The sequence below is a fragment of the Protopterus annectens genome, chromosome 6.part0 (assembly GCF_019279795.1).
Source record: "Protopterus annectens isolate FY-2018-M chromosome 6.part0, PAN1.0, whole genome shotgun sequence".
Classification (NCBI taxonomy): domain Eukaryota; kingdom Metazoa; phylum Chordata; order Ceratodontiformes; family Protopteridae; genus Protopterus; species Protopterus annectens.
Window position 1 is genome coordinate 1418149912 of NC_056737.1, and position 144179 is coordinate 1418294090.

Sequence of the window (144179 nt, forward strand, 5' to 3'; positions counted from 1 at the left end):
GGAAACAAGTGGGGACCAAGTAGATGATAACAATGCAGTTCCATATGCAATGGCAAATTAAAAACTATGTAAATCCATGACACAAGTGTATAACAGAAGTATGTGCACCACGGTAAAGAGGATTAAATGCCACCTAACATCCCCGGAATGTAGGACTTTGGCACAGTCTGTGAATTTCAACTAGATGGGCAGTGAAGCTGGGCTAAACAACTCCCCTGAATAATTAGCCCTCATCATAAAAAGTTTTAGCAAGAAGTGGCAGACACAGCCTTCCAAACATTGCCCTGCATGGCACTGGACAGACCATGCATACTGTGCAAAAGAATTCCAAAGTGATTATTCAGGGGATATTGAAACATGTTGATAATCCTGTGCCCTGACATTTGATGGCCACCATGAAGCATCATTAGACAGACACTAACTGGCACTGACAAGGGCAATGGAATGGTCAATGTAAGAGTAAGACATGGCAGTCTGACAAGAGCATTATGTAGTGACAGCAGGCCAGATAGCTATGGACATGGTACTGAATACTACTGCAACTAATCAGGCCCATAGCAGATGATAAAACTTGGGACAGTGCTGGCACATACACAGCCAGCCACATCTGCATTACTGTGACACTGCAGAGATCCCTGCTAATAGATGGACAGTAGAAATGTTCAACCTGCAGTGACAGCTATGAGACTCTTAAAGCAAACCAAAGTTGTAAGCAATGGTGTAAATAATTATCTGCACTCCAAACATGGGTCGAGAAGCAGGTGACTAACAGTTATGCAGCTACAATACCAATTGCATATGACTTGCATAATACATACCCCAATGCCTGGATAATCTTGCTTGCCTCATCTGAGATATCAGACAGTTCTCCTCTATATCATCAGGTACTAAAACAACAATAAAAAGAAGAAACATGCACAGAAACACTAATAGCTGCATATAGCTGAACAAGAATACCTACCTACCTAAGCAACCATAATTCCCTGCTAGTTACCATAAACCTTTGGTTCCTTTTTCCTTACTCCTTCATTCCAGTGGTCATGATGGTACCTCCTCAATTCAATGTAATGATGATGATGGTACTGCTCACCAGAGGAGTAGAAGCCTAAGACATCATTCAATAATCGGACAAAGTAGTGTCAGGATTTCATCTTGTACTAGGGGCCCTCATAGCCGTTCCCCAGCAGGCCCTCAGAATGGTGCTATTGCAGGAGAAAGAAAAGTATTTTAGTCTGTTCTGCACAATGTGGAATCCCTTGCAATCTAAGCGTCCTTAAAAGCCTTAGTGCTTCGTAAACTGGTATCAAAAGGAAAATGGTAGCAGATTCATGACAATGCACATTGTCAGAACCAGGGGATGTGTACTGATGGACACCAGAGCATTGTGAAATATCTCAGTGCCACTACATAGTTGTGCATCAACAACAGTCCTCCCCAGATGAGGACCAGCCATGCCAGATGCAAGGCATCTGGCCTGCACTGTGCATATCCTGCATGGTGGTGGCATAGAACCCAGGACTGCAAGATTACTTTAAGAACCTCTAGTGAAGTCATGACCAGCCCATCCTTGGGCACTTTGCTTTGCAGTCTATGATGCATGTACATAGGCATGAATGAGTTTAACTGTGCATTCTCGTGCTGGAATGCATTATGCTAAAAGTATGATTCAGAGATACTCCCTTAAATTCCCTCTTTAGCATAGTTATCATGCTACTGGCCCCAAACAGCACAATATAAACTGCCATCTCCACTTCAGTGCTCATTGCATTACGTAATGTTCTCTGGAATACTGAGTAGCTCCAGAAGGAAATATATATATAGTGATGTACAGAGTAAGAAGCTGTTCTACATCTGCTGTGGTAACATAGGCAAGTGGCAACTGAGGAGAGAGAGACTGCATAACTATATAAGTCTTATATTAATGGAGGGTTGCTTTACAGCAACCTGCTGATAGGAACAGGAGATTACAGGAAGTGTTCCTATCAGCATTAAATAAGTACATTGGTCTACAGAGCACAGAAGTGTTAAACATCTGCTGAGGTAAGGGTACACAGACCAGTAGCAGGTGGGGACAGTGACTTGAAAACTATATGACTCTTTTGTTGTTGGGCAGGTTGTTTCACAGCAGCCTGCTTTCAGAGACATGTAGAACATGGTCAAGGCTGGCATGATGACTGAGACACAAGGCAAGACACAGTTGGAGGCAGCAGTAGCCCACCAGATGTATGGATGAAGGGTAATGTAAGGTGGACTATGTCCTCAGGTAGGTGGCATAGATTTAGAGGAAAGTGCTATAACATGCACATCCTGCATATGTTTATCAGATATTGTACATAGTGTGTAGTGTAGGATTGGTAAATTACAAGGGATAATTAATACAGGTCCTGGTTGAATACAAGAGGCATGCAATGGTTATGTGTTGCTGATGACAGGGTGCATGTCAAAACACAGACTGCCCTCCCGCTCTGCTACTAGTCCACTATGGTTAAGTGTCTTGTGATACTGGAGTGGGATAGGAGTAACCCTTTATGATGGTGAAGCTGCAACATTGCTGCATGCCTTGTACAGATGGTGCTGCATATATTTTATAACTGCTCACTGGCCATAGGTGGGTGCCCACATCTACATCTAAATATTAGATGTCTAAAAAGCAAAAGTACCTCATAACATTTTCATCAGCAGAGACTGCTACTGCAGACTTTCCATAAGAATTAATGGTGGCTTCTGAACATAGGCTAGACCAACTGTGTCCTCTGGGAATGTGTGTGATGTGACCTGGTTGCAGATGTTAATGCAGTCAGTGGCCATAATTGGGCAGTCCATTAGGTCTGTCACAGGGTCAGTAATGTGACCCTGCAAGCCTGTTCAAAGAAGAAGTGCCTTTTCATGACAGATGATGGCCATGGGTGGGTGGCTGCTATAGCAGACCACTTTTACCATCCCAGAGGAGTTCCTGGGGTTCCTGTCTGCAGAAATTGAAAGGACTCTAATACCTGGCAGAGACATAGATGTGGGAGCTGAACTGGATGCACCATCTCATGTCTCTGTTGAGGATACACCAAGGTGGTATTTCCTGATGTCAGTAACAATATTTTGTGATGCAGTAGTGCCATAAGCTCAGGGATGTTCAACAGCAGTATATTTAATATACAGGCACATTATGGATGCAGCATGATAACATATTACACAAGGTAAGTGTATTTATATTCTGTGTATAACTGCTACCTGTACTATGGTTGAAGCACTGGAAAATGTGGATGCTGTATTAGCAGCAGTACACTCATGTTTTTCTCCCTATTTGCTCTCAGAGCTGCTATGATTATGAGGTCCTTCACTTTGGAACAGGGCATACCTGAGAGTGCTGCGCTAGACACTGATGATGATGAAGGCTCAACAGCAGCACAATGTTATGGCACATTGTCAATCAGCAATAGTAACTGTGGAAGTCATAATACCACTCACTTCCAATGACACAGCATTTTGGCTGTGGAACCTGCCTCCATCTCTACAATGCCCATGGATGGAATGAATATGTCTGAAAGCCCTACACAGGGAGAAACCTTCTCCCTTACCCATATAGTAACATTGGGCCAAGACACCAAAGAGCATCAGTACAGGGGTCATGAGTGGTGTGCCAGTGGCTGTCAATGCCATAGCTCCTGCTCATTGTTTAAAGTGGGAGCCACACTGGGCATTACATAATGGATGTATAAAGCAGTTGTCTAGGTGCAGGTTTATACCACCTTCACCATGGCAGATGTGAAAGGTGTACTGCGAGGCTATATACAAATATATGTGATGACTTTGCTCAATTGACTTGTGTCTTAGACAGGCACATGTATGCTAATTCTGGTTCTGTGGGACCATTTGCCTCTAAATGCCACAGACTGACAGTGTTCCCATGGCTGCTGCTTATCTTCAGTCACTGTCAGGTAGGTCAAGGTGATGTACAGCTACATCCTCCTCTATACCACCTACTGGTGGTGAGTCAGTTGTAGCCACTGTGACTGCCTACTCAGATGAAGCATACATCCTGGCCAGGCACATTTGTAGCACACTGTGACTGCCTACTCAGATGAAGCATACATCCCGGCCAGGCACATCTTATAGCCAGGTAGCTGCAGTATCATGTTTCACTTTTGTCCTGGAAGGAAGCATATATGGCCAGGGACATTCACAGTCTGTATAATTCCCAGATAGAATCCCACAACACCTGTTAGCAATACATGCAATTAGTACAACCACATATGTAGGAGTTGTGCTCTAGAGAGCCCATTCTGACCAAATATCCACTACGTCTGGACACCTACTTCCCCCAGAAGCATTATCACCCTCCTTGCACAGTAAATCTATCTCCCCAGTCTCCCATACATGATATACACTCCTTTCCACATCCTTAACCCCCTCTTCCATGTATAGGTCCATTGCTTATCCCTGCCATTGAGTCTCACCTTACATATGATGCCTGTGCCCTGCGCTCTGAGCTGTGTTAGAACAACAACTAATGTCTGGCATAGCATTATTTATTTATTTATTTTACATTTGTTAACTGGGTTAGTCCAGCTGAGCATTAGCTCGTTTTAAGTGGAGACCCGAGGAGAAAAGCTCCACATGGCCAGTCAATGCACTGTTCAGTATAGCCTAGGTGTAGTATTGCATAGATCAACTATAAGATTTGTTACGTTAAATCTGGTCTGTAGTTGTGGACTAAGCATTACCGCTTTGCCAGTACTGGAGCACATTGTGCCTTTCTCTACCTTGCATAGACTTTCTCTGTATCAGTTTACTTAGATGGCCTCTCAGCCAACACTTCTTCAGTGTTTCATTCTGGTCTGTCTCGTCCTGCAATTGCAATCCTCTGTTAATGTTTTCTGCATTAACTGCCATGTTGTGCAGACTTGCACAGACAGCAAATATCTTTCTGCAAGCCTCTGGACCATATTGCAGCACGCCAACAGAGGAATCCAAGGAAGTGGGCATTCATCAGTACAACACATGCTTGACAATGATGTGGGTCTGTGATAGTGTGGTATTGTTTTGCATTTCAGCTCTACTCTGTGGGTTACGTATTGCTATTATAAGCCATGGCCCCAGGGCATATCAAGCATCAACAATAAGATGCCCTTCTGGGGAGTCATCTGATATGAAAATATAGGTCAAACATGCTACATGCTAGAATCACAGAAACTGCCTTAATGGTGTACAGACACATTGTATGTCATACACACTGTACTGCACACCACCTTGAAGTTGATGGGATGGAAAGGTTGATGTAACAGAGTCCATGTTGACCAAGCAAGCCCTTGATGGTGATGTGCAGTCAATGGTCTCTAGAACCTTATAGATTTTGTAGACCACCTGCATACTGGTGTTTCTGTTCTTTGCAGTTTGTGGAAATCATATATACTCCTTTCCATTCTATGATATAACATCAGGGAATTGGTGTAGTATTCATGAGGCAGATGCTCATGACACAACTACTGGGTCCCTTGATGGTCCCTGGAAGGTGCCTGTAACAAGGATAATCAATGATACACACACCTAAATGACTTCAGGGATCAATATTCATACATTCCCTGGGATTCCATGGGAGGATAGAACATGTCTACAAGCTCCTGTATGGCATCTTTGTTGACAAGATAGTTTTTGACTATATTCCTGTCATAGATCTGATGGCATATTAGGCAGAGGAAGATTCTTGTATGGTGCAGTATGGCCTCTGGTTGGGGAATGGTATAATGGTTAAGGTGGTTACCTCACAGACAAGAGATACTGCGTCTGTGTCTCACTAAGGGAAATTGGCTAGGCTTAAAATGGTCTACAATGGCAGTTAGCCTAGTACCTACCTACCTATGAGCTTAACACGTACTGCTCAGTTAATGCAGCTACTTTTTCTAGCATCTTAACATGGTCTCTGTCTATGCTCACCAATAAATCACAATGTCATACCCATTGGTGGCCAGGTTCATCACACAAGTTTTATGCATTTCTGAATCACTCCATCATGTTGTTTGCCCTCACTAGTATTTGCATTTGGGTTCATTAGATTCATAGGATCACAGAAGATTACTAGACTATCAAACTAGTTATTTCATCCCAATGTAATACCATAGAAATGCTAGTCAGTACCCAAGACTGCATTTAGTAATGAATGCCCATGTCCAGGAGGGTTGTGGGTGCTATCCCCTGTATGAATTTATGGTGTCCCATCCACTCATCCAGGTTCCTCTTGAACAGTGTCATAGAGGTGCTCTTTTTCACATGAATTAGCACCCTATTCCAAAGATGCATTAGTCAGTGGGAGATAAATCTGTCCCTCCAGCATGTCTTATTTAAGTCACAGTCCATATTTAGTTCCATGGAACTGGTAGAACCTAGTCCTGTTTGATTTACAGATATGCAGCAAGTTCACTAGGTTTGGGTCTCAGATTGCTCTGTAGGATGGGCATAAGTCTCCCCTAAGAAGTTTATGCAATACAGAGTATAGTAACAGGGACTTCAGTTGGTTTGTGCAAGGCATGTGCTGGAGTCTCTTGATCTACTTTGTTAAAAACCTCAGAGGTCTCTCCAATTGCTGCAGGTGCTTTTTATGGTATTTGTCCCCAGGGGTATGAGGGTGCTATGCATGCCCTCGTACGGGGACAGTCATCCCGATTTGCTCAAGAGATGGCAAGAACTCAATTTGGACTTGAGCTTTAAATATATCAAATTGATTATAGACTATTTATCCCCTTTGGAGGAGGAATTATTAGTTAAAATTGAGCAATTGAACCATGAGCTACGTGAACGCTTTGACAATGAACTATCCTTGAACAAATTAGATCATATGTATGCCCAGGTACAATCGTATAGTGACAGACTACAGCTAACCAAGCATCGCAAATTGCTTAGAGACCACAAAGACTTTTCATTGGGCCATGTATTCGTTTGGCCGAGACGTTCGACTTTTAATGAGGGTGATGTCAGATTACCTCATCACTCTACGTCCACCGAATGCACGCTTACTGGCACACCTTTGGAGTTAAGAACAGAGACACACGCTTTCAGCGATAGCTCCGATGGGGCTTTTGTAACTCCACCCAAAGAGGTACCAGCTACGGGAACGGGTTTGCTAACCCATACTCCTTTACCCAACCAGGAGGCCAACCATCTTAAAATGGAGTATCAACAGAAGGGAGCGAAACCGAAAGTCCCTACTTTAGACAAAGATCTCTGTCGTCCTTTTTTTCCACTTCTAGTAAGAGTACCAACACATCAAGGAAGTCGATTCAACAGTTGGGACAGAAAGAAAAGAAAGTTCTCGGAAGACAGCCCACAACAAAGACGTCGACGGAAACAGTAAAGACTTTATGTTTCAATTTATCTAATATTGTTTTATCTGATTCTGATGTTAGTCTATTAAACAGAGGGCTTGCATTTATACCCTCTCAAGGCAGCAGCTTAAAAGAACTTTGCACTGATCTCAGGATGTTTGGGAGAAGTTTGGCGTTAAAACTCTTTTTTAATGATAGAACTAGTCACAATTCAAGTACTACTGATATATTGAATCAATGTAAAAATAAGAGTGTTTTTTCTCCCCCATTGCCCATGCATGTGGAGTGTTTTATTAAACTATGTGAGGATGACTTATATGATTATTTCTATAGTGATAAGAGAAAGTGTAAATATTTTAACATGAATAAGAATGAGAATGCATCTTTGAAATTTCTGTCTGGAACTAATATAATCACTATTAGACCAGCAGATAAAGGGGGTGGGGTTGTTGTACTTGGAACTGAGGAATATAACACAAGTATGTGTGCTATGCTTAGTGACACTAAGACTTATCTACCAATTACTAAGATTAAGGTAAATGATATCCACCATGCTGTTGAAGAATCTTTGTTTGACATGTTAATGTGTCAACAGATCACCAAAGAGACATATCATTTCTTCCATAAGGATTTTGCATGGGTTCCCTTAATTAAAGGGCTCCCTAAAATACATAAAGGCCTCTTTCCACCACCTATGAGGCCGATTGTATCAGGTGATGGCTGGATAACAGAAAACGTCTCTGTTTATTTAGAGAAAGTCCTGCGACCCACTGTAGATAAGGTAGAACACATTTTGAAAGATACGTATAACCTGCTAGATTTTCTTGGGCAATTAGATGTCTACTTAGAGAAAGGTACTCATCTCCTGATAACACTTGATGTAAAGAATCTGTTCACCTCTATCCCCAATGAAGCAGGGATACAGGCTGTCAGGGAACTTATGTTAACAGACACTAATTTCAACAATGACAAGCAGATCCTTGTTTGCCAGTTATTAGAACTGGTTTTGTCTTACAATGTTTTTTCATTTGGGGAACAACTATACCATCAACAGTGGGGAGTAGCTAAGGGTACCCCGTGTGCAAACACGTATGCCAACCTGGTGGTTTATCACTGGAAAAAAGAACATTTATTTACTCATGAGCTGTACAGGAGAATGATCGTCTACAAGAGATTTGTAGACGATATCCTGATTGTGTGGGAAGGCTCTAAGACTGAATTTGAGAGCTTTTTAGATCATCTAGAAAATACCAGTGACTTTTTGAGTTTCACAATGGAAATTTCCCATACTGAAATTAGTTTTTTAGATGTGAGCTTGAAGTTTCAGGCTGGTAAACTTGTCCCCACACTGTACAGGAAAGATTGTTGGAGAAACACACTCCTGAGTTTTGATAGCATGCATCCCAGGCATGTCTTCCCTGGGGTCATTAAGAGTCATTTCATAAGGATAGATAGAATGTGTAAAAATGAAGCCACCAGGTTGGAACAGATTGACCTTATGGAAGAATTATTTGTAGAGAGAGGGTATGATAGGAAGATGGTTAAGGACATCAGATCGGATGTCTTTCATTCATCCTACTGCCATCATACCCTGAACAAAGGAGAACTGAAAACTGTTCATTCAAATAATATAGTCAAAGACAGAGTCAGATTAACTATTACATATACCAATGACTTTGTTGCTATCAGGAATATTATTTTAAACAACTGGAGGGTATTAACAGTTGATCCAGGCACGTTAGAACTGGTAGGTAGTAGACCAAGTTTTGCCTATCGCAATCATAAAAGCCTAAAAAGGTTGTTATGTGATAGTACTAGGTCTGTAGATGAGACAAATGTCAATAGAGTGCAGGCTTTTGTACTTATCCTTGTACTCATTGCAGTGTGTGCAAATACATTAGTAAAGATCAAGTGTTTATTCATCCCACACTTAATTATACGTTTATACCCAGGTTTTATGCTACCTGCGAGTCTCAAAGCCTGATATACCTCGTCACTTGTGACATGTGCCCTGATTTTTATGTAGGGTTAACCAAGAGACAGTTGAAAAAAAGGCTTTACAACCATGTGTATGATATTCGGCAACAGAAGGATCAGAATGCCCTAGCCAAACACATTATCATGTTCCATACTCATACCTTCAGTTTCAGGGCTCTTCAAATTGTACTTCAGAATGACAGAGGAGGGGATCATGTGAACTTTTTAGAAAAAGTAGAGCTGGAGTGGATTTTTAAATTAAGAGCACACACACCCCCTGGTCTCAATTTATATGTTTCGCTTAAACCCATACTGAAGTCTAGGAAATAGGCATTTGGGTTAGGCTTTGTACACTAGATAGCAGTGTTATTTTACATATGCCTTTCTTTTTTATATTTCATATGTAAATATATAAATTTTGCAAAATGTATATAAATATTTGTCCACTTTGTCTACTTTGGTATTTTATCATGCACATCCCAGTGTATCTATACGTACATCCCCTTTATACACTCTATTTACGTACATTCTTGTCTGGGTATACAAGGGACAACCTTAGTGATGCTTAGGTTCTATAGTTATCAGTTTTATGCTTTTAAAACATTAGGTGTTTAGATATGTTCTATTTGTCTGTTTTAGCAGGTATTTTACCTAAAAGCATCAAATACAATTTTAATTATGATAACTTATGATTAAGGTTCTTAAGAGCCTCTTGTATATATATACATATATTTATATTTATGTTGTTTCTATATGTATTATACATATATATTATCACTTATGCTGTGTCCACATGCATTCCTGGTTATTTTATTTTATTTCGTTCTTTTTTATATGTTTAATTAAATTCATTATTATTATTATATACTATATATATTTAATAGTTAGCAAGTTATCAGATAAATAGATTGTAACTTATCACTGTTCAGAAGTTACGCTTCTGTGTTAATATGCTTTTGTGCTTTTGTGTATAGAGAAGTTCTTTGGTTTATATCTTTAAATTTTGGAAGTTTAGTAATTGATTTATTGTTTAATTGATTAATTAGATCTATAGTTACAGTTGTATTTAAGCAGAGGTTTTTTAATGTTACTTTGATCTGATGAAGCGTACGTAGCAGTACGCGAAAGCGCTTATCCAATATTCTGTCTCTAATAAATCGTTTGGTTTTGTTCTGAAAGAGTGGTCCTGGTTTTGATTTAGCACATATTGTTTCGTGGTGAGTCTCCGAGTGTCTGTTTGGCAATACAGAGTATAGTAACAGGGACTTTAGTTGGTCTGTGCAAGGCATGTGCTGGAGTCCCTTGATCTACTTTGTTAAAAACCTCAGAGGTCTCTCCAATTGCTGCAGGTGCTTTTTATGGTACATGCCGAACAGGGCATTATATTCAATTATGGGCTGGATTAGTGCAGAGAATAGAGGGTTTATAACCTCTTTTGCTCTTGAGGTGATGCCTGTGCTAATCAAGTGTGCTATGTAGAAAGCCTTCCTTACTACAGTGGACACATAGTGGTCGAAGTTAAGGTCGCAGTCAACTTGTGATCCCAGGACCTTTACCACTTCATGGGTACTTAGAGTATTGTTGTTGATTTGATAGTGTGAAGGGACATTGTTTGTGCTAAAGGGAATGATGATGAATTTCCTTGCACTCAGTTTGAGACCGTGACTAAAACACCAGTCATTGGTCTGCATAATACCCTTCTGGAGCATACTGACGTCATTTGGGAAATCAGTAATTGCACCCAGTTTGCAGTTATCTGCAAACTTGGTCAGCCACAACCCCTTAGTTTTGGCCTGAATTTCTGAGAAGTATATACCAAACAGTAGGGAGCCCAGCACTGACCCCTGTGGCATCCTGATGGTAACAGGGTGCTGGGTGATGTAGAGTCACCCACTTTGATAGTGTGTGTCCAGTTTGTTACCAGTTAGCAACTCATCTTACAATAAAGGGGTTTACATTCAGTTTGCTAAGTTTATTACTAATGACTGAGTGTAGGATTGTGTCAAAAGCCTTTGCCAAGTCAAGGTATGCTGTGTGCACATATTTGCCCTTGTCAATGGCCCTGGTCACATTTTTGAAGAAATCTACCAGATTTTACAGGTAGGATTTGCCCTTGATGAAGCCAAATTGGGTAGGGTCCAGGGTTTGGAGGTCACCTATGTCTTATTCATGAGGTCCATAATAATACATTCTATGGCCTTACAGATGAGGCTGGTCAGGCTTACAGGTCTATATATCCTTTGGTCTGTTGCTAGGCCACTTTTTTGTAGAGGGCATAATTACTGCTGTTCTCCATTCCACAGGAACAAAGCTTGTGCACTGGCTATAATTGAAAAGGTTACTTAATGGTAATGCTAGTTCATATTTTAGCCTGTTTAGAAGACAGTCTGTGATGCTGTCTGGTCCCATAGAGGCTGTGATTTTTGCCTTGGACAAAGCTTTGATGACATGCTCTTCAGATATGCAGGGTGTAGTGGAAGTTTGGGGGAAGGATTGTGATACATTTGGAGGGGACAAGGGAGTCATATTTTGCCAAAACTATCCACTAGCTGGTTTGCTATGTCTGGGGGTCAGTGTGTATGTACTGTTGGTTGCACATGCTTGGGTCCTACCTTTTAGGCTATGTACATAGCTGTAAAAGGCCTTATGGTTATTGGGGCCTCACCCTTGTTTTCTTGGACAGCAACCTTTTGCATTTATTTTAAAATTTGTTGATGCTGGATGTCCACCACGGCAGCTTGTTTTTACTTAAGGCTCCGGCTTTGATTTCTTCTGGTAGAGCTAAGTCTATATACTCATGCAAGTGATTGCACAGGCTTTAGTGTAAGCTTTGGCATAGTTACCACTTCCAGCTGGGGGGTGGGGCTTGGAATGCATCGATACCTTCACCTAGGAAGGTATATTTTGCCTTGGTGAAGATTTTTAGTCTAATTTCACCCGTTGTGAGTTCTGATGTTAGTGCCAGCTCAAAGGTGACTGATTTGTGGTCAGATTTAACTAATGAAGGTCTGACAGTTGTGGTAGTGCATCTGTTTGACATGTTAGTGAGGACAAGATCTGGTATGTTTGTTTCTCTTGTCGGGGTATGAACAATTGTTCCAGGATATTTGAGTTAACAAAGTCAAGGAACTTTTGTGCTATCGAGTTAGGGCTAAAGTAGGTTTCCCAGTTGATGGTGGGATTATTGAAATCCCCCATAACTTGAGTGTTTGGTAATATTTGGATTGTCTCCAGTTTGGTCAAATCAGCTTCTTGCACAGCCTGACCTATGGAGGAGAACTATAACTGGCTATGACTTGAATGGGGGTCTTACCCACCATAACCTGAACTTGGAGTAACTCCATGGAGTTAGTCAGTATAACTAGATGGGAGGTGAATTTATCTCTAATATAGATAGAAACACATCTATCTCAATTTTTATTTGAAAGAATAATGTTCATTTTGCGGTTTGAAGGTGTAGAAGGCATTGTAGCCTTGCAAGGCCGGGGTACTCTCTGAAGCCTTAAACCTGGTGTCATGAGTGTTATGTGAACTGTACTAGTTGTAGCAGTCTTGTGTTTTGGAGGTTTCTGGTGTTTTGATAAGTTTTTTGAGAAAACCTCCATGTATGTTGATTTTTGTTTTTGATGCATACTGTGTGTCTGAGTAGCGGTAAGATGTGCATGTGTCGGGGTGGGTTGACATACTCTTCCCTGTTACTGTTCTGAATCTGAGAGAGCATGGATTCAAGATTCTTGGTGTAGCTACATCTTTCACACGCAGTACTAGAGTGAGCTATTAGTAGATGGTTGTCAGTGTACATGAGGCAATTGCTACACTGCCTCAAGAGACCCAAGTCAACACGGCTGACAGGAGAAACAAGGGTAGTTCAACTGTCCATAATGCTAGGTTGAAGACTTATCACTAAAAGGTTGCTTTCAGGATCGAACAAGGAGGAGCTCAGTGGATGGATATTTCTGCCTGTTTTTTTTTTATTGCTGGTGGTTTAATAGGTTACAGCTCACTAGCCGTATTTCCACACTGTTCCTCTGTGTTAGTACAAGCAATTCAACCTTCCAGAAAGTCGAGTATGTCAGTTCGACCATATGATGCTCGACTTTACACGAAAGTCGATATTCTAAGTGGGAGCTGTTTGTATGCTATGTATTTATGTATGTAAGTTACTTAAACTTCTAAGCTGTTACTCACATAAACATGGATATGTTGATTTATTATGTCAAAAATTCATAGTAATAATGTTTCCTTAAGCAATAATCCACGACCGAGTGTGGGTATCACAGGCTTTACTAAAGTCTGGTGTAGTTTGTCATAAGGGTAAAGTTTGAGTGATTAAACCAAGCCAACCATGGGTAAATCCTCTGATACCCACACCAAGGAGTAGATTATTGTTATTATACAATGCTATAATTTAAGAGATAAATCGCTTAGCTTTCTTAAATAATCTCACTGTATAATGTCACTTTAGTGTTCTTCTGTTTCTTGGCTTGCATATTGATGTACTGCACATGCATACCTGCATCAGTATGTTTACACAGAAGCTGGTGTGAAGGGAGCAAATTGTTGCCTATCTCTTTTTCTTTCTCTCTCTCTCTATGGATCTTTTCTTTTTTCTTAAAAAAATGTTCCTATGCTTGAAATTATTGACTGACAAAAATCAGTAGTGATTTACCAGAAAGCCAAAAATTTTACAGGAGACTACAGGAGACAGAGCAATAATATGATTAAAAATAAGGATGTTCTGTAAAAGTTTGAGTGGTTTAGCGGTATGGTCACCGGCAGTACGATTAATCATATCACCTCTAATTGTAATTCTCAACTGTCTTTAATTTAGCAGAATTTCTCTTACATTCCTCATATTTTTGTTCCATCCCACATAAATGTTTGAATTTGCTAACTAGAAAGTCATATACTCAGGAAGACTTGAGTAGCCTGAATTCTTCCTATTGGGACATGCTTGGTTTACAATGGGCATGCAGACTGAGCACACAATCAGTGTACATGCTTTGAATACTAATTGACATTTATTGTATAATTCCTATTACTTAATGCACAACATTAGTTGTATTAATATCTCTTTTGTTGTAAAATATATATCTTTTTGAAACACATTACAGACACCATTAAAACTTGGTTTATGTAACATTATCTATATGTTGAGTATTTTTTATCTTCAGTTATATTCAAGGTACTGTTTCCTTATCTAAAAATACAATGGTTTAAAATTCTATTGCAATTAGTGAACTAAAAATTTTGCCCTACTACTTAATACTATTTGCTATACATAACAACTGAGCTTATAATCAATAAGACCCTTTATAACTTCGCTATCTGATTTCAAAGGGGTAATCATGCTTTTATGAATTATTGAGATGAGAATAATTGGACTTTTTAATCTATTCATACAAGGTTCAATTAGTGAATTTGTCATTATGTATTTTTTTAATTTAATGGACCTGTTTTAATTTTAATTTTATTTTTAAAGAAACGTTTTATTGTAATATGGATAACACAACAATAAATGACACATAGAAATGCCTTTAAACATTGCAATTTAATGACATTGTCCAATCAACTGTGCAATAAATAAATGAAAATAAATAAATAATACATGCCTTGCAACATTGCAATTTAATGACACTGTGCAATCAGTTGATTACTATGTTCAATCAATTACATGTCCAGAGAGCAAACATCAAACAGAATAACAAATATTTCACAAAATTAGCACTTCATATAGAGAACATATCTCTTAGATTGTGAAAGATTGGGAGGTATCAAAACTAAAGCTGCATTACTGATTTTTTAACACACATGCCCCTTGCTACTCCTGCCATTTCGCTGTGGACTGTTGTGTCTTGTGAGGCCCTTCCCTTCCTCATTCTCAGCTTCATCCATGATTTTGCTCACACCTTGCAGCATGGGATGCATTATCACTCTTACTCTCTCATTGGGTTTACTAATATTTCTAACCAGGCTGCTTGGAGTGCATTTCTTTATGTCCAGCATCTGTCTGGATCCAGGAAGAATGTTAATTGTATACATGCTAGTGTATGAAATACTTCTGTAGGATCTTGTAAACAAATATCCTAAATCTTCTCATCTTCATTGCAAGACTTGTAAGAAAGCATTTTTGTATCCAAAAATGATTTTGAAATTTGTATGCTAAGCAAAGTGTTAATCGCCCCACAGACTTCATGTGTCCTATGTATTAGACCTCTTAAGAAAGGTGAATACGATAATCTGGTGGCTTCAAACATAAATTTTATCAGTTTTAACTGAGCACTATCCAGACATTCACATATTTTCAGTTTCCAACCTGCTGTCAAAATTCCGTAGTAACTTAATTTCCAGTTCTCATGCAATTAATATTGTAATTTTGGCATGTTTGTGTACATCCAAGAGTTTACTTGCCTAATTTATTTCTAGACTGCCAGTTACTTAGGGTTCATTCATCAGTCTCATTCTCTGCTTTCTGTTACTCATAAATCCGGTTACAACACAGGAACAACAAACCAGGGCTCAGCACAACTGGAAAAATCCACACTTTTTTCATAATGTTGACCGCTTTCCTCCTTCTTACAAGGACTTCCTCAGAACAAAGGAATAGTTACCCGACCCAGCCTATTTATAAGAACATGATTAGCATATTTAATAGTCAATTAAGTATTCACACAAGATTTAAGAACACACAGATATATATATATATATATATATATATATATATATATATATATATATTAGAAATGCATTGTCTGATAAAAAATAGCATGTATCTCAATAAATTATATAATATCTAGTTAATGAATAAAACCAACATTTAACCTAAAATGGTTTTCAATTTTAAAACACATGAAGTAGCTGTCATTTCATTAACTCCTGGATATTCGGTTGCACTGCCACTTAAGCTCACAAATATCCAAGTGAATATCTAAGGTTCTTTCTTGTAAATCTTTCACTATCTGTTGAATGACTAACAACTTAAACTTGTGATCTTTATGATCATGTATATGTCTACTAAGAGCATTAGTGGGTTTATCATGCTTAATATCCAACAAATGTTTAGCCATTCTGTTTTTAAACTGTCTACTAGTTTTCCCAATATAAAAAGTTGGACACTGGATAAACTTGACCAAATAAACCACATTAGAACTGCAACAATTAAAATGCCCATGAATCAATATGCTCCTATTGTTCAATCTAAATACCTCAGGAGTTTCCAATATAAAAGAGCAATACTTACACATATTACACCTAAAAATCCCTTTCTTTCTATTGGTGTATCTATCTGTCATGTATTCAGCAGTTTCCAAAATGTTTTTGAAGGATGTGTCCTTCCTGTATACCAACATGGGTGCTTTACCCATTTTATATCCAATGTAAGGGTCAGATTGCAAAATACCCCAATTATTTGAAATAATGTCTGTTACATTTGATGTATTCAAATTGAAGGTGGTAATAAAACTGATCGAAGTATCACCATCAGCTGAAAGATCTCTCTTCTGCTGACAAAGTCTTACCCTATGTCCACCTGCTAATAGTGGATTGTAAAAAATAACCTTACGTTTGTTTACAACTTCATCAAATACATTGTTCAATAGCTCAATAGGATAGCCTCTCTTTAAAAACAACTGATTTATAAGTTGCATTTCCATAATAAAATCAACCTCCTTTGTAGTCATTCTAGCAGCTCTCACCATCTGGCCTTTTACAATAGACCTTTTTTTGAAAAAAGGGTGCCAGCTGTTATAATCGAGGTAAGAATTTAAAAAAGTAGGCTTCCTATATGTTGATGAATATAATGTATTGTTACCTTTGTCAAAGGTCAAATCTACATCACGATATGAAATGTGTGAATCACTAAATGCATGTGTGAACTGTACAAAGTCCACAGTATTGTTTATATACCTGAGAAATGAGTGTAACTCTTTTACAGTACCTGTCCAAATTACAAATAAATCATCAAGGTAACAGGTATAATACTTTATCTTGGAGACAAATGGACCATTGAAAATATATTGTTGTTCCCAGAAAGACATAATGTAATTTGCAAAAACTGGGGCACAGGCAGCCACCATTGCAACTCTGGTTAGCTGCCTAAATACTGCCCATCAAAAAAGATGTAATTATGCTTCAATACTATTTCCATAAGTGCTACAAATTTATTAATGTCATCCTGGTCAAACCTACTGGTCTTAAGTAACTGTATTTCCAACCAGTCACAGCCAATTGTGTGTGGAATCACTGTAAATAAATTGCACACATATATAGTCACCATAATAACTTCTTGATTGATCACTATTTTGTCTAATTTCTCAAGAGACTGCCAGGAATCTTTTGTGATATATGAAAAGGCCTTGAGCCCCTTCTGAAGGTGAAAATCCAAATATTTACTTATGAAATGTGTTTTAGATCTTTTACCATCCTCAATGGGCCTAAATTTGATATTATTTAGGCCCTTGTGGATCTTAGGTATACCAAAAATATTCAATATCATAGGATAAGCATTATGCATTTAATTGTAATCATCTTCCCTAATCTGTCCTTGGAAGAACATATCTTCCAGAAACATATCTATTTTTTGTATGCGGTAAGTATCTCATTAAATGAAACTTCATCCATAAGTAATTCATACATTCCATTATGATAATCATTTTTGTCTATAGTAACTACGCCACTTCCTTTATCTGGTTTCATTATACGGACAGATTTATCCATTGCCAACTCTTTTAATATTGTGTCTTCGACATAGGTGAGATTACTTGTGTATTTTTTTACCTAAATTTATATTGTAAGCTTGCCTGATCTCATGTTCACACACTTTCTCGAAGATTTTCACCAAATTATTCATAGGAGGATTGAATATATTGGGCTTCTTAAGCCCTTTTCCATTAGCATGTGTTTCATAAGCACTGTTATGTTCATTACGCCATACTCTTAGGTTCAATTTACGTGTAAAACACTTTAAGTCTATCAATGTGTTGGCTAAATTGCCTCTTCTACTAGGTACAAAGATAAAACCCTTCGCTAGTAAATTGGCATGCTCAACTGCTATGATTTTGCTTGAATAATTATACACTTTGAAATCATGGGCATCATTAAAAACTACTTGAGGTTCAGTTATTGGTGGAATTTCTTCCACCATATTAGAGGCTGCTTCCATGTGTACCATAAAATAAGTAGGTATTTCATAAATACTAAAATCATCACTAACCAAGCTATTTAAACCCACAAAGGTATCAAGATTTTCAATTCTGTCCATTTGTCTCCAAGATAAAGTATTATACCTGCTACCTTGATGATTTATTTGTAATTTGGACAGGTACTGTAGAAGAGTTACACTCATTTCTCAGGTATATGAACAATACTGTGGACTTTTTTACAGTTCACTCATGTATTTAGTGATTCACACATTTCATATCTTGATGTGGATTTGACCTTTGACAAAGGTAACAATACATTATATTCAGCAATATATAGGAAGCCTACTTTTTCAAATTCTTACCTCGATTATAACAGCTGGCACCCTTTTTTTTGAAAAAGGTCTATTGTAATAAGCCAAATGGTGCGAGCTGCTAGAATGACTACAAAGGAGGCTGATTTTATTATGGAAGTACAACTTATAAAGCAGTTGCTTTGAAAGAGAGGCTATCCTATTGAGCTATTGAACAATATGTTTGATGAAGTTGTAAACAAACGTAAGGTTGGTTTTTACAATCCACTATTAGCAGGTGGACATGGGGTAAGACTTTGTCAGCAGAAGAGAGATCTTTCAGCTGATGGTAATACTTTGGTCAGTTTTATTACCACCTTCAATTTGGATACATCAAATTTAACAGACATTATTTCAAATAATTGGGGTATTTTGCAATCTGACCCTAACATTGGATATAAGGTGGGTAAAGCACCCATGTTGGTATACAGGAAGGACACATCCATCAAAAGCATTTTGGAAACTGCTGAATACATGACAGATAGATACACCAATAGAAAGAAAGGGAATTTTAGGTGTAATATATGTAATTATTGCTCTTTTATATTGGAAACTCCTGAGGTATTTAGATTGAACAATAGGAGCATATCGATTCATGGGCATTTCAATTGTTGCAGTTCTAATGTGGATTATTTGGCCAAGTGTATCCAGTGTCTAATTTTTTATTGGATATTAAGCATGATAAACTCACTAATGCTCTTAGTAGACATATACATGATCATAAAGATCGCAAGTTTAAGTTTTAAGTCATTCAACAGATAGTGAAAGATTTACAAGGAAGAACCTTAGATATTCACTTGGATATTTGTGAGCTTAAGTGGCAGTGCAACCGAATATCCAGGAATTAATTAAATGACAGCTATTTCATGTGTTTTAAAATTGAAAAACATTTCAGGTTAAATGGTTTTATTCATTAACTAGATATTATATAATTTATTGAGATATATGCTATTTGTTATCAGACAATGCATTACCATTTTATATATATATATATATATATATATATATATATATATATATATATATATTTGTGTGTTTTTAAATCTTGTGTGAATACTTAATTGACTATTAAATATGCTAATTGTGTTCTTATAAATAGGCTCAACATTGTGAATAAAGTATGGATTTTTCCAGTTGCACTCATAAATCCTATTGGTTCTATAATTTTAACCTGGAGCTCTGACCTTAGATTGTTATAAACATATTTTCAATAAATATAATTCCTGTTCAAGTATCTGTAGATTCTAGCCTTTTGATTCCAAATTAACTAAAAGCTCAATTTACCCTGGACTACATTCTGACAATAATTTTGAAGAATAAGGATTTTCCAATTTGTATTCATCTCTAGTGTCTGGAGATTAATTTTGCAGATTAAGGGGTTTTCCAAACTTTATACATCTCAGGTACCTGGAGATGAAACATAACTTTTAACTGGGTTACATTTGCATTTGTGTATGGGTCAGGAACATCCAGCACCTCTATCTTCTTCATCTTTATTATTTTCTCCCATCTGAAGTTTACCATAATATTCCCCACCGTCAATAAGACCTTCTTGGGAATTTCAAAAGGAAATGAGTGAAAAGCATACAGGAGATATGGAGGAAGTATACTGAAAAATAAACACCCAGTCCCAAAGTAATGCCATTTTTCCCCACAAATGTCCCTTTTAGGTCCTCCAATATTTCATTTATCTGCAACAGAAAAACACTTGTAAACAGTCAGGGCCACGTCCCTACAACTAGATGGATGAAATTATATAAAAGCCACACAGTCTCATGGTCCCATTAACAGCTTAAATGTTCTTGCAGATCCAGGTGTGAATCCTGCAGGTCAGCTACTTCATTCCTGAGCCTTTTTATAAATGTTATGACTCTCTTACTTTTTCTTGGTCAAATTATTACCATTAACATTCCATTGTAACCACCTTATTCATCTTTAGATATGATTTTTCCATATTTGTTCAACTGAATTCATGCTATATATTTTCTTATAATATGTCTTGTCCACACAAACAAATAAGCACTTTTTCCTCTCAATTAATGGATGGATTTAGCATTTTTATAACATACTATCCCATCAGCAGTCTTTAAGACAAATCCTAATCAAAAGAAAAAAAAAAATTACTGAGAGTTTATGTTTTATACAATTCCATTCCCACTGTAATGCTGACCATTCAATAATTTAATGTCAATTTATTTTTTTGCAAAATAATAAAATAAACGTTAGCGCCAGTGGCACAACAGAAAGATCACTCACTGTTGGTGTCAGAAGACTAGAAAGCTGTGGGTTCTATTCCCACTCTATGTGATTGGATTATTGATGCTGTAGTGCAGCATTGGGATTTTGAACTCCTGAATGTGTTGCCCTTTGGCCGAGACATTAAACCAAAGTCTTCTCTGTTTGTGTTGATGGTACTTCAGGTGTATGTAAAAGATTCTATGTTACCTAGTGAAAAAAGGAAAATTATTCCCAGATGCCTTAGCCAAATTTCCCTTAGTAGTAGAAATCCCACTTTATGTCTACCACAAAAAGAGGCCACTAGGCTATCCTGATCAACAAAAGGATAAATAAAAAAATACATAATATTTTTTTCATTCCAAGAATATTCCAGAACCTGTAAAATACCTAACTGGAAAGGAAAACATTCTATAATAATTAAGCAATAAACACAGTATAAATTTACACTATTTAAAACTTCCAAGTAAATTAGCATTGAATCTAAATGTCTGTATGAAAAAGCATACACATTTTGGTGCTAGCTTGTTTCTCTTACTTCTGCAAAACAGTGATGGCTCACATTGAGAATGTAAACTGCTTTCCTTATTAGATGCTTCACAATTATTTGTGAACCAGGATCACATGATGACTGGCTGGTAAAGCCTTGTTGCATGACTGCATATTGCCAGAGTTAAAAGTATGCTTAGACTGACACTCTATTTCCAGTCCTGTGTCAACAAAATATGCATCCAGATAAGTTATGCCATGCCACTATATCACCAATTGCTATATCACTAAACTGAAGCTAAAAAGCTTCAGCTGAATTTTATGCAAATAATGTATTTTCTAAGACATAGTAACTCTATCTGCAGTGGTATTGTCAAGTGCAGTTACAAAATAACTAAGTCCTTATAAACATCAGAATCAGTTAAATCTCCAGAACACTAATTTTCCATCTAAATCTGCGGATGTTAATAACAGTCTACCTATTATGAAATCACTCCAGTCCCTTGGTCCCTTGTAGCTCCCTGATTGGTCATTTTCTTATTGTTTCAAATGGAAATTGAGACAGTGTTGTGCTGTGCTCTCTGTGGCTTTCTTTGCACTTATTAGACTGCAACTCATAATGCTACTTCCTGTCTGCCAGCTCATCACACTCTGGATGATCCAAAGATGTAAGCAAACCATTGTATCTTGGGTGTCCAAAAATGTCTTGCTTCCTGTTTGTGGAGGTATTTTCAGGTATGCAGGCTAAATCAAATGGAAGCTTGTTGTTTAGCTCTGCATTCTGAGCACATTGATAAACTGGACCTGCCTTCTAGTTTCCTAGGAATAGTCTATTTCTCTCTACAAAAACTATCATCTCTAGCAGAACATATTTTTCAGGATGCTAAATAGCAGTGAGAATTTGCTCTTTTATTGTAAATCTGATGTCTAACAATAAACTGGATCAGCTGATTCCCCATGCTCCTACTATTTTGGGCTGGAAAACTCGAAGCCCAACTATCTAACTCATTTTTCCCTTCACACAGTTAGTTTTCTTTTATAATAAACATTACAACATTAAAAATGCTTTTTGTCCACATGGTACTACTGTCATTACTAACACTGCTTTTATGAATCTCATCCTTCCATTGCACTACTGCATTCCATAATGCATCAACAAACCCAATCAAAATCGCTGCAATTTCAGCTACATTCTAACCATATCTCCTGAATTATACCATATTACATTAACCGGTGCATACAAATACAGATATACCACACCTAATAACATACCACAAAAACTTACAATAAAGATTAAATATAAATACAAATGTCTGCATTTATATCAACATATTATATCTACTTTAATACTTACCAGGGAATATTCACCCCACCCTAAGCCCATCTATACTGCCACAGTTATCCCCACTTTAACAATACCTATTGCCTCCTCACATTCACAGAAATGCCCTGCTGCTACCAAATATGAATTTAAGAAGGTACACATGCTTGTATAGGCTTTTATAACCCTGGCATACTTCTCACTACTGCCACTTGGCTAAAGCTAGAAATAAATGTTGAGGAATTGCCCCACCAGGCTACAATATTCTCATAAAGGACAGGATGAATAAAAGAGCAGGCTAAAATTTACAAAAACAATCTACGCATAACTCCATACCCTCAAAACAGCCCAGTGATTAACCAAATAAACCAAACAATTCATGATCCTAAGTAAGAAAGCATGGCCAAACTAGCTTAAAACAAAACCCAAATTATTATTTCTACCCACTCAATATCATCTCCTTTAGAGGCTTAACCTATCAAAATGTCAGATACATTACACAACAAAAGATTAAATCAGACAACCAACCCTACTACCAACTGCTCAGATATAAATAGCAAAGCAATCCAAAGCACTTCCAGTCCTCCATTAATAATCTCTTTTATCCCAGCTAATGCAACACGCCCTCACCCACAACAAGAAAGACAGCTGTGCTTCTCACTTCAATTCCCATTTCACACAAAATGTTGTCTCCTTACTCAAGAATAATCCCCCTTCACCCACAATCCGAGAAAAAAACTGAAACTCATCTAGGTTAGTTTAATTTCTTGCCTCACCCAACAGCAACTATAAAAAAACTATGTGAAATAAACTCAACCACCTCAGTAGCAGACGTGCTCAAGTATCCTATATCTATCCTTATAAACTATTCTGTCTCAGAAAATTATGTTCCAGCCCTCTGGAAAAAGTATCTTATTATACCCCTACACAAAGGAGCACATCAGCAGAATTCACCAACTATAGACCTACAATTATCTTAACATCTGTATCAAAAATCCTAGTAAAATCATTCACAACCCTTAAAATACCTCATCAGTAATCACCTGTTTTCCAATGCCCAACATGGTTTAATCTCAGACAGAGTACTATAGCTGTACTTAACATTTTTACAAACACCATAAACCACAAGAGAAATTCTGGCCACTTAGTATCATCTATTTTCCTAGACCCATGAAAAGCCTTTGAGACCATCTCCCACTGAAATCTACACACAGAACTTTCATCCATTAACCTCATGCATTCATCTCTGTCATGGTTACATAGGTTCATGGGTTCATAGGTAGGTACTAGGCTATCAGCCCAAGGGCCTATGTAAGCCTAGCCAGCAAGGTTCCATAGCTTACACCACCCAAGGAAGTTATTTTCTTGTGCCACTGTCAAGCAGAGACACAGAAGTGATCCCCGGGGTGTATTTCCTATTTCCCATCCACTCATCAAGATTTTTCTTGAAGAGTGTTAATTTAGAACTTTTCTTGGCATAGACGGGTAGCTTGTTCCAGGGTATAGGAAGTCTCTGGGACAGGAATCTATCCCTTCAGCATGTCCTGTTTATTGTGATGACAAGGTTTAGGCCCCTAGAACATGTAGCTCAGAGGGATTGAGATTTCTTTAGGTGTGGCATGTCCAACAGCTCTGGGTTTGACATAGCTTTATATGTTAGGCAGAGATCACCTCGGAGTAGGTGATATGCTACAGAGTAAAGCTGGAGTTTTTTGAGGTGGTCAGTGTAGGGCATTTGTTTGAGGCCAGTAATCCTCTTTGTGAGGTACTTCTGTGGCCTTTCCAGCTGCTGCAGATGTCTTGTTAGGTACATTCTAAAAGGGGCATTGTACTCTATAATGGGTCTAATGAGTGACGAGTAGAGGGGAACAATGACCTCTTTTTTCCTGGATGAGAACCCTTTTATGATGAGGTGTGGACGTAGAAGGACTTCCTGACTACTGTGGCGATGTGACTATCAAAGGAGAGGCTACTGTCCACATGGGTCCCAAAGTCTCTTATCAGGCATTCGGTGTTAAGTAGATTGCTGACTTTGTGGTAGTTCCTGGGTACAGAGTTTTTACCAAAGGGGATGACACTGCACGTTTTGGGCAGATAGCAGGTGGCAAAATGGCTTCAAGACTTTTTACCTTTCCTATCTGTTTCTATTAGAGTCTCACCACTTCTCAAAATAAAACCAGAATAGAAATATTACAATAATCAATGTTAATGGTTGTCACAATAGATGAACACTTGCAGTTTGATCTACACATTCTCCAAGCTGTTAAAAAATCCCACCAGAAACTTGATTTATTATACTGAAGTAAATTCTCACTAACAGAGCTTAAAAAAATGCATCAACCTACTTACTTCCATCTCTCCTTTATGTCACTCATACTGACTGACCCTTTGTGATACCAAAAATGAAAATAGACAGCTGTTATAACAAAATTGATAGATTTGTTACTGATTGGCCTACAAAAAAATCACAATTGTATAGCCCTAAAACAACAATAGTGTCTAGAGCTCTCACGGTATCTTACCTGCTCACAGCTAGTTATTGCTCATAACCTTATATATAAACCAGGACGTTTGATTTTTTTTTTTTTTTTTGGCCTAGGCAGACATTCCCAGTCAACAAATATAAATAAATAGATAGATAGACAGACAGATAGATAGCTAGATAAACAGACAGATAGATGAATAAATAAATAAATGAATAAGTAAAGTGGATAGATAGGTCCTGAACAACAAATGTTCCACAGTCATTGAGTTTCAGTGTTTAGTTACCCCCTCCACACACACACACACACACACACACACACACACACACACACACACACACACACAAAATGCATATGCATTTCCTTAGGGCTTGTTCTCTGTTTCAATCTATCTGTATCAAAGAACATTCATTTTGTCTTCCATGCCTGTGATTCTTTCACTTGGAAATGTATTTTCTTGTTTCAGGGACTAAACAGAGTCTCAGTAAAGTGTAAGGGTGTCTTTGATCTCTTTATTCTTTTGTGCAACCATTAAGGTACATTTATCCATTTTTTTTCTTTAACCTGTTTAACCTCTGCACTACTGCTTAGATCTCTGCTGAAATATTTCCCTTAGGCTTTCATCCTTCTAGAGATATTTTTGGAGCAGTTGGCAAACTTAAGAAAGAAGCCTGCACATCCAAAATACCACAGCAGCGGGAGACTAGCTAATAACAGAAGTAGTTTTTTGGGTAATAACATTCTTCTTTTTTGTTCTTGGGATATCTAGTTGGCAAAATAATGTAATGTAGCCACTTAAAAAGAAACACAGGGAATCACTTTGCCAGTGGTTTGTCATGTGGGCAATAGCAAGAAAGTCTATATTTCTGGAGTGCCATACCAGAAGTACATCCAAAACTGGTTGATGTTTTCTCAACTCAGGTGTGTACATTAAAAATTAGAGCACTGTGGAGCTTATGGACTGTGAAATACATTGATATTAATGGTTTACTATCAAAATGTTGAAGTGGATTCAGTTGAATCCACTTTGGCATAGTCCGGAGGTTGAACGGTGACAAATGTCGTACTCCAACATTGCTGCATACAAATCTTGCCCTATCTCGACCCATGTTAATGCTTGTTCTGAGGTTGAATTTGGGATGTTATTTGACAATTTTGGAATTCAGCATTGTGACATTTCGCGGACGTGGGTCGATGATGCAATCATTTGACCGAGTCCACTTCAACATTTTGATTGTAAACCAATATTAATAAATACTTGTGTGTTAATTATGTATATTACATATATCTAACTGTACAGAAGAGGCAGACCAGCACTGTAAACTTTCATTTTCACTGATATAATCTTTCCAACATATTTCCTTTATTTTAAAATAACACTTATTTTACTGATGTGGAACTTAAATAATATATGTATTTTACATAAAAGAGCATTGTATTTTATGTATATTACAAGAAATACACCAACCGTGCATTCTTGTATGAGATAGATATGCTGGATATATAATGGACTAATATTAATAATTGGATTAAGCCTGTTTTGGTGCTGGAATGCACAGAAACAAAGTTGCTGTGGTTGTCTTTGTTAAACATCCTCAAACATTAACAAGTAGGAATCCTAGTTTGACTCTTTACTCATCTTTTTCCAGCTTTCAGGAATGTAGTTGATAAATCCATAATCACTGTAAATAAATATTATTCTTGTTTTGGCCAGTTAAACTTTAGGGCTTTATTAGAAACCTAATAGATAAGTTAATTATTATTATTTATTTGTGTGGAATAGATTGCAGTTATAGGTCTTAAACCATTTAAACTTTCCAGAGGTAAAGTATGCAATGCAGTTGCCTGCACAAAATATACTGGTTCAGCAGAATTTATATAAATTAATAGAACCTTATTGATACTTATACCCATAACGCTGCTGATTTACATTATCTTTGGTTACACAACTCTGGATCCAGGATAGATAATGTTCTCAAATGTGAATGCTTGGCCCACACTATTAAAAAGTCATAATAGAATGCCAACATTTCTCAAACCAAACCATTCTCATATCCAGGTGACTTTAATTTTACTTTGTTTAGCAAAATTATTAGACAGGGATGGAACTGGTCATTGAAGTATATGATCTTAGAAATAAATGCCTTCCACGATTGAAAAATTAATTCTACCTGATTCTTTTCATAACACTAAGGGTGCTGAAGTTAAACTTGATTTGTTTCAGGCCTCCTTAAAATTAAAATAAAGGTTCTTTATTAAAGTCTGTCATCTACTTATAAGCAAAGACGAGGGTGAAGCCCAAGTGATTAAATAAAGCCAAACGTGGGTAAATCTTAATATACCACACCATGTAGTCAGTTATTGCTATTACACAATGACATTATTTAAGAAAAAAAACTTACTTTTCTTAAATAATGTCTTTGTATACTAGCACCCTACTGTCCTTCTATGACTGGTGTGATGCCTGTGCCCTGGCCCAAATGTGACACCTGTGCCCTGGCCCAGCAATCCAGGAGCCTCAGTCCTCACCACTAACACTAGAAAGGGCATCTCATATATGAGGAAAGGATAACAAATACACACAGTAAAGTTGTACAAAAACATCAAGGCCAACAAACTAAACTGGTAAACCAATACACCAGAGAGGCTCCATGATAGTTGAATGCTTTTATTGAAAGCAGAACAGCAACTTGTCAATTAAAATACAAATAAAATCGCTAAGCACTTTTACCCATTCCTAATGTTGGGCATCATCAGAGTGAAAAATAAGGTGCAAGTTAAACATCTTATAAGTCCTTTCTTGAACACACCTATTTTACTAGAACCAATAAAAAAAAATTAATCAATTAAATATTTAAATACAAAATTCATCTAACAAATGTGCTAAAAATTCACTAAAACCTCCTAACAATATATCTAACACAATAATAATATACCTAATACAATACCCCCCTCATAGGTTAATGAGAACAATTTTGCTAAAAGTTTTTTTGTCATATCATAGTGGACATAATAATGTATTAGTTCATTGAAAAATATGTATTCACATACACACAGTGAAGTGCAATTTCCCTCAAGAGCACACAGAGATCACAGTCAGTCTGGGGCTGGTCACTACCTTGCTCTCCAGGTCCCTAATAAGACTCCCCACTGGCACAGCCATAGGGTCCAGATGTCAGCATAGCTGGGTAAGCTAAAATCTCCAGTACCCTCTCTGTCCAACCAGTGCTTTGTGTCCCTGCCCAAGTAGCTGACACACACATACTTTGAGATAAGAGTTTATACAACCACACAGACACTTCTGGGGAAGGTTGGCACAGGTTCTCCTGCTGTGCCCCTTTTATCCAGACTATAAGGTAGTAATTACTGCCACCACCCAGCTAATATTTATCAGCTACTCAAAGGCCCTTAAAAGAGCGTCCAATTATTACTGTACAGTATTATTATCCAATTGGTACTATAGCCCAGGGCTAAAGCTATAGGAGTGGCTTTGTACAATTTTACCAAAGGCATACGAGTACTCTTTGTTGTTGTTGTGTCTTTCTGCTTTTCCAGGTTAGGGGTCGCCACAGTGGAGCTCCGGTCTGCTAATGATTGGTAGTTGATTTTTACGTGCCGAGTTACCAGCCCTGATGCACAACCTTCAATGAAGATACACCCATTCACGCATGTTTCCATGCAGAAGATGCTCTAGCTGAGACTCGAACCGGACAGCGTCTTACTGTGAGGCGACAACACTACCGCAGCACCACCATTGCGGAAAGGCATACAAGTACTCTAAAGAGCTTAAATTATCTCTACACAAACCAGCCACAGTTAAAAGGTTTTAAAATATTTAATAATAAATAAATAAAACCACAAGACAATACTTTCTACTACACAGTGCTAGTCAAAAGAATTCAGGGATCGCATAGAAATACTTAAAATAAATCAGTAGTACAGTTCTGACATTACAGAAAAACACTTAGTCTAAGCTTTATAATTCCTAGCTAATCTAAAAGAAAACACAAATCTAAGATAACTTACTTAAGACAACAGGCAGAGTGCTGATGAGTTGGATAGTCAGACAAAAATGCTTAATAATCTCTGGTTCTCACTGTTTAAATTGAAACTGCAGTTCTGCTAAAACATTACATCATGTCACACTTTCCTGGTGTTCCCAGGCTGACAGAAACTGCATTTACATTCTTTTACACTTAGAGCAATAAAGGACATTCCACATGTAAATTCTGGCCATTAACTTTACCCTTAAAACAATAGGCAGGAAGCCTTCATCTAGCCGGACTGGAGCTGACTTATAAACATCAAAGGCACTCAGGAAATAATTTTAATTTCAAAGGACCAACAAGAAATGCTTGACTTAGCTTTCTTTACAGCAGAGGGCAATGTTGCCACATTGTTTTACGTTCAACATTTCACAGTATTTACAAATGATAGAACTATGTACCAAGTTCTATTTGACTAGGCTGGCAGCCTTCATCCATTCTACCAGTCTTCACATCCCCCCCCTCCCTGGAAAACTCAAGCTAGTTTTTAAAGTGATCCTTGAGAAATGCTGCTTGAGAGGGTTAGGTCTATCTGAGTGTACCTCACCCCATTCCATGTCTTGAGAGCCCATCTGCATTGGCATTGCTAATCCCACTGCAGTGCTGCACTGACATATGCTTGCAACACTAGGCTCCATCTTAGCAACTTGGCATTTTGCTGGCTGGCTCTGTTTAACTATGTTAGGGGGTTGTGATCTGTCATAACAGCGAATTTCCTTCCATACAGATAAGCCTGAAGTTTCTGCAGTGCCCACACTATGGCAAGACATTCCTTTTCTACAGCTGCATAGCATTCCTCCCTGGGTTGGAGCCTATGAGTGAGATAAACTATTGGGTGCTCTTCCCCCACTTAAGAAATCTAGCTAAGTACAGCCCCCACCCCATGGTTTGAAGCATCCACCTGCACAACAAATTCTTTGCTGTAATCTGGACTGGCAAACACAGGAGATCCTCCCAAAGCTTCTTTAAGCTTCTGGAATGCCTGCTCACATGCTGGGGTCCGCACGACCTTATCTAGCCTGTTCTTCCTTATCAGGTCTGTGAGGGGAGCAGCTATGGTACTATAACTGGGGATGAACTTTCTGTAGTACACCGCTGACCCTAAAAATGCCCTCACCTGCTTTTTAGTAACAGGTGCAGGCCATGCCTGAATAGCTTCCACTTTGGCAGGTTCTGGCCTTATCTTACACCTCCCCGCTCTATGTCCTAGGTAGGAGATCTCTGCCTGACTCACCTGATATTTACATGGCTTAATTGTCAACCCTGACTCTGGTGGTGTCAGACCTACAAACCTACAATTAATAGGCCAACTAATTCTCTGCTAGCCTGTCATCTCAATATTAGAAACATTAATAACAAGGTACATGAATTGCAAGCACTTCTGGATATTCACTCCCCTGAGATTCTCTGTTTATCTGAAACCTGGTTAAAACCTAACACTACAGACAATGAAGTGTTACTACCTGGGTACAACATACACAGGCTGGATTGTGCTTCCAGGAAGGGGGGTGGGGTAGCTGTACTCTATAAAGCTGAGTTGAATGTCACCATAGATGTAATACAACCACCTCAGATTAATAACTCAGAGATTCTTGCCACCAAATTGCAGCTTAATAAAAATAAATGCATTAATATCATCTTTATGTGCATTCTCTCAGGTAACAATATATCTACACTTGATGATATCCTGCACTGGCTATCATGTCGCTACCCCTAAGAAACCCTACTACTTGGAGACTTTAACATAGACTGGGGCACCTGTTCCTCAGAATCCCCAACCACCCATATTAACCTGCATGCATTTACACAAATCATATCCACCCCTACCAGGATAGGTAAACCCAACCAAAAAGAAAGCATACTTGACTGGGTACTCATAAATAGTCACCCCCAACTGTACACCTCTGGTACCCTCCCTGATGGCCTAAGCAATCTCACATATGTAATTAAGCACAAAGCCATTAATTCCCAACAAACCTTACTCAGAAAGATTAGAAACAATAAAAACTTTGACCCTGCCAAATTCCAACAAGAACTAAACTCATGTAATTGGTCTATTCTAAAACACCTCCTCTTAGAGGAATCGGTAGCATACTTTAACAACAAATTCCTTGAGATCCTTGATTGGCATGCACCTGTTCGTTCAAAGAGAACAAAGGCAAAAACTGTGCCATGGCTTTCTAAAGAGTCTAAACTCAAAATTACCCTTAGAAACAAAGCATGGACTTTATGGCATTCTTCTAAAGACCCCCAAGATCACATTAAATACAGGCAATCCAGGAACGAAACTAAAAAATCCATTTTACAAGACAAAAAACAATACTACTGTAATTTACTAAAAAATCCATTTTACAAGACAAAAAACAATAGTACTGTAATTTACAGACAGTAAATCAAAATAACCCTCAGAAGTTTTCGGCAGGTTTAAATAATCTACTACATCCTGGACAAACTTCAACCCCAATCCCTGCTGCTACTATTGATTAAACCTCTGAAGATGTTTCTGACAGTTTTAACTGATTCTTTACTGAGACAATTCAAGCCCTAGCTAGCCAACTACCTCCTAACTCCCCTGGTCCTGAAAGTACCACCCCTAGAAACCTACTCGCGTTCAGCTTCCAGCCAGTCACCACTTCACTTATCTGCACCTTGATCAAAAAATTAAAACCCACTACACTTTCTGCTGATCAACTCCCTGCCGAGTACCTACAAAAATCAGCTGAAACTATTGCTTACCCCGTCTCAATACTAATCAATCGAACCATAGTAGAAGCTAAAATTCCCACCATCTGGCAAATATCCTATATAATCCCACTTCACAAAGGAGGCAGTTCTACTGAATTCTCCAGTTATAGGCCAATAGCTATACTCTCTTTACTTGCAAAGATTATGGAAAAATGTATTCATAGACAACTCATGCACCACCTAATCCAGAATCACCTTATGGTAGACACTCAGCATGGCTTCCGTCCTCATCGCAGAACTACTTCAGCCCTCCTAGCCTTTACTATCACCATAAACCATAATCGCAACAAAAATTATATATCCTCAGCCCTCTTCTTGGATCTTTCCAAGACATTCGATACGGTTGATCACCAACTTTAATCCACACTCTGCAAACATTCTGTCTAGATACTAGAGCCCTTCAGTGGTTTCAATCCTACCTGAATGGTCGACAGCAGGCTGTCCTCTGGCAGAACAAACTCTCTAATCTTCTACCTAACACCCTTGGAGTACCACAAGGCTCTATACTAGGGCCCTTGCTGTTGTCCATCTTCATTAATGACCTTTATACTCTCATCCCAAAAGTCGGCTGTATTCAGTATGCTGATGATTCTACTCTGATTTGCATGGCCACATCTCCAGTAGAGCTATGGTCAGCTACCCAGGCCACCTTTAATACAATAGAAAACTGGCTTTCTGAACGTCGTCTGATCCTAAATCCCCCAAAAAATTAAAATGCTGTTATTTTCATCAACATGTAGGTCTACCACTTTCACCTTTATCATAAATTCAAATGATGGCACAATAATCTCCCCTGACCCCTCTACAAAACTATTAGGTGTACTCCTAGATAATAATCTAAAATTCAACCTACATGTTAAACAAACTATTAAAATCATCAATAAAATACTAGGCTCACTTTACAGAATAAAAGCCTTCCTAACCCCTCCAGCTAAAATTGCCATAGCTCACTCTCACCTTCTTTCAACCCTTCTGTATGCATCCCCTCTACTCTCGAATTTAAACAAGACTGTCCTTAACAAACTCTCAATTTGCTACAACCACATTGCCAGGTTTTCCACTGGGCTGCCTTTTAGGACACATCATAGCATCAATCTAAATCAGCTTGGGAGGCTTGAACTACCCAGCCTAATCCAGTATAACCAACTGATTATGGCCTATAAAATCTTCTATAATCCGGACAATACTCCTGCACTTAAAAATATTATCACCCCCTATAACATCCTAGACCACTTCAATCCTCTAACAAACTACTAATTCAGACTAACAAAATTAATAACACAGCCAGTGACTCTCTCTTTGCAAACTCTGTAAGTAGACCCTGGAACTTTCTTCCAGCTGATATTACCTTATTTTCTACCTTAGGTCAATTTAAAACTAGACTCAAACAACATTTGGCACTTAACTGGCTATGTCAGTGTATCAAGCCTTGCTAACTCTCTCTAGAATGTGTAAAAATCTGTTATCCATCTTACTGTGTAATTTAATTTAATCCTGACTTGTGCTCAGGATTAACTCTAACGTGCGGAACTTGTTTAACTTGCTTACTTATGTAATCACTGTAAATAGTCTGTTTGTAATATGTAATGCTGGCATTATGTAATGCTGTATCTGCTTACCCTTGAAGCTTTTCTCCTCGGGCCGCCACTGAAAATGGACATGCATCCAGTCAGACTATCCTGGTCAACAAATGTAAAATAGAAATAAATAAAAAATAAATGGTAGAGAGACAGATATGTTTCTCAGAAAATTCCCATTCTCAGCAACATGCTTCCTATCCATGAGAAGCAGAGTTCCTCCATATCCCTGTTTAAGTGCAACTTGGACTAATGGATGGATAACTGGAAATTCACCCTCATCTGGAGCCTATGTCTCTGATGGACAGAGGCAGTCAGTAAATCACCTCCTATATAAATCAAATTTGTGGATCACATTTGGATTGAACGGCTAGGCTTATGAGAGCCCTAGTGATCATTAGCCAAGTATACATCTGTGAATCCATGACTCATTTACCTTTTGATCACTACAATATAACTACTAAACAAATCTTTCTGAAAACAAACAAAACCAGGTAGCTCAGATCAATTTAGTCAAACTGTCTTACTGTGTAGGAAACAGTATTGCTCTACAACAGACAACTGAACAACTACGAATGTAGTTTAGTTTTTAGTTGCAATTTTTCATTATTTACTTTTGGCTCCCTATTGTGCTAACAAGAAAAAAAAAAAAGGCAGAAAACTCAGGAGAGGAGTGAATCAGGAAAATCACTCCTCCTTTAAATGTCTTACCCCCCCATAGGGGGTAAGCCCCCCCCACCCCAAACTTATAAATATAAAATATATATATATATATATATATATAGATATATATATATATATATATATGTGTATATATATATATATATATATATATATATATGTATATATATATATATATATATATATATATATATATATATATATATTATATATATCTTGGAAAAAGGGAAATATTCTGAGAAATGGCATTTTGGGCTTAGTATATATAAGTCTGTTCTTTCAGTCATTCATTCTCCATCCCCAGGATTCATGAAGCTTGCGCCAGGCGCAGGCGGAATAACGCCAAATATGGCCATCGAGTGATTCAGGTATGATCCATTTCCACGTGCACTACTGGTGTATGCCAGAACTGTGCAGCCCACGGCATAGGTATGCTAATCACCTCATGCGCAGTGTCGTACCATGCAAATGAAGGCAGATAGTGATTCATGAAGTGGTGCAGGCGTAGCGTAAGCCCACGGAAATGTAAACCAAAAAACACAGTTTACATTTTCCCAAACAGAACATCGGAGCTATGGAAGCGGACAAGACTTATGTATTACAAAGTTAACATGTGCCAACGGCTAAATACACAGCCAATGGCATAAGAAAAGATGCACAATACCTAAAAAAAAATTTAACGTCATGTCCACAGTAATGCACAGCACAACTGCAGGGCATGTGTGCGCAAACAGGAACATAAAGAAATTATATAAAAATGTCATAAAATCGCAATGTAATACAAATCAGGTTTACACCATAATACACAATGGTAGGCATGGAACACCACAACCAAGGTGCAAGGGTTGCTAAGGGCCTGCGACAGTGTTCAGCACAGTAACTATGAATTAGTAGCCAATGCCATGCAAATGAGGCAGGTAATACTGAATCGCAAACGTCCCGTCAGATGAAGGTTGTACCATACGGTGCAGCGCTATAACACGAAGGAGTGGCTCAGAGGAGATACATGACATCAGCAGAGGGGTGTGCCACTGTAGCAGTAAGCACATTGGAGCAATGCAAATCTGGCCTGGCCATTGCTAAGCAAAGCTGCAGGACAGGGGTGGGGAGGAAGGTATAGAATCGTTTAGCTGAGAGCACACATGGTGCCCGAAAGCGCATGTGTACGGGGATGAAAACATGCCCGAAACCCAGTAAGCGGATGCACGTGTCACGAACAATAGCACAAACAGGAAATCAGGGGAAGAAGAGAAGGAAATACTGAAGTAGGGTAATTGGAGTACTAATGAGCAATTAACACCAATCACCTCACGGCAGCCAATCGTTGGCAGCTGACAAGTCTGCTCACAGAAACCTGCAAAACAGGATAGGGGAGGCATTGGAATGCAAAGAAAGGAGGGGAGGCATTGGATTGCAAAGATAGGAGATCTGTCATAGCAGAGCAAAGCAAACCGACAGTAGACCGGTAATAGCACACATTACACAAGATAAGCCTGGTCTAGGAAAGTACAAATGAAAGCAGGCTGCTGGATGCATGCCAGAAAATGTTAGGTGGAACGTGCAGAAATGTAAAGGGAAGGTCAAGAGGTAATCCATGGCAGCCAAATGTAATTCAACACCAAAGGCACCACAATAGTAGTTCCGGTAGTAAAACACATAAGATACCCTGTAGCTTCGATCGTGCATACACACCCTATGACATCATCGGTGTTCACGGCACAATAGTATAAAGTGTGAAAGCACCCTACACACACAACTCTGTATTGCCAAACACTGCACCATAGGTGTAAACACACAGGGAACTTTTAAAATGTACATGTTGGGAGCTGCCATAGCTGTGATTCATCAGCATGTGTTAGAGACTGACGATGTTGTGTAGGAGGATGCCGACAACCACCACAGGCCCTGGAGGAGGAGAAGAGTGTTCAGGCCAAGGGTAACCTACCAGGGGCTACATGATCTGGAGATAGTAGAGTGTTACAGGGTGGACAGGGACATCTTACAGCAAATAGTGGAGCTGTGCCAGCCACGCCTTAGAACCAGAAACAACAGAGGGGAACCCATCCCAGTGGACACGAAGGTATGTGTAAGCTTGCAAATACTAGCCACAGGTACCTTTCAAAGGCCAATTGGAGATATAATGGGGGTCTCACAGGCATCGGCATCCAGGGTACTACACCAGTTCCTGGATGCCATGTTACCACATGCCAATGAGCATATATACTTCCCCCGAACTCAGGAGGAGTGGGCCAGCAATATGCGTCACTTCCACCATGTGGCACACTACCTGGCGGTATTGAGTACGATAGACTGCACGCACATACATACCAAGTCACCACCTGGTGAGCATGGTAGGCACTACATAAACTGCAAGGGATTCCACTCCATCAACTGCCAGGTCAACTGCAATGCCCAGGGCATCATCATGGATGTGTGTGCTGGCAGCCCTGGAAGCTACCATGACTCCCATATCTGGCATGCCTCACAGCTGTATCAGGTATTTGTCAGGGCAGACATCCCACATGGCCACCTTGTGGGGGATGCTGGCTATGCACTGGAGCTGTGGATGATGACTCCCATCAGAAATGCACACACACCCATGCAAGAACGCCATAATGAGGCACACGCACAAACCAGAATCATCATAGAGCATGTGTTTGGGATGCTGAAATCATGGTTCTGGTGCTTGGACACATCTGGTGGAGCCTAGCAGTACTCTTCAAGCATGTGTGCCCACATCGTCATACTATGTGCCATGATACATTATATGATCCTGTGGAAACAGCTGCAGCAGGGACAAAATGGTGAAGGCCCTCATAGCCCACAGCAATTACCAAGGCCATCACAGGCACAGAGGGATTCAGACCACGAACACACTGTGCCAGCCCCAGTAGGCAGACGGAGGCGTGCCCAATATGCCTACGCCTTGGCAAAGAGGGAACATATAGCACATGCTCTGACAGTGTAGGCCCCTACGGACTGACACACCTCTCCACCTACACACACAGTAAAATGGATGGCACACAGACATGATCACCTGTAAATTGTAATGTATAGGTGGCCCACTGTGTGAATCCTACATAGGCAGCCCTCAAACATTGTACACACAACAGCTATTGGAATACGGAATGTCAACCCCTGAACAGTACATGCGCCTATCAGCATATGGTGGTGCTGTGTGTATAGGTTCCCAGGTACATCGGTAGGTACATGGCCGGTTGTCAGAGGCCATACACCAAACGGGGCAAACAGTGTCTGCTGTCGCCACAACATCGAGTAACCAACTGTTGCTTAGTAGAGCAGAGGCAATCCTGGGAGCACGTGTGTGTAAGCACTGTTCTGCACACACTCATCATGGAGTCCCTGCTGCATTAATGAAGGGCTCCACGTAATAAAATCATGGATGTTGTGTCAAGGCATGGGTTGTACCCATGACAGGTATTCATCACCCCAGCATGCCCCACCTACGGTCGTTTGAAGGTGTAGCACAGTATCGTGTGTGGCTCACTGTGATATACATACCCAGTGCCGGAGCACATCTTAGTAAACATCACCTGGACACACCATTAACTGGACTCATCAATATGTAAACTAACTAAGTTACCCGTGTGAGTGCAGTATGGAGTAATAGCCATAGTATACTCCATGTACAAAACGACATAACACATATGCATATCCCAAATTTCCATGTGTTAAATGCAGTGACCATCGTGCATGTTCCTGGTCCCACGTCCTGCAAGGGATGTAACGTAATCTCAAAGGCACGAGTAATGCATGTCAGATGCAGGTCATCGGATCATGTTTAGCACACGTTAGCGGGAATATGCATTGCCCACTGCCGGTAAGCGATGTTTAAATATGACTATACGGATATGCGCGAAATAGGGATAAGCTTCTCCGAATATCGCGCAGATCACGGTCAATGATGTCCAGAACAGGTAAAACCAGCATTATTCACCCCTGTACTAATAGTGCCTGCTCTGAAGGGTAAAACGACCACTGCCAGGAGTAGAACATGCAATCATGTATAGAATCACCTAACACTATTGCTAGCCAAGATGTACCTATGGTAGGGTTGCCACCTCTGCAAATGGCCAATGTGGGACATACGTCAGATGTCTGCAGGCTGACCCAGCCAGTACAAAAATCAGAACTTCACTGTTTTGCTTAGATAAATGCTTATTCTTGTAATGTTTACTTACTTATTCTGTTTCTATAACATATAGGTGGTTCAGATACAGAATAACTGTTTTATGCAACTATTACATAAACCATAGGAAATAAGTATGTCCTACAATCTCAGCACATTTGCCATGTTTACAAATATTTTGCAGGACACAACTGCCCAAAGAGGGACTGTCCCTCGCAAAGTGGGACAGCTGGTAACCCTAACCTATGGCAGGTGTGTAATGTGACAGGTACAGACACAAATGTGCGGAGTCCAGGAAACAGTATACACCGACAAGTACACAATGAAAGGTGTAGCTTGCCTGTCACTTTCCCTGTCAGATATCTATCTATCTATATATATATATATATATATATATATGTATACATATATATATATATATGTATGTATACATATATACATATATATAATACAGATAGAAAGGGGGATAGAGTGATATATGTTGATATATACGGACTCACCGATATCTGCAAATATATATAGATAGGTCAACGACATTCATAACACCTTGGAGGTACAAATAAATAGGATAAAACCAACTATGGAATGTGTAACATCCCGACACGCATAACCACGAGGCTGAAAGACCGAAAGAACACAGTATTGAAACAGTACAACCGCGAGTAATAGTATGACGATATGAAGGGACATGTAGTTACCGATGCCGGTGTTGCGGTCCACGTAGGTACTGTGTTCAACTGTGTTTGTGTAGTGCCGTAGTCTGTGTATGTGTGTGTTGAGGGTGCTGTGTGCGTCTCCGTGTGACTGTAATGTGTGTGTGTGTGTGTGTGTGTCTGCATCATGTGTCTGTTAGTGCCAACTCGGAGGTAGATCATTACGGTAGGTGTGGGTATAGCTAGCCATAGGCATACGGTTACAACGTATCCCACATTAGGAGGGACAGCCCCTCCCTGGGCAGGTGTGTCCTGACATAAAACATAACAAAGGGCAAATGTCCGAGATTGTAGGACATTAATATGTCCCATATATTATGTAATAGTTGCATTAAATAGTTATGCCTGTATGTAAGAAATGTAAATGTTACATGCAATATGATAAGTAGCCAAAGTCCCACAACAATAGGTATGTATTGAGGATAAAAGCATGTGCTATCCTGTGTACTGACCATGGCTGTGTGTCGGCCTGTAAACACCGCTGTGTGTCCCACAAGTGTCCAACAATGGCCATATGAAAAGGTGGCAACCCATGGCAAAGAAGTTCTGTTGCCAACACAACCGCAATGACTGCAAATATCTGGGACAGAAATACATGTGATAGCTGTCATTTAGACATATCCCTTTACATATCGCTGCAATTCCGGAGGTATGGAAGTATCAACCTCACCTGCATACTATATAAAAACCAATTAACAACGGCCCAATGTAAAATCCCATAACATAAGTCTACTAACTGATAGTTCTTTAATTAGGGATGGAGCCCACACACACATATATATGGAATATGTAGAAATGCAAGCCCCACACACCTGTATATGCTACGTACACCCACCGACATCCCCACACTAGAAACTATATCAATACAGACTGTAATAACAGCACAAACATCCAGTCAATTATATCTGCAGAACCATCAACATACCTTGTGAGAGACACAATTAAAGGCGCCATGCATAATTGTAGCCGTTGTATAATGGAACAAACGGCGATGTTACAGGTTTTGTTTGCAATAGTCCGTTATCAGACGTTTGGGATGACAGGTACACCCACATGTTGAAAGACATACTCTAGCTGTCACACACAATCCATGGTGGACATGAATCCAAAGTATACTTGTCTCTACACATAGCAGTTGCAATTACACACAACAAAACACAATACAGGCCGTCTCCCCAAAGGTAGGGCAAATGGGCAATGCCCAAGTGGAAAATTCAATTATACCCCACTGTTGCCACGTAATTGGTGAATTGAGTAGCTGCACAGCTGATGTGCAAGTAATTAGTCACTCAGGAACACCAATTGTCGGCAGGAAACCACATGTTACAGGTATCGACGTATATAAGGATGACTTGCCAGACATTCAAACTGTATGCTCATACCATATACCTGTTTAAGCAGTGTGAGAGAGATAAGCAGTGTGAGAGAGATAGAGACGAAAGTCTGGAATGATAACAAGGTATGTAGAACACTCGGTATGTAAGTTTATGTATAGCATGTTTTGTATTAATTATTTACTGTATGTATAGCCTGGTTTGCATTAATTAAAAGTGTCCACAATGCATAAAGTGGGAAAAGGTATTTATGTAGTGATGTCTTGCTGAGCATACTAACGCTTGTAGAAACTGTGCATTCAGCAGTGGGCCACAAGGTACACATTACAGACACCACAAGGGATGCTACATGAGTGCTTTAAACAGAACAATTCCATACAACCCGCCGTCAGTGGTAGGGTACATCCAACAAGTACGTGCTATAGCAGGGGATAGTATATATTGATATACTGTCACAGTAGGCATGTGTATGGGCTTATAACGACAATGACATGTGTAAGGTGGTCCCGCTGTGCAAGTATGCTTTGCATTATGGGATACTATGTAAAATATGTGTAATGTATAGTATTGTAGGTAGATATGTCAGATATTCTACACAGCATAACAGGCATATCATGCATACCAAAGGTATTGTCTATTGGCATGTACAATAACAGGATACATATGGCTTGTAGGCATGGGACATTGTAATAGCATGATAGCTAATCTAAATGGAAGGGCTACCAAGTAACCATGCACAAAGGACATGTAATAGCTTCACAGGTTCATAGTGGGGTACTATGCAGTTTGGCAAGTGTATGTGTAAGCACAACTACAGTGTTCACACCAGTGGCACCTCTCTAGGGTAGTGTCCTGTGAACAGCAGAGCCATGTGTTACCTGCACCTCTGCACAGTACAGCCACTGCAGTGATACCTGGCGTACATGTGTCTCCCAGCCACCAAGGGAGGTATCACATGAACAGTGCTACTGAGTGTCCCTGCGTGATGTACATAGGACTCATGTTCCAAAGCATGGTGAGTGTCCGGTTTGGGAATGTAACCCTGAAGCACATCCCAATCATCATTGCGTGTGTGCACACATCCATGGGCATGTTGCTCACAGTGGCTTTTGCTTATGTTGCATATGTGGAGTATATTCATTAATATTGTTGTGGACATGGGCCTTGTCTGTTCAGTAGAGGTCACCCCTGAGTATATAGTATGCAAATGTGTACAGACGTGGTGTCCGTAGTTCAGCTGCATACTTCAACTGTCGGAGCTCTATAAACGTTAAGGCGTGTTAATGTTGTGGTATGTAAAGCTGTAGCTGCTGTGTAAGGTACACCCTAAATGGTGTGGTGTACCCTTAAATGTGTGTAAAATCTTGGGTTCAGAGGTACAATGGGTACCTATGTACCAGCTACACACCCAGTACAGATAAGTGTGGCCATGTAGAAGGATATCCATGCCACAGTGGCAATATGGTAACCACAGGAGTGGGTGCGACATACGTGTGTACTACGAACATGTACAATGTGACATGTATGTAGGGGACTACAACCTATGTGATAGTAAGTGGGTGAATGGTGTAATGCAAAGGTGATGTTCATGCAGCTTGAGGTCATGATATTCATATCAGGTATCTGTCACAGTGACACCCGTATGGATAGAGTCAGTATCAGCTGGTGGATCATCATGGTGCTTTGTATGCAGGGGTTTGTAAAACTAGGCAGGGAAAGTCTCTCTGTGCTAGCCTGTACCTCAGGGAAGCATATACTGAACATGAGGGGCCCTATGACTGAGGACTGTAGTATGCCAAGTGTAACTGAAATGCAGTAGGTACTATGGTATGCTACCCTCATTGTGTATGTCCTGTCCATGAGCCACATTGCATAACATCCTGAGACATAGGATACGATGTGCAGGTGGATGTGTATGTTGTCAATACCAGAATGGAGAACGGTGCTGTAAGGCAATGAGAGGACAATGTAGGATGTGTGGACCCCTGTACCGTCATCAACTACCCTGGTAACTGTATGAAAGGAGTCCACAAGGTGTAGGGGCCATGCTCTGGCCCTAACAAGTCCAACCCGGGTGGCATCACAGGACCGGAGCCCAACAATGTCTCTGTGAATGACGTCCATGATGATGTGCCCCATAGCCGTGCAGTACAGTCCAGTCAGGTGTGTAGGACTATAGTCCCACACGTGCATTGTGGTGCCACCTGTGTGGAGTGTGATAACTGTTGCTGTGTGCCATTCAGGGGCCACAATGTCTGATACAAGGCTATAACTGAATATGATGGCCTAGTGGGGAGACATGTCATTCAGAGGTTTGTGGACATCACAGCCTGGGACTTTGGAAGGTGACATGGGGCCAGTGTCCCAGGACATATAGAGTGCAGGTTAGTACTGTGTTGGTGTGACCGCAGGGACACCGCAATGTTCCTGCATGGATTGTGGCCCTGTAGTGAGTGTGAGGGTGTAATGTTAGCATTGAATTCATCTGCCAGCATGTTGCCTACATCACCTGGGTCTGTAATGTTCTCGAGTGACTGTTGTATGTGAGAGCAGATGTGGGTATTGCCATTGACTACTGACATACCATCATAATGCCTTGTGGTACACCCCGGAATGTGTCACAGTAATGTTTACGTAGCTAGTCTTGTAGTATGTGATGAGGGATCCCATGGCTCTATTGAGGCTGACCAGTGAGCTACTCCACCCATGGGATTGTACACCACTGTGCAACAGCCTCCACCTGTTGTTGTACATTATGTCCATGGGGCTTGACCACCAGAGTGGCATTTGTTATCTGGTGTGTACCATCATGGCTCTGTGTGGAATAGCATGATCCTTGCAGTCGTGTACATGCTAATGCAGTGCACTGGGGTATGTTTCAGCGTTTGTATGTGCATTGTCCATCTGCACAGGTGTCATGACGTCAACAACTGCTGTCATAAGATGTCTGTAGTAGGTGTTGTAGTAATCATGTACTGTGTATGCCGTGAAGGGTGTGGTGCCAGGATGTGGCTAACAAGGGTGATTAGCATATGTTCGGAATCCACCAATGAGGGGATAACCCCAGGTGTGGAACACCAGTCACATGTTGGTAGTGTTCATGTCAAGAATAATGTTGGTCTTGGAGGTGGTGTGTATGGGTTGATCCAGCCGAGTGGAGGTTATGACTCACGGATGTGTCGGTACATGAGTGGCTATCCCAGTTAAGTGTCAGTCACACATCAGTAGTAGCTGTCTGAGCCCTACTGTCCAGTACACCAACAAATGAGGTCTGGTAACCGTGGGGTGTGTTGTTGAATCTGTAGCTGGTTACAATGTGTATAGCTGTTCTGGACACAGTTAGTTGCACATGGAGCACCTCTGATGCATTGTGCTAAGTAACTAGCCAGAATGTGTGTACAACATAGTGGGATATGGGAATACCTCAGCTGTGGGTGTGCCGGTCCAGGTATGTGCCTGAAAGGTATGGTCTGTCTATAACCTGTCATTGCAGGTGTGGCTCTGCAGAGCCTAGAGGCAGGTCCCAGTCACTGCAGAGATATTGGAGTGGTGCATTATAAGGTGTGCCTTGTCTGCGTGTGTCACAGAGGAAGATGCAAGCATTGTGTCACATGACCTCGTGTCTTGCTTACCAGTTCCCGTTCCGTCGGTGACTGTTATTGGAAACTGTGCAACACAGGCAGTATAGAAGCAGCAAGAGTCTCACATGTGATCTGTACTCCCAGGGCTGACAAGTGCAGGTCATCTGTGCCAAAGCATTGTGTTTGATGAGGTCAGTCAAAGCGGACAGATACCAGATGCCTGTGGAATGACAGCAGTAGCATACGCAACTGTTGAAGTGACACAGTCAGTCGTTGTACAGTGGTATTGGGTCTGGATGAATGCATAATGCTCCCCAGGGCTTGGCCCACACCTTCAGGGCTACAAGACTGATGAGCTATTGCATGTCCCTGCACACGTAGTCTGTGAAGTGGCATCGCAGGGCAGTCACACTAACATGGAGAATGACAGTCACATCTTACCTGGTGAGGTGTGGCATGGGTGCATAGGTTATGTTGCAGAACCAGTTACCCGAGAGCAAGATGTAAGTGACTATCGCCTTGTGTAGCCTGCTGTGTGGAACTGCAGTGTGACCGCCTACAGAGTCACCTATGACTGGTGTGTTTTGTATGTTATAACACCCTATTGGCTGTATGTGATGGGTACACATGAGTCTTTGGGCTATAAGTTGGTGATGTCGTGTTCCGTGATGAGGGCTGCCTCTGGTGCCTACACAGAGTATGGAGAGGTACTGCACGAGTTGTCCTCGTATGTGTGGCCTGTGGTGGAGATCATGTGAGACTATGTGATGTGTGGGGTGTGTTGCGAATGTTACACATCCCAACATGACTGTCAGGTGCAGTCAGGGTTGGTGACAGCATTAACCCCAGCAGGACTGCATAAGTGCATCGCCCACAGGCTGTAGTGTCGTATGTTGGGAGGCAAGCATTTAATGTGTACATGAGACAATTGCTCTATTGCCACATGTACGACATATCCATCATATAGACAGGCAATAGCACTGGTACGTGACAGTTGGACATGCCTGTATATACAACCATGTCTCACAGAATATGTGAGTTGCGTGTGTACAACAGCTGTTGTACCGTAAGCAAGCTGGAAATTTTAGGACAGCCAGTGTACCTGTGGGAAATGCTGCGGAATGGGTGCTATAGAAATCAGTAGCTCATGACATGCTTACAAGTTCTGAACAAGTGCCTAGCATGAACATACAATACAGATAGGGTGTTGGATAATATCAACCCACAAGTGGTGACGACAGTCATAATGGGTGGCACTGCACTATAACCCTGCTGAGTATGGTGTGCATGTCCATGAACCATTATCACTGTAGATGTTAGCAGTACAGATGTACAAGACAGTATGGATGTTTGATTACAATTACCTTTGTATGTCACAGGAGTGTTCTACCAGTGGCCTGTTGACAGACTCACAACTACAAAAGGTGCCAAAGTGACATGTGCATATCACACCAGTGCCAGCTACAGTAGAACAGGGTTAATGTGTTGTACTCCACCCTCATTGTAGCACATACCACACAGCAAATGTTAGGCATCTGTGTATGTAAGGATATGAATGGCCATGACCTATGAGCAATAGCTGTGTCAGTGTTGTGAACAACATACAGAATGGGCTGTGTGGGTGAGGTGTGTAACATATGTGCACAATCTGATGAATGATATCAGCATTGTCACCGCTAGGTGAACATCCCTGTACCCATTAACTACCACCTAGGCTGTGGTCAACATCATGGACACTGTGTAAGGGATGGTGCTGTGCAGTACACCTCCCTAACTTGGTGATGTCTCCAGGCCCTGTAGGTAGTCATACGAGGCACCCATGTCATGACAGGGTGCCATCCATGAGCACGGAGATCATTGGACAGGCATATACAGCACTGGGGTGACCAATATTGGATCACATATCACCTTTAAGGGGTAATGGCCATGCGTGGATGGGCGATATCAGCCTTCACAATCCTCACCTCTACTATGCAGCATGCTGTCTACCTTGCATAAAGACATTTGCTGCACCATGATGATGGACATGCTACATGTCCATATCCTGATCTGAAAGACATACGACATGAACAGCCACCATACTAATACTAGGATTGCCACATGCTGGACAGATCCCTGTGCCATACATGTGACATACTCCCGCTATACCATGCAACCCTGTCCATCAAAGCTGCACATGTCATCCCAGTCATACATGGTGTGATGGCCACATGGAAGATGTAGTATCAACTGTCTGGATCAGTAATGTGGCACTGATGCACCTCGCAGTGGCATAATGGCTGTCGGTTACAGCTAGGAAACCTTGCCCGTACATGCTATGGTTGACAACCATCCCTGCAAATGACGTCCGACTAGCCATTGTCCCATGTCTATCACATGTGCAACACAGGCGATCCATGGCAGGATGTTGAACAGATGTACAGTGCTGTGTAGATGTATATGGCAAAACACATGCATGTACAGGCTTCCATGCATATGTGTGCATTGTCACTGCTCAAGTCCATTAAGGCTGTGTCTGTGTTGATATGTGACATATACACAGCATCAAGGTCAACAGCAATACCGTGGACACATCCAGGCATGTGAAGATAGGTAAGAACACCAGTACAGGCAAACAGACATGCCCACATCAAGACAGCATTCACATGGAGTATGAACACTGTAATGAGGTGACACACATATATGGTGATGATATCCAATGCATAACGGGTGTTACATGTGTGTGACACAAACACGTCAGTCATGTCAGTGTCATGGTGAGTTACAAAGATAATTGTGCAGATGCACTCGATGTCATAGAAATGTATGTGCAGCTGTATCTCTGTACATCTCTGAAACTGTGACCTGCCACCATCATTATGTCTTACAGATAATGTCTCGTACACGCCTTCCAGCCTACAGCTGCCAGGAGGATGATGTCCTCATCCCATAACTCCATGAGAACTATGAGGTGTTGTTCAGCCATGTGCCACAGCATGCCCAGCAGCAGGACGACCTGTGGTAGGATCTGCGCAGGAGGGTGAACGATGTGGGTGGCCATAACTGCACCTACCAGCAGGTGCGCAGACACTGCACGGACCTGATAAGGCATGCAAAACAGCGTGCCACTGCAATCGCCAGGGAACAAGATGGAACAGGTGGTGAGCCACCAACTCAACCCCCACTCACACACACTGAGGAGTTACTGGCCAGTCTGGGGACACCCTCAGAACAGCATCCACAAACACTATCTGCCATCATGGAGGTGGGTGTCTCCCAACCAATGAGCCTGGAGTTTCCTGGTAAGTCAGTACTGCACATATGGCTACTATATCCCATTTATGTGCATGTGTCACTGTACATTATGTAATGTAACAACATATGCATGGTATGTGGACACTCATGCTGCATACTACAGTATGCTACCCTGTGTATGCAGACATGTGCATACTATATGCTATTGTACAGGCAAATGTGTTAACATGCACAGTGCACCCTGTGGCTGTCATATAGTCATGGATAATGTTCATACTGCTGTGTCACCCCTATACAGGTACCTCTGGCATGCCGCACAGACATGAGTCCATTGCAGGTGAGACTGTCATCAGTATCAGGCATGTAAAAGCATAGATCTATTCACCATGTGGCCAGTTAACACTTGTACACTTGATGTTTGTTCCATTCATGATATACAGGTCACGTCACCCATCATTCATACAGGCCACCCATGTGCAATATATACAAATGAAATGATACACCGACATGAAACCAGAGTATTTGTCATTGCTACATGTGTGGTCAGCTGTGCATACAACAGTGGAGGTGTTCTACAATGGAGGCATATGTACTATACATTGGAACAACACGTGTGGTAGGCAAACAGTACCACACAGTGAGCTGTGATATGGACAGCCCACAGGAGTCACCATTGTGTCATATGCCCCTGCAATGGGTGCACACATTGTGATGTGCCATCTGACATGTCCCAGACATGTAGTGCATTGGCTGCAATAATGCCACACTATCTCATAACACATACCCCACATACAACCTGTTGTCTGCATAGCCCTGTGGATGGTGACATATCTGACATATATGGGTGTATGTCATATGGGACAACACAGACATGTGTGATAGATGGCCATCACACACATTTGTCCAACACGTGCTCACATGGCCATGGGGGATGGCCAGAGATACGTAGCCACACAGTAGATGTGATGTGTATACACCCTGTTTCACATTGCCCACACATGGTCCAATTATAGCCTTAGTTGACCGATTATACAGTTGATGTGGTACTCTGGGCATCCTAACAGCCTGTGCACAGCCAGTGGAGGTGTCACTGATGTCCGCCATATAAGATGTGTTGAACATCATGCCTGTGTCATAGCATGACAGTAGTCACCTCTACAGTTTCCACAGACATTGACACCACATCAGGCCACACATACTGTACATTTCCCTTGCTGCTGCTGTGTAGCTGTGCACCTTATGTGTGTGGTACAGCAATGTCTTGTTGGACATGGTGAATTGACAAGTCCGCTATGTGTGGACATGGTTGTCAGGCAGCTAACACTCTGTAGTTGTTGTGCAGGGGTGTCATCTGTAGGTCCTCCAGTGAACTGTCACATGACAGCATGGTTTGGTGTGTACACACCTCAGCATCGTGGGTCACAATCCACAGTTATGTCATGGGTATGCATGCAGTTATGGCTATACAATGTGTTCATATTATGCACTGTATAGCAATATAGATGCCTCATGATGCCATGCAATGGCACGGTGTCTGTTCTTCACACTGTAGAGCAATGTAGATGGCACACACTACCCTTTCATGCACATGCACATTTGCTAAACATGCATTCTGTCTGTAGGGCATATAGACAACACTGCAATGTGATGGCCATTACAACGCTGTACATGTCAGAACACCACTGTGTCAGACATGCATGCATGTTAATGCACACGTCAGCAGATTACATGTCAAGGTCATGTCAGCCATGTGTACTGTTATCCTGTTCTGGTCTACATGGTGTATCATGGGGATGCATGCATACTACCATGATTGTGTGAACTGCATGGCTACTGATATGACACCTGCTTGCTGTATTGTGCACCCCAGGGGGTATGCTTACTAACACTATTGATGTCTGAGCTGCATGCCGTCAGCTGTATCACAGGCATGCTGCATGCCGTCTGTCAAATCATATGCATGGTGTGTGTGTGTGTGTGTGTGTGTGTGTGTGTGTGTGTGTGTGTGTGTGTGTGTGTGTGTGTGTGTGTGTGCGTGTGTGCATGTGTGCATGTGTGCGTGTGTGCATGTGTGTGTGTGTCTGTTTCTATTGTAATTTAGAGTCTTTCTTTGCATTCACAGGTGATCTAGGTGCGTTACCCTCCTGCGGTCCATCTGATGTTAGTGTCCCCACAGATACTAGCAGTGATGAACATATGCATGAGGTACAGGCAGGGTTGTTAGAGGCTGAATCTGTGCCAATGGCTGCCATCCCAGCTATGTCCCCCTCTTTCCCAGCACACAGTTCTGCTGCCAACACATACCGCATCACCAGTGGACATAGAGGAAGGACAGTCAGCGTCTGTTCACATGGAACAGGAACGCGTGGTGGCTACAGATGGTGTGTCACCACACCATGGTGTCAGTGTAATGTCTGCAGATGTGCCACACAGGCATGTGGCCGGTGCTGCTTGTAGAAGGACCTGTGGCAGACATGCACCTGCAGGACAGAGTGCAGCAGCTGGTATCACCAGACGCATGTTCCAGACTGTAATGGAGGTACAGACACATGCTGAATGGCAGAACAGAGAAGGGCAGAGGCTGCAGAGGGCTGCTATCCATACCCTAAATGACAACATCCAGGCATTGGCAAATGCTCAACAGCAGATCACTGATGTTCTGGACAGGCGATTGGGTGACATGGTCGGAATCCTTGACCATGGCATGGCAATCCGCAAGTGTGAGCTGTCTGTGCTGGCACATCTGGTAGGAGTGAGGCATAGGCCATGTGGACGTAGGCCAGATACACCACCTAGTGCAGGTCGACGTGAGCGTGCCACCTCACATGCCCGCTCCCATAGTGCCAGTAGCAGTAGCAGTGCAGCTGGTGCTGCGCTATCCACACCAGGACACAGAAGGCCACATGGATGTGGCCCTGGATGTTCCCAGTGGGGACACAGTTCCAGTGGGCATGTGTCGTCGGACAGTAGCCAATCCTGGTAGTGCCTATGCAACCCCTAGCAGGCACAGGTCATGTGGCTGTGCCCGGACGCAGTGAGCTGTACAACCTGGTCTGTACAATCTGGAGCTGCCAATAATACCCCTGTGTAGGCCTCACAAAAGGCAGAACTGTGTGCACACATACACGCACACAGCAAACACATCTGTAGGGCACCACAACACCCACATGCATACTGAACAGACATGCCCAGTCATATCACTGGCCCTTACCCACACACATGATGTCACCCATTGGTGCAACCTATGCCCCTAGCACACATTATCACCCTGTGCATATGATGAAGCCTGTGCCGCATCCCTGTCATCCACACCATCAGTGCAGGGACATGCTCAAATGGTCTGATGTACAGGGTGAGCAGAATAGTGAGATGTGTATATTACATTAGTTGTGTACGACTAGTGAGGGAAGTGTATATTACATTAGTTGTGTAAGAATGGTGAGAGACGTGTATATTACATTGGTTGTGTACTGTTGAGATGCACCAGACATACCATGTAGTACAGGTGTAGCATGCATTGTTATATGTGCACAACCATGTAGTACAGGTGTAGCATGCATTGTTATATGTTCACAGTATGTGTCTGGGTAACAACAGTAACAGCATGTTGGTAATGATGCCCAGGTTCCCTCCTTATGGTCTACTTGCATGTGTCTACAGGTAGCAGTGTTTGCAGTCTCCCATGTGTAACTGTTGAGTACTCACAGGCACGTATGGCAATCTCAGCATGCTATATGTAGCCTCAACTGGACAGCTGGAAAGTCTAATATACCACAGATGTCCACACATATACTGATCCAGCAGCCTGTGTGCAGTTTAATAGGCTACAGTGGCTAGAGACATGACATCCATACCAGGTCACATCACAGGTATGTTGACATGGTGCAGAGGTTGTACGCAGCGGTCTGGACAATGATAACATTAGAGGACACTTGATAGCATGAGGCCTCACTGTGTAGCAGTAATACCCTGTCACAGTACAGGAACATGCTCACACTCACGGGGTCGACAACACTATAACGCACACCCCATAGTGTTGAGGTGAGGACACTTGCCTATGTGGTCATTACCCTCACAGTACTGTACACCCACATGATGAGACACAGAGAAGGGTCATGTACAGTTAGCCAGTATGGCTGAGACCGATGGCATCAGCAGGGTAGTTGACTGCATCACCATGAGGGGTTGGGATCCTGTGTGTTCTGTATGGTAGCATACACCCACACTCCATGCACCAGACAGCCATACATACACACACACACACACACACACACACACACACACACACACACACACACACACACACACACACACACACACACACACACACACACACACACACACACACACACACACACACACACACACTGTGGAGACTAACTGTCATACACATATGGATAGCTGATGTGTGTGATACACACACCACACCTGCCTACGTCATGCTTTCCACACTGCAGTATGTACAGATGTCTACAACAGTGTACAGGGATGTGTCACAATTGGGATGTATTCCCCACCATATGTGGCATATATGGTCACACATGGCAGTACTGTGAATGATACACCTGCTTATGATGATATGTTTGACAGACATGCAGCAGTATTGGCCGCATTATGTGTACCAACGCTATGTCCGGCAATTGTGCTGCTATATGCACATGGGAGTATGTAAGTGTTACAGGTGTCGAGTGATGTACAGTCGGTAACACCTGACCGCTGTGTAGGTATTATGTCTTCACCATCAGGTAACAGTAACATAGCGTACTGTTTGCACATGTAATGGCATGATGGCGTGTGACACACCTGTGAGCCATACCCAGCGAACATCTATCTACACAGGTGGATCACCACTTTACGTACACACATCCATCCATACCTGATGTACATCCTACCGTACTGTCAGTATGTCACCATATACAGGTGTCAATGATGGGGCTGCATTGCAACTGCATGTTGTAGTTCGGCACAGATGAGTTACTTACATCAGCTACTGCACATGCATGGCAGCTGCATGCACACTACAGTTTGTACATGTGTGTTGGTCCTACATGCCTGTCATATAGCCATGTTTATATGCATTGCAATCGGTGGATATGTGTGTTGACATACATAACACATAGACTGTTGTATAATATGATGGGTGCCATGGGTAACTAGTACAGAGGGAATGTGTCCTCGGTCAACATTGCTACATCATGTACTGTTGGCATTCAACAGCCATGGACCCACCTCCCATTTGCATGCGTATGATTGCTGTAGCCACTTGTCTGCACAGAGGACAGCAAAAGCTATGCTATGTACATATGCGTTATGTGTGTGGTTCATGCACATATCCACTGCAATTACATGTATGGCATATCCAAACATGTGTGTTCATTGGTGTACAGCGACAGTCATCTGTCACAGGTGTGTAAGACCCAGGGCCCCTGTTATGTGTAGAGCCGACCTGGTTATGTACAGTGATATCATTGCAATGCATAACACATGATTGAACCCTATCGGTACATGTGTAGTCTACACAGTTGCTGTACACCTATGTACAGTCCACTGGTCATGCGTCACACGGTGTTGTGTTGATGTATTGCTGATCCAATGACATGGTGGTGTCTGAGGGCTACATTGTAGACTGCGGTGTGTACCTCTGTGATCTGTACCTGAGACATCTGTGATGGCTCCTGCGTGTGTATTGGTCAATACATGTGAGTGGCCGTCATGTACGTGTGGACAGTAAGACCATACTGTGCCTTTCCATGTTTAATATCCATGTACATGCAAGATGGCCCTTTGCAACTAAGTGTGTGAGCATGCCCAGTACGCCGTTGTGTAGTTGGACACACAGTATATTCCAAACTGCGCCCTTATGTGTTTAGAATCCGTGTGCATGCAAGACGGCCCTTTGCAACTGCTAAGTGTGTGAGCATGCCCAGTACGCCGTTGTGTAGATGGACACGCAGTACATTCCAAATGGACGTGTGATACTAAGCGTGTGGGCATGGCCAGTGACAACTTGTGCCTCTGTGTATGGGCATGGCCATTGACATCCTGTATAGTGATGGTGGACATCCAGGCAACAGATGTCCATTTTCAACATCACGATGGATGCCTACATTGAACACACTGGCTAACTGTCTTGCAGGGTGCACTGTCTGTGGCACGTCCCGTATCTATGTAGTGTTGTTGTAGTGCTTCGTAGATATTTAGTTGCCCGGATCACACCACTGCCGTGTGTTGTCTACGTCTACCTTGGGACAGTAATATGCTTTCAGACTGCTCACTCTCTATACATTCCCTATCGGCGTCCTTGCCTTTGCGGAAGATGTTACCTACCTTGAAGTATGCCTCTGGGAGGGCTGTGTTCAGTAATCTCGGTAGCGTGCTCTGTAAATGCGTAATGCTGTAGTGTGATAAGATAGTTAGGTGTATGTTCGACTCCCAGCCCTGCCAAGTGTGTGTGTGTGTGTGTGTGTGTGTGTGTGTGTGTATATGTGTGTGTGTTACCAGCTGTCTGGGGACACAGTAATGCTTTTAGACACCTCACACCACATACATTCCCTATCAGCATCATTGTCTTTAAGGATGATGTCACCCACCTAGAAGTATGCCTCTGAGAGTGCTGTGTTCAGTAATCTCGGTAGCGCATTCTGTAAATGTGTGTTGCTGTAGTGTGATAAGGTAGTTAGGTGTATGTTCGACTCCCAGCCAAGTGTGTGTGTGTGTTTGTGTGTGTGTTTCCTGCAGCCTGGGGACACGGTAATGCTTTTAGATGCCTCACACCACATAAATTCCCTATTGGCATCTTTGCTTTTACGGATGATGTCACCCACCTAGAAGTATGCCTCTGGGAGTGCTGTGTTCAGTAATCTTGGTAGCGCATTCTGTAAATGCATATTGCAGTAGTGTGATAAGGTAGTTAGGTGTATGTTCGACTCCCAGCCGTGCCTGTGTGTGTGTGTTTCCTGCACCCTGGGGACACAGTAATGCTTTTAGACACCTCACACCACATACATTCTCTATCGGCATCTTTGCCTTTACGGATGATGTCCTCCACCTAGAAGTATGCCTCTGGGAGTGCTGTGTTCAGTAATCTCAGTAGCGCATTCTGTAAATGCTTATTGCTGTAGTGTGATAAGGTAGCTAGGTGTATGTTTGACACCCTGCCAAGTGTGTGTCTGTGTGTGTGTGTTTCCTGCATCCTGGGGACACGGTAATGCTTTTAGATGCCTCACACCTCATACATTCCCTATCGGCGTCTTTGCCTTTAAGGATGATGTCACCCACCTAGAAGTATGCCTATGGGAGTGCTGTGTTCAGTAATCTCGGTAGCGCGTTCTGTAAATGCGTATTGCTGTAGTGTGATAAGGTAGTTAGGTCTGTGATCTAATCCCAATCCTGCCACGTGTGTGTGCATGTGTGTGTGAGAGTTTCCCACTGTATGACAACAGTACATTGCTTTTACACTATCCACTCTCCGTAGAATCCATACTGCATCTTTGCCTTTGATGCCTGTGTGAATGCTGTGATCTAGTAATCATGGTAGCGTGTTCTGTACATGCGTAATGCTGTAGTGTGATAAGGTAGTTAGGTCTGTGTTCTGATTACAACCCTGCCAAGTGTGTGTGTGTGTATTTCTATTTCTATATATGTAATGTAGATTGATATTGATATGTATGTGGATATTAACACTATTGAATGTGCTGTATTATCTGTACGTGAACACTTTTGATGTATGTAAATCTGCTATGGCTCTGTGATAGTGCACATACTGTGTGCTGTAGTGATCCTGGGTTATAGTTGTGTAGTGACAAGTTATTCTGTTGCTGGGTATTACAAGGGACATTGACAACAATGATAGTACAGCACCTTTAAATGGTCGTGTGCACATCTCAGCAACAGTCAGCAGTGGTTATTACTTTGGAGGATGAGTATGGCTCATATGACTATGTATTACCTGACACTACTATGCAAATCAGGTTAACATTACTGACTCCCGTTTAACCACAAGTTGTGATACAGATTCCAAGAATGTATATGTATACATTGACAAGTGCAGGAGTGGAATATTGTTGAATGCATGCAGGGGTGTCCATGGCCAGTAATGGTGATCTGTACAGCCTGGCAGGTACGGTCTGTGACTGTCCCACAACCTCCTGTATATGCATGACACATGCTGAAACTGTGTACATGCAGACACACACATGAAACAAACAGCTAGGGCTAACACATACACACACACATTGCATCAACATTGGGCCATGTAAACACTGTTGTCCCTCACACACACATACTTACATGTTGCTTGGATGGCTCACTGACTGGCTCTGTTAAAGAAACACCATACCCTGTGCATATGATGACACCCGTGCTACTACCTGTAATGTGTAACATAGATGCAGGAACAGACTAACATGGTGCTGATGCTCAGGGTGGCTTTATAGCACTGTATTAATGTTAAAATGTTGTTAACACAAAGTGTGATATCCTTCTAGGTGTATGTAAGCAGGCATGATGCATTGCAGCTATGACCATCAATGTAGTATAGTTTACAGCACTGTTGATTCTGATGATTTATTATCCATCCATGTGCCATTTGACTGACGTGTGTAGTATTAGCAGCATGTGTTTCAGAGTGTGCAGTACGTGTGTGATGTGTGTAGTACAGATTTATACATGCTTACAAACGTGTACACTGGCTTACATGACATTACACGGGCTTCAACATGCTTGTACTAGCTTACTCGTTCTTCAACGCATGCACACGGGCTGACAGGTGCACACACATGCTTACTCGGGCTTACAGGCGTGCACAAGCGCGAACACACTGTCAGCAGGTTTGCATGAAACTTCAGTGATATCCATGGTGTACACAGTCAGTTTCCTGACTGTACCTAGGATAAATCATAACACGCCTCTTCCACTGATGAGTAACTGACAGCAAACATGTGACACATTGCTCCAATAGGATTACAGTGTTTTATACATACACACTCATGATGTCACCTATCTTCTACTCTGATAGTCCCCTTATCCTACTCTTCCACTGTAGTCGCTTGGCCCATATGGCATGACAAATTGTGATTCACTATCCTCAGCCTCAATTGCATCGGATTGTCTACTAATGCTTGGTTACATCTCTGACAGAGCGCTTCCACACATAGCAACCAGTACTCAGTAGCCATCTTGTCTTCAGCTTGCCATTCACCTGCATGGCAAACTAACTGTTAACGATAATTACAATGTTTATGTGTATTTTAAATATTTCTCTTGTTTTAAAAGCGCAGTGCGAGTGTGGGAGACTGGACACTGTATCGAGGACACTGCATAACACCCTGAGGGACACTATTAACCTTCCACATTGACTATCACAGGGCATAAGTATTCATTCACATTTATCGAGGTACATGCTTTTGACTTATACATGTTTTGTCATTTATCATCCCATCTTTCTTCACACCTGTCCACGCGATATCACTAGTTCTGTACATTTATTTAGGACAGGGTTACCTTCATACCTCTCAACTGTACACATGTTGAGTAAATGTCCCGAACTTAGACTTATAATGTTGTTCCTTCTTTGTTATTATTGTGCCTTTTTGGTAGATTAGTGGCAGGTCATTAAGGACTGCGAGGTTAGATAATGACAGACATTAGTAGTTTATAACTAATAACCCTCAAACATTCATACTAATGAATTATCCATTATTCTATCAACGTTCTAACTTTTTCAGAGGAATATTTAACATAGTCCCTATTTGTACTTATTTAAATAAGCCTTTGTCCAGATGCCTTATTCTGAAAGGTTGAGAGGTATGGTTACCATCTTATTCGTACGCATGTACGTCCATGATAATTGCTTACATGACACTGATATTAGTCCCTACGTCTTCCCCCAATGGTTTACACAATATCCAGTAGATGGGTTGTTCATTTTGGAAGGTATAGGCGTGTGCTATACCCACATAGGAATATTAATCACTCCCATGGGGTGGACCTAATAAATCTGTGCCAACCAACACCTGTGAACCTAGGCCCATTCTTGCATACCCATGATTCCCATATCTGACACCCCTCCACAGTAGTCATAAGACATATTTAATATGAGCGATAATAAAGTATGAAGATACTTCTAAGCACTATCCACTCTCCGCGTATCGGGACATATGTCATACATTCTGTCAACCCATGTGTTATTACCCTTGCACAAGCTACTGTTGCATGTACAGCTATATTGTAGCTGTGGATGTGACTTCCTTTGCGTCGATTATTACTGGCCATTGCTTGTAGACAACACTTTTTGGAGTCCTGAAAAGGACACCTATATCCATGTTTAAGTAGTAGAACCTGCAGATTTGGCACACTGGTACTTTCTTGGCAATGGCTTGGAAAGCAGCAGTGTATTTACCTTTCTTGCATGTCTGTATGTCTATCCATAATAGCTATGATGTAGCCTATTTATGTACATGTGTTATATCTACAAGGACAAATGTTTCTGTGTTTGTTATGTATATATCGATTAATGTAATTGTGTGTGTGTGTGTGTGTGTGTGTGTGTGTGTGTGTGTGTGTGTGTGTGTGTGTGTGTGTGTGTGTGTGTGTGTGTGTGTGTGTGTATATATATATATATATATATATATATATATATATATATATATATATATATGTCTGTACATTCTTTCTTTCATATATTTATTAATTTTAAGTCTGTGGATATATATCTATACACAAATATATATATCCATATATAGATATATAAATAAACGTGTAGAAAACAGCATTCATTTGCTATGCTGTGAGCAGATTACACATGTGCAGGCGCACTTGCATATCCTTATTGTGGGTTACATATGTTTACTAAGTCTTTGTGCTTATGTGGGCTTTCTTAATTGTGACGGTACCAGTACAATATCTGTAATCCAGTTAACGGACATATGCGAAACACACATTCACCTTTACATATGTAAATGTCTTTACAGCACACACGCATTCATTAACTCATATGTGCTAAAGTCGTAGTTGACCCAGGACTGCATTCACATTGGCCAGATGCTGTAACCACTATACTATTGGTGTTCTGACTCATTTATATGCATACCCATAGTACATAGCTACATTAACATACACCTCACCGCTTCACTTACAACACAGGCATCCATTCTCCTGCTGGGAAAAATGCGGTACTACGTATGACACATTCCCTATTCCCTACTGCTCAGTTTCATTAAAGGAAAACAAGAAAATATAAAAAGCACAGTTTTACAATCAACTCACAAACACACACATACACACACACACACACACACACACACACACACACACACACACACACACACACACACACACATATAGACACACAAAGAGCTTTGACAAGGTTTTGGATTTAACCATGTCCTTTATCAGGTGTTTCTGTAGCATAAAAAGACTATTGGCAATTCCATTTAAATACATGAAAAAACAATTTAATCAATTTTCATGGTAAACGGTTGACCAACAACATTCAGACTGACACAAAGCAGACAGCTAGTATTAAATGCACACCTAAAATGTTGATTAAACATCAAAGAAAAGCTGGTCATAGAATAAATATATATACATAAAAATAACCATAAACATTTCTATTTAAATTGCCCATGTCATCTTTTTGTTAATAAAGGTTTCATTATAATTCCATAACTCATACTAAATCCGCTAGTTGCATCTTAAGAAGCTTGCTATTTGATATATTGATACAGCAGCACACCTGCAACTCTCTTCATATATTGTTATTATGTACCATGGTCAATACCTGAAATAAATGTCGGCTACCTGATCTGCCTCCTTTCTATGTTTTACCAAGGTATTGTTGACATTTTTGCTTCTCTCATTATTTAAAATGTTGCAATATATTTATGTAATGTTTGAGTTAGACACCAGAATTTTCTTACATTGGTATACTGCAATATAAGCGCCCCCTTGGGATGTTGAAAACATTCTGCCATTAATATGCTAACAGGTACTGTAGTTGTACCATTTAAATTTACTTTTAATGGTAAACCTAATACTTTGACTATGATTAGTGGGATGATTTAGCATTTTTAAGACTGCACACAGATATGTATAAAAACCTAGTGAGGGATTTAACTTTCATTACAACTTTGTGATTAGATAACTGGATGTTCTAAACCTTTTAATCATTTATTTTTTTCAGTATAACTGAATTATACTGACAAAAGTGCTATGAGCAGAATTATTGGTCTACTCAATATTGAATTATAATTATTAACTGAATTTGCAGTCATACCAAAAGAAATGTTCTTCAAACATGACCACTTCAACTAATCACATTCAACTAAATTATCTCCTTTAGTTAGTAATGCTTGATCTCTTTCACTGGCAACACTGGTATTTAGTCCAATCCACATACTGAACTTTGAAGCAGTATATTAAGCTGCTGTCAAGCCTGGGCAGAAATAAATGTAGCTGTTTAGTAATTGTAAAATAAAAACGAAATAAATAAAAAAGTAATGGGTATGTGGATGAGTGCATGTGTGAGTGTGTGCGCATTGCAGAGAGAGGGATAGTGAAGCACTGAGCAAAGCAAAGCAGTGAGCCAGACAGAAGCAACACATTTCTCTTAAGTTCTTTCAGCTGCAACAGGCAGTCCATCAACACACATTTTCTGAAGAATAAGAAGTATGAAACTCTAATATCTGGCATTATTGACTGATTGGAATCCTCAGTGATTTACCTGTTTGAGTCCCTCAGCATGTATTTGCTTACTGTGTTACTCTGAGCAAGTCGTTTAACCAGTCAGTGGTCTGGGGCCGTTGGGAGAAGGTTGGGCTCCAAAACTGTCTCCTGAACTGCTTGCCTCAAAACTGCATATGAACTGGGTAATGGCAATTACATATAATAATGGTTCTCTGTTACCTCCACATCTCCAAAGTTTTGCAGCATCAGCTTTATATATAGAAAGGTATCAGGGACTGTGTGGCGTACTCCTCCGTGTAATACCATCATTTTCTTCTTGTGCCATTTATTCAGTAAAATTTTAATTAGCAGGCCATTTTTGGTGATATGTGATTTGCCAAGTAGTCCTTATGGACGTCATTGTGAAACAGCTAAAATGTGTGTAATCCAAGATTGTAATGACAGGTGCACTGAAGAAGAGAATGAAGGGGGGGGGGGCAGAGAGAGACAGGAAGGGTGAGAGAGGTGCACGTAATAATGGCAATTACGAACACCAAAACTGCTCTGACACACACAGGATGAAAACACAAGTACGGTTCCTCCACTAACTAAACTACTGCCCTTTCACAGGACCAGCCATCCTTAATAAAGAATTGCTTTTTATTAAATGTGTGCTGTACTTATGTATAAACACATGGCACACACAATCATTTAATAGAAGTTGTTAAAATGACAGTAAAATTCACTTACCACTCAATGGATGACAGCAGAGAGTGACACAAATAAATTTATGAGAAACATATTCAGATAATCGCAGCTGAAGTAAAATGTACAGTACAGAAGGATGTTACAGTGCAGTGCAGTCTAAGAATTTGCTGCTTGTTTTTTTTTTTTTTGTTAGAGGGGGCTATTACATACCACATTTTTAGACCTCTGAGCAGTATGCATTTGGGTTAGTCTAAATTTATTCAAAGAAATCTGCATACACATTCAACGAGTTTTACCTTATGCATTTATTATTACTAGTTTTTGCTAATCTGTGACCTTATGTATGAAGTTAGTAGGAAGCCACCACAGGGGACTTCCTCTGACATTTATTTACATTTTTCTTATTCCCCTGTTACTGAGCTTCTAAGAAAAACTCAGCGGCATTTCGTCTGACATTTATTTGCATTTGTCTTATTCCTTTGTTATTAGTTTTGTAATCCTGAATACAGTAAGTATGTTTTGCTGCATGTTCAGCTAGGAGTCTCCTTCTGTGTCGTAATGTAGCTGCAACTCAACCTGCAATGAATGGCTTGCAGAATTGCATCTCAGTGTTATACTTCAATAATGAATTCCAATTTATGTCATGAAAGGCTTGAAGAAAAAATCCTGAGCAGATTTTTGGACAGTTGATGTGACACAGGAGCAGTTATGGAGGTTGATCTGTACCGCAGTCTAGTGTAATAGATTTTTGACTGAACCCATACCTTGCTGACCAGTTATTTGAATTTAGACCAAAGAAAAAGAACAATTTGACAGAGCAATGTGAAGGAGCCCTGCTAAGACGTCAGTTGATGAAGGAAAAAAGCAAAATTAAAAGGGGGAAGGGAAAGATAGAATTATTGTAAGAATGCATGCTTGTTAAAAGACATTTGAAAAAAAAGAATTCATACTTGCATATTTGTGTATTGCTGCATTAAATGTACACATACATTTTTATATATGTACTTGATTTGACAGAGTAGTAGTCAGTCTGCTATGGGAAAATGAGAAAAAAATCAGTAAAGAAAAAAGAAACAAAGAGGATACAAACATGTAAGTTTATAAACTGTCACAAAGACTCAGGCTAAAGAGAATGCTAACAGTAGTGCTAGACAACTGGATATATACAGAAGAAAAAGACAGAGTCAAAATGCCTGGGTTTTTATTTTTATCATTGCTATTGTTTGAGCTTGTGTCAACATAGGCAGGAGAATGACAAAACATTAATAGACAGACAGCAAAGTAAAACATCAGGGCATGTTTGGACCATGAAAGTAATTAGGGATATGCATATTTATTTAGTTCATTTTACAGCACATACACACACACACACACACACACACACACACACACACACACACACACACACACACACACACACACACACTTATAGAAATGTGAACACGCACACACTTGTGTGTGTATTCCTTAGAGAAATGAGTAAGTAGAGTTGTTCTAGTACCAGTGATTTTAAATAATCATTACTCCTTAGCAAGAGCCCAGCTTTGTTTTACTGTACATACATGGGAATTCTGCATAAGTAGCTATTAAAACAAAAACTACCGAACTTTGTTGGTGGGGGAAGTTAATGATATTCTAAACATTTTTACTTATTCTTATCAGGCACAATCATATGCAATCGCTTACACAGCCTTGGGTCAATAACCTCTTCTTTTCAGGATAAGACACAAAGACATATTTAATGTAAATCAGAAAAATATTTTTTTTCTTTGTCGGATAACTTGTGGATTAAACAAAAGCAATCACATAGTCAGAGGGCCATAAGGAACACTGACCTAATGTTGCAAATCACTTGATGCATTTCAAAAAGCCTCTTTATTCTCTTTTACTAATTTAGTTTGGGTAGTCCTGAAATATTTTGTTGAAATCAGTCACTGGTATGTTCTCAATCACTGCTTCTGGAACTCCAGAAAGGAACCAGCACAAAAGTCATATAATTACTTAAACTGAGAAAGCAGAGAACGGTGTCTATTATTGATCTTTCTGGCTAGGGCAAAACTAGTCACAGTTAAACTGAAAGACTGACCTGTCATATAAAAACAAAGGTGTTTTACAGGGTGCTTCATATGCACAATACAGCACAATAGGATTAAAGACTGAATTCATCAAAAAGCACAAGTTATTTCTGAGAAGGTTTACCCTGCTATATCTCCCATTCAAAAATAAAAAAAAGGCATTTTTAGTTGTTTATTTAGTTATTTGTTCTTTCCTTTATTTATTTGTGAGGCATTACATGCCCAAGGTCCATCTCCAGGTTTTTGGCATACCATGGTTCTTAACAGATCCATTCTACTGGCATCCCAGAACTGCGCAGGTATTGCAGTCAATCAGTTAATTAAATCTTTATTTATGTGTTTATATCTAGGCATACTACAATAAATAAACATATACAATTCAAAGTCCATACAAGGATTAAACTAAATTGTCAGTTAGACTATATATTAAAATACCACTATTTAATTTAAAACAATAATAGGTATCCCAATATGCCATGCAAAATAAGTGAGTCTTATTTAAAGTACCTCATAAATGAGCATCAGAAATCATGTTTACAAAGCTGCCTTGATAGTGAAACCCAAAGGTAATCATAATGAACAAAAATAAAAAAAGATCTGAGAACAGGAGAATTCAGCTGAAACTTGCTAACAGTGAACACATTAAAGCAACTGAACAGAGTGCACCAGAGGGCAAACAGGACACCCACATGGCTTTCAAATATCTGGGACTTTGGTAAGGTAAGGATTTAAACATCATCACCATAAATATAAAATTATTTGATATTTAATAGTAAGTCAGACCAGAGAGCATAGAACTGGAATAATATGACTGTATCTGGAAGAAGCCTCATTGTCCAGTTTTGTAACTAGTTACTGGTATCACCTGTCAAGCTCAGTCTTACAAAAGTCTAGATAGAGAGTACTGCAATACTGAAGATAAGAAATGGCAAGGGTCTTCACAACCATTGGCAGCTCCTTAGCCAGTTATCCATTTGTTTACAAGGTATACCCACCAGACACAGACAGTCCCTTTTGTAGGAGCAGCATTTAATTAAGTGACTTGCTCAAGGGCAGACAGAAGGCAAATGACAGGTAAGGGAATTGAATACTGTACCACAGGAACATACAGCTCATATGCTTAACTATCTGTACCGACTGCCAGACTAATACAGTAATGCCCCACATCTGCTGAAAATAAGATTAACAACTCTTCACATCTGGTTCTGGAATATTACCTCTTTATAATTTTTCTCTCCAGAGGTTGCTGATGAGTACAGAAAGAATATCTGCTAGGGCCCATGAAATCCTTTTCGTCTGTAAAATCTGATGGTGGCAGCAGCATCATATAGGCATATATGTTTCTGTGTACTGTAGGCCACAGGCCACGTAATACTGCTGCCACTTTCTCCCATTCCCAGACAAAGCTACTTTCCAGCCTCTGCTGTGGCAATTTCCTGTCCAGAGGATATATCAAATTGTCCTCTGGGGTGAGGAAAAAAATCACCTCTCCTTCTCCATCTGTTCACCAATTCTTGGTGTCTGTTCTCAAGGGTCACTGTTGAGAGTGGTCTAAAATGATTGCCATGTGTCATGAGGTGCAAGCTGCCATTTGAACTATACTTAATACTCTTTAATAGAATGACATCACACTAGAAAACTCCACTGAATATTCTTTGCTAGCATGACATCACACTAGCAAACTGTACTGAATACTCTTTGTTAATGTGACATCACACTAGCAAACTGTACTGCATACTCTTTGACAGCATGACATCATAATGGCAAACTGTACTGAATACTCTTTGATAGCATAATATCACACTAGCAAACTGCACTGAATACTCTTTGACATCATGACATCAGATTAACAAACTTTACTGAACACTCTTTGCCAGAATGACATCACAATATCAAATTGCAATGAATACACTTGGATATCATGATTTCATACTAGCAATCTCAAATGAACACTTTTATAGCATGCCATAAGACTGACAAACTGTACTGAATACTTTTTGATAGCATTACATCAGACTAGCAAACAACATGGAATACTTGTTGTTAACATGACATCACATTGGCAAACTACATTGAATACTCTTTGATAGCATGACATCACACTAGTAAATTGTACTGAATAGTCTTTGATAACATGCCATCACACTGGCAAACTGTACTGAATGCTCTTTGATAGCATGACATCACACTAGCAAACTATAATCTTAGCTACTGTGATGTCATGCTATTTTCTTCATAATGTGACCGAGTGGTATAAATAGGATAGACTGCGTTTCATAACTCATTTCTGCCAAATGGATATTTTACTACGCATCTTTATTTTCTTGAGTTACCACCACCTAGCCTTCATTTTGTCTGATAGCCTTATTTTTTTCATTTGTGCTTTGAAAAAAACATGAATATGGCAAGTGTTCTGCTATTTCATGAGCAAAAATGTTTTCTTTTTTCAGTATTGCAGAAAATGTTGATATTATCTTAGAAACACCATAGTATGATATAAGCAACACAAATAAACACATATGTATACTAGTGGGCCTTTATTTTTCTGATATTACAACCATAAGCATTTTGCGCTGATTGTAGGCATGGTTTCTAATGCAAAATTTCAGGTTTTATTAATAAAGGTTCCATTTTGGGCATCTGAAAAAAGGAAACCCCTTTGACAATTGTCTGTTTTATCTCTGCATGAAAAGAGCTGACTTAATCATATATTTTTACCAAAAAAAAATTCAATTTTTTGGTTGGACCAGCATTTGTTTAAAACCAGGTAGAACTCCAGTCATTACCCAAGATCCCATCTTGGTGGTCTTGGATCCATTTTTCTCATCTCATCACACTCTCTCTCTTTACACTCTTTGTAAACACTGGTTCTGCTCAACATTCAGCTTGAATTTGTCTGATTATACATAATAAATGACTGCCTATTTTTTTCATGTACCTTGTAAAAAATGTAACTATGCATTATTTTACATTGGCATTAGTGTGTGTATATGGGTCTACTTCATACTATTGAAATTTCATAACACTGAATTTCATAACATTGTGACCATAACATCGAAAATTCAAAACACTAAAAACCTAAAACATTGAAAACTTAGAACATTGAAAGTGTGCTTCATAACATTGAAAACTACATTGCACAAGTAAATAATATCACCTCCACCTACAACACCACCTAACTAACAAACACATTTTGTAATATGTTTTTGCAGGGGTCAAACCCTTCCTGCAGCCTCCAGCTCTGCCCCCCACCCCTCATAAATTAAATATACCAACTCCAAGATTGTACTACAGTGGAAAAAGTTAATTTCCTAAACTTAGTGTCAAATATATATATATATATATATATATATATATATATATATATATATATATATATATATCAATGGAGTGAGAGAGTCCCCATTGTAGTGTGATTTCAGATTTAATATATATATAATATGCGGTGAGGGGAGGTATAGGGGGACTTGACCCCTTGCAAAAACATAGATTTTGTTATTTTGCATTGTCCAGCTTTTCAGAAACTTGATCATATTGTCTCAACCATATGAAGTTCAACTTTCTGTTGAGTCAATATAGTTTGAAGGGTGTGTGGGGGGGGGTTGTCTTTGTGCAAACAAACAACTTTAAAAAGAGAACAGCAATGTCTAAAATTTGCTCTTCTCCTACATTTTCAGTGCTTTTTTTCAGCATTTCAGCACTCACTGTTTTGAGTGCTGACACTTCAAAAGGGAGCTGCTATGTACTTTTTCATTCATTTATTCTCTCATGATGTATAAGCCATACACTTCATATAATATAATGGACTACATTGCTTACAATATATTTGCCTCATTATTAATTAATCCATTGCTGAAATTTATCTGTGACTTTGAGCCCTGTCAAGTACACATAAAACAAAGTTCATCCCTATCCATATTCAAGTGCATCTTAGATCTATGGATGGGAAACAGAAACTTTACCTAAGGACTTCCCCTCTATTAATAATGGACAGCGGTAGCTATTAAATGCTTTATCCCATGAAGGGCTCCCACAAATTATCTATGGTATGATCTCTGTTACTCTCATTATGGGTAATATATAATTATCAACCATGGGATGGGTAAAGAAAATCTAATTGAATGGGATAGATTATTTCAAACTCAAAACAGGAAATTGATATGCTTAAAATAGCATGCAAGGGCAGCTAGCCTAGTACTTACCTATGAACCTATACATTATAATTTTATGGCAGTGGAAGTAAACAAAGTTATGTTCACATCTGTCAAAATATATGAAGGAAAGTTCAATATTATGGGCTTTTACATCAGTTCTCCACACAGAGCAGTTTTTGTCCACTCGTGCTTTGCATTTCTTCCCCTCAGTTTATTAGCAATGTATATGAAACTTTGAAAGCAGAGTTTGGCGAAGTATTGCAGCAGTTCCTGCATTCCGCTGAGTAGCACTATTTTCTCAACTCGACTGACACTCAGTTATCAGTTGCCACTCTTAGACCTACTTGGGTTCTCGAATGTGAATTTCTTGCAGTCTTATCACCTGCCTAGAACTCAAAAGATAGTGGATAGCTGGCATAAGAGGATAAAATGCGTATGAGAAAGAGAAAACCACATTTATGTGCAGTAATGAATGCACTCTTGAGAAAACAAGGTGGAACTGCAGGCATGTGCCTCACTGTAGCCAGTAGTGTTCCTTTCACTCCATAACATTATCCTGCATGCAAAACAGAGAACTACACTGCCTGCATTCTGGAACATCTCTTGCCCTATGTGCTGCTCAGAATTTGTTTACTGCCATATACTTCTCCTGACTGTGAAAACATTTGCATCTGTTTTGTTACATGTTAGCTTATAGTTTTTGTGCATATAACTTCTGACCCATCTAAATAAATCATTCATTGTGTTTTTTTTTTCATTTTGTGCTGTGATATTTTTCTTTTCTGAAATGTCTTTACATTGGCTTTTTTTTTTTGATAATATGACACGATATTTTAATCTTTAGATATATGCTGATATAATCATATATATATATATATATATATAGTTATAGGTATAGATATATATATATAGATATAGATATAGGTATAGATATACAGATATAGATATAGATATAGATATTACTGTAGCTGTGAACCACCCTGGTTTTGAGAGATGGAAGCAAACTTGATACACAGAGAAAAGTCAAGCAGATGAAGGGAATGCCAGCTTCACATGGACAGTGACGAAAACTTAGGATTTTCCCTCCTAACCACAGACACTAGAGCTGCAAGGCAAAGATCATATCACTCAGCTACTGTACTACCAATTTCAGTCACCAGCAAATGAACTGGCATCACTTTACTGTTAAAAGAAGCCATTATATGAAATAAAACTATTTGTCGCATCTAAGGTACACTAGATTGGCAAAAGCATGCATCCCCTGATGAAGAATACCACCTCCCAGTCTATTTCTTTATTTACTTATTGGTATAAGAATTGTTCATTTTCATTTATGAGCAAAAGACTGGATTCAGTAGCTCAGCCAAGCCTTCCTCATCAAGGCTGCATGCTAATACTGCAGACAGAGATAATGTTGTTAGCATTCTCTTTATCACTGTGCACTTTTAATAACCACAACTGCCCTCTGTGCCCAAACCTCTGATGTTTCATGATACTTTTATTGTGGAACATTCCTGTCCTTGCAAGTCAGCTCTGTCTTATCATCCTTGTGCATTTATAGCAGCCTGCTTATAGCAATGACTGGATAGACCTAATGCATTCACAGATTTGTTACGCTAGTACTCACCACAGATTGTGTACAAAGTCAAAACAGTACTGTCATCTACAGAAATGAAGAAGAGTTTGACATTATTAAAATGTCTGATTTTAGCCTACTAATCCAATGCCTAACCCAAAGCAAAGTACAGTCTGGAGTAGCTGTTTTTATATACTGGCTATACAAGAGAAAGTGATATGCATCCCCACTGTAGGTTCTTTGCTGATTATGTGACAATTAATTATATAACACATAGTAAGGAACTATGAATTTCTCAGAGAGAATATAACTCTTCATAGCCAAATGAGGGTCAGATGGGCTAGATATGGATGAAAAGAAGGAGATCCAAAAATAATTGTAGACTTTAGGCAGTTAAAGACTTGAAATTGCTGCCTTAGATTATAAAAATGCTAGGGAGATTTTGATTTGCTCTGATGTTATTTAGGGATAGTTTCTTGATAGTCTTGATAAATGTTGTTTTACACGTGAGTTATGATTCACTTTAACATCCGTGGACTTTGTGTTTTCTTCTACCATTTACACTTCTTCCACTTCTTTATTGAGAAACATAGTCTTAACAGTGCCTTGCAGCTTTCTGATTGGTGTATTTATGTTCTATAATGGGACGCAACCTCACCTTGATCATGACTTCTTCACTAATGGTGCGATCTTGAAGAACCTCACACCCTGATCTCTAAGGATGCTACTTATTTCCTGAAATAGCTGCTTACATACATCTGTCACCCAGCCACATAGGGTTGCTACATTTTCAAATGGCAAAAGTGGGAAGTTTCTTACCGAAACAGAAGACTTTGCAGGATAGCACATAGCCTCAACCAATGGAATATATATATTTTGTCCTTATTACCAAAATAATAGTTCACAGTTGAAGAATTGTACATATTTCTATAATTCTATATCACATTAGAGTGTTTATGATATTGTATCATAGCTTTTGTCATTATTTAGATGAAAGTTAGAAAATATTCTTCCTCCTAAAATATCAGGGTATTTGCCATTCTTTAAGTTTTTTTATTTTCGGGACACAACTGCCCAATTCAAGACTGCCCTATGAAAAGAGGGACAAATGTGCCACTGGGACGATATCTTGGGGCCTGATGTTTGTTTTAGAATTTGAGAGGCTATGCATTTGCTCAAGGAGTTCAGCCTCAATAAAGGACATGGTTGATGCTATGAAATCAAAGGAGAATTTCCTACCGTCCTATTTAAAGCTTGTTACTTAAGCACTACTGGAAGAATATTTACAGCACACCGATTTTACCTCACTGCATAGTCTGCTATCTGTCTGAGCTGTACTAAAAGAACAAGGAAGAGTTAAATTTTCAATCTAGGATGTACACAGCCTCACTTTCTGCCTCCAGTATCATTTCTGCCCATCAAAACTAAAAGATCTTGAAGATGCTCTGTTTGGGGCACTTTAGATGTGTGAAATGTTCAAGTAACTGATGCACTTATGTTGTCAAGGGTGGAAGTATTTAAAATTCATTTTTTAGAAAGGCATGCTCTTTAGATATGGAATATTGTACCTACTCCCCTTCTACCCATATAACAGGATCCTAAAGAAGGCATTAGACTGCCTTGATTTGTTTTCCAACTCAAGAATATCTGACTGCAGTGATTTTACAAGCCTTACTAGCTTTGAGCCACCTCAGTTGAAAGGGCAGCATTAATGAAACTGGGCTTGGAAATTATAGTTTAAATTTATTCCTGAGAGTTTTGTGACTGTTGTCATAGAATTGTTCAAGTCAGTGATGGTTTGTGACATTCTAAGTTACTTTGGAAAAGCTAACTAACATTCAGTAGGATTGGGACTGCCACAGTGAAGAACATAATGGACTGCTGTAATAGCAACACTTAAATAAATTGTTGCAGATTGTGGTTCACTGATATTCATTGTGTTTCACAAACTAATGTTCATTTTTTTAAGGCAGCAACTTCAGTTCTTACAATACTCAAGCTGTGTAGAGCATGAACTGAGAATACCAGTTGTACTGAGCATTTTGGTGTACTGCTAGGTAATCTGATATACAGCTAACATACTAGAAATCAAGCATGACTTGTGTGTGTGTGTGTGTGTGTGTGTGTGTGTGTGTGTGTATATATATATATATATATATATATATATATATATATATATATATATATACATATACATACATACACATGTATGTATATACATGTATGTATATACGGGTCTACCTTCTATCACTGAACTTCCGATTCACCGACACACAAGTTACCGACCCCAAACAACCGAAAACACACAACACCGACAAACACCAACAACTCAAAAAACCGAACACCACTACACCGACACAAAAAACGTCAACTACACATTACACACAATAGCACATCCACTAACCTTAACCTAAACCCTAACCCTAACGTCCGACACTACCGCACACTTACCCAACCTGCACCCTAACCTTAACTCACTTAACCCACCCCTAAACCTCAACACCATCACTATTGCACACTTACCCTACCTGCACCCTAACCCTAACTCACTTAACCCACCCCTAAACCTCAACACCGTCACTATCGCGCACTTACCCTACCTGCACCCTAACCCTAACTCACTTAACCCACCCTAAAACATTAAGCCCGTCACTATCGCACACTCACTTCACCCGCATACTAACCCTAACACACTTAACCCTTCCCTACACTACACTACGTCACTATCACACACTTACCTTACCGGAACCCTAAGTCCGACACTACCGCACACTCACCTTTCCCACACCCTAACCTAAAATCCCTCACTATCGTACACTTACCTGTCCGCTCCCCAATCCTAAATCTTTCACTTTCGCACACTTACCGGATCGCGCTCACACGCTGCCTTTGTCGGTCTTTCAGCTGTCGGAATATCACCTTTTCGATAACCTACCTGTTCGGTCGTTCCATCTCGATCTTCCGGGTGTCGGTGACATGGCGCTTCGGTTATTCGAAGTAGACCCGTATATACACACACTTACACAGGAGACAAGAGGGAGAGACTGATAAAAATACAGTGGTCACCTTCTCTCTTTTGAGTCTTACTGCTATTGCAAAAAGCCAGTGACCTTCCAGTGATGATATTCTAAGTGGCAGTCAACTGGCCACTAACATGCAGCAGGGTTCCCATTTTTTATGTTGGTGTATGATAATGCTGTATGATAAGCATACCAGGGTCATCTTTTGAAATTTTAAGGACAACACCTGTAATGCTCAGTATAGCATCACTATAAATGTGAATGTGGGGAATATATGCCGAGCAATCAGTGTGAATGTGAGAGAGATATATTAACCTACAGTTATGAATGTGGTTGTATACACTAGCTATAAGTGTAAATGTGGTAGAAATATATAAAAAGCTACACATGCAAATGTGGGGAATCTACACTAAACTTATAAGGGTGAATGTAGGGGATTTATACTAAGCTATAAGTGTAAATATGGGAGAACATATACTAAGTTATGTGTGAATAAGGGGAGATATGTGCAAAGTTGTAAGTGTGAATGTGAGAGAATGTATACTAAGATATAAGTGAAAATGTGGAGAATATATATTAAGACATAAGTGTGAATGTAAGGAAATATAGAATAAGCTATAAGTGAAAATATGGGGAATGTGAGGGAATATGTAATAGAATGTAAATGTGAATGCGTGTGAATATATACTAATGTATAAGTGTAAGCGTGGGGAATGTATACTAATGTGTGAATGCTGGAGAATATCTAGTAAGCCATATGTGTAAATATGAGAATTTATACTAAATTGTAAATGTGAATGTTGGGGAATATATGTGAAGATGTAAGAATGAATGTGGGGGGTATTTATACCAAGCCGTAAGTGTGAATGTGGGAGAGTATATCATCATTGTTGTCATCAGCAGCATCCCCCTTTTTTCCATTCTGTACATGCAGTTGGGGTGTTTTTGTCAACCGTCAACATTTATCTTGATTCAGTGCCACTCTTCGACTCTCTTCAAAAGTCATGCCTGACTGTCACAGGACTTCTCTCTCACAATCCATCAAATTCTTTGATGGACACCCTCATTTTCTCCTGCCTGTTTCTGTCTCAAGTCATCTTCACCAGATTGTCTTCTGCTTTTTTGCATGTGTCTGAACCACTGTAATCTGTTCTCTTTAATCTTTTCTGCAAATGGAGCTACTTTGACTTCTGCTCTTATGTCCTCATTTCTTCATCTGTTCCACAGTGTGCATCCTACCACCCTTCTCAGGCACTTCATTTCCATCACCTCCAGCTTCCTCATCTGCTCTGCCTTTACTGTCCAGGTTTCTGTACCATACAGTAGTACTGGTCACAGCACTGTGTTGTACACCTTACTTTTCATCTTCTTTGGCATTCTTCTATCATATGCTACCTGTAACACTCTGTGCCAGCTGGCTGCAGCCCGTCTAATTCTATGTTTGACCTCCTCATTCAGACTTCCCTTCCCCTCAACCACTCCTCCCAAATATTTGAAGCTGTTAACCTGCTTCACTATTTTCCTTTCTATTTCAGTTTTGGCTTCTTCTGATTTCCACCATTTGCTGCCATTACAAGTATTTTATTTGTGCTGTTTCATCCTGTGACATCAGTTTTACATTCCATTTCCTTATCATTAAGTTCTTGTTAAGATGTTGTCTGTTATGCCGTATCATTTGCATGCAGCAACTTTGTTGAACCATCCTCACACTAATATATATATTCCATCAGCAGTATGAACTGCAGATGACTCAGCCCTGATGAAGACCCACTCCCACTGGAAACCTTCTGTGAGTCTGATTAGTTTTTGTACTTGTGTCATTGAATCCTTTTACATATTCTACTGGTACCTGTACTAATTCTACTAATGTTTACTGAACTTTGAATCATCACCTAACTGTCCAAATCAGCTTTCTTGGCAACTTGTCATATGATTTCTCCAAGACTAGGAGTGCTCACTTGAACTTCCAGCTTCTTCTTAACTATCTGTTGCACTAAAAACATCAGATCAGTTGTGCTGCAACTTAATCTGAATCAAAACTACTTATCTCCCATCTTACTTTATCAGTCACCCTTTCCAGAACTTTCATCCAGTGTGATAGGAGTTTGACATCTTTATACTGTTCACAGATGAATGTCCCATTTGTTCTTGTAGACAGGCCCTGGAATGCTTGTTATCCAGTCATCTGGCATATTCCTTTATCTCAATATTGCTATGAGTTCCCTCAGAAGCCATTTCTCCCCTAACTCACCCAACAACCTAACTGTATCTGCAATGACTTCATATGAGCCTGCTGCTTTCCCATGCATTAATTTCCTTAGTGCTGTTCTTACTTCATCTAAGATGGGCTTCTCTTCTTCTTCTTCCTACATCATAGGCTGTGTCTGGGATAGAACAGCCTCTGTGGGGGCTTCTTCATTTAGAAGCTGCTGGAAAGTACTCCTTTCATCTGCCTTTCATGTCTTGTGGGCTGGTGAGCAGGATGTCGCTGGCATCCATTATGAAGGGAGACTGACGATTATTTTCTTCATCTTTCTGTCTTTGCCTTGCAACTTCAAAGAGTTTCTTTGTGCCATCTGCGGAAATAGCTGATGGAGTGTTTCTGATGCATTGTCTTTTGATCTTGCAATGGCTCTCTTTCCCTTTTTGTTAGAAAAACAATGTTTCTTCTTAACATGGTCCATTTTTTCTGTCTCCCACTTTTTCCTTTCTCTACCATCACCTTCCGCGTATTCAGCCTTGTCTCTGTTAACAAGGAACCAAATGGAAAACACACCAAACAAGCCTGTATATGAAGTCCATTTATTGCAGTGAAAACACACCAAGATTAAGAGCTTTCATCTTTCACATAGATGACGTCATCAGAATAAAGCACACCGATTCAAGAACCATTTTTCTACCAGTACATGTTACATAATCGATAAAATTGAGCCAGTGGTATTGTCAAGAAAGTCACGGTCACATGAGCAATATTAAATAGATGGGATGTTAATATTTAAGCCAACTTAACTTTTTACAAATAAAACACTGTTATATATTAAATACCTTCAGTATATATTTAAAAATGCAGGCACAATAATGCATGTAAAATGTTACAATACTTAAAAGTTTCATAGATTTTTCTTTCAGGGCTGGAAGTATTGTCAAGGAATCATTTATATCTAGTGGAAAATTAGCTGCTAGTCTGAGTTGCCAAGCCAGCTCTTTTTTACTTAATAAATTCTTCCACTCACCCTCCCCTCAAATCTATGTCCACAGTATCCAAAATACCAAATTTAAAACCTTTAAAATTAGAACAAGTGAGGGAATGCCTATATAATGCATTCATATCCTTCTTGTTTTTAACTTCATGTATGTGCTCATAGATCCTGCTCTCTCTCTCTCTTTATATATATATATATATATATATATATATATATATATATATGTATATATATATAGCCCTGAAAGAAAAATCTATGAAACTTTAAGCATTTTAACATTTTTACGTGCATCACTTTGCATTTTTAAACATATGCTGAAGGTATTTAATATGTAACAGTATTTGTTTTGTAAAAAGCTAAGTTATCTTGAATATTAATATCCTATGTATTTAATATTGCTCATGTGACCATTTTACATGTAACTTTTTTGACAATATCATTGGCTCAATTTTATCTATTATTTAACATGTACTGGTATAAAAATTATTCTTGAATCAGTGTGTTTTATTGTGATGAAGTCTTCTGTGTAAAAGATGAAAGCCCTTAATCTTGGTGTGTTTTTACTGCAATAAATGGAGTTTGTATACAGGCTTGTTTGGTGCATTTTCCATTGGGTTCCTGGTCTTCTGTATTTGCACTGCACCAGATATTTGGATTTTGTCTCTGTTAACTTTAGAGCCTTCTCTGATCAGTGCTTGCATCTGATTGTGGCAACCAGTAGTTTATGCAATATGTCAACTGCTTTACTGGGGATGTCTATGTAGTCACCAATGCCCTTTTCTTACTATGAGGAAGTCTACCTGAGTTGCATGCTTGACTTTTTGTGACTTCTGCCATTCATACTACAGTGACAAAGCTAAACATCCACTAAAGAAAAGAATTTATGAGCAACATTATTGAATTATGTTATATGATGTGACAAATATTATGACTTAAGCACACTTTGGCCTTTTCTGCACAGAAAAAAATGTCTTCAACATGCTTGTCCAAAAACTGATTTGTCCAGGGTGGGGGAGGGGCTGTGACATCCTTGGGAATTGAGAATCGAGTACAGAGAACTGACCTGGTAAATTAAACTGAATGCCCACCCCCTACACCCCCAGGTTTCTATCAGCAGTAGATTAAATATATGAACTGCTATGCTATGATTACACCCGTAACTATATTTTTAATACAACCTCATTTAATCATTTTAAACAGTTATTCATTATTTTATTTTATTAGAAGCAAGGTTTCTTGAACTTTTTAAAAAGTAGCTTTATAAAAGACTTTAAACATTTCATTTCTTTAATGGATGTACTATGAATTAATTGGTTGTGTTTGTACAAGATTAAGTATTTGGTTTACATTTGTTCTATTTAATTGTTGTATTAGTTTGGCTCTATTAATTCTGATGATGTATTTTTAAAATTGTGAATGAAGTTGCTCAACTCTAATTAAATGTTATTGGTGTTACCTTGTGACTGAATGCTCTCTTGGAGGAAGTTTTCAGAGGCTCCACATGAATTTAATTTTTTTTTTGTAATATATTATTATCCACTATCTATGAATATTGGGGAATATATACTAGGCCATAAGAGTGAATGTTAAGGAATATATACTAGTCCATAAGTGTGAATATTGGAGAATATATACTATCCTGTAGGTGTGAATATTGCAGAGTATATTATAATATATTATAGGCTGTAAGCATAATTATTAGGGAGCATATACTTTTCTGTACGTGTGAATATTGAGGAAAACATAAGGTAAACATGAAAATGTTGTGAGTATATACTTGATTGTAAGTGTAAATATTGGGGAATACATAATAGGTCAACTGCTAATGTTGGGGAATATATATATATATATATATATATATATATATATATATATATATATATAGTAGGTTGTAAGTGTGAATGCTCGTGAGTATATATTTTGCTGTAAGTCTGAAAAATGGTGAGTACATACTTGGTTGTAGGAGTGAATATTCATGAGTCTATACTTGGCTATAAGTGTAAATGTTGGAGAATACATAATAAGTCAACTTTTCAGGCTTACAGCAGCAAGAATATACTTCCCTGAAAGCATATAAACTGTACCATGGACAGTATGCTTAAGGGGATTTTATTCATATTTTAAGGTCTGTGTAGTTCAGTAAATACCTTCGGCTTTGTTGTCAGGCTATACTTAGCGCTGAAAAAAATGCAGTATGATACAGTACAGTAAAGGACACTACCTAGTGTATTACTCCATATATTTATACTGCTATCTATCATGCAGTATGATACAATACAGTAAAGAACACTACCTAGTGTATTACTCCATATATTTATACTGCTATCTATCATGCAGTATGATACAGTACAGTAAAGGACACTACCTAGTGTATTACTCCATATATTTATGCTGCGATCTATCATGCAGTATGATACAGGTAAGTACAGTAAAGGACACTACTTAGTGTATTACTCCATATATTTATACTGCTATCTATCATGCAGTATGATACAGTACAGTAAAGGACACTACCTAGTGTATTACTCCATATATTTATACTGTTATCTATCATGCAGTATGATACAGTACAGTAAAGGACACTACCTAGTGTATTACTCCATATATTTATACTGCTATCTATCATGCAGTATGATACAGTACAGCAAAGGACACTACCTAGTGTACTACTCCATATATTTATACTGCTATCTATCATGCAGTATGATACAGTACAGCAAAGGACACTACCTAGTGTATTACTCCATATATTTATACTGCTATCTATCATGCAATATGATAGAGTACAGTAGAGGACACTACTTAGTGTATTACTCCATATATTTATACTGCTATCTATCATGCAGTATGATACAGTACAGTACAGTAAAGGACACTACTTAGTGTATTACCCCATATATTTATACTGCTATCTATCATGCAGTATGATACAGTACAGTAAAGGGCACTACCTAGTGTATTACTCTATATATTTATACTGCTATCATGCAGTATGATACAGTACAGTAAAGGGCACTACCTAGTGTATTACTCTATATATTTATACTGCTATCATGCAGTATGATACAGTACAGTTAAGGACACTACTTAGTGTAGTACTCCATAGATTTATACTGCTATCTATCATGCAGTATGATACAGTACAGTAAAGGACACTACCTAGTGTATTAATCCATATATTTATACTGCTATCATGCAGTATGATACAGTACAGTTAAGGACACTACTTAGTGTATTACTCCATATATTTATACTGCTATCTATCATGCAGTATGATACAGTACAGTAAAGGACACTACCTAGTGTATTAATCCATATATTTATACTGCTATCATGCAGTATGATACAGTACAGTTAAGGACACTACTTAGTGTAGTACTCCATAGATTTATACTGCTATCTATCATGCAGTATGATACAGTAGAGTAAAGGACACTACCTAGTGTATTAATCCATATATTTATACTGCTATCATGCAGTATGATACAGTACAGTAAAGGACACTACTTAGTGTATTACTCCATATATTTATACTGCTATCTATCATGCAGTATGATACAGTACAGTAAAGGACACTACCTAGTGAATTACTCCATATATGTATACTGCTATCATGCAGTATGATACAGTACAGTAAAGGACACTACCTAGTGTATTACTCCATATATTTATACTGCTATCTATCATGCAGTATGATACAGTACAGTAAAGGACACTACCTAGTGTATTACTCCATATATTTATACTGCTATCTATCATGCAGTATGATACAGTACAGTAAAGGACACTACTTAGTGTATTACTCCATATATGTATACTGCTATCATGCAGTATGATACAGTACAGTAAAGGACACTACCTAGTGTATTACTCCATATATTTATACTGCTATCTATCATGCAGTATGATACAGTACAGTAAAGGACACTACTTAGTGTATTACTCCATATATTTATACTGCTATCTATCATGCAGTATGATACAGTACAGTAAAGAACACTACCTAGTGTATTACTCCATATATTTATACTTCTAGCTATCTTTATATATATATATATATATATATATATATATATATATATATATATATATATATATATATATATATATATATCTTTCTATATATAGATATCATTTATCAGCAGAGCTAATATTAATATTAAGATTAATTGCTTGCCAGAGGCAATATTGTACTCAGCTGATGTTCATTATATGCATTACCCCAGGGCATAGTTAACTAGCATGATACAACATTGCGTGATTTATTACTTAAAATATTTTCAAGTCTGTAAATCCAAAGGCATCCATTATAGGTTCTGGCTCTCTGTCTGGCCTTGAACAGGACTTTTTAAATTAATTTTTCCTTCCTTTGGGTCTTTTAATAACATAGTAATATTAAACTGATTTAAGATGCATATGTTTTGTATGTTTCAGGAATTATTCAGAACCAGCATGTATTTAATTAAGACACAGCTGTTTTTCACAGCATTCATACAAAAAAGCAATTCTTGAGTATGGAAATGTTGATCTTATATTTTCTTGTGTAGGTGTGGAATACAAAACATTTTCCATGAGAAACAATGACCTTCTGTCTTCATAAAACAAAAAAAAGATCGTTCCTACTCTGTTTTCAAAAATTCTGTAGAGCTCCAGCACTGCTTCTGGTCTTTGTGTTGTCAGAAACAGAGATGGCAATCTGCATATAGCCTTTTGTTTAAGTCACAGTGCAGTTTAATTTTCCCAGGGTCAGTTTGGAGTTCAAGTCTCTGAAGACATTTGAAAGGATGCAGTGTTTTTGCTTTCATTTATAGTTTGCCTTTTCAATTAGACTTCAGAACTGCTACATCTGTACTGCACACATTATAAGCACTAGTTTTAATTTATTCCAGTATTATAAAATGCAATACCGATCCACGGCCTTTTGACATAAGCCCTGACAGGGAAGTTTTGTGTTCATCTGGAGCCATTCTTTGGTGCTACATGCCAGCACTTGTTAACACTGCGCCAGAGATTGTTATCAATGCCAACAAACTGAAGCAAAATGCTAGAATGTAATTTATCCCAAGAACAACTTAATGTCCACTCCCTCAAAAACAGTGTCTGCAGCTTTTTTTTTTTGGCTCCCTGACAACAGTAATTTATTGGAAACATATCATGGTCTTTAAAGAAATGAACAAAAATAATGTGATTCTCACAATCTCTAATTGCATTTGGTTTCAGTCCAGATAAATTACATAACCATTAAGCACTTCTGGAACTACAGTTTTAAAAAAAGCATACAGAGATAATAAGTTTTACTTGGTTATCAAAATATAAACAAATAAAATTGTAATTAAAAAAAACACTTTATTGGGGCTGAATATTCCATACCAGCCATCCATGGTACTACTAAAAATGTAAGCCACAAAAAGAAAATGACAACAAATGAATGAATGATTTTGTCCAATGCTTTACCCACATTGGGACAGTTTGTGTGGATGTGTGCACCCGCACATGTATGTGTGGTGTGTGTGTGTGTGTGTGTGTGTGTGTGTGTGTGTGTGTGTGTGTGTGTGTGTGTGTGTGTGTGTGTGTGTGTGCGCGCGCGCGTGTGCATGTGCTGTGTGTTTAGCACACATAACAGTATAAAAAGGTAATGACTTGATACATATTAAGACTCCTGTATCTTTGCTTTAACTGGGAAGTTATGAACAACATTCTTGCCCACTGTCATTGATATAAAAGTGTGTAACCGGTAACAGCAGGGTATCTCAACAGTGATCTGATATGGGACTCTCAAAGGGTCCATTATACCTACAATTCCATCCTATGCCAGAATTTTAAACCAGGGGATACAGCTAGTTGCGATGTCTTTGCTGAATATTAATTTGAAAAAGACCATCTCACATAACAGTTAATGATGTCCTTAATGGATATGCCTTTCCCAAAATGTGGCTTTTGCATATTTTCTGCAATCCAAATTACTCATTCTTGTACTACTACATTTTATTTATTTATTTTCCACCATTTACATACAGACTTCAGGGGCTCCACTCTCCTCATCAGCTGCCCCCGTTATTACTGTATATACATTAATTCTCAATGTCACCCCTCATAGAGCACATGTATGTGCCCCTATGCACATGTGTGGGTGTGCAAGTGTCTAAATGCATGCATTATGTGTGCATGCATGAGCATGTAGATACGTTTTTGTCTGTGTGTGTGTGTGTGTGTGTGTGTGTGTGTGTGTGTGTGTGTGTGTGTGTGTGTGTGTGTGTAGGAGGGTTTGAGAGATTGGTCAAGGTTGCTTATATTCCAAAATGCATCCTGCAATGATATAAGACATGCATGAGAATAAGTACACTTTTCCCTGCATAAGTCTATAACACATGAGACAGTACTTCCCAGCCTTCTGTGAATATCTCTCGTAGTACCTCTTGCCTCCATCAGGGCACTATCAGGTTTCCCACAGGCTCAATGCACTACAGATTGGATCTATGTGATTTACCCCTCCTCCATTTACCATTTGGTATCTATGCTGCTAGTCATATCATGGTTCATGGCATCACAGAGTACCACCTTCCCTGTTTTATAACATGCGTGTGCTGTGTGGACCATAAATAATGCTACATGCAGTGGATATCTGTACAAAGCACTGATTCTGTCTTTGCCCTTTACCAGACAGCATGTGGCATTCTCTTCAGATGTTTATAGCAATGCATCATCGTAGTAAACTACTAAAGATTCTAATATGATGCAGTAAAGATGAACTCTCTGATAGCAGCTTCCATGAAATCACCAGAGCAACAAAAGAATTTGTTAAATTGTTAAGCAATACTTTCTGATGCATGCAAAGCCTCATCTCCTGCTATGTTTGAGACTATCTGCTTCCCAGTTAGCAACTTATTAATAGATGTCATACCTCAGAAGGAAGGTATGTTGCTCTCAAAGTAGGTGAAGTTTATTGTTAGGACATCAGTGAGGTCCCATTAATGTAAGTATGTAAAAGATCTACAGGTAAATATCAAATAATGATAGGCTTGCAGATACAGAAACACAGGAATACTTCAACTTTGAATTTATGTAGGTGTTTTATTAGCAAAACACCAATGTAATTAGTTAAACATAATAAATATAGACCATAAACAATGGAATACATAAGGAGACACAATTAAATAATAATACAACTTTAAGTAGCCATTGCTACTCATTCCACAACAATAAGGCTGCCATGAAAAGATACACTTTATGTGACCATTGAATGCTGGGGAAGGGAGGACATAAGCCAGTGAGATATTAAATTCCACAGGGACCTGAAAAGCAAAACCAAGGATACCTGAATTCTCAAGACACACCTGTGGAACCACCAGCAGCCCCTGAGTAGCAGACTGCTAGACCCTGGAAGGGGTATATAACACCATCAACTCATTCAGATAATACAGACCCACATCATAAATGTGGAGATACACCAACATCAGAACTTTATAAACAATTCTACCTTGTAGCCATGAGATCAAGATTGGATATCTAATCTGATAATTTAGAGACTGCAGCACTGCTGGCAGTAAGAACAGATTGCTCACTAATCAGCGATAATGTAACATGGTATGATGAATGAAGTAAAAAGCAGCATTAGAGTGAGGAGAAGTTGAGCATAATTTAAATATTAGCCATCCAGGAACAGCACAGAAGAGATTTTACGTAAGCAGGAAATGTATTTCAGGAAAATTATTAAAACACAGCTACAAAGACAGGAGAAATCATATAATTAAAAGTTATCCAAAAAAGTTGAGATATAATTTGAATAAAGACATACATAACTGATAAGGGACACTTTGAATCAGATTTTAAATGATAATCTTTATCTAAAATGGAAGAACATAGAAAACAAGGAGTAATCGACTTTCTAAGTTATCAGTGTGGAAAAGAATTCAAGAGACATGGATGGATTCATGAAGGTCTGCACTATTTGTTACTCATTAAACAGCTCTGCTCTTCATGCACAGCCTCAAAGCAAGAGTAAGCAACAAAATAAGCTAATGAAGGTTTAAATAACTGAACTACCTGCTAAGCAATCTAACATAGCAGAGCTAGTCAGGAATGTGTAAAGTGAGCTTGTGTACTCAGTGCTTCCTTTTGCATTGAATTCCAAAACTCTGGAATACAACCATGTTATAATGCATGCATACATGCTATCATTAGCTTGCATGTGCAATAAGCTTTTAGTTCAATGTGCTGTTACAGCTGGTGGCAAATCTCGGTCAAAAAGAAGAAAGGTGTTCAGACCCCATTTGACATATCATGGACTGCACAATACAGGAACATTGGTTTGGGACAGTAATGTGATATAAAAGAACTTGAGCAAGAAGGAGTGTATAAATAGTTGGGAACTGATGAAGGATCAACAAAAAAAAATGAACAAATGTGACTAAAACTTAGTAAGGAATATTTTAGAAGATTTAAATACTGTAGATACTGAAAACAGAGCTGACATCTAGGAACAAAGTTCAAGCTATAAACCAGTTTAATCTTCCTGTCATAACTTCCAGTTTTGGAGTGAATGACTGGCCCCAAAAGGTATTGGATAAGTTGGACAGGAAAACAAGAAGGATGCTTCATGCTCGCCAAATGATTTATAAAAATCAGTGCATACCAAGTTTATATATTCCCTGTTCTGAAGAAGGTTTGGGCCTTCTCAAAATTCATTACATGTATATATACAATCGTGGAACTGCATACATATCTGCTCACTTCACAAGACCTAAACATAGTGAAAGTTTTGAAACATGAGGAGAATAAGTCTAAGATAACTCCCCTGTTAAGTTTAGCAGAAGCATATCAGTGTTGAGCAGGAATAGAAATCAAACCAGAAGTAGATAAAAATCAGGCAGCAACTGAATATGCCAAACAACAAAAGAAAGAATATAAGGTGAAGGATCCAATGAGAAGGCAAGAAATATTTTAAATGCATAAATATACTTGCAAGTATAGAAAACTCTTGGAACAACCTCATGTTGATCAGGATCAAATGCAGGAATGGTTAAGGAGAGGTGAATTTAAACCAAAAGATGAAAGCTTAATATTGGCAGCTCAAGATATTGGAGTACATACATGTTGCTTTACAAAGATCATTGAATATGTGGGAGAAACAGATAAATGTAGATTTTGTAAAACAGAATTTGAAACAGTCACACATATTGTTGCTGGCTGTGATATACTAATGGCAGAAGGACAGTATACGAAAGTCATAATAATGTGGCAAAACTGTTGCGTTTGTATTGGGGATTGGGCAAACATTATAATATTGAAGTAGCTGCAAAACACTGGAAACATGAGCCACAAAGCATCACAGAAAATGATGAAGTTTATATCACATGGGATCATCCATTACCAACAGTTCAAAAATAGTTGTAAGAAAACCAGATATAGCAGTCCCTGAAAATAAGACAAAAGTAGCACTGATCACTGAAATTGCTACACCCAGTGACTACAGCATCTTACATACAGAGAGACACAAAGTCATAAAATACCAGGAATTGTAGGCAGAAATGAAGGCAACATGGAAGAAAGAAACTCAGACAGTTCCAGTAGTAGTAGGAGCAATGGGTCTTACAAAAAAGAATTTACAGTCATACTTAGATATGTTACTAATACATGTAACTCCATATGAATTGTGGAAGGAGTCATTACTGGGCACATTGCATGTGCTGCGAAGAGCAGTTCTGGCTAACATCAAAGTTTGAAACAATTCTAATTTCATGAGGATTAATCATACTTTGACTTAGGAATGGGGTTCATTCCTGTCATGGTATTACAAAGTCAAATTAAAAAAAAAAGTGATAAAAGGTGAAAAGGGAAACAATATAGGGGATATGCAACCTCTGCTGCCCTCACGTGAGACCTAAGGGAAATCAAGCAGAACCCACCCCAGTGAAAACAAGGTATGTGTAGCATTAAGAATATTAGCTACAAGGACTTTTCTGTTGTCCACAAGGCATATATTAGGGATATTACTTTGTAAATGCAATACTTCAACATGCAAGGGATCATATCTGATTCCTACGCACCCCCAGAGGAGACAGCCACATCTATGCAACAGTTTTATGCAATAGCACATTTTCCTGAGTTTTTCAGGGCACGAGATTGCACACATATAGAAATAAAAGCTCGAACTGGTGAAAAAGGAAGAACACACAGCAATAGAAAAGTATACCACTCCATTAACTGTCAGGTCATTTGTAATGCCCAAGGGATCATCTCCAATGTATTTGCAGGTAAACCCTGACAGTTTCTATGACTAACACATATAGCACATCTGTGATCTCTATACAAGGTTTGCTAGGGGTGATGTTTCACAAGGGGTATCTAGAAGTGGGTGGAGGTTATGCATTAGAACCTTGGCTCATGACACCCATGAGAAACCCACACAACCCCACTGAACAAGGATACAATGATGCCCATGCTCAGACTAGGAATGTGATAGAATGTCTGTCTGGCTTGCTCAAATCAAGGTTTCATTGCCTTGACACATCATCAAGTGCCCAGTATGACCCAGCTACCTCTACAAAAATACTGACAGTCTGTGCCATTTTGCTCAATATAGTTCTCTGGAAACAGCTTCAGGTAAGGCCAGCAGTGCTAACAGATATAGAGATGAGTAGTCTGAGGAAGAACCACCAGGCTGCAAATGGTACTGGCAGAAATAAGTGTACACAATATGCCATGGCTCTGGGTAACAGGCAAAGGACAGCACAGACAATTGCCACCTAACTGAAAAACTAAGATCCTAAGCACATACAAATATTAAATCTGATGCCTGCCAAAGTCTGCAGCCTTTACTTAACCATGTAACAGTTGTGTCCTGTTAGCATCAAATAGAGTAAACCCCCAAGGATACATCTTGTAGCTGCAGTAGTATCCAAGATAAGTGTTGAACGTGTAGAACATGTCAAAACATTCTCAGTGATTACTTCCACATATAAATACATATTGCTAATAAGATGAAACATGTCTCAACTGTACAGTAATTTCACCAATAAGTTATTAGGGAATTATGCAATATATATCTATAACTGTGCCTAATACTAAAACTGTGCCTTGCACGTGAGATTTGATCAATGGAGATAACCTAACAGTGAGTAGGCCGATGTTAACCATCATTTGTGCAAGTTTAACAGAGCAATAATTCATAACTAGTAAGACTGAATTAGTAAAAATAATGCAACCATTGCAATTACAGTCAACAAGTACATAATGCTTTACAAATGAACAGGAAAAAGAAATTTTAATGAAACATTTTTTCCAATTCATGTGATAAACTCAAGTATCTAGCTAAGCAAGCATTAGCTATCCATTCTGTATATCAGTGTATCAAACATAGGCAACCCAAAGTCACAAAGAAATGTGCAAAGTACAGGGCACAGTCATCATCATCACAGGATGGGGAAGCCTAACACCAAAGAAGTGAGTGTGTGTGAATAAGGAACCAGTTTTTCAGAAAGTATATAATTTTCAGATGCAAAAACAAAATATTGCTATTAGTCAGTAGTAAATGTTTAGATAAAGTGTGTGTGTGTGTGTGTGTGTGTGTGTGTGTGTGTGTGTGTGTGTGTGTGTGTGTGTGTGTGTGTGTGTGTGTGTGTGTGTGTGTGTGTGTGTGTGTGTGTGTGTGGTGGTATGGGCAATATGAGCTTTAATGTTTTGGGGACTGCATGAACACAACTGAGTTGGTATTTCATTTGTGGTCAAACCTTGTATCTCATATAGGTGTGCGGCGTGCATGGTAGAATAGTCAGTTCACAGTCATCATCCTCAGTCATGAGAACTACCTGTACCAGCAGTTGTACTGCTACTTCTATGGCTCTAGCTAGAAGTCAGGGTGCTACCTGAACATTAATGATGGCTGCTGGATGAGCTGTCATCATGATGGTGTCCATGACCATAAACACATGGTGCACCATATGTGGGTGTGGACACCTTAACCATTTATGGAGCAGTAGAAATGGTGTCACTACAAGAGTAGAATCTTGCATGGCCAAGTCAGAAAGCACCTGATGATGTAGCACCTGTCTGGCTATATGGATGCTGACCCTCCTTCAGCAGATGTTCCATTACAGGTATGTCCCTATCTAGTGTGTCATTCATTCTATCCGAGGAGTCACTGACACAGTTCTGGCCTTTCTTTCACATAAGAATACACAACAATTAGCACTTGCACTATTTCTTTCAATGCTCTTGTGGAATGTGCCTGTGCTTCCATGACAGTCATACAAATACATTATGTGGCACCTACTGATGCACCAACATCAAGAGAATTGCTAACACGTCTGTGTGGTACCTCACCCTTACTATGGCTATGGGGAGACTCAGCAAAAAAACACAATCCACAGCACCACAGAGAATAAGACATCCAACCAAAAGGTTTTTAGTAAAACCAGCTTTAATCTTTAAAAGTATAAGCACGTTTGTCTGTACACCAACAATTTCTTCAGATACATTTAAAACTCCAAACAGAACTGTTTAAATCTCTCTCCCTGAAGTTAGAAACACACCCACAAACCATTACATCAGTCAGAAAGCTAAAGTCAGAAATTTAAAGGGATATACACACACCATAACAAAGAGAATATATACAAATTCAGATAGTATTTTTTGCACTTGTCCTAAAAAATAATCAAAATAATTATAAATATTTAAGTGGACAATTGTATCTCCCTGTTACAGAATAATTTTGATGCCTCAGGTTAATCCTGTCCCCCTCCAGGATGTATTTACATGTACTGCACATTCTGCATTTAGCCATATTGCCTCTAAATGGCACCTGTGTTTTTTTCTTTTCCAACATATCTTTAAAGTTGTGACCCCTTCTATAAATAACAATAGGGTGAGTCCCCATGATTTGCCAAAGTCCATGATTTTCCCTGAAAATATTCCAATTCTTGTTTAAAATCCAATTAACATTGTTACTTTCCATGTTGTATGTGATTACCATAGCTCCTGTATATTTATTTTCATTACGTGACCCTGTTACCACCCCAGTATCACCATGTCTGTTCTCCATTGTTAGGATAAGTTAGTAAACCCCTATTTCTCTTTTGTACACCACTTCCTCTTTAATTTCCTGCAACATTTCCACTACGTACCCCCTTCTACTGAACATCCTGACCAACAGTTCCAGTTCCTTGCTAAAACTAATTTCTGTTGTATTCATTAGGGCAACCTTCAACATCTGTCCTTTCACCACTGCTTTTTTTGTTTAAATGGGCGAAAGCTGGTGTAATGTAATAGTGTGTTAGAGTAAGTAGGCTTACGATAAATACTAGCCATAGAACCTGCCTGCTCAAAGTCCTTTTCAATCATCACATCCAAACAGGGAATTCTATCACTGCTGCTAGTATGAGTAAATTGCAAAAAATCCATACTACCATTAATGTACTGCAAGAATTGTTCCAAGTGTTCCTCATCTTCCTTCCATATAATAAACAAATCGTCCAGGTAACACAGGTATATCTTAATGCTATCCCTATATTCCTGCCTGACTATTATGGGGTGCTCCCACTGTAACATAACCACATTTGCCAGGAAAGAACCTATTGGAGACCCATGGCCAACCACTCTTTTTGCCTGTACGTCTTTCCTTTGAAGTATATAAAATTGTTACACATAATGATTTCTAACATTTCCAGGCATGTATTTATTTCATCCTGAATGATCCCCTTCCTACTAATGTAGTTCTGTACTGAGTCCAAGGCTACCCCACGTGGTATCACTGTGTACAAGTCATGTACATCAATTGTGACTAGTAAATCATATACAGCAAATTCTACATTGTTTAATTTAGCCAAGAAATCTCACAAGTCTTGGCATAAATGTTGTTCATCTTCTAATAAAAGTTTATATTTCTTGTCAATAAAATGTGCTAATGGTATAGAAATGGAGCCCCTCCCATCCACAATAGGTCTTAATGGTGTTTTGCTAATAAATTTGTGCACCTTGGATATCTCAAACATAGTGAGTTTTCAGGGGGCCACAACCAAGAGGTGTTTAAATTCTTCCATACTAATACACTGTTCAATAAACATATCCCTGAGTTATGTTCTAATTAGTGTGTATGCTTTGTTGAGCTCTGACAGACTTGATTGTTCATAAGCCTGACCTGCCAAAATTTTAAATATACATTCATTATAGTCCTTTACAAACATTACAACAATTCCCCCCTCCCTTGTCTCGTTGCATTGCCCTTAGACCACATTCATACAGCAAGTTAAATAATCCCTTAATGTTATTTTCCATTGCATCAGCACTGTTTTTATTTTTAAAGTGCTTTCCCAACATTAACCAAAAATCAATTTCACAAAATTTTTCAAATTGTGACAATAAGGGATGCAGTGGGGGTTGTACAAACTGCTAATTCTAAATGTGTCATTAGAAAATTCTTTATCTTTAAAAAGAATGTTAAACTTCAACTTTTGAACAAAAACTTTTAAGTCCAAAATTACCTTGACAAGATCAGCTAGTTTTGCCGGTACATAGCTCAGACACCATGCAGAAATGTCAGCAACCTCAGTTCACAGTTCTATCCCAGTGTAATTATAAAGTTTACAGTCCCCTTCTTGGTTATTAATAATCCTCACCAAGCTCCCCGCTCAGTCATTGCATCTCTCATTCACAGGACTCATTCCGATGATCCACCAACATGCTGATTATATTCCTCTCATTCTCCTGCGGGGGGGGGGGGGCATTGTTGTACTGTCTGCCAAATTGGTGCATTCCCTGAGGTCTCCTCCATGGGTTGTGGTTGGTTTGTTGTTTCCCTTGCTGTAAACGAATCCATTCTGACTGAATTGAAGAAATTTTAATGGAACAAAGATCTATCTCAATGGTTCTGTTTATCTGTTACCTCCAACTTCCCAGGCTTGGGGTGATCATATTTCTAATGACAACAATAAAAATTACAGGTGGAAGAATGGGGGAGCATCTTCTGGGTCACCAGAAGTTACATACATGGAAAACAACTCAGATGTGGAAACGGTTAAAACAACAAATCAGGGGCAGGATTTTTCCAAGTTATGAGGTCAGAATGGATTCATTTACAACAAGGAAACCAACAAACCAACCAAAAAAATCAATTATAGTTAAGTTTATTTTTTGCTCTGAAAAAGATTAAAATTAAATGCAGTATGGTCCAGCCCACTTATTAAAATATGGAATGTGTAGTCAGAGTTGCCAATGATTATTTCAGCAATGAATAAAAGAAAATCATGCTTACCACTGATTAAGGAACTTAAAAAGCACAATTTTAAAACCACTTTGGGGTTTCCTGCAAAAATCAAATCATTTATTTCCAGTGAAACTAAAATATTTGATACCCTGGAGGAGGCATCAACATTTGTTAACAAAAATAAATCCTTAAGAATACTGAAGAAATTGATTGGAACAGTATATTGCCCAACAGACAGAGTGAGCTGAATTCCTGGAATACTCCTTCTAAAATTAAAAAGCTTAAAAACAAGTGACTTTTACTCTGATTACAGGACTTTTATTTTCTGAAACAATAGATTTACCCTTTAAGTAAACAGTCGATTTACCCTTTAAGTAAAATGTTTGTATCAAATGTTAAACTTCGAAGTATGCATTTATATTTTAAGTTAAAATATTTTCATGATAAGGAATATAGAAGTTTAGATTTGCTGTTTTACTATATGTAGAGTGAAAGACTTAATATATTTCATTTAACTTAACTTATAAACGTATTTCTAAATATTAAACAAATACTTCCTGTAATAGCATTAAACTATAACAAATATAATTGGTAACTTTAAGACTATATAAGTTAAGAATTGTATTTTATTTATTTAACCTTTCCTAGTATGTGCATTGCTAGGTTAACTAAATGTTGGATCTATGTGGTATAATAATTAGAAGTGTTAAGGTGCTGATGGTTTTGTTTTCTTTGTTCCTGTGTAACACATTCCTTTCATAGGATGTTTATGACACAATTAATGCTTACAAAATCTTGAGACCAAAAGAATGTTGTGTGAAAATGCTCGACTCTTGCTTGCCTTGCTACCTGCCTGCTCCTTGAGCTGTTTTGAAGAAAATCTAGGTCAAAATTCATCACCAATGTCTGTAAAAACAGGAAAGAGCTTTATTTTTCTTTAATTTTTCAAGTGTACAGTATATGTGAGAAATATACTCAAAATAACATTTTTATATATTTACTTAGAAGTGAGGAACTGTTAAGACAAAGGCTATAATAATGTTTCATACTAAGTTATTGCTGCTTACATTTTGCTGAATGTTAATAGCTTATGCTGCAGTGTTATTAACACTATCTGTACATATTAATGTAAATAATTAAAGTTAGATGTTTCTGTTACTAATAAGAATTGTTTAAATGCATTAAGAAGAATGAGAAATGTTCAGAGGAAATTAGCAGTGTGCCATGGGTTGTCATTTTCACATGCTATAATCAAATTCTAATCTCAGAATATAAAGCTTAGAGCAGAACAACAGTTCACAATAGTCAAGATTGCTTGTAATACTAGAAGTAATAGGAAGAGTCAACATCTTATGAATGATATTCAAATGCACAAGGAATGAAATATTTACTATGTAAGACCAATAAAGGAGTAGTATCAGTAGTCTCTAATAGAGAGCTGATGATTAAATAGTTCTTTGATGGGAGATTTTAGAGATACAAGTTATATGGAATAAAGTAGAATATTAGTGGGCAAATAAGATAGAATATATATATATATATATATATATATATATATATATATATATATATATATATAAATAGCACACTGCTTATCAGAAAGATATATATTACATATGCCTGCATATGGCAGAAATGTGAATGTACAAAATCTCATATAATTTACATAGAAAATCATATAAAAACATTGAACATATCCTGAAAGATGAAATTTGAAGCTTGGTCATATAAACTTTGAAGCTTTTTGCATACTGTATGTTATTAGATTCACTAAGACTGCCTACAATAACTCATTTCATATGTCAGAGCTGAAATATATTTTGAAAGACAGTAACATAGATTTTTTAATATGTTTGAACCTAGGAAGGAAGAAAGGGATTTGAGTTAGGCACATTATAACTTTTGAATGCAATATATACTGCATATTTTTGACTTTATAGAAATTGCAAGGCATTCTCTTTGATCTCAGTAATGCACATATTTCTATGAATTAGTGTAGTAAGCTAAATGATTTTTAAATATTTTGATATTTTTCATATAAGACACTTACACAATTTTAAGATGTACACAGTTGTATTTTTAAAATTAGTTTAGCACTTTTGTTAGACCTATAACATATGTATATATTTTTAGTATGATGAACATATATGTGCATTGACTTTCCTTTTGTATAACAGTTTAGCATGATAAGATTACCTGTCACCTGTAAGTTTGCATATATCTTTATATCTTCAGGCCTTACTCTGTTCTACTTATTTATTTAGAGATTTTGTTGTAATAATGTTGAATGAGCAAATAATTTAGGAATATTTAATGGATCATTTCTACTACTATTACATAGATAGGTATATTGTACACTATTGTTGGATTATTAAATATTTGTGATTAATAGAAGAGGATTATTAAATGTTTATGTAGTAATGGAGACATACTTTTAAATGGCAAAATATAACTAAATTAATATTCTATTATTATTTTAAACATATATAATATGATGTTATTTATCTGTAAGTTACAGTAGCTTTTGGCTAGTTTTTTGATGAATTTTAGATATCAGTAGGCAGAGAGATAGTATAGTAGCTTGTCTATTTGATAGGCAAACTAGAAACATTAGTATCCATGGTGGGTTGTTTTTTATTAGTAATAAACACAATTACAATTGTAGACTGGATTTTAGTTTTGTTATCTATGAGTTTTAGTAGTTTAGTTTGTAGAAAGAAAGAATTAAAAACATGTGGAATGTTAAGATACTGTTGGATGAATACATTAAAGTATTACATACAATTAAATTAACATGGATGATAAATGTGTCATATTATCTTTTAAAAAGAAATCTTTATAAATACACAGTATGGATGGTTGTAATCTATTATCTATTGATGTAAAGCTATTAAATAATGACAACAAAAGGAAATCATTGATGAGAAATCTAAAATTAAACATAGGAGACATTATATTCTTGCAAGACACCCACTTGTTAGATAAAGACACACAATATTTAAATACTTTAGGTTACAAAATATTATCATCTGATTCTTTTAATGAAAAGAGTAGAGGAACTGCTATACTTTGGAGAAAATCTACTGTAATACCTAAGGTCATGGAATCCATTAATGATATCAAAGAAATGCATACATTTGTAATAAATATAATAGCAAGCTCTATACATTGGCTAACGTTTACTGGATCACTGGAATAGGTGCAGGCATGGATAAAGATAACTTAAACTTACTACAAAGTAATTGGAAGGGTAGTTTAATTTTAGCAGGAGATTTTAACTGCATATCTAGTATAGAAGATACAAGTGAACAGAAGATCTCTAGAATTCTTGTATCAGCTAAAGCATTAAAAGGCTGGATTGGCAATAATAATAATTTAGTTGATTTAATAGGAAAAGCAGATGATAAGTCATTGTTCTGCACTCATTTTTCTTATGTGCATGACACACATACTAGAATTGATAGGATTTATGCCCTACAGATTTACTTAATAAAGTGGATAATTACAAAACTATTCCTTGTTCTTTATTTAATCACAATGCACTAAGTATTAATATATTAAAAGATAAAAGGAAATTTCAGATTGTTTATAAAATCCCAGTATATACGATGAAATAAAAAGAATTTAAAAGCTACCTTAAGGAACAAATTAATTTTTTTTAACCTTTGAATGATAATTGTCAGGTTAGTAAAGTCATATTAAGGGACTCCTTAAAAATGCATATTAAAGATAACATGGGAAGATGGGCTAGTAATAAAATGAGTGTGATAAAGATTTGTTAGAAGTACAAGATGAAATACACAAAACAAGGTCCAAAATACAATACAATTAATTAGATAATACAAAAGTCATTACAAATTATGACAAAATAGCAAACAGTTTTAATGCATAAAGTGGAGATAGCCTCAGAAAAATAAAATTGCACAGTTATGCAATGACTTAAAAAAATCTACATAGCTTAATTAATAGAAATAAGATGTTAAGAAAAAAGGCACTGGTCAGTAGTATCCAGAATTTTCACACTAATAAGCTTACTTCAGACATAAATGAAATGTTTATTTAAAAAAATCCATGAGTTTCTTGATAATGTATAAATAAAGATAAAAATAATAGTCCTGATGATTACAGACTTGACAAATATTTAAATAAAAATGTTACCAATAAACATCATGACCAACAAATATCTCTGTTGATTAAGCCTATTACTGTAATAAAAGTTAAATAAGTTTAAAAAGGGTTAGATGGTTTAAGTACAGAATTATATAATTTGCTTACATTAAATATTTTAGAATTACTGAGTGACACTTTCAGGATAATTTAGATTGACAAAATAATTCCTCCCTCATGGAAATTATCTGCAATCTCACCTATACTTAAGCAAAGAAAGGAAAGGACAATAAGTTAGTTTCCTCATATAGACCTATTTCATTATTAAATGTAGGCTATAAAATATTTACTTCCATCTTCACTACAAGATTAAGAGATATAGTAGATGTATTAATTAAAAAAAGATCAAATAGGACTTACAGTCAATAGATAAACATATGATAATATAAAATAGAAATAACTATCTTAGATTTAGCAAAAGGAACGAACAAGAAATTTACCCTAATTAGCTTAGATATTGAGAGAGTTTTTGGTTCTGTAGATTGGAACTACTTGTTTAAAACTTTAGAAGCATTTACATTTCCAGAACAGTTTTATTGGAATATTAAAAAAAAAACTTGTATAGAGGCTTCAAAGCAAATGTTAAGATTTGATTCACTTTAAGCAAAGGCATAAAGCAAGAGTGTCTCTTGTCCCCTCAACTATTTATATTAGTTATTGAACCATTAGCTAATAGTATAAGAAAATAAGCAATTAAAAAAATGATGGCTTTTTCAATTAACAAGGGAACAGTGTTTTACAGTTGATATTTTACTACTGCTAGGAGATATATTTACTACCTATAGGAGATTTAAATTATTCAATCAAAGAAACAGAAGAGGAAATATTAAAGATTCAAGAATTATTGCTGATGAAATTTAATAACAATAGAAGAGAAATTTTAGTGTTAAGTCAACTACCAGCTAGTAAGTTTAAAGATAAATATAATTATAAATATAATTGGGAAGAACTAAATTAATTCAGAATAAAAATCTTATTCTTTTTTTTCTTTTTTACTTCTGAGGACAGTTTAGTTCTTATTAAATCATTATATTACCTAAAGTTATAGCTATATTGCATTCAATAGCTTTAATACCTGACAAAAAATTTGAAAGAAAACAGAAAAAATGTTAACTTTATTTTCATGGTATCCTAAAAAGCTCAGAATTGCTTATAGAATTATAAGATGGTGGCACTAGCTTCCCAGAGGTAGAATCTTATTCTATTGCTGCAATGGCTAGACTCAACTTATACTAGTCAATGGAAAACCATTTAGGAACAGATTATACTAAATTCTTATAAGTTTATCAACTATGATAAATTAAAACTATGTGGCAATCCTTTCAAATGGTTAATAAAATTTACCTTAGAAGGAAATTCATTTCAGTCTTTAGACTCTGCATACATGAAATCAGTTCTTAAAACAGTTAAGAAACAGGTTGTTAAAACTCCATTAATATAAAAATGGAAATTGCGCTTTGCCATTGCTTACACCTCTAGATTTAAGAAAACAATTTTAAAATGAATTTACTATAAATGAATGAATACATATTATGGTTTGATTGCTTTAAAAAAGGAAAAACTTAGTCACCAGAATATTTAATGAAAGATTTTAAGTTGGATGAAGCTATTAACCAGTTTATGTTATTCAACAGTAAGAAATTAAACAAATTTGCAGATAATATGAGCAAAGAGGATCAGAACACTATGCAAACATTACACAAATATATGAATGGTATTACTGAAGACAAATTGACCTACAAAGGAAGCTTGTCCAAGTTACATAAGCTAATTATAAATTATAATAATTTTGATGCAAAATTCTGGAACGTTTTAGACAGTAGTGGATTGAGTGACTCAATAGATGGCAAGAATAAAACTTTGTTACCTAAATCAATTAGTCACTTTTTCAAGTTTATACTGCACATATATACATGAATGTCATTCCCTAAAAAAAAGTAAGTTTAGTAAAATGACTTCTTCAGTTTGTTGGAGATGTAAAAGGTGATTGAACACACATGTTTATGGATTGTGAAAATTAAATGCATATTGGGAATAGATAAGTATCTTTTTAAGGTGTTATAGTCTGATAATTGTTCTTTAATTAGATCAATAATACAAATGGATGTTCCACTTCCTGCAGCTGTAAAATCTGGATTCTTTTGGCAGTTGCTAGAAAAGTTATTACAAAAAATTGGAAATCAGACTCAATTCCTACATTCAAAGAATTTTTAAATTTAAATGCAATACTATGTAAAACTGAAAAAAATGATCATAATAAGATCTGTAAATTATACTAAGGCTTTTAGTGCTTGGGATAGCCATGAAATGTTGCTGCTGAAATACTGAGACTCTTAATATGTGAATTGTATAAGAATCCCTTGATGATTCAGTGTATTACTAAAGTGTATAACAGTATGTGATGTTGAATTTCTTCCTTTCTGTTTATATATTGTAAATATGTTAAATTAATAAAATAATTCTTTAAAAATACTAATTATTTCTTATATGGCATACCTGGAAGTTCATCAGGAGACACACTTTGATTGTTCTCCACCTCAACACCAAAATCGGTGACCCTTTGGAATATTCCCGATGAGCTGTCTAGATCTCTGACTGTGGACAGGGACTCTTCTGTCTCAGTCAGTGGTATTTTGGTAGCAGGACTACCACCAGTAGCCATTCTTTTCTTCACAATTGCAGTTGTCCTGTGCTTTACATTCTCAATCATATCACTGGTAAAATGTCTTATAGTCTGGTAATCGCTCCCATGTCGTCCAATTGTGTTAACATCATTGACTCTCTGTTGCTAGATACCATCATGGGAGGACTTGTCAGCTTGTCCCCAATTTACAAATATTATACATATCTCCATGGTGCCTGGATGATGACTTCATTCTTTACATCTGTGTATGGAGGTTTATGGGGACCAGATTTCTTGTGTGCCATAGCCCTGTATGAAAAGAAACATATGAAGAACAAAAAAGGGAACTAAGTCAAAACTGTGAGTGTTACTAAAATAAAGTATGAGTTTTAATGAGAAAAAAGTGTTGGGGACTGGCATAATGGTTAAGGTGTTTACCTCACAGACAAAAGGCATAGGGTTTGATTTTCACTGAAGGAAATTAGCTAGGCTTAAAATGTCCCACATGGGAAGCTAGCCTAGTACTTATCTATGAACCTAAATGTGTATGAATGTATTCAAACATCACTCACAAAATTAAAGGAAAACATAAGGATGATGGACAGGTTGATAGATGAGATCAGACAGGAGCCCTTGCAGATGTTATTGTGATCTGTAGTGAGAGTAGGGAACAGGTAGAGGAGACCCTGGAGAGATGTAGATATGCTCTAGAGAGAAGAGAGAGGAATGAAGGTCAGCAGGACTAAGACAGAATATATGTGTGTGAATGAGAGGGATGGTTGAGGAATGTTGAGGATGCAAGGAGTAGAGGTGGTGAAGTTGGATGAGTTTAAATACTTGGGATCAATAGTTCAGAGTAATGGTGAGTGTGGAAGAGAGGTGAAGAAGAGAGTACAGGCAGGGTGGAATGGGTGGAGAAGAGTGTCAGGAGTGATTTTTGACAGACGAGTACCAGTAAGAGTGAAAGGGAAGGTCTACAAGAGAGTAATAAGACCAGCTATGTTATATGGGTTGTATACAGTGCCATTGACAAAAAGGCAAGAGTTAGAGCTGGTTGTGGCAGAGTTAAAGATGTTAAGATTTGCACTGGGTGTGAAGAGGGTGGACAGGATTAGGAATAAGTATATTAGAGGGTCAGCCCACATTGGAAGGTTTGGAGACAAAGCCAGAGAGGCAAAATTACATTGGTTTGGACATGTGCTGAGGAGGGATGCTGAGTATATTGGGAAAATATGCTAAGGATGAAGCTACCAGGTAATAGGAAAAGAGGAAGGCCTAAGATAAGGTTTATGGATGTGGTGAGAGAGGACATACAGGTGGTTGGTGTGACAGAGCAAGATGCAGAGGACAAGAAGAAATGGAAACAGATGATCCGCTGTGGCGATCCCTAATAGGAACAGCCAAAAGAAGATGATGATGATGATGATGATAAGGCTCTGTAGGAGTACACAGAAAGGTAATATGGAAGTGGAACTCTCCAACAAAAATGTAAATGAATACTATTGCAAAATTTAATATATCTTTAAATTTGCAAAACAAATCAGTTAGAATCAGCAACATACCTTTACAGAAAATCAGTTCTGAAAATAAAAGTACTGCAAGTCAAACAGCAGTATCAAAAAGTGTGTGAACCCAGTCTTCCCTACTATGATAGAAGCTCCTTACTTATATGATTAGCTTATATAGTACAGATTCAACCCTGTGAGCACTGTGACTATACAAAGCAGGTGACAAATCATTAGCATTCAAGAATACCACAATCTGCACTAAGGACGTACATAATTCTGTACTCACACATAGCAGTGCAAGAATGAGCATTGAGAAGTGTTACTTGCCGAGGGCTTCCACTGTGAATGATTAGTTTTATTGCAGGAATAATTAAGTTGTTCACAGTCCAGTTACTTTGTTGTACATTTACTGAGGGTGTAACAGGGAGGATAGACTTAAAAAAAATTAGGGCATTGCATTGACTAACTGGGGAGAAACTCTTTATAACATTTGTAGTACTAAATGCTTATGATCCAACTGTGCCTCAGAGTAACACATTGTCGTCTGTAATTCATATGAGATGCAAAACAGTTAAATAATAAAATAATATCAAAATAAATGTAAATGGCATTACATTTATGTCAGACTAGAACAAAAAAAGGAAAATACTAACAAAAAAAAGAAAAACAAAAAATATATTATTGCAAACACTTTTCTCAATTGTGAAAGGAATTACCAGCTTCACTTTGCATATATATATATATATATATATATATATATATATATATATATATATTTATATATATATATATATATATATATATATATATATATATATATATATACATACACACACCATTCATCTACATATCTACTAGGTATTATAAAGGTCTACTGTAAGAAAAGGCTTATGTAAGATCTTTAATGTAAAGTTATACAATGTGACCTGTTGAGTATTTGTAAACCTCTTCTACTTATTCATAAATTTGTCTGTTGTATGTGTCAAATAGTGAAAATAGGTGCCATGTTCATGTCATGGTATCAAGGTTCAAATTTAGATGTAATGGTGGTTGTGAGCTATAAGTAATGTGTGTATTTTCATTTAAGATGTAAGAACACCACAAAGAGATATTATATATTTGGCATTATCCTTTGCACACTGCTTGGCATTGCACAATAGAGAATGGCTGAGGTCACTTCCTTAGGGAAAAAATTTAAAGTTTTATTTGGTCTGCCTTCAGTAGAGCAAATGAGCCTGGTGCTGGTACACTCTGTATAGTGCTGAGAGTAGAAAATTCACATGTCAGCTACCTATCGGTGTGGCACAATGTGTAAATGCATGGAAAAAAGAAAGAGAACAGGTAATGCAGGGTTCAAATCCAGTTTGCATACAAGTTTAATGAGTGGTTCAAAATAACTACTGAAATACATTTTTGTCTATGAAATGTGCTGATGTTGGAAACTCAGCTTTATTTTACTATTACTAACAACATGTGATATACATGAGGTGAGATATTGTGTTTTGAAAATTGTGATAACACAAAAGCAGCAACAGGATATGTGGAAACTGTATTACATATGAAGTATTACATCAACATATCTCTTAAGTAGTAATTCTGAGACAGGAATTTCCTTTGAAATGGTATGCCAACTGCTGTGTATCCCTTCTCCAATTACTAGGCCTTACCTTACCTAACCTCTTGATAATATGTGAATAAAATTCAAGTTCTGATGTGACAAGCAGACATGAAAAGGATGTAAGTCCCTATCTAATGGACTATATGCTCTGGTCATAGATAGATATACCATTTGACTGTTTTCTTTTTTCTTTTTTTTTCTTTTTGTTTTGCCTTTTGCATTTGCATGCTACATGGCAGTGTATAACCATGGTTCAGTGTTAAATAAATTGTTAAAATCAGACTGTAAAAATCATTTGACACTTTAAAATGACAGTCAATAACAAACAGTAATGCAGGTCTCTCAGGTATCTACTATACATATACTCTAATGTACATTAGGAGGCAAAAAACCATACACAAACTTGTACAGAATTTTGTCTAACTTTATTCAGGAAATACCTGCCATTTTATATGTTTTACAATCAGCTTTTGCCCACCTCACTGACGTGGTCAGTGACAGGGTCTTTACATCATGACCATTCATAAGAAAAATGCTGATATTACAATTTTTGAAAAGTTACTTTCCCATGAGAATATTACAGCCTTGCAAAGCACCTGGTCAGTCACAATGTCCTTCCGAGGATGTAGCCAATTCAAGGCTCTTAGATTAGCTCGAATACAATGGATGAATGTCTCTTTAATACGTTTCTTTGTCTCTCTGTTCACCAGCTGGACATTATCTCTGATAGTGCGCACAAGGCTATTCTTCTGGTGGAAGCAGGAAAAGATATACATGCACACAGATTCATTATTTTCTGACTTTGCAAAATAATCTTTCACTGACAGACATGAGCCAGCCGAGCTGGTAACTGCCAAGGCCAAGTTTCTAATCACACTGCAGCTTATGCTTCAAGCAATAATATGCAAGTTTATTTCTACTATTATTCGAGTAAAACAGAATTAAATGCATTACATATTGTTCTATTTTTCAATCTTTGCACTTCATATATGTTCAAGTTCATTTATATATGTCTGACCACACAACTTATATATGTCTGAATGTTTGAATACATGTTTCCCTAACAGCTTATATGTGAATACATATTTTCCTAACAGCTTATATGTGAATACATATTTTTCTAGCAGCTTATATGTGAATACATATTTTTCTAGCAGCTTATATGTGAATACATATTTTTCTAACATTCTCCCTCCTGTTAATGCATTTCATTCTATTTGAAACATAAACAACATCATTTTATTTTTTAGCTTTTTCCTTTTCAAGGACTTTCAGCTAAGTAAGTCATTTATTTTATATTTCAGATAGGCTTTCGCTTGGTATCAACAAATTCAATTCCATGTCTTGGTACATAGTTTCAGTTACTGATATGTCAACTAGGTCTTTAACTAATTTTTTCACACAGGGTATCCCGCAGCAGACACATGCTCCAATTATGAGCAGTACTACACAAATTGCAATCAGAATATTCATAAGGACCGACCCCCACCCCCCAAATAGATTTTGGAAAAAGTTCGTCAGTGGGTTTGGGCCTGGTTCTGCCATTGCTGACACCTGCTGTATTACCTCCAGGTGATCATTGATTTCATGTTGGTTGTCTGGAATGTACGCACAGCATTCTTCTTTGATAATAGCGCACGTACCACCTCTCGCCGCTAGGGTGAAGTCGAGAGCCATTCGGTTCTGTAGCACGACTGTTTTCATTGCATTCATTTCATCAGTCACAAGTTTAAGAGCGGAAAAAGTCGCATTGCTCATTACTTCGAGGAGTTTTGACAATTTCCTCAGTTCCCAAATCGATTTGACTGCTCCGTAGGCTGGGAATATTCCAGCCCAGGATATAACACTGTCACTCAAGTCCATATGGGTTAGTTTTTCTTTGTCCTTCACAGCCGAATGATCCTTCCAGCTTGCTTTAATCTTACCCACTGGATTAGCAGGTTTTTTGACTGTATTCTCGGCTTGCTGAGCTGCACTTCTCACATTGCGTATTTTACCCAGGGGCAATTCTGCAGTATGTCTTATGGCTGGAACCAGATAACCCAAAAAACAACTGCCGGACCAATTCTCAGGTAACCATTTATAGGCCTTTTTCCCACAAACAAAATAACAGTTTTCTACTTTAGTACTGATGCGGGTTAACCCTGAATGAAACATTTTTTTATCTATAACAGATAATTGTCTATATATTTCAGGAGTTTTTTGCACATCTCTCAATGTTGTTTTCATCAAGCTTAAATACGAACCATAGTTCGAGCTACAACTAGTACCTTGGTCTACAGGTTTTATATAACATTTGTAAGACACAGTTATGTTACAATTACTCCAACCAACCTGGAGTGTATCATTTTTAACAAAGCAAACAATTCCTTTCTGAGTAACGGGTAAATATAATGCCACTTTGTCTTGTGATCTCACAGTACCCGTGTCAAATAATAGGTTTTTCCAAGTTTCATTTATCCCCAGGGGGACAGCAGACATTAAAAGTCCTCCATATGCTGTGGGTATTGCAGTACAAACCCAGCAATTCGAAACGTTCATAGTCTCTACATAGACTCGTTTCATAGCCAGGTATGTGTTGAAGTTTGGGTGCCAGTCTATAGCCAGTTCATCATCACGTTTTATCAATTTCACTTCTGTAGTTATATGCAAGAAAAACCATAACAACAAAAAGGTCACTACAAACATGGTTAATAAATGTATGATCAGTAGGCCAGTGAACCAATGTCTTTGGGGTTGTTTTGCATTTTTATTCACTCTGCCTCTGGCCATCCTGTTTCTGTGGTATATCAGTTAAAAAATGTTTGTCCAACTTAAACTCTTTGAGTGGTTTACAGTGCGTCAAATGAACCCAAGATGATCTCTCAGCAATTTTACTGCAGTAGGTGTTGCCAATAGTACCTGGTACGGACCTTCCCACTTTGGACTCACCCAGTTCTTTCTTTTGATGACTTTCAGCCAGATTCAGGATCCCGGGGTCAGCACGGCCTCTGGTTTTGTTTTTAATTCGTAAATCCGTATGTTTGGAATGTTTTGTTAACTAACTGTACCATCCCCCCTGTTGAGACATGGCTCTGCCCATGACTCAACAAAGCTGCATATCTAAATAAATTAGATGGCAATATTGGCTTTTTTTCTTTGGAGATGTACAGTCCCTCTTTAAGGATTGCTCCTCGTTTTATCCACTTTTGCTTTTTTGCTTTTGTAGCTAATGTCTGCATTGTTTTTAACATTTTTAAATCTAGAGTCTCAGAAGGTTGTAGTTCTTTATTTGAAAACACAGTTTCTAGGTCTGAGGCAGCTTGCTTTGCAGCTGCATCAGCCCGAGCATTCCCTTTTGAAATTTTGTCTTGTTGTTTGGTATGGGCTGCACATTTACAAATAGCTATTCTAGTGGGTAACTGAATAGAATCTAACAGGTTTAAAATCAATTGTGCATGATTAATCGGTTTGCCAGTAGATGTTATCATTCCCCTGTTTTTTCACTGTTGTGCAAAGACATGCACTGTAGAGAAAGCATACTGGCTGTCAGTATATATGTTAACACATTTGTCTTTCGCTAGAGTGCAAGCACGTGTCAAAGCTATCAATTCTGCTGCTTGAGCAGACAGGTTATGTTGCAGGGGTTGTGCTTTTATGATTTCATTATCTGTCACTACTGCATAACCCACTAGGTTCTTTCCTGTAGGTCCTCGTCTACAGGACCCGTCCACATAAAATGTCACCTCTGCATCGGCTAAAGGCACATCAGTGAGATCTTGTCTGGGTGTGGTTATTTGTTCCATTTTCTGTAGGCAACTGTGTGGTGTGCCATCTACAGGAATTGGAAGTAATGTCGATGGATTTAATGTTGTGCATCGTTCAATCGTCATGTGAGGTTGACTCAATAGTATGGTCATACAAGAAAGATGTCTGGCAGGGGACAAAAATGCTATTTTTTCTTGCAGTAAAATTATTGCAACTGCATGAGGTACTCTCAACGTGAGAGGATGAAACAATACCACTGAGGCCGAAGCTTGCACTGCCATAGCTGCTGCAACAACTGCTTGCACACAGGGTGGCAATGATCGTGCCACCGGGTCTAACTGTGATGAATAGTAAGCTATGGGGCATTGCTTGCTGCCATGTTGTTTCATCAGTACTGACGTCATATATCCCCGCCTACAATCTACAGTCTGGAAAAATCTCTTATGGTAATTTGGAAGCCCTAAAACTAACGATGAAACTACCAGTTGCTTTAGTCTGCAAAAAGCTGCTTTTGCTTCCGATGTCCAATGCAGTGTTTTTTGTGCTGCCATTGGTGTTTTAAATATTAAATCAGCCAATGGAGCCGTTTTTAAAGCATAATTCGGTATCCAACTTCGACAAAAATTAGTCGTTCCCAAGAAGGACATCATTTCTTTTTTGGTAGTTGGTTTAGGTGCTTGTAAGATTGCTGTTTTCCTATCTTCATTTAATGTTCTACCTTCTTTGGATATCACATATCCCAGGTATTTAACTTGCTCTTTTCAAAGTTGCAATTTATGTTTATTCACTTTATGCCCTTGCTCGGCCAAAAATTTTAACAATGCTATTGTGTCTTCCCTACATTGCTGCTGGGTAGGGGCTGCAAGCAAGATGTCGTCTACATAAAGTAATACTTGACTGCCCCCTGGTGGAGAAAATCCCGCCAGGTTGCTAGCCATCTCTTGTGCGAATATTGTTGGACTTTTACTATATCCCTGTGGTAGTCGGGTGTACGTATACCTTTTGCCCTGAAATGTAAATGCAAACCAATGTTGGCTGTCAGGGTGTATAGGTATTGAGAAAAATGCATTGCTAATGTCTACCACGGTGAAATATTTTTGTTGCGGCTTTAAATCATTTAACAAGGTATGTGGGTCTGGCACCGTAGGTGCCCTTGGTATTACCGCATCATTTACAGCCTGTAAATCTTGTACCATCCGCCATTCCCCGTTTGCTTTTTTAACAGGAAACAGAGGAGTATTACATGGTGAATCTAAAGATTCTACCAGTATCCCTTTCTTAAGCAATGCCATTATGATAGGTTTGATTCCCTGTTCCGCATCCTTGCTCAAAGGATATTGTCTTTTTCTTGGTCTAAAGGCCGATTTTGGTGTAATAATTACTGGCCCTGCCGTTCGAATAAGCCCTACATCCGATTTTCCTGTTGACCAAAGAACATTTGGTATTTTACTCAAAGCTTTTTTTTTTCTTTTATCAAGAACGCCAATCAGCTGTCTTTACTCTGTTGTAAGTGTACAGCTGGGCGTGCTTGCGTTAACCAATTTAGTTTCTGTTTTTGTACCCCTAGGTCCGATAACTCTAAGTCAGTTAGTTTTTCTCATCTTGTTACTTTGTCACCCAAGTCTACCCACCTAACATTCCTGTTTTTGGTTAGGCTAACATGCGGTAGTTTATTGGATCTGTACAATTCCAAGAACTCCTGAGGTAATGAACAACTCACCACACTATTGCCCTCAGTGTCCCAGTATAAAGTCCGTAGTATTAATCTATTTGCGGGATTTCTGAACAATTTTTGTTCATATTTTTTATCAGGCCCTGATGTGCTGCAATAATATAGGGTACAATGTAACAAATGTTGTTGATCAACATCGAGGGGAGGCACCTTGCTGGTGGCTACATTCATCAGTTCCTTGGTCACTGCCCCTGGACCGGTTGTAACCAGGTCCTGGCTGTACCAATAATAGGCCTCACCCTCCGATCGTACCACAAAAGCATCAGTTTGTCTCTGTGCCTCCATACCTTTCATGGTAGGGACTACTGCTATGCCAAAAAGTTGCATGAGATTTCTTTTTAATAAGTTCATGGGGCATTTGGCAGAAAGTACTATTTTACTTTTCTGGGTTATACCCGAGACAGGGTCAGTTATTGCTATATCATGGGAAAGTGGTTCCCTGTACAGTTGTCCGTTTGCTGCTTTCACTAATATATAATCGGGTGACTCAGAATGTTCCGGTAACTTTGAAGGGTGTATCAAAGTTCGTGATGCTCCTGAATCACACAAAAATTTGATTTCTCTCCCTTTCACCAGAAGTGTAACTTCCGGTTTAGTGTCTGCTAAATAGAGCTCCAAGCTCAGTAGTGCCAAGTCCAAAACTTCACTTTCCCCAACTTCTACATCCGGTTGCATGTCATTTGTTTCTTCTAAGGTATTTACATTATTTCCCTGCTCATTAGTCTCTCCTAGCGACTGTCGAGCAGTATAACTGCCATCTAGTCAATCCTCATCATCCTTATCCTTTTTTTCCACAGGTGCCTTACTCCTACAATCCCTTGCCAAATGTCCCTTTTTACCGCAATTGAAGCACTCACCTCTTTTTTTCCTGTCCTCATAAAACTCTGAGTTTCTGTCAGAACGTTTGTTACCCTGAGCATTTCGCTTACCCTTTTGGCTGTTTGTACTACAAAACTTCCGCACCGTCTTCAGCTGTGAAGACTTGCGTTTTCTTTTTTACTGTTAAAATGTTTTTGGCATGCCTAGCATACTCTAACAAGGCTTGGAGCCTACTGTTCGGTGATCTATCATATGCTTGTGAAGCTATTGATAGGGGCAATACAACCTTTTAAAAATGCATTTTTCAACTGTTGTTCATATGAGCTATCATTTTTTTGATTTTCAGGAATAGTCATACCACTATGGTTATTGAAACATTCTAATAATCTACCATAGTATCGTCTACTGTTTCATTATCTTGTTGCGCATTGGTTAATACAAGTCCAATCTGCTCTAGGTTTCCATTTTTCAGTAATGCGGTCTGTAAGACCCTTCAATCTAGTATTTAGTTCTGCGTCACTATGTAGGAGTGGCCTGAGTTGCGCGTCACGGGCATTCCAGGCGCCACAAATCATGTGCCAGTCCGGACCTAAAATTTGTCTGATTACTTTTTCTACCTCTTCCCCATTCAGGTGGTAACTCAATCTCATACCCTGTAAATCTTGTACAAATTTCTCAAAGTTAACTTTTGGATGGGGAATTCCCTCTGTAGCTTTCCGGATGTCTTTCGGTGTCCACGGTCTATACACTAAGAGAGTTGAGGCCTGGCCCTCCTGTCCTGCCTGTGGGTTTGGTACTTCAATTAACGGACAGATTTCCTCACTCTCATCTAATGAATTTTCGCTTAGTTGAACATCTATAAGTGTTTGACGTGTTCGGGATCTAGTTTCGATAGGTTCTCTTACAAATGGTTGTCTGAATACCCCTGTTGTCTCCGGATAACGTGGGGGGGGGGTCCAGCCCGCCCTGCCGCTTTATATTCTAAGTAAGGCATCGGAGGAGGTGGAGGGGGAGGGGCTGATGCTACTACTGTATTATTATCCTCTTTGTCTAAAAATAATGCTTTTGCATTCTTATTTTTCTGTTCCCTTCGGTTCACTTTTTCAATCCACCTATGTGCTTGAGGAATGCCCAACTGTCGTTGTTTTTTTGCCTGACCCTCTGCGTCAGATTTTAACTGTTTCAAAAGTTTTACTAGTGATATTTTATCTAATTTACCATCAAATTCATACTTATTGACCCATTTTGAAAAATGTCTCACATTATCTGTTCTTTGCAATTGCATATACTTTGCGTCTTCTGTTAGGGGCGGGTCACGTGACCCTTTAGTGCATTCATTTCCCATGTCTCTTTAAAAAAAAAGAACTGTTACGTAACCCTTTCTCTTGTACCACGTGGTATCTTATTCCCCGTATCCACAGTAGTGTCTAGAATGACTGTTTTACTTTGCTTTGTTTACTCCCTGATCTATGACTCAAGATACAATACTTCGACTACCTCTCTCCCTGCTATCACAAACCTTAGCAATAGCACAGTGTAACCTGGTCCCTGATCTAAAACAAAGACAAAGAGGGAATTCTGCTTACCCGAGCCTCCGCTTACTGTTATGCTTCTTTTTAGGATCCAGTTTTCCGCTTTTCGGCCACAGATCAGACAAGTGGACAGCCTCTTTACATACGACAATTCAGTCGGAGGTCTTTCCTTCTTTTGCGCAGGTTTCAGTGCCACCTATATGCTCTGTCCTGCAGCTTACCAAGGAATTCGGTCGAAGGACCAAAATGTTAAATAAATTGTTAAAATCAGACTGTAAAAATCATTTGACACTTTAAAATGACAGTCAATAACAAACAGTAATGCAGGTCTCTCAGGTATCTACTATACATATACTCTAATGTACATTAGGAGGCAAAAAACCATACACAAACTTGTACAGAATTTTGTCTAACTTTATTCAGGAAATACCTGCCATTTTATATGTTTTACAATCAGCTTTTGCCCACCTCACTGACGTGGTCAGTGACAGGGTCTTTACATCATGACCATTCATAAGAAAAATGCTGATATTACAATTTTTGAAAAGTTACTTTCCCATGAGAATATTACAGCCTTGCAAAGCACCTGGTCAGTCACAATGTCCTTCCGAGGATGTAGCCAATTCAAGGCTCTTAGATTAGCTCGAATACAATGGATGAATGTCTCTTTAATACGTTTCTTTGTCTCTCTGTTCACCAGCTGGACATTATCTCTGATAGTGCGCACAAGGCTATTCTTCTGGTGGAAGCAGGAAAAGATATACATGCACACAGATTCATTATTTTCTGACTTTGCAAAATAATCTTTCACTGACAGACATGAGCCAGCCGAGCTGGTAACTGCCAAGGCCAAGTTTCTAATCACACTGCAGCTTATGCTTCAAGCAATAATATGCAAGTTTATTTCTACTATTATTCTAGTAAAACAGAATTAAATGCATTACATATTGTTCTATTTTACAATCTTTGCACTTCATATATGTTCAAGTTCATTTATATATGTCTGACCACACAACTTATATATGTCTGAATGTTTGAATACATGTTTCCCTAACAGCTTATATGTGAATACATATTTTTCTAGCAGCTTATATGTAAATACATATTTTTCTAGCAGCTTATATGTAAATACATATTTTTCTAACATTCAGGGATGAAGTAAATATGAAAAATGTAATTTGAGCTGCCTTCTGTAGCACAAATGAGCCTGGTGTTGCTGAGTGGTTATCAATGCTCGGGACAGTACTGAATGAAGAAAATGCACTTGCCAGCTAACAATCTCTGCGATACAAGGTGGAACAGGGCAGATAAAACAGGGTTTAAATCCAGTCTGCATTCATTTTTACTGATGGGGTTAGAATGACAATAGTCACGATCTTTTGTTTAGGACTGTAACAGTGAATACAACTGAGTATCATAGGTTCATAGGTTGGTACTAGGCTATCGGCTCTGGGGCCTATACAAGCCTTGCCATAACAATTCCCTGGCTATTTCTTCCCCCAGTATTTAATTCCCTGGACCCCTGTCTAGCAGAGTGACTGACGTGATCCCCTGGGTGAATTTCCTATCTCCCATCCAATCATCAAGGTTCCTTTTGAAGAGGGCCAAAGAGGCGCTCTGCTTGACATGTATGGCCAGTCTATTCCTGAGTCTGGGGAGTCTCTGGGTCAGGAACCTATCCCTCCAGCATGTTTTGTTCATTGTGATGACAAGGTTTAGATCTCTGGAGTGTGTGTCTCTGAGGAATTGGGATTTCTTTAAGTGTAGCATGTCCAACAGCTCTGGGTTTGATATGGCTTTGTATGTTAAGCAGAGATCGCCTCTGAGCAATGATATGCAACAGAGTATAGGTGGAGTTTTTTTTAGAAGGTCAGCATAGGGCATCTGCTTTAGGACTGTGATTCTTTTAGTCAGGTATTTCTGCAGCCTTTCCAGTTGTTGAAGATGTCTTGAGAGGTACATACCAAATGGGGCGTTGTATTCTATAATGGTTCTAATGAAGGATGATTTTTGCAACAAAGTTATTTATACTTGCTCGATAAGTTCAGTATTGTGTGTGTGCAAATTATCTTACCCATGACAAGGTTGAGGATAGCTAATTAAAATGTTCTTGTAGAGGTATGATGAGCACAGTAATGTTGTTATAATTATTATGACTCATCACATATCATAAGCATGTGTTTAGGACAGTATGTCATATGAATTATGTATAGAACATACCCCAACATATATTACTCACATCATGCAACTCCATGCCTCTGAAATGTATTTATAACCACAAATACTGCCTTTTACATAGGTCTCCAGAACCATGAGTAGCTCAAGTCACACACATACAGACACAAGTACATCTTCATTCATTTTGAAAGTAGTATATCTCAACAGACCATGTTAAAAAGAAGTTCTACTATAGTATTGACAGTTTATAAGCAAAGGTTAACATTTTATCTTTTTTTTCTCATAAGTTTGATTCCAAGGTAGCCTTACCAAATTAGGAATGTGTGTAACTCCCAACAGCCCAATATGTCACAAGACATACCATTTTACCTCCAATCAACATTTTTTATAAGAAATACTATAAAACATGTCAGTGTTTAACATTTGAACATCTGTAAATAGGTTCAGCACCACACATGGCCAAATTTCACTGTCTTATTTCACAAATGTATTACTTTGGAAGGTAATCATTACTAATGCATCTGCCAAGCCATTTTTGTCCTTTCAATTGTGCAAATGCAGCTGACAATGCTGTACAACTTTGCATGCAGGCTGTTACACACATAAATCTGAATTTGGTGGCAGTTCAGACACATAGTTTTAGCTTGACTTCTGTAGACATGGCTAGTGAAGAAGAGGATGGTACTCCATTTAGATCACAAGAGTGGAATGTTGAGGAGTCCAGGATTTTTTTTGGTATTCCTTGTCAAGTGCTACAGCCATACACTAGTATTTTATACTAAAATTTTAACTGTCAGAGGTTCAAATCTAGAAGTATGTCATACAATTATGTAATGTTTTTCCACATTAATAGTATGTGTGCAACTGTGTGCCTCATATGTTATTAACACAGCACTATCCTTTTTTATGTCTTCATCATGGTTCCACTCTCCTAACGCTTCTTGACAGATAGATAGTGATAGAGATTGATAGTGTCCTCTCCTGCTCAGCTGGTGAACCTGGGAATATTGAGGCAATGTTACAATTGCCTCATGTACACAGACAACCCTCTCCTCCTCCCACAAAACACAAATACATGCGAGAGATGCAACTATACGGCCAAACTGGAGGCTGAGCTCTCTCAACATAGGACTGGCAAGACCAGTCAGGAGGAGAAGGTTACCACACACACTATAGACCCAGTCTCACATAGTACCATCACAACCTCAAATCATACACATAAACACACAAAGACATACTCGGCTCTGATCAAAAATCTACCAAAACAGCAGAGGCCACCAAAGCAGACACCCAAACAACCACCACCTCAGAACACAACACCTGCAACACATAGACCTCACAGTCAGAGTGTCAAACAGTCACAGCCCTTAAGGCCAAACACAATGCCAGACACACTAGTCATTGGTGACTCCATAGTCAGACACACTGACGTCCCGCTCACCAGACTGAGTAAGGAGAAGGTCACAGTAAGCTGCCTGTCGGGCGCTAGAATCCGCCACATAACGCAAGCACTCAGGTCTCTCAACAGCAGGTACAAATATGACTCAGTCATTGTCCACGCTGGTGTAAACGACCTGAGACATACCTCCTTGGACTATATGAAAAGAGACATTGAGGAGCTCTCTGATTATGTAGCCCAGGCAGGTATGACCCTGACCTTGAGCAGTATCCTACCTTCACCAAGAATGATGCCACAATACAGAGATAAGATGATCAGCTTTAACAATTGGCTTAAACTCTGGTGTCATTCAAAGGGGATCCAATGTCTGTCTGCCTGGGATGACATGCTGGACAAGCCACGCTGCTTCGCAAGGGACGGCTTGCACCTGTCACCCTGGGCTTGCGGATATTGGCAAAGGCTCTTGCCACCCCATAGTGCCTTTTAGGCAAGGCTCAAATTCTAAACCTACCACCCTAGAACACAAAAAGGAAAAACTAAGGGTAATGCTGCTCAATGCCAGAAGTCTAAATCTCAAAATGCACGCACTCGAGGCCCTTCTCAGTATGGAGAACATCGATGTCTGTGCAGTGACAGAAACCTGGTTCAAGGCTCCTGAGAGCACCCCAGCACTATCAGGTTTTACCTCTTATCATGCGTTCGCCCCAAAATCCGGACAATACCAAGAAAGGAGGGGTATCCATATTCATCAAAGACACCCACACCTCAAGACTGGTGGCAATGCACGATGCATCGGAGACCATCCAGGTGCTATTAACCATAGGCAAGACTGCTCTGCAAATTGTAGCATGTTACAGGCCACCCTCACAAACTCAGGAACCTCACATGGCCTTCCTGAAAACACTAGAGGGGATAAATGTATCACCAAACACCATCATACTAGGTGACTTCAATTACCCTAATATAGACTGGGAACACTACTCAAGCCCAAACACCCTAGCCCAAAAGTTCCTGGAATTCATAAACTCAAATGCCATGGAACAACTAGTCACCATCCCACAAGAGGAGAAAACATACTTGATCTCATCATCACGAACATGGGAGCACAATGTTCAACACCGGAAGTATACCCCTCACTGGTGAGATCAGATCACAAACTAATCTCACTGGAGGTCCTCATCCCACCACCACCTGAAATAAAAAAGACCACAGTAAAGAACTTGTCGAAAGGCGACTTCACACTTCTAAAGACTAGTGTGGTCTCCTTTAAGGCCCCGAGCCGACGGAAAACAGTACTCAAGCCGCTGAATCACTTACAAATGCCTTCTACCAGCACCTGCAGGACTGCATGGATAAGGCAATCCCAAGCAAAACAAAGACTCTTTGTACCAAAGGCAAGCGTCCACTCTGGTGGACCCCAGCCATAAACAAACTCTACAACAAAAGGAGGAAGCTACTACAAGATAGAGCAAAATCCTTAAAAGGTAAGACACCCTTAATCACTATAAGTAAAAAACTAAGAGCTCTCATAAAATCATCCAAAGCAAATTTTGAGAGAAAAATAGCTAAAGACTCAAAAGACAATCATAAGGCCTTCTTTAGCTATGTTAGAAACCTGGGAGGAAACTCCCAGATATGCTCAGAACTAGTTCAAAATGATGTGAAGATTACTGATCCTACAGACATTGCCAACATACTGGCTGACAGGTTCAGTGCAAACTTCTCCCCCCCCCAAAAGGAGAGATATCTATACCAAGCGATTGCAGACCCCCAAACATCTCCAATGCCCAAGTGAGAACTGCTCTCTCCAAAGCAAAAAACACAGCATCCATGGGACCTGATGGTGTCCCCGGCTGTGTGCTCCATGAACTCAACGAGGAATTAAACCCACAGCTAGGACAGCTGTTTAATCATAGTCTTACCTCTGGATACGTGCCAGGAGTGGCGCTGCAACTGTGGTCCCACTTCACAAAGGCGGTGCCTCCACCGACCCTGGAAATTACCGCCCATTAGCTTGACAAGCCTTATCTGCAAAGCCATGGAGAGGATCATAATGGACCTCATAAATAAAGACATAGGGAATTTGCAGACTTTGGATCCATCCCAGTTTGGCTTTGTCAAAGGCAGATCATGCCTTCTAAACTTGGTTGACTTTTGAAACAGTCACCAAAGCCATTGATGAGGGAAAGGCAGTCCATACAGCCTACCTCGATCTGGCGAAGGCCTTTGATACAATACCCCACTCGGGTATCATTGAAAAACTCATCAGCTTAAATGTTAACCCATACATCACAAGATGGGTTGCAAACTGGCTGAGTGACAGAACCCACAGGGTCAGAGTTGCTGGCGCCATGTCAGACTCAAAGCCTGTCACAAGTGGTGTACCACAGGGCTCAGTCCTGGGCCCACTCTTGTTTGGCATCTACTTTTCCAAGTACAAGCAAACACAGGAGGGTTATGGCTGACAAAGTTTGCAGATGACTGCAAACTGGGCCATAGTAGAAAACACATCTGACACAGATATCCTTCAGAAGGGTCTCACAGAAACGGATAACTGGTGCCAGAGCCATGGCCTAAAGTTAAATGCCAAAAATGCATAGTCATACCCTTCGGGAAAAACAAGGTTACCCCTAGCTACCAAATAGGTGGCAATCCACTGAGTACAGAAGAAGTTATCAGGGACCTGGGGACCCAGGTTGATAGTAGTCTGTCATTCGACACCCATGTAGCTAAAGTAGTTAGGAAGACCTTCTACATTGCCCACCTTATCATGAAGGGATTCTCATCTAGATCAAGGGAGGTCATAGTCTCCTATACTCATCACTCATCAGACCAATGATTGAGTACAATGCCCCATTCGGAATGTATCTGACCCGACACTTGCAGCAGCTGGAGAGGCCACAAAGTTCCTCACCAAAAGGATAAAGGGTCTCAAACATCTGTCCTATGCTGCCCGACTGAAAGAACTCCAGCTCTATTCAGTCGCCACTTGCTCAGAGGTGACCTTTGCCTAACATACAAGGCCATGTCAAACCCAGATTTGATGAATATGCTTCACCTCAAAAATCTAGATCCGTCAGAGCCACAAGGGCGGAGACTTAAACCTCGACACGGCTATTAATAGGACGTGCTGGAGGGATAGATTCGTCACCCAAAGACTCCCTATGCTGTGGAATAAAATCCCGGTATATGTGAGGCAGAGCACCTCGCTGGCCTTGTTCAAGAGAAATCTTGACCAATGGATGGGAGATCGCAGATATACCCCAGGGATTACCTCAGTGTCACTGCTCAACAGAGGCACAGCAAAATAATGGGTATAGTTCCCCATACTAAAGGGGTGGCGTAAGCCACAAAACTATGGGCTAGGCTTGTAAATGCCCTCGGGCAGATAGCCTAGTATGAACCTATGAACCTATGAACCTATGACACAGATTGAAAACACTTTATTGTACACAGAAATATATCTGAAATACACAGATTTTCAAAGCTATCTACATTTCTGTATCATATCCTTTGCCTTTATATATACAGAGCTTGACAGAATAATCATGCTGATAACCCTAAGAGTAACACAGCAAAAAGATGTGCAGAGCTGTCCTATAAAGACATTTCTTTATATGCCTCTATTCCTGTCATCAACTCTCTTCCCACCCCTTGTATGTCATCCTTCTTTCTCTTTAACATTTGATCTGCATCTGGTGCCGAGCAGCACATGCATGTAAAGACAAGTTGATATTTATTAGGCTATTGGATATAATGTGCAACTTATAGGATTTTACAATTGTCATGACTGCAGTAAAGAGGAATGCATACATTCTTTTTTGCTTTGGTCTCTTGTCATATTTTAAATTTGTGAAGTAATACTTCATATGTGGTTTGCTGAGATAGAGCTCAGGTCTTTAGATTGCTTATTGTATATTGTGAAGATATGAACCTAAAAGTATGTGAAAGTGCTATTGAATGTGAATGCACTATGATCCTGCTGCTGTATTAACCTACTAACTCCGTATTGTGATAATTTTCTTGCACATATAATGACACAATGACTATGATGACAAACTTAAGAGTAACACAACATAAATGTACAAAATGGCCCAAAGGAAAAAAAAAACTCTTCCAGTGTCTCTGTCCTTGTCTCCCAATCTGTCTTCCCCATTTATTGTCCTCATCTTTTACATGGAGCTTGGCTTCAAGTTACAATGCTGTCTGACATCAAGTGGCTTTTCACATCAGCTTGGCTTCAAGTTGCAATGCTGTCTGACATCAAGTGTCTTTTCACATCTTTTGGAAAAAGCTGAAGATTTTAATTTCAACCATACTAGCATGGTTCATGTCATGCAAATGTATGTAGCTCCACTGCACTATAGAAATACAGACTGCTATGCTGGTTTTTTTTCAAATATTATTATTGAATTTTTAAGGTGCATATAACATTTCATAATTTAAAATTAGAAACATATATTTTGATTTGATCAACCACACAAAATAGAAAAAAACCTTCATAGCAGCAAACCAAGATAAAACAAAACTATTTACAAAGGTGTCGAGATGAACAAAATACAAATTAATTCTTCAGGGTGCAATTTTATTTCATAATATATTACAGTCAGTATACTCTAGTATCTCCACAATTTTTAGCCAAAAGCTATAATATGAAGTGATTCTTTCAGTTCTCAACTTGATAGTAGTTATTTCCATTTGAGAAACATTGGGTACCGTGTTCTTGAATGCTTTAAATGTAGATGAAGTCTTACTCTTCCAATTTGTAGTGATCATTTTGCAGGCAATGGCTAGTAAGATCCATAATAGTGAAAATTGAGATCTGGGGAACATACTTAGGTATAGCGGCATTAAACAGAATCAATGATTTGGTCAGCTGAAACATGTCATTAAAAACAGTTTGCAAAAAAAATAATTTTTTCCTAAAATGTTCTAAGCAGTTTACAGTTATAAAACATGTGTTGCCAGTGTGCTTTCAGTTTTAGTTTACACCTCCTTCATCCTATGTCCTAGTTAAACATTCATTCTAATTTATGAGGTGTAATATAAACTGTGTGAATACGTTTCCAAAAAATAACTTCCATTGTAATGAAAAGGAAGTTTGCTATGAAGAAACTAGTATTATTTTTTATCATCTTCATTAGGAGTATGATTATTAATTGATGTATAGTAGTCCCAAAAGCTGTCTTTATAATATAGTTTCATATTTTAATTATTTTATTTATTTTGACCAGATAAGCTTTTTCTTGAACTGTTTGATTACCTATAATAATCATAAATTCTATAAGAGTGGGTAAAATTTATCTAGTTGATGAATGCATTGACTCCATTTTATTTAAACATAATGTCTTAGATCTTGTACTACTAACCACAATTCATTGTCTTTATTATAGTTATTCGTGACTTGTTTCATATGAATGATCTTTTCCAGAATCCATCTGATGATGCCAATATATTACATTTTTCTCTTTAAAAATATTCATTTTAATAACATCAAAAGTGTTAACATTATTCTGTGTAAATGCAATAGGATATAATAAAAATGACCAAGCTTTAATATCTGTATTTTTAATCAAATAGTTTTTAAATGTAATTGATATATTAGTTATAAATTTGGAACATATATATTTATTCCTATTCTCTAAAACATATTCTTTTACTATCCGGTAAAAATTATTAGGCAGAATTTTTGCATATTGCAGCAACAATGAATGATTTGATTTAACCGGCTACATTCTTCTATTTGTTTCCACCTAGTAGAATATTATGAATTTAGCCATAATGTTTGTCTCAATAGTACATGATAAAGCATACATTTCAATGTCTAGAAGACTAATTCCACCTGCTTTCCAATCCATTAAATGGTGATTTAACTAAATTCTGGGCTTGATAGGGTAATATAAAAGTATAACATTAATTTATTGAATTGATGTATGCCATGCTTAGTGGGGGGAAGAGAGATTGCTTATATGAAGTTTAACAGCTTTTGGAAAATAATCATTTTACTTTGGAAAATTCTGTCTTCCATTGTAAAAAATAATTTATTTCATCTATCTATGAAACAATTAATTTTGTTTAAGATATTAGCAAAGTTAATTGTTAGTATTTCATTCAGATCACTTGTTAATGTGGCCCCTAGATATTTTAATTTTGTTATATATTTAGAAAACTTTTTGTTTATGTCTATCTTGTTGCAATTTATAAGCAATATCTTAGTTTTATTTTCATTACATCTGAGGCCAGAAATTCTTTGAAAGAGATAATTGTGTCAAATAGAGCTTGTACTGAATTACTATGATCTTTCAGAGTCAACCAACTATAATTTGCAAATATGATAAAAAGAAATATCCCCACAAAGAATTAACTCTGCTGAATACAAAAACTAATATAAAATTCTAAAACAATACCAACAAAAAAACATGGTAGAGGCTGAATATAAAAATAATACTTTTAATAACGAAAAAAAAAGTAAGTGCTTTCTCACCATGAGGTGCTTCTTCAGAACATATTACAAAAAAATAAATTACAAAATATATAAAAGAATTCAAAAACCAAAGCAACCAATAATAGATTGCTTCTAATTAAAAGCATGAAATCAAAATCACAAAACAATAAAATCTAATTACATTATCTAAACAGGTCCCTTGACATCAAAAGAGGCCTTAAAGAGACCCTATAATTTAGTGCAGGTGACTTATCTACCTGGAGGCTAATAATCCAGCATAGTTCTCTATTCTCTGTAAAGTTTTTCAGGGCTCCCATGCATGCACATTGTTCAGCAGTTTCAATGATGATAAAATTAAAAGTGTGTGTGCAATCATAATCCACTACATGTTTTGCGAAGGCTTTCCTAATATCACTTGTACACATATTATAAAGATGCTCCCTTATTCTTTCAAAAAATGGGCAATTAGTCTGGCCTACATAAAAACTGGAACATGACTTACAAAGAGCAAAATAAACCACATTGGGAGCCTGGCAATCAGCTATGACATTGAATGAAAAATCAACACCTAGATTTGGATGACTAAATCTATTATATGTATCTATATAGTCACAAAAACTGCATCTATTACAACGTTTACCAAAAGCAACATTACAATGCCTAATGTGTTCATGATTCATTTTATAGCATATCTGATGTTTAAGGGGCTTTTTATTTTTGTATCTAAACTATAGTTTCTCTCCCACAGCACCTTTAATTGGGTCATCAGCTAATAAAATGGGCCGATTAGATTCATTAATGTTCTGTATAGCCCCTATATCACTAGCACGAAAAAGAGTAACAGAGGCCAAACTACTATGCATCCCTCCATCCCCATCAATAGCAGCTGTACCTGTAGACTGAATATTTTGATTGATTTCAGAAAAGTAAAGTCTTGGCCTGCTGGATTTAAGGTCTAACACCTCTTTACACATACTATCCACTTTTCTGATTTCATATCCCCTATCTAAAACATCACCACTGAACAATGCCAAATCCCTATTGAAACCTTCTTGAGAATTATTCAGCCTTAAGAAATGCATCTCCTGACCCTTGAGAATATTCCTATTTATATGGGAATAGTGCATGGTGTGTCATTGAAGTAGAACATTCCTCCTACAGGGTTTCCTATGGAGCCCTGTAGTAAATGTTCCATTTCCATCTTTAAAAATACAAACATCAAGAAATTCTATACTTTCTCTAGAATATTGACTAGTAAACTTTAAGAAGGAGGTTGTAGTATGAAAAATATGCTACATACTGATGTAACTACTCCTCACTACCCGTCCACAATAAATAAATGTTGTCTACAAATCGCCTATAAAGTGCAACATAAGTTGCATAGACATTGCCATTCAGCAAATGTTCTTGTTCCCAATATGCCAAAACCATATTGGCAAAGCTATTGGCACAGGAGACAGAAGTAGACAAATTAAATCAATGTGTTTGATGTCATAAGTGCTGTACATTCTAAGAAAAGCCTAAATCATTTTTATCCCTTGTAAATTAGGAATCACTGTAAATAGTGATTCACATCCAAAGTAACCATATAACAATCACTTAAGCTGGAAACATTACTCACATATGCATACCAATCCTCCAAAAATTGCTTTGTGTCCCTAAGGACCATATCTACACATTCTAACACCACCCTCAGCTGTTTCTCAACATATAGTGAAAAGGGCTTGGTCAGTCAGCCAGTCCCAGGTACAGTAGGTCTAAGAGGAGGTTGATGCAAATTCTTGTATATCTTCAGCAAACCTTGGAACATGGGAGCAACTGGATGTTCACCAGCAAAATAATGAAAATGTTCCATCATTATTAAATGGTTACTTAATCCTGTATAGTGGAAGAAATGGAGTTTTTTAAAACTAAAATCCACTCCTTGGTGGTCTGTCGATACACAGTATTATCAGATAACATTGCAACAACAGTATCCCTGTAAAATGAGTAATCCATAACAACAATTGCAGCCCCCTTATCTGCAGATTTAATTACAATATTATTATCTCGGTGTAGTTCCATCAATGCTTCTTTCTCATTCTTAGTTAAATTGTAAACACTGTTCTTAAAGCCATCAGGTTGAGAATACAAATGAAAATAAATCAGCCTCACTTTTTCTACAAAAGGTGCCTAAGACAGGGTCTAATATAGGCTGAAGTACATTGGATTTCTTAAAAGGTGTCAAGTCTGATTCAGCAGAGATAATTATTTTTAATATAACATTCCTGCTAAACATTCTTAAATCAATAATCACTTCAGTAAAGTTGGAACATCGTGCCAGAATAAAGGACAAGCCTCACTTAAGAAGAGAAATCTGTGAAGCAGTCTAAGGTTTGCTGAAAATATTCAAAACTATTGATTCTTCATCTGTCTCTCTAATGACTTCAGTATTACTGGTTGCTGTCCATCCAACAGCTGTTTTCTTCTCTTCCTGCCCCTGCTGAGCAATCTTTCTATCACAGCCAAACTCATGTATTTCATGGGTAAAGGTATGGGTAGGGTCAGAAAAAAATATTGTGTAGTATTGGTCTAATTGTGCACATCTGGATGATGTAGACTCTGTCCCTCTTCCAAAGAAGGGCAGCCACAACAGGAGCCTGTGGAGGTGTGAGAAAAGGTTCACTGTCATTGATTACAACTGTTTCTATCAGCTCCACATGATTTGGATGCTGTTCTTCATCATCCTTTTTAGGAAATGACTGCTTCCTTAGCAGGGATAGTCTTCAGCCATGAAAAAACATGGCCCTACTTAAAATCAACCAAATCCCTTTCCAGTGTCTTACATTTCTGCGCTCTCAGATGAGACTCATATGCTGAAATATTATCCATGATTTTGATGAATGATGTAACAGGCTTCTTTAGGAAAATACTTAAGAAGTCTCTGTCATCCCATATTAACACTCTCACAGAGTTCAGACTCAAAAGGTTTGAAGATATCTATTAAAAGCTGAATATAATTGAAACTGTGTTCCAAATTAAGGTGCTGCCACCGCCTTAATAATTCTGTATACGTATCTCCATAGGTGGGCATTATTAGGACTCTAAGTTCTTTAGGTATTACTTAATGAAAAAGACAAGTTAATCATTGGCCCATTAGGTATTGTAATGTTGCTTTTGTTACACTTTCTTGTAATAGATGCAATGTTTGCATCTATATAGATACATCTAATAGATTTGTTCATCCAAATTCAGGTGCTGCTTTTTTCAATTAATGTCATAGCTGATTGTTTAATTCCTAGTGTGGTTTATCTTGCTGTTTATAAGTCATGTACCAGTTTTAATGTGAGCAAAACTAATCACCCATTTTTGAAAGACTAAGGGAGTATCTCTATAATATGCATACTAGTGATATTAGAAATGCCTTAGCAAAACATGTTGTGGTTTATGATGGCACACACACCTTTAATTTTATGCTCATTGTGACTATTGAACAATGCATACACATGGAAGACCTAAAGAACTTTACAGATAATAGAGAACCCTGCTGGATTATTAGGCTCCAGGTAGATAAATCACCTGGACTGAATGGTAAGGTCTCTTTAAGGCCAGTTTTGAAGCCAAGGGTCCTATTTAGATAATGTAATTAGATTTTATTGTTAGTGATTTGTATTTGTTGCTTATAATTAGAAGCAATCTGTTATTGGTTACTTTGGTTTTTGAATTCTTTTATATATTTTGTAATTTATTTTGTTTTAATATGGTCTGAAGAAGCACCTTATGATGAGAGAGCACTTATCTTTTTGTTTTCATTATTAAAAGTGTTATTTTTATATTTAGCATCTACTGTGTTTTTGTTGCTGATATCATCTGCAAATAACTGAACTTTTGAAACTAAAGTTACTAAAATGTACACCTTTCATATTTGCATTCATCCTAATACAATTTGCAAAAGGTTCTATGGCCAAAGCAAACAAGAATGGAGACAGAGGACATCCTTGTTTCATACACTTGCTGATTGTAATAGGTCTGGATGTATGCTATCCAGTCTTTATATAAGCTAAATATTTTTCATATAATAATTTAATTAATCAAGTAAATTTTTGTGAAAATCCATATTCTTCCAAAGCCAGTAATAAATAGTACCAATGTACTGAATCAAAAGCACTGTTTATGCCTAGACCGACTAAAGTCATATTACCTTCTGTGGAATTAATGTAATCAATTAATGTAAGAATTCTTTTAATATTATCAGATGTGTTTCTTTTATAAAGCCAGTTTGATCTTCATCAATAAAGGCATTCACTGTTTGATTCTACTAGCATGTATTGCCATAAACATCTTATAGTTTACGTTTAAGAGAGACATTAGTTTGCAGGAAGAACAATCTTTTGCATCTTTATCTGACATTAAAATTGAGGATACAAATGTATATTTCTAAGAAGGGGGTATTTTTGGTTTCTTTAGCTAAAGAAAACAATCTTAACAAAAAGCCTAAAGCTTCTTTAGATAATAATTTGTACATTTTAGGGATAATATTACCAATTCCAGGAGCTTTATTAAATTTTAACTTATTAATTTGTGATTTAAGCTCAGTCATTGTAATTGGATTATCATTTAACTTTATTTGATCTTCTTTTAGTTTGTTCTTAATATATTTCCTAAAAAAAAGATTTTATTGCATTCTGTGTTTCAAGTTAAAGTGTATTTTAAACACCTTTAAAATGCCTTTCATATCTAAAGCTCTTTTCATAGCACCTGGAGTATAAATATTTTTTATCTGATTGGATTTAATGATCTTCTTTGCTCTGTTTGCTATTCTTCATTGATTTTTAGGCTTCGCAGAAGCAGAACATAATGTAATCTTTAAACTAATCATAGTTTTATGATGTAGTGTTTCTAAATATTTTTTCATCTCATCAAATTCTTTTGTTAAATTATTTCCTTTTTGAATATCTAACTTTAATTTTTTTGATTTTTGTTTGCAAATCCAATAAATCTTTATTCCACTGTTTTTCCTATTAATAAACTAAGATAAAATGTTGCCATTTAGATATGACTTTAAAGATTCCTATACAAATATCTCTGATAAATCTTCAGAAAAATTTATATTTAGAAAGGTCTGTATCTCATTAACTTAAAACTCCTTAAAGTCTTTTAAATTAGTTGTGTATGATGGAATTCTAATAAAAGTTACACTTTGTTTTGTATTCATTTCCAAACTAAATGTAATTGCATTATGATCAGACAAAGGGCATGTGACTACTTTGACTTTAACTAGTTTCATGATTATATCTCTTGAAATGTATACTTTGTTTATTCTAGATTGACAGCCATGACATTGTGAATAATCTGTAAAAAATAGTGAATTTGTTTCAGCATATTCATTTATATCTCTAATGTTAAATATATCAATAAAGTCAGTTAATGCCTTTGAAGTTGCTGGCTTACTATGTGTACTTTTTCTATTAGCATCACTGTAATTTAATATACAATTAAAATCACCAGCCAATATTATAGTCTCCTTAGAGTATTGTATAGTGTTTTCAAACTGATGCTTGACCACTTTAACACCCAGGCCAAGAATCCAGTAAAGATTAATTAGTGTGTAAATCTTTCCATTTATATCCAAAGATACTAGACAAAACATGCCAGATTTATCATAGCATGTATTCATGATTTTAGGCATTAAAATTTACTTTTTCCATAGAATTGCTTCACCTCATTTTTTGTTTATAATGAGAACTTACTAATACTGAATAATTATTGGTATTTGGTCTGTCTATGTTGAGCATTAAATAATTCTAAGTATTTGAATAGATTTCCCCTTTTGCTACTGTTATTTAAATCACTAACATTAATGGAAATACACCATGAATATATTTTCATTAGAAATATAATTACTCATGTGTACCTATTATTACAGTAGATAAAACATATATTACTGAAGAGAATGACTTATATTTATCTTTTAGAATACTGTAACTAATACTTGTATATACCCATTGATAAACATTTAAAAAAAGTATTAAATGTTGAACTAAAACACAATCTAAGCAATCCCTGAGGTATAAAACCCCACACTTGACTAACATTACTATTCAAGCATTCCTGCTAAAACCTCTTCCAAGGCTCATTCTCCACTCCAACTATCTAAATATTTACTCTATACAGAAAGTAGCATATTAGGTCAAATTAACTCATGGGCTATGTATTCATCTTACTGTTACATATTTTAATCCTAACCCAGCCACTGGGGATGCACAAGCCAGTGCATTTCTTTGTGCCGGTCCCAAGCCCGGATAAATGGGGAGGGTTGCGTCAGGAAGGGCATCCGGCATAAAACTTCTGCCAAAATTACTGATGGAGAACTTTTCATAATTGCATACGGTTCGGTAGGCCGGGTTAACAACGACGCCACCAGTACTGTTAGCCAACAGGGTGCTGGCGGAAATGGGCTACTGTTGGCGAAGGAGAAGAGGAGGCGTGCCCAAAGGCAGGAAGATAGGAGGAAGGTTAGGAGTGTAGCAGTGAGGGTAGGAACTTTGAATGTTGGCAGTATGACTGGTATAGGAAGAGAGCTAGCTGATATGATGGAGAGAAGGAAGGTTGATATATTGTGTGTGCAAGAGACCAGATGGAAGGAAGTAAGGCCAGGTGTTTAGGGAAAGGGTTCAAATTGTTTTATCATGGTGTGGATGGCAGGAGAAATGGGGTAGGGGTTATACTAAAGGAACAATATGCCAAGAGTGTTTTAGGCGTGAAGAGAGTGTCTGACCGTGATGTTTATGAAGCTGAAATTGATGGTGTAATGATGAATGTTGTTAGTGCATATGCTCCTCAAGTTGGGTGTGCGATGGAAGAGAAATTTTGGAGTGAGTTGGATGAAGTTGTGGTGAGTGTACCCAAGGGTGAGAGACTAGTGATTGAGCGGACTTTAATGGGCATGTGGGTGAAGTGAACAGAGGGGATGAGGAAGTGATGGGTAGGTATGGTGTTAAGGAGAGGAATGCAGAAGGTCAGATGATTGTGGATTTTGCGAAAAGGATGGACATGGCTGTGGTGAATCGTATTTTAAGAAGAGGGTGGAGCATAGGGTGACGTACAAGAGTGGAGGAAGATGCTCACAAGTTGATTATATATTATGTAGGAGGGCCAGTCTCAAGGAGATTGGAGACTGTAAAGTGGTGGCAGGTGAAAGTGTAGTTAAGCAGCATAGATTAGTGGTATGTAGAATGGCGTTGGTGATCAAGAAGAGGAGGAGGAATGTGAAAGCTGTGCCAAGGATTAAATGGTGGAAGTTAAAAAAGGGTGATTGTGAAGTGGAGTTTAGGGAAGAGTTAAGACAGGCACTGGGAGGCAGTGGAGAGTTACCGAATAGCTGGGTAACTACAGCAGAACTAGTAAGGGTGACTGCTAGAAAGGTGCTTGGTGTGACATCTGGACAGAGGAAGGAGGACAAGGAGACCTGGTGGTGGAATGAGGAAGTACAGGAGAGTATACAGAGGAAGAGGCTGGCGAAGAAGAAGTGGGATTGTCAAAGAGATGAAGAAAGTAGACATGAGTATAAGGAGATGAGGCGCATGGCAAAGAGAGAGGCAAAAGCTAAGGATAGGGCATATGGAGAGTTGTACGAGAGATTGGACACTAAAGAGGGAGAAAAGGACCTGTACCGATTAGCTAGACAGAGGGACAGAGCTGGGAAGGATGTGCAGTATGTAAGGGTGATAAAGGATAGTGAGGAAAGGTACTCACAAGAGAGGAGAGTGTGTTGAGTAGATGGAAAGAGTATTTTGAGAGGCTGATGAATGAAGAGAATGAGAGAGAGAGAAGGTTGGATGATGTGGGGATAGTGAATCAGGAAGTGAAACAGATTAGCAAGGAGGAAGTAAGGGCAGCTATGAAGAGGATGAAGAATGGAAAGGCTGTTGGCCCAGATGACATACCAATGGAAGCATGGAGGTGCTTAGGAGAAATGGCAGTGGAATTTCTAACTAGATTGTTTAATGAAATTTTGGAAAGTCAGAGGATGCCTGAGGAGTGGAGAAAAAGTGTTTTGGTACCTATCTTTAAGAATAAGGGTGATGTGCAGAGCTGCAGTAACTACAGAGGGATAAAACTGATTAGTCACAGCTTGAAGTTATGGGAAAGAGTAGTGGAAGCAAGGTTAAGAAGGGAGGTGATGATTAGTGATCAGCAGTATGGTTTCATGCCAGGAAAGAGCACTACAGATGCAATGTTTGCTCTGAGAGTGTTGATGGAGAAATACAGAGAAGGTCAGAAGGAGTTGCATTGCGTCTTTGTAGACTTGGAGAAAGCATATGACAGGGTGCCTAGAGAAGAGTTGTGGTATTGTATGAGGAAGTCGGGAGTGGCAGAGAAGTGTGTAAGAGTGGTACAGGATATGCGAGGGTACTATGACAGTGGTGAGGACTGCAGTGGGAGTGACAGATCCATTTAAGGTGGAGGTGGGATTACATCAAGGATCAGCTCTGAGTCCTTTCTTATTTGCAGTGGTGATGGACAGGTTGACAGATGAGATCAGACAGGAGGCCCCGTGGACTATGATGTTTGCAGATGACATTGTGATCTGTAGTGAGAGTAGGAATCAGGTTGAGGAGACTCTGGAGAGGTGGAGATATGCTCTAGAGAGCAGAGGAATGAGGTCAGCAGGGCTAAGACAGAATATATGTGTGTAAATGAGAGGGAGGGTAGAGGAATGGTGAGGATGCAGGGAGTAGAGTTGGTAAAGGTGGACGAGTTTAAGTACTTGGGATCAACAGTTCAGAGTAATGGTGAATGTGGAAGAGAGGTGAAGAAGAGAGTACAGGCAGGGTGGAATGGGTCTGGAAGAGTGTCAGGAGTGATTTGTGACAGACGGGTATCCGTAAGAGTGAAAGGGAAGGTCTACAAGAGTGTAGTGAGACCAGCTATGTTATATGGGTTGGAGACAGTGGCATTGACAAAAGGCAGGAGTCAGAGCTGGATGTGGCAGAGTTAAAGATGTTAAGATTTGCAATCGGTGTGACTAGGATGGATAGGATTAGGAATCGGTATATTAGAGGGTCAGCTCATGTTGGACAGTTTGGAGACAAAGCAAGAGAGACGAGATTGCGTTGGTTTGGACATGTGCTGAGGAGGGATGATGGGTATATTGGGAAAAAGATGCTAAGGATGGAGCTGCCAGGTAAGAGGAATAGAGGAAGGCCTAAGATAAGGTTTATGGACGTGGTGAGAGAGGACATGCAGGCGGTTGGTGTGACAGAGAAAGATGCAGAGGATAGGAAGAAATGGAAAGAGATGATCCGCTGTGGCGACCCCTAACGGGAAAAGCCGAAAGAGAATGATGATGTTACATATTTTAATCCTGAGTAGTCATAATCAAAAAGAGAAAGTTATATAAAATTTAATACTATTTACACCTGTTTCTATTAGTATTTGAACAGTCATTAACATTCAAATGTAGTATTGTAAAGATTTTTAGATTCTATGTACCATAACTATATCAAAAATATGCTGAGATGTACAATTATGATCTAACTTATTACTGACTAAGGTAAAATGAACTTATATGCATGTAGTTGGGGAATGCAATAATGTACTATACTGTAAGTGTATAGATGTGTCAGTATAAAGTTAACATCAGTTACATATATTAATATCTCTAAAGACTCCAAAAACGAGTATATTTTTTTCATTTAAGCAAAAATAATACAACCTGAAAATAGTTCTAAAACATCTAATGTTTGTTCTTTCTAAATGAATTTCACATAACAGCTCTGTACATATATTATCACATTTTGAAGCATCTTCAAACAGATCCATTTCAGTTCAGGAGTAAAACTGATTAACTTCCTTGAGGCAGTAAACATTTCTATCTTGAGATATCCTTTATATTATATTTTATGTATACATGTATATTTTCCCTTATTGATATCATTGTCAGGTAATGTATTTTTTTTCTTTTCATTAAAAACTGCTGAATCATTTTATTTTGCACTTGAACAAAATCTTATGCCACATTGTGTCATTTGTCCCATTACTATTCTGCCTTTTGTTTTATGTTTTGTCCGCAAATTCTAAACTAGAATATATTTATTACTTTGTTAACTACTATACAGTTTTTAATCTTTTATGTGAGGTTTACTTAAAACAAAGTACTTGTTTTTCCAACTAACTTGTTCAAGTCATATATTTCAGCAGAAAATGTGTATTTGTCACTTTAAATAACAAGAAAACAGAAATGGCTCATGTATAACATTTGACCTCAGTGATTACATTATTATTGAGACATCCTGTTTAGTTTGAGCAATTTGCACATTTGCAAAGGAATTATAAAATAAAAGAAAGTTTAGAACTGAAGAGATCAAACCAAGAGTGTGAGAAAAGAGTGTGTTACCTTGAGTTTGAGATAGATTAAACTTCTCTGTCTTTCACTGTATGGGTGTTTACTTATATTAAATAAATATCACACAAGTAAAAACCTACAGGCACTTGAAAATATCATCTAAACCAATTTATTTCCTTATCATTAACAACAGCATCAGAGACCCAGTTCTAACATCTTCAAGAAAAAAAAAATGAAAAGACAAACAGAACATGCTTATGTATACAGTTACTGTAAGTATTCAGTGGTCATTTGGATATAGTCAAGCAGCCATTCAAACATCACACAGTCATATATATTTTAAAATTATTCAGAAAAAGCAATCATTCAATTGTGGGTGTATACATACTAGTAGTTTCCTGAATGAGGAATAAACTACTGTGTGTGTAATTTAACTTATATATTAAACCATAAGAACCTGAACTCTCAGAAAATCTTGCAGAACGATAAATACATTGTTTGTATTTCTTTACCTTTGCTATCACTACTTAGTGAATTTCATGAAAAGATGTAAATAAGTGTCAGACTATTTGTAATTATATAAAATAGTGGCTGAAGAAAAATATAACTTGTTTGACTCCCTCACAAGTGTCATAGTTGTGAATTATTATTATATGTTGCCATATGTATAATGAATCTTTTGAATTATATGCAAAATACAGAAAAGAGAAATGTTAAAGATGTATTTGTCTTTTAATTTCTTCTTCTTCTTATCAGTGATTTTCCATCCATTTGTTTCTGCTTGTCTCTTTAATGAACTACTTCTTTAATCCATTCCTACTACTTGTTCTAAACTGTTATTAGATGTTAAATAGGATACAGGTGAGTCCAGAGTTTCAAAAGTTTTAGTACCATCTGAGAGAAAGACATTAAGTCTAACTGGAAACAATAGATGCACTTTGATTTGTCTCTTTTTCAATTCTCTTATTAAGGGAAGATATTCTTTTCTTCTCAAGACTACTGCTGAAGAATAATCATTGTCAAATCTTATTATACTGTGATTAAATTTAATCAGTGAATTTGTTCAGGCAGATTTTAGGACTAGCTCTTTATCTTAAAAGGAAAGCAATCTTACAATTATGGATCTTGGATTTGTATTTACCTTGTTAGATGACAAAGGGACCACTAATGACCTGTGGGCTCTTTCAATTCCAAATGAAAGAGACTCTAGTAAGTTTAAAATGTTAGGGAACCAGGATGTAAGAAAATTAACCAAGTTATCACCTTAAGTTTTTTCAGGTAATCCATCAATGTGTAAACTGTTTCTTCTGGATCTTTGTTCAAGATCTTCTATTTTATTAAGTAAGGATTAGTTTGCCTTATTAAAAATTCAACAGATGTTCTTCTTCTGATATTCGGCCTTCTATGTCATTTAGTTTCTCTTCCATGCCGGTAATCTGAGTTTTATGTTGCATGATTATCTCCTGTAGCTGGTCCATTTGCTTTGTATATTTTTCATTGAAAGTATCAAGTTTATTGACCATTTACCAGTCTTTATCAATGGGCCTTATACGCTGGTTAATAAAGACTGTAATTCCTTCTTTAAAGACAAGTCCTGTGAACCCATTTTTAGAGTAACTCATTTTGAAGACCTGACAGTGCCCTTTCTGCTTAAAATGTGACAGTAATTCAATGTGTTAAAAGTGTATAATTCAGATGTAGACTTTCAAAATCCTTGATAGAAAATTAGCTTTGAAGTTGATAAGTCCACAACCTCAAATACTTAAGAATTCCTGTCAGAAATATAACATAAATAGTAGAATTAAGAAACTGTGCTGTTAACCTGCCACCATCTTTGCCACACTCCCCACTGATAGTATTGTTGTGAGACACTTACTGTGACATATTTATTAGGCTGCTGGATGTAATATACTCCTTATGGGATGTTACAGTTGTAATCACTGTAATAAAGCCTAATACCTACTGTGACACCCCTGCACTGGCTCAGTAATCAAGGATCATCAATCCTCACCACTAGAACCAGTGAGGGACATGCCTATTGGGAGGATAAGTACACACACAGCAAAGTCCAACTTCCCTTAAGAACACACAGAGATCACAATCAGTCTAGGGCTGGTTTCTCCCTCTCTCTCCAGATCCCCAATAGGACTCCCAGCTGGCATAGCCATAGGGTTCAGATCTCAGCCAAGTGGTCAGGTCAAAACATCTGGCACCCTCTCTGTCCAACCAGTGCTTTGTGTCCCTGCCAAAGTAGCTCACACACACACACACACACACACACACACACACACACACACACACACACACACACACACACATATATATATACACACTCAGAGATTTGATTTATATACAAACACACAGACACTCCTAGGAAAGGCTGGCACAGGTTCACTTGATATGCCCCCTTCTGCCCAGACTGTACGGTAGTACCAGCTGCCACCAACCACTACATATCAGCTACTATAAGGATATTCCCAAAGGGTGACCAATTCTACTGTGTAATGTTACTATTATCCAAATGGTAAGTGTGACCAAGGCCAAGCCTGTTTAAGAGTGGCCTGTACAGTGTTACTAAATACATATGCAAGCACTCTAAGAGCATAAATATCTCTAAACAAACCAGCCACAATTAACAGGTTTAAATACATTTAATAATAAATAATAAAAGAACAAGACAATACTTAATAACTCAATACAGTGACAGAGTTCAGAATCAAAAGAAATATTTCAAAATAACATTGCAGGACAGTCTCAAATAAATACAGAAAACATCTAAACTAATCATTACTGTATTCCTATGTATATGCATGAGATAATATGCCTTAAATGACTTACTTATGGAGCAAGACAAGTGCTGATGAGAGGATGTTGTCAGATCAAGAGACAAATACAAAATGCATAGACTCACTCTTTGAGATAGTCCTTAAATTACTATCAAACATTTGTGCTGAGTTATCTCAGATTACATCATTCTTTGTCACCTCTGCCTTCAGTTTCCAGGCTAACTGAAATTTAAAATTTAGCACCTCTGTGTCAAATATACTTATCTCTCAAAGTTTGCCTGGAACTGGAAGTTGTAAAAGAGATAAACATGTTTACCTTGGAAACCTGTAATCATTTCTTTCCCCAGACAATATAAAGAACCTCCTAGTTCTAGGCATCCTGTCTCTTTGCATTAACTAACTTTATAGCACAGTTGTAAACAATTTCAACTTATTTTCTTAGAGTTTTGCAAGTTAACTCTGTATGTTCCAACTTCTACCATGAAATCATACATTTGCACAGGCATATAGTTTACACACCTTTCTGCTCTTTTCCACTAGGGTACACTGTGGTTACCTTCTTGAAGTTCAGCACATAACATACAGTTTAACACACACTTCTGCACCACCAGTTTAATACAAACATAACATATAGTTCTCTTACATTTGCAAGACAAGCCAATGGATCATAGTAATATTCACTAATGACATAGAATTATTTACAAAATTCTAGCTAGCTGGGCTGGCAACCTCACACCTACATTTTCCATTGCTTCAGTCTACTGTCACTATCCCTTCAAACTGTGATTATAACTGAAGAAAATATGACTTCCTGTTTGGTGAGATGAAATAATACTTCTGTCCATACACTTTAATTTTATGTTGTCAAGGGTTCAAATCCACATGCATGACATACAATTAGGTAATGTTTTCTCTTTTTAATAGTGTTTGATTAAGTGTGTGTGTGCTGCATAAGCTATTAACCCACCACCATCCTCTTTATGTCCTCATCATGTTTCCACTGTCCTGTACATTCATTTTCCATAATGAAAACACTTTATTGTACACAGCAATACCTCTGAAATGAACAGATTTTCAAAGGATGCCCACACTTATACATCTCGAATGTCTGGCAAAACATTGAAGGTTGGAGTAATGGCATACATTTCATTTGCAGATGTCTGAACACATCATTCTGTAACGTTATGTCTGTACTCTAAGACTTACACTTACAAAGTGGAACCTTTTCACCCATGCTTTATCAGTGGTATTCATCAGTGCACTGTCATATTTCTGACCTGTGTAGCTGTATTTACACTGAACATTCTCCAATCATGAGACAATACAAGTGAAAATCACATGACAGATGATTACTGTTTGCATACAGTCATCCTGAGATGAACACTCATGAATACTTGATGGCAATCCACATAAGTCTGATTGTCATCAAAACACCATACTGTGATACAGGTACATTTCACTCATAGTAAAGCAATTTGCATGAATAAATGATAGATAAATTATCTGAACAGTATGTAATTACTTGTGATCAGCACACTTCTGTTATTTCTGCTTGTCAAGACACAGGCCTTTTCACCAAAGTCTGTGAAGCCAAGAAAGTTCCTTGCAAAACACTTGTGTGGTAATCTGTACAAATGTGCATTTTCACACATTTAAAGTCAGACTTCAACTGTAGCACTTGTGACTGATACTGTGTTCTCCAGATTGAGTAAAAAGATAGGTACATAGGTGGTTTGAATCCAACAGTGGTGAACCTGTGTGTGAGTGTGTGTGTGTGTGTGTGTGTGTGTGTGTGTGTGTGTGTGTGTGTGTGTGTGTGTGTGTGTGTGTGTGTGTGTGTGTGTGTGTGTGTGTGTGTGTGTTTATGGATCTAGTGTCAGGTAAGTGCAGCTGTATCCACTCCCACTCAGGAGAAACATTTATATTGGGGAGGTTCCACCCACTCTATTAACATAAACATCTTCTTTGGAACACATTTCCTCTCTGTACAAGTCAGACTTCATCTGTGGTACATGCAGTTTATACTGTGCTTTCTAGATAGTGTAATTAGATAAGTAGGTGGTTCAAATCCAGCATTCTTTAATAGTGTACTGTTATGTACAATTTTCTTTGTCACAACACTAGTTATCCACACTTCTACTTAGGAGACATATCTTCACTGGTAGATGGCTACCCTGTAAGTGTCTAGCATCCCAAGGCAAAATCCAGTTTTGGAAACAGACTGGTTGGCTATTACTTTAAAAAAAGTAATTATCATACAGTGTCAGTACAATTTCTCCTGTGGCACTGGCTGTTGATACTCTGTTCTCTAGACTACAACTAGATAGATAGGTGGCTTTAATCCAGCAGTGACTGACTACTGTCAGTGTGGATTTCTCTCTCTCATGCTGTGTAGAAAAAGCTACAAAGACATTTAGGATGTGTAGCTGTGGAGTATTATTGGGCTCTTTACATCTTTCTTTCCTTTTTAGCAGAACCATCACCCTATTAAACAATGGTGATGTCATCCATTCAACCATGCACTGTCACATCTGTAAAACAACATATTTTGTTGTGCTTGTGATGCTTGCAATTTTAGTTTGGTAGTCAGTTCTAATCCAGCAATTACTCCTTACACCCATCTGTGTAACTATGACTGTAAATGTACATGTAGGTAACAATTGTGTCACACACTTATTTATTGTGTACATGTATAGCTGATGATTCCTCTTACAAAAATGTCTTCTGTTTTTCACAGACATATAGTTTAACAGCGATGATATCCTTTAATGACATTTGCCATTTCTTATATTAGTCTTAAGCCTACATCTCTGCCTTGAGGAACTGAGACAATGTTCTTTTTTGTTGTTGCCTTAGAAAGCCATGGGTTCAAATCTGTGATTGTTTATACATTGTGCATGAATGAGATTCTACTGTCACAGTGATGACAGCATCCTGCATCATGGGTGTTTGGGTTTATGTAGCATCATGCAATATTGTGTGACAACAAAACAAATCACATCCCTCTAATAAACAAATTACAGGCACACATATGTCTTACAGCAATAAGATGATGCAATGCCTTTAGATACACACATATCTCACACTTGCAGTTAGACGTCTTCTGTTGTGCATTCAGTCTTCAAAATATAGTGCAGCTTCTGTGGTCAGTGAGAGACTATTATCATTGTGTGTCAGTATACTGACATGCCTCAATGACATTCACCACAATTGAAATGTACTCATTTACAGGGGGAGGGGCCTTCCCATCCCTTTTACCTCAAACAACTGGTTTACAACATGATCATATGCTGTAATGACTTCACATAGGTAGACAGTTGTGTTAAGAGTTCCACTGAGTCACATGTGATAAATACACACTTGGTTAGCTTGTTGACATACATAGGGGAATGTTCAATTCCAGAAAGCAATAATATTACATGAGTGTACAGGCATGAGACAATCACCATTGCATCAAGTTATATGTATCCATTTTTACACTGGATTAACATCTTGCAACACATTTGAGGATTTCATGACAGTGAAAAAGCTATTCTGAAATTCCTGTGTTGTCAGTGCTCTTGTGGCACATGCAGTTAGTACTGATTTGTATAGCATATCTCCACAGCTAGGCTGTGGTTTGAATCTGGGACTGTCTGTGTAAAAAACAATTGAATGGAAAATAAACTGGCTTGTCTGAGGCACACTGACTTTGGACTGCTCACAGCTGTAGGAGCATTACCATAGATACCTCCTTTTCATCACTCTGACAAATTATTATTGGATAAATTAACATCAAAAGTCCTTTCTTACTTCACACCTTGATTGCTGTTATTTGAGACAAGCTCCAGTACTATATCCTGTGGCAGACACAGACAGTGCAGAGCTCTGTATTGTGTGTAGTATGATAGTTAGGGGTTTGAATTTGGAATCATCTGTCTGTCAGATATCTGTTGCAGACAGGATTGGCTTAGACAAAGGAAGTACTTATGGCACAGTCAAAGGGCATCATTTTTAAGGTCTCACACTCCAAGTTAAGGGATCCATACACATTACAACAGAAGACTGATGTAATCCCTTCAAGGTTCTTCTTTGTGACTGTTCCAGTGGCATTGATGGTTGATACACATCTCTCTCTCTCTCTCTGTGCAATTTACCATGACATGTATTTGAGTCTTGCAATATGTAATTGCTGATTATGTCAGTGATTGCTCACAGGTTTTATATATTTTCCAAATAATAATGCTCTGCATTTCATGTTTTCATACAAATACATATGTATTACTGTAATTCTTTTGTTCAAACTCTAGAACTTTCTAGGACACAAGGCCTTCTATAACAACTTTTAATGTGTGGCATGCTGTAAAAGCATTATAAATGTGAGTGAGCTAACTTTATGACATTTTTCTGTGTGTTTGTGTCATTTAGTTGAAATGATAGAACTCTTTATTGAAATTCCTTATGAGCATACACAGTAAAATTATGTAGTAAATGAGTGCCTTTTAGCAAAGAGAACTTTAATTCGGGAATGTCATGATATCATTCTTTTTATTTCTTTTTCTTGGTCAGGACTTACTTGAATTGTCCTCTCTAACATTGGTTTTATCAGTGTCAGTACAATGAAATTAGTGACCTACAGGCAAGGATAAGGTCATTTGTCACAGGCCAGTGTACATTTGGTGTATGTACAATGTAAATGAACAAAGGGTCAGTTAGTAAAACATGTTAATGCTTCACATGAGTGTGTAGTATGTTACTGTACTGTCATATAGTTCTTAATATTGTTTACTAGACTTACTTCAATGCTATATATATATATGTATCAGTTACAATATACTACATACAAATCTGTACTTATTCAAGTCAGCATGTGTGGTGTGGCACTTACACTGGGAAGGACACATGTCATATCATTGCTTATATTAACACAAAAGCATCATAATCACTAATAATTGCAGCCTGACAGCTGCTACTTTTGTCCATTAGTTTGCTAAGTGGCATGCTGTTGGCATGTAGTTTTATTTTGCCCATGTCTTGTCTGGGCTGTCCGTAAATTTGTAATATATGCAGAAATACACGTTAAGTGTATTAATATATGTCATGACATTCAGAAAGGCAGCCATTTTATTAGGGGATGGACTATACTTGACTTGTACCTTGATTTATGTGCATTTTGGCCTATGCCATATTTGACTGTCTCATTCTGCATGTATGTAGGTCACATCTGCTATAGTGAGACAAATGGTAATATGTATATCAGATCATTATTCTGGTACCTTCGTTGAAGGTTGTGCATCAGGGCTGGTAACTCGGCACGTAAAACTCACCTACCAATCATTAGTGGACCGGAGTTCCGCTGTGGCGACCCCTAAGCGGGAAAAGCCGAAAAGACACAACATTCTGTTTACATCCTACTCAATGTAACACCTATGTGTATGTTTCATGTCTGTCAGTATTTTTCTACATATCTACACAGCATGCATTAAAACTGACTGAACTTCTACCATTGTCAACATGCATGTTGCATAAAAATGTTTCATTTCATCACTTAATACTGTCACTGGAATAATTGCATAAGTGTTTGTGATTCTTCTACATGTTTCTCATCATCACAGGTGTGTTCATTGATATAAAACCATCAGTATAGTTTCCTAAATACACATAAGAAAATACGCGCCTCAGGATTCTTTATCCTGCACACGTATTATAACATTAAACATGTGGATGTATTTAAACCATTAACCACTCCCACAGTATACATTTCAATAGCAGATTACTTCAATACACCTGCCACACACACGTAGCTAGGCATTGTCAATACAATCATCTGAGTGACAGAAATATTAATGATCATGCCAAAACACATGCATAGTGGCAACAGTACTGTTAGGTGTTATCAGTAGCAATTATACTCATGCTTATCATTGCATTAATATACAAGAAATGTTTGGAAAATACATTTGTAAGTGTACAATAACATTTATATGATTACAAGTGTCAACAAACAGAACAGATATGTCCCTTTGTGAAGTGCATCACACAATCACTGTAGGTTACATTAATTTGTGTTTATAAATGATGAACTTGAGAATATAGCATACTGTCATTTACCAAGGATACCTTTCTGTATACATATATGATATACAATATCTGCAGTATATGCGGGTATACAATAATGTATCTACTGTCCTTGCTAGTTATTTTATAAAATCAGTATTTGATACAAATGTACCACATTTAGTCCCCTTTGATACCCAGCTGCTATTTGTCCCTGTCACATCACTTTTCAGGATTTCTGTTTCTATTTATATACACAGGTCAATACATTGAACAGAATTACCTTTAGTGTATCAATATGAACAATTATTTCTGAACCAGTCTTTTTGCAATAATCACATATATTACCTAACGACAGTTTCCCCATTAGGTTCATCTGCTTCTTGTTAGTGCAGTAATCCCTTATATTGGAGTACGGTTTCCTGGTTCATTTTCCCCTGCTTCTTGTTTGTGCACTAATGCCTGTTTCTGAGTACGCTTTCCATGTTTAACTTTCCCTGCATCTTAATTTTTTCATTAAAGTTGCCCTTGCCTTGTATTAAATTGTGTGATCTAGCATCTGTGTACCTGTTGATGGCCACTAATACTTATGCTGTCCAAGAATAGTTGCTGCTAACTATGTAGGTGATTTAAGGAGCACTGCTGCTGATCACGCCAACATGTAAAAATTGTGTAGACTTAGGCCCTATGAATCCCAGGGACAGCAATGGATAGCTAAAAGTGAAAGTGTGTGGTCCACATCTATACAGTTGTCATAGTACTGGCATGTATGATATACCTAGGTGGGATAGAACAGAATATGGTCTACATTATCAAGCATGGGTAGAGTGAAGCCAAGAAAACAGCTTGTCCACAGCTTCATCAGATAATTATCATCTTCTTTCGGCTGTTCCCGTTAGGGGTCGCCACAGTGGATCATCTGTTTCCATTTCTTCCTGTCCTCTGCATCTTGCTCTGTCATACCAACCACCTGCATGTCCTCTCTCACCACTTCCATAAAGCTTATCTTAGGCCTTCCTCTTTTCCTCTTACCTGGCAGCTCCATCCTTAGCATCCTTTTCCCAATATACCCAGCATCCTTCCTCAGCACATGTCCAAACCAACGCAATCTCGCCTCTCTTGCTTTGTCTCCAAACTGTCTAAACTGAGCTAACCCTCTAATATACTGATTCCTAATCCTGTCCATCCTAGTCACACCCAGTGCAAATCTTAACATCTTTAACTCGGCCACATCTAGCTCTGACTCATGTCTTTTTGTCAATGCCACCATCTTCAACCCATATAACATAGCTGGTCTCACTACCCTCTTGTAGACCTTCCCTTTCACTCTTATTGGTACCTGTCTGTCACAAATCACTCCTGACACTCTTCTCCACCCATTCCACCCTGCCTGTACTCTCTTCTTCACCTCTCTTCCACACTCACCATTACTCTGAACTGTTGATCCCAAGTACTTAAACTCATCCAACTTTACCAACTCTGCTTCCTGCATCCTCACCATTCCTCTATCCTCCTTCTCATTTACACACATATATTCTGTCTTTAGCCCTGCTGACCTTCATTCCTCTCCTCTCTAGAGCATATCTCCACCACTCCAGGGTCTCCTTAACCTGGTCCCTACTCTTACTACAGATCACAATGTCATCTGCAAACATCATAGTCCATGGGGCCTCCTGTCTGATCTTTTTTTTTTCGATAATCATTTTTATTGTTTTTCAAAACCATAATACAATTCACGCACTATTTACATTATGTACAAAATTGCTTCCAATGTTTAGTTCCATTTCAAATATCCACATCATACATTAACAATAGATATCGTATTAATCAAGTAAAGGAAAACAAAAAGATTAAAAACGAAAACATCTACCAGAGAAAATTAAAAACAAACTCAAGCCAACAATCTGCATTGTTTCTACATCTTCTATCTAATCTAAGATTGTGTTTGTTCACTTGCTGTATGTCCTAAAAGAAAGTGGATAGGAACCTCTAAGCCAATATAATGTTAAAGATTTGCTCCCAAATTTTTATACTATTTATACTTTTCTTGTTGTGACTAATTAATAATTTATGCGCTAAAATATGCTTGATCGCTAACAGCCTGAATTTTTGCCATGATGTCTGTGCTGGGTTCAACCAATTTGTGGCTATATATAATTTCATTAATAAACTGATATTCATAATTACGATCCTCTTTGATTTGTCTAAATTCTCCGGTGGGATGTGTAGAATCAAAAATTCCCAGGTGAGTGTTGAGTTTTGGTAACCCATTTTTTGTAACTGCACTTTTAATGAGTTCCACAATTTATAAATGCACTTGCAACTCCAAAACATGTGTAGCAGGTCCGCTGTCTGATCTAAACACTGTGGACATTTAGGTGAATTTTTTGCATCAAATTTATGAAGAGTGAGATGGGTATAATACGCATTGTTAAATATCATCAGTTGAGTAAAGACCAGTTTTTGAAGGGATACTGATTTCAATGTTAAGTTAAACGCCTCTACTATCTTACTATCATCTAGGGATACCAATTTCTCTTTCCAGTATTTCGATAAAAGAATATGATTGTTATATTTCCTCTCTTTTATCATTTTATACGCTGAGGATATGTATTTTCTGTCTTGTTGCAAGGCTTCCCACAGATTGCGAGAGATAACTAGTTCCTCTTCTTTGATTTCGGAGCTATTAAAATAATTTATGGCAAGATCTTTTATCTGCCTCATTATAATTAAATAAGAAATGGGAAGATTCATCTCTTTTAAGATATCATGTACCGCTACTCCTAAGAAGGGGTATAAATCAATCACAGTTAAATCCTTAATAAGGGGAAATTTCTTTAAATCTATCAATTGACTACCAATAGTCAAGTTAGGATTCCCATGAAATGGTTGAAACGTCATCATATATTTTAATAAGTTTAAAGAGGCAAACAGAGTTTGAATTGCCATTGCCCATATCTTAATGTGCTCCATTAAATCATATTTGCTCAGTGTTCGATTATTTAAAAATGGTACAGCTTTAATGTTAATTCCCGCTCCTTTTATGTGCTTACAAGTTAGAAGCACCCATTTGGGTATCCATTTTCTACTATTACTGTCCAAGTAAGACACCCTTAAAATCCTATTGGCCTGAATCACTATATAATACATCTCAAAATTTGGTAAATCCAACCCCCCCCCCTAATTTTAGGAGCCATCAGTTTCTCATATGATATTCTCGTTTTACTGGGTTCCCACAGAAATTTCCCCAATCCTATCTGAAACTGCTTGAAAAATGTTTTCGTGATTTTGAGTTGTGCTGCTCTAAAAATATAAAGCATTCTGGGGAGAACATTCATTTTTATTATCGCTGCTCTTGCCATCATAGGTAACTTGAACTTACTCCATCTTTTCAAATCCAATGTTATTCGGTCTCCAGTTGCCTTAATATTATTAATAAAGAAATCTCTATTTTCAGTTGAGAATTCAATCCCCAAATATTTTATCCTTTCTTCTGTCCTTACTTGTCCTATCAATGGTAGCATTGAAAAAGATGTAGGTGTCTTTAAAGGGAATATTTTGTTTTTTTTTAAATTTAGTTTGTAATTAGAGATTCTCTCAAAGTTTTGTATCGCTGTTATTATTTTTTCCGTATCCAAAACCGGTGTGGTACAGTATATATTTAGATCATCTGCAAAAGCGGCCATCCTAACCTTTATCCCAAGAAGTATGGGAAAGTTATAAAAAACATTTTGCTTCATATGAAGAAATAAAGGCTCCAAATACAGATTAAACAGTATGGGAGATAATGGGCATCCCTGTCGAGTTTCATTTTTAATTTGGATCCTTTTTGAGCATTCATGATTTATAGATAAACTAGTGTATGCATTACTATATCATTTCCTTAACGTTGAAATAAAGACCTGAGGTATATTGAAATATGATAATATATCAAATAAATATGCCAAATTAACTCTGTCGAATGCTTTCTGAGCATCAATTATTAAAGCATATATGTTCATATTTTTATACTTCGCATAAGATATTAATGTATGAAGAGTTAATGTATTGTCCGTAGTCTGTCTCCCATCTATAAACCCTGCCTGTTCCTCTGATATTATCGAATTTATTATTTTTTTCAGTCTACTAGCTAGAATAGATGTCATGATTTTCATGTCAATATTCAACAGTGATATAGGCCTGTAACTGTCTGGATTTTTGGGATCACTATTCTCCTTCAATATCAGGATTGTCCTTGAGGCATTAAAGTGGGGATCATTGCTGCCATTCAAAATGATATAATTAAAAGTCTGTGAAAGTACAGTGCTCAGAATCACACTAAAAGATTTGTAGAATTCAGAGGTCATACCATCTGGCCCTGGGGCTTTGTGGGGCTTCAATTTCTTGATTGCCTCCAAGACTTCCTCGACTGTAATCGGGGCAATTAATTCTCCATGAGAGTCTTTGTCAATATTGGGAAAATTAATTTTCTGTAAGAAATCTTTTCTATCTTTATCTTGAATGTGTATTTGCTGCTCACCATACATCTGATTAAAAATTAATTCAAAAATCTTCATGATATCTGACTTGTCAGTATATAAAGTATTGTTATGATTTATTTCAGTAATTAATCGTGTCGATTTCGTCTGATTAATAATACGGGCTAAAGCTTTCGAGGGAGTTTGAATATGATTTGCATATTTAACTAAACTTCTTTGTTCATACAGTGTCAATTTTCTATTATGCAAAAGAAACATGTCTTTCTGACATCTTAACAACTCAGTTTCTGTCTGCTCATTATAGTTCCTCATCAACTCCTGGTCCAGTAGTTGTATTTTGGTTTCCAAATCCAGTTGTTCCTTATTTTGTAATTTTTTGTAATATGTAGCTTTCTGAATAAATAATCCTCTTAACAAAGTTTTAGTTGTGGCCCATTCAATATCTATTGGATGTTTATTACGGGGAATATTATATAATAATTAAGTATCTCCTTGACTTCCTGTAATATATCCTCTTTGGTCAATAGGTATGGGTTTAAGGACCAATTATATCCACGGTGACTTTTAGTTTTCAAAATATTGGTATTTAAAGTTAAAGTTATCTTAGAATGGTCAGAGAGCTGTCTAGCTTGATTAGAAACCCTAGGGTCAAGTGAAATGAATACTTCTGAAATTAGAAAAAAGTCAATTCTCGACCACATTTTATGGCAGCTAGAGTAAAAGGTAAAGTTCTCTGCCTTTGCTTGTATGTGTGTGTGTTTAAAAGGGTCATACAGTTTGAAATCAGTTCTCAGTTCTTTCAACGCTACCATTGCCTGCTTATTAAAAGCTGTAGAAGCCCTCAGCTTATCAAGTTTAAAATCTTGGTATGAGTTCCAGTCCCCTCCCATCACTATGTAACAGTTGTTATATGACTGTAAAATGGAGTAAATTGAAGTTATAAAATGATGTTGGTTCACATTAGGGGCATATATACATATAAGTACCATAGGTTTATCATAACTGTCGGATTTAAGAACCACCAAACACCATCTGCCTTCTTTATCTATTTTGTCTTCCAAAATTTCTCCTTGAAAATGATTTTTGATTATAATTGCCACCCCAGCACTATTCGTAGTCCCTTCCGCTGTAACAATCTTCCTAATCCACGAAAGAATATAAAATTTGATGGATTACAAATGGGCAATACGGTACAGTATTTGGATATTACTTTAAAAGGACACAATAATTTATTGATAGAATATCAAATACATAGGAAGTTTCAGGGTTCAGGTTCGGTGTTGCATGGCACCAGCCATCATCCACCACATGTAATTAAATCTATTCCTTATACTGAATTCAATAGAGTAAAGCAACTATGTAATAACCCTAATAGCAGGGAGAAAGAATATCTATCAAGTTATAATAAATTTAAGAATAGAGGATATCCTGAGAGTGAATTAAAGTATAGTCTTAAAAAAATCAAAAATAATTGTAAAAATGGTAGTAGGTGTAGTAACTACAATAATAAAGAAGTAAAAGATATAGTTTATTTTGTTTCAACATACTCTGTACTGTCTGAACAAGTTAAGACAAGAGTAATGTTCAGCTGGAATGTTCTTAAAAAGGAATTAGATTTTTTGAATAATAATGGGCTTAGTTTCTCCTATAATAGAGGAAGGAATGTTCAGGATTTTATAGTACATAGTCGATTTAAAACACCAAGGATGTTAATGTACAAACAGGTGAAACATCAAGGTACTAGTAAATGTGGAAAGTGTACCATATGTAAGTATATAGTTCCACAGTTTAAAACTTTGAATGGAATTGCTTTGAAACTAAAGGAACTTTTAATTGTAAATCAGAACAGGTTATTTATGGTATAGAATGCCCTTGTGGCAAATTCTACATTGGAGAAACTAAAAGAACGTTGTGTTGTAGGTTAAAAGAACATGTCAGAGATATTAAAAATCAGAAAGAAAGCAGCCCTTTGGCAGTACATTTTTACAAGTATCATAATAGTAAACCTGACAATTTAAAAGCAACAGTATTGGACAAAGTTAATAATGAGGCATATTGTAGTGAACAGCAAGTAAAACAATTATTAAGAAGAAAGGAACTATGTCTTATATTAAAATTTAACACTTTAAGTCCAAATGGACTGAATCATGACTGTTCTTGGAAAAGTTTGGAATAAGTTTAGGAAAAATGAATTTCTCTTTTTATAAGTGTTTCTTAACATATTTTTATTGTGTGTAGTTTGTCTTCTTAAATTCTTAATTGGTAATTAATTGAGAGCAAATACTTGATTGTTAGTAAAGGTGTGTCTTTTTGAAATGTATTTAAAGTGAGTATTCAGTGTTGTGGAAGTTTTACTCTGTAAAGGCAAGTGTGCCGAGGCGCTAGAGATAATTATTGTTGAAAAGAAGTTATTGTGCTTTTTACCTTCGAGTGGATTAAATTATTATCCAGAAGTGCAGTGGAGTTTTTCTTTCGTGGTATATTGATCGTATTTCCAATTTCCTTTGGTGGTTTTTGCAATCTTCCTAATCCATTTCTTGTCCTTCATTGTTTCCCACTGGTCATTAGTCAAATGCGTTTCTTGTAATAGAATAAAACCTGCTATTGATTTAAAAAACAGATGCAAAAACAGCTTTCTTTTTTTCATGTTCTGGAGTCCTTTAACATTCCAGGAATCTATTATCCACATTCAAAGCTATTTAGTAATGTATAACAATATCTAGTTTTTTGTTCCACCTTAGATTGACAAGTGTTGGCATTTCGTAAATTTTTTGGAAGCAAAACTGCCATCCCATCCCTACCCAGTGCCTATCCACT